A 143,589-nucleotide genomic window follows, 5' to 3' on the forward strand; every position below is an offset into this window, starting at 1 on the left:
CCCCTACAGAGATGCACCCAGAGCTGGCAGAGGGGAAGGAAGTTGCTCACAACCACACAGCTAGTGACAAAAAGAGAATCTGGGTGGCCCTGGCTCGGGCAGAACCTTGGTCCCAGGACATAGCACAGACCCCTGGCTATGTGTGGGCAGGATGGTATGGAAGCAGAGGTTATGCATATGGAAGGCACTGAATTCTTAAAATCTGTGAAGTCAGCAGCATTATTCCCCATTTTCTAGGCAAGGAGGTGAGGGCCTCCAGGGGCTAAGCCATTCAAATGCTGCAATGGGGGAAATCAAAGTGTCTGAGAAGCTCTAAGGGCAGCTAGACTCTCCAAGGCTTTGGGCAGGAAGGGAGAGCTCAAACAGGGTGTGTGGGAGGAATGTTCTTGTACTTACAGGCTCTTAAGACAATCAGAACTTTCAAGGAACCCTGCTATAACAGAATGAGATGCTTCCTCTCTCTGATGGCCTGCAGGCCAATAACTCCTGCTGTAGGTATGTAATTAACTAGAGCAAGCCTGGGGCCCACATGTGGCCCACAAAGAGTATTTTTTTGTGGCCCAGCCAATATAACGGTATGTAAGGAACGTTTTAATTAAAATTTCGTAAGTTAATTTTTACAATATCCTGTTATACATAATTATTAATAACGAACTACACCATTCACTAATGACTGATTACTATAATCGTGTTGCATTCATTTCCCTTATGTGCCTTACACACAGGCGCACCATTTCTCTCCACTAATACCAGCAGCGAATATTTTAGCAGCCGATGGCCACGTCATTAGTCTTGGACTGACTTGTTTGGTGTGCGCAACAGGAAATATTTCACTTTCGGAGAACAAGAAAAATAGGTTTATTTGTGTTACACTAATTAATTTGTGCAGTTATTCACTGTCTGGTAAGTTAATGTTCAAGAAAAACTATTAATTTTTATTAAAATGTTCTATTATTTTATGTTAACGATGACTCATGTATTTCAGCCTTTTGTATTCAGCATGTCTCTATGGAAATAAACCTACGTTTCTATGAAAATTGAAGCTTGTTTTTTTGTGGCCTCCACAAACTTAAAGCTTGTTTATTTGGCCCGTGTTAGCCTTTGCCTTGGACGTGCTTGAACTAGAGGAATTCTGCTTGTGGCTTGAGCAGCCCCTTTGTAAGCAAAGAGGTGGGGGACTGCCTATAAAGTAATGACTGTTTCTCAGAGATTCACAGTAGTCTCCATAACTGGACACAGATCACCAGGGGTCAGCAGACCAACCAGGAGGGAACAAAGGGATTGAGAAAGTTCACACTCCTCTTTGGATCCCTTTCAAAACCTACCTGTCTGTGGCCAGCACCCACCTTTTGCCTTGCCCCTCCTCCCTTCCCTTAAATAAAAGATGCCTGGATTCCAGACTCTTTTAAGATGAATTTGATTAGTCCTTCTGCTAGGTAGAATAGATAGCTACTAGGGAAGGGGGAAAGAAGGTGGAGTTTATTTCACCCACTTAACGAAGAAGTCAGCCATCGTAAGACTTGCCAGACACGATGAACAAACATTCCAGGATAAGCCAAAACAGTGTAGAAGGGGATTTTGAAACCTAGTCTGCTACCCAAGATATCTGGCAGGGGAACCTTAAAACCTAAAGGGGGAAAGTGTATAAAACACCTTGAACCTCCACTAGGTGGAGCACTCAGACTAGCTGAGTTTTCCATTTGTGCTTTACACCACGTACACTTTAAAAAAATTTTTATTATTTAATCTGAATTCTTTATTGTTGAAAGTGTTACATATGTCTCCTTTTTCCCCCATTGACCTCTCCCTGACCAATCCCGCCCCCGGCACATGCCCTCACCCCCCTACTCTCTGTGCCAAGTACACTCTTAATAAATTCTTGCTTTCCTTCCTTAATAAATATTTGCTTGCATTGTTTCAACACTGTTCTCTGTCACTCGTCTGAATTCCTTCTCACAATATTTTTAAAATGTATTTTTATTGTTGATAGTATTACAGATGTCTCCCATTTCCCCCCTTTGCCTCCCCTCCTCCCAGCCCCTACCCACCCTTCCAGGTTTTTGCTACCCTATTACCTGTGTCCATGGGCTATGCATATCTATATATATAAAAGCCAAAAGAACGACTGGTTGCTATGACGCACACTGCTGTGGCCAACCAGCCCCATAGGGGCCCCAATCGCCCCCCCCCCACCTCCTGCAGCACCCCTGCCAGCCCCACCCTTGATCGGCTCCTCCCACCCAACCTGCTCCCCCCACCCAATCGGCCCCCTCCCCCATTGGGGGCGAGGCTGGCCAACCTCCTGCAGCCCCTCCCCCTGGCCAGCCCAGCCCCCATCAGCCCCCATCAGGGTGGGCTGGCTGGACCCTACCCATGCACGAATTTTTTACAGCTGCATAGTATTCCATAGTGTAAATGTCCCACAGCTTTTTTATCCATTCCTTTACTGATGGGCACTTGTGCTGTTTCCAAATCTTAGCTATTATAAATAATACTGCTATGAACATAGGGGTGCATATATTCTTTCTGATGGATGTTTTGGGGTTTTCAAGATAAATTCCCAGAAGTGGGATCACTGGGTCAAATGGAAGTTCCATTTTTAATTTTTTGAGGAAACTCCATATTGTTTTCCATAGTGGCTGCACCAGTCTGCATTCTCACCAGCAGTGAACTAGGGTTCCCTTTTCTCCACATCCTCGCCAGCACTTGTTGTTTGATTTTTTTATGATAGCCATTCTGACAGGTGTGAGGTGATATCTCATAGTGGTTTTAATTTGCATTTTGCTGATTATTACTGACTTTGAGCATTTTTTAATATGTCTCTTGGCCATTTGTATGTCCTCTTTGGAGAAATGTCTATTCAGGTCTTCTGCCCATTTTCCCCCCCATTTTTTAATTAAGGTATTATATGTGTACATATCTTACCATTCCCCTCCCCACCCCACTCCCATACATGCCCTCACCCCTCAGTGTTTTGCGTCCATTGGTTATGCTTATATGCATGCATACAAGAACTTCGGTTGATCTCTTATCTCCCCCACCTCTCCCTAACCTTCCCGCTTTCTGCCCATTTTTTAATTGGATTTTTTGTTGAGTTGAATGAGTACTTTATATATTTTGGATATTAATACCTTATCAGATGTATCATTGGCAAATACGTTCTCCCATACAGTGGGTTCTATTTTCATTTGGATGGTGGTTTCTTTTGCTATGCAGAAGCTTTTTCTTTTGATGTAGTCTAGTTTGTTTATTTTCTCCTTAGTTTCCTTTGTCCTAGGAGATGTATCCATAAACATATTGCTACGTGAGATGTCTGAGATTTTACTGCCTATATTCTCCTCTAAGATTTTTATGGTTTCATGCCTTACATTTATGTCTTTTATCCACCTTGAGTTTATTCTGTGTAGGGTATAAGTTGGTGGTCTAGTTTCATCTTTTTGCTTGTATCTGTCCAGGTTTCCCAGCACCATTTGTTGAAGAGACTGTCTTTACTCTATTGTATGTTCTTGCCTCCTTTGTTAAATATTAATTGAGCATAATGGCTTGGGTTGATTTCTGGGGTCTCTGTTCTGATCCAATGGTCTATATGCCTGTTCTTGTGCCAGTACCAGGCTGTTTTGGTTATAATGGCTTTGTAGTATAATTTGATATCTGGTATTGTGATCCTTCCTACTTCATTCTTCTTTCTCAAGATTGCTGCATCTATTCAGGGTCTGTTATGGTTCCATATAAGTTTTTGGAGTATTTGTTTTAGCTCTGTGAAGTATGCCATTGGAATTTTAATAGGGATTGTGTTGAACCTGTAGATTGCTTTGGGTAGTATAGACATTTAAATGATGTTCCTTCTTCCAATCCATGGACATGGTATACACTTTCATTTGTTTGTATCTTCCTCTATTTCTTTTATCAGTGTCCTATAGTTTTCCAAGTACAGATCTTTTACCTCCTTGGTTAAGTTTATTCCTAGGTATCTTTTTGTTGTTGTTGCAGTGGTAAATGGAATTGCTTTTTTAGTTTCTCTTTTTGAGAGTTCATTATTGGTATATAAAAATGCCATCGATTTGTGGATGTTGAATTTGTGTCCTGCTACCTTGCCGAATTCATTTATTAAGTCTAGCAGTTTCCTGGTGGAGTCTTTAGGGTTTTCTATGAACAATACCATGTCATCTTCAAATAACGACAGTTTCACTTTCTCCTTTCCAATTTGGATGCCTCTTATTTCTTCTTGTCTGATTGCTTTGGCTAGGATTTTCAGTACTAGTGGCGAAAGTGCACATCCTTGTCTTGTTCCCTTTCTTAAGGGAAATGCTTTTAGTTTTATGTTGGCTGTAGGTTTGTCATGTATGGCCTTTATCATTTTGAGATATGATCCCTCTATTCCAACTTTGCTGAGAGTTTTTTTTTTTTTAATAAAAAATGGGTGTTGGATTTTGTCGAATGCTTTTTTTCTGTGTATTGATATGATCATGTGATTTTTTAAAAATATATTTTATTGATTTTTTACAGAGAGGAAGGGAGAGGGATAGAGAGCTAGAAACATCGATGAAAGAGAAACATCGATCAGCTGCCTCCTGCACACCTCCCACTGGGAATGTGCCCGCAACCAAGGTACATGCCCTTGACCGGAATCGAACCCGGGACCTTTCAGTCCGCAGGCCAACGCTCTATCCACTGAGCCAAACCGGCCAGGGCTGATCATGTGATTTTTGTCTTTCAATTTGTTTATGTGATATATCACATTTATTGATTTGAGAATATTGTACCAGCCTTGCATCCCTGGAATAAATCCCACTTGATCATGGTGTATGATCTTTTTAATATATTGCTGGATGCTATTTGCTAATATTTTGTTGAGGATTTTAGCATCTTTGTTCATCAGGGATATTGGCCTATAATTCTCTTTCTTTGTAGTGTCTTTATCTGGTTTTAGAATTAGGATCATGCTGGCCTCATGAAAAGAGTGTGGAACTGTTCCTTCCTCTTGGATTTTCTGAAATAGTTTGAGGAATATAGGTGTTAGTTCTTCTTTGAATGTTTGGAAAAACCCCTGTGAAGCCATCCGGACCCTGGCTTTTGTTTGCTGGGAGTATTTTGATTATTGCTTCTATTTCATCGGTTGTTATTGGCCTATTCAGGTTTTTTGATTCTTCCTGATTTAGTTTTGGGAGATTGTATTTTTCTAGGAATTTGTCTATTTCATCCACATTGTCCAGCTTGTTGACATATAGTTGTTTAGTATTTTCTTACAATCCTTTGTATTTCTGTGGTGTTGGTGGTTACTTCTCCACTTTCATTTCTGATTTTATTTATTTGGGTCCTCTCTCTGTTTCTTGATGAGTCTGGCTAATAGTTTATCAATTTTGTTTATCCTTTCAAAGAACCAGCTCTTGGATTTATTGATCTTTTGTACTTTTTTTTTAGTCTGTGTCATTTCACTCTGATCTTTATTATTTCCTTCCTTCTACTTCCTCTGGGCTTTTCTTGCTGTTCTCCTTCAAATTCATTTAGTTGTAGGGTTAGGCAGTTTATTAGTTCTTTTTATTGTTTCTTAAGGTAGGCCTGTAGTGCTATGAACTTCCCTCTTAGGACTGCTTTCACCATATCCCATAGGTTTTGTGTTGTGTGTTCATTTTCATTTGTTTCCAAGACGTTTTTAATTTCTTGCTTGATCTCATTAGTAACCCATTCATTGTTTAATAACATGTTATTTAGCCTCCATGTATTTGAGTGTTTTTTTTAAAATATATTTTATTGATTTTTTTACAGAGAGGAAGAGAGAGGGATAGAGAGTTAGAAACATCGATCAGCTGCCTCTTGCACACCCCCTACTGGGGATGTGCCTGCAACCAAGGTACATGCCCTTGACCGGAATCGAACCTGGGACTCTTGAGTCCGCAGGCCGACGCTCTATCCACTGAGCCAAACCGGTTTCGGCTATTTGAGTGTTTTTGAGGTGTTTTTATTTTATTTTATTGTAGTTTATTTCTAACTTCATGCCATTGTGAGCTGAGAAAATCCTTGGTATTATATTAATCTTCTTGAATTTGTATAGACTTGTTTTGTGCCCTAACATGTGGTCTGTCTTTGAGGATGTTCCATGTGCACTTGAGAAGAATGTTTATTTTGTTGCTTTGGGGTGAAATGTTCTGTAAATATTGGTTAGATCCATCTGATCTAGTGTGTCATTTAAGGCCTTTGTTTCCTTGTTCATTTTTGTCTGGAAGATCTATCCAGTGTTGTTAGTGGGGTGTTAAAATCCTCTACTATGACTGTATTTCTGTTAATCTCTCCCTTAAAGTCCATCACGAGTTTTTTTTATGTACTTGGGTGCTTCTATATTGAGTGCATATATGTTTACAAGGGTTATATTTTCTTGTTGAATCATCCCCTTTAGTATTATGAAGTGGCTTTCTTTGTCTCTTGTTATGGTCTTTGGTTTGAAGTCTATTTCGTCTGATATGAGCATTAATACTGCAGCTATTTTTTCATTTCCATTTGGATGGAATATATTTTTCCATCCCATCACTCTCAGTTTGTGTGTATGTCTTGTTCTGAGGTGGGTTTCTGGTAGACAGCATATATATGGGTCATGTTTTCTTCTTCATTCAGTCACCCTAGGTCTTTTCACTGGAGCGTTTAGTCCATTTATATTTAAGGTTATTATTGATAGGTATTTATTTATTGCCATTTTTATATTCTTTATGGCTATGATCCCCTCTCTTTCCTTTTCTTCTTAAAGCAGTCCCTTTAACATTTCTTGCATTGCTGGTTTGGTTGTAATGAACTCTTTTAACCTTTTTTCTGTCTGGAAAGCTTTTTATTTCACCTTAAATTTTAAATGATAGTCTCACTGGATACAGTAGTCTTGGATTTAGGCTTTTGCTTTTCATTACCTTGAGTACTTCATACCACTGCTTTCTAGACTAAAATGTTTCTATTGAAAAGTCAGCTGAAATTCAAATGGGAACTCCTTTGTAGGTAATTTTCTGTCTCTTTCTTGCTGCCTTTAAGATTCTTCCATTGTCTTTAACAATTGCCTTTTTATTTTTATTTTTTAAAATATATTTTTATTGATTTCAGAGAGGAAGGGCGAAAGAGATAGAAACATCAATGAGGGGAGAGAATCATTGATTCACTGTTTCCTGCACACCCCCTACTGTGGATTGAGCTCACAACCCAGGCATGTGCCCTGACAGGGAATTGAACTGTGACCTCCTGGTTCATAGGTTGATGCTCAACCACTGAGCGATGCTGCCTGGGCAACATTTGCCATTTTAATTATGATGTGTTTAGGTGTGGGTCTCTTTGGGTTCATCTTGATTGGGACTCTCTTGTGTCTCCTGAACTTGTGTGACATTTTCCTTCCCCAGGTTGGGAAATTTTCTGTTATTATTTCTTTAAACAGGTTCTCTGTTCCTTGCTCACCCTCTTCCCCTTCTAGTATTCCTATAATGTGAAAGTTGTTATGTTTCATGTTGTCCCAGAGGTCCCTTAAGCTATTTCCTGCTTTTTAATTCTTTTTTCTATTTGCTGCTCTAATTGGGTATTTATTTATATTTTGTCTTCCAAATCACTGATTCGATCCTCTGTTTCATCCAATCTACTTTTAACAACTTCCAGTGTGTTCTTGATGTCAGATATATCATTCTTCATTTCTGGTTGGTTCTTTGTTCATGGCCTCTATTTCCCTTTTCATGCTGTTGTAATTTGCACTAAGTTCTTTAAGCATCTTTATAACCATTGCTTTGAACTCTATGTCTAATAGGTTGCTTGCTTCTATCTCATTTAGTTCTTTTTCTGGAGATTCTTTCTTTTCTCTCATTTGGGGTTGTTCTTTGTCTCCCCATTTTAGCTGTCTTTGTACTTGCTTCTATGTATTAGATAGAACTGCTATGCATCCCAGTCTTTGTGGGATGGCCTTATGTAGAAAGTGTCTTGAAGGGTCCAGCGGTGTAGTCTCTTTGTTCACTTGAGCTGGATGCTCTAGGAATGCCCCCTGTGTGTGTTGTTTGGGCTCTCCTGTTGTAATTGGGACTTGATTGTTGATGTCCCATTCATGGGAGGGTTCTTCCCTCCAACTTACTACAAATGAGGTTCAACCCCAATGACCTCATAACAGGTGTTATACAGTTGCTTTGGGTACACCATTTGTAGAGTTTGCTCGATTTTGTTCAGATATTGTTGAATCTGGTCCTTTGGTGTGTCTATCCCGGGCCTCCTGGGAGCTTCTCTAGTGCAGTGAATGTGAGTCCCTTTCTGTCATTATTTTTTCAAATGGGTTTTCTTTTTTAAAAATTTAAATTCTTTATTATATAAAATATTACATTAGTCTCCTTCCCCCCCCCCCCATTGAACTCTCCCCAGCCACTCCCACCCCCCAGCACATGCCCTCACCCCGCTATTGTCTATGTCCATTGTTATGCTCATATGCATGCATACAAGTCCTTCAGTTGATCTCTTACCCCCTCACTCATAGGTTGGACATTCTGTTCAATGCTTCTATGTCTCTGGTTCTATTTTTGTTCATCAGTTTATGTTATTCATTATATTCCACAAATGAGTCAGATCATATGATATTTATCTTTCTCTGACTGGCTTATTTCACTTAGCATAATGCTCTCCAGTTCCATCCATGCTGTTGCAAATGGTACAAATTCCTTCTTTTTCACAACATCGTAGTATTCCATTGTGTAGCTGTACCACAGTTTTCTAATCCACTCATCTGCTGATGGGCACTTAGGCTGTTTCCAAATCTTAGCTATTGTAAATTGTGCTGCTATGAACATAGGGGTGTATATATCCTTTCTGACTGGTGTTTCTGATTTCTTGGGATATATTCATAGAAGTGGGATTACTGGGTCAAATGGAAGTTCCATTTTTAATTTTTTGAGGAAACTCCATACTGTTTTCCACAGTGGATGCACCAGTCTGCATTCCCACCAGCAGTGCAAGAGGGTTCCTTTTTCTCCGCATCCTTGACAGCACTTGTTGTTTGTTGATTTGTTGATGATAGCCATTCTGACAGGTGTGAGATGGTACTTCATTGTTGTTTTTCAAATAGGTTTGCATTTTCTTGCTTCCTCTCTTCTCTTTCGGGCACCTCCATGATGCGAATGTTGGCATGCTTGAAGTTGTTCCAGAGACTCCTTACACTATCTTCATATTTTTGGATTCTTTTTTTCTTTTTGCTGTTCTGGTTGGATATTTTTTTGCTTCCTTATATTCCAAATCACTTATTTGATTCATGGTGTCTATTCCAGTGGTCGCCAACTGGTGGTCCGCAGACCACTGGTGGTCTGTGAGGTCCGAAATGTCGGCGACCACTTGTTTAAGGAAACTTTTGGAGCAGCGGTCACCAACCGGTGGTCCATGGATGACTGGTGGTCTGTGAGGTTTGAAAGGTTGGCGACTGCTGCTCTACTTTATTTTTTAAATGTATTTTTTATTGATTTCAGAGAGGAAGGGAAATGGGAAGAGAGATAGAAACATCAATGATGAGAGAGAATTATTGATTGGCTGCCTCCTGCACGCCCCCTGCTGGGGATCAAGCCTGCAACCCAGGCATGTGCCCTTGACCAGAATTGAACCAGGGACCCTTCAGTCCACAGGCTGATGCTATATCCACTGAGCAAAACCAGCTAGGACTCTACTTTTGATCCCCTGTAAATTATTTATTTCATTTAGTGTATTCTTCATTTAGTACTGGTTCTTTTTTATGGTTCCTATGTCCTTTTTCATGCTGTTGAAGTTCTCAGTAAGTTCAGTGAGCATCCTTATAACCATTGTTTTGAACTCTGTATCTGGTAGTTTGTTTGCTTCCATTTCATCTAGTTATTTTTCTGGAGATTTCTCCTGGTTTTTCATTTGGAACATGTTTATTTATCTCCATATTTTGGCTGCTAACATGTGTTTGTTTCTATGTATTAGGTAGAGCTGCTATGTCTCCTGATCTTGGTAGAGTGGCCTTGATGTAATAGGTGTTCTGTAGCACCAGTAGTACAGCCTCCCCAGTCACCTGAGCGGGGTGCTCCAGGTGTGCCCTTGTGTGGGCTGTGTGCACTGTCCTGTTATAGATGAGCCTTGATTGCTGTTGTCATCACTGGGAGGGATTGGACCTCAGGCCAATCGGCTGTATTGGAGGACCAGTTGCAACTACCGTGGAAGAGCTGCTGTGCAGGGGTCGACCCTATAGAACAAGACTTGATTCAGAGGTTTTTTTTGGTGCTAATTGAGTCCATTCCTTGAGTGTGTTACTGGTGGAGGTGGTAGGGTTGTAATCTGACATGGTCTGAAGCTGTCCACTGGGTGCACTAGCTCTGGGGCCTCCTGGGAGGTGTAAAGCCAGCTACTGCCTGTGCCCTCCCTGGGGTCACCTAGCACAAGCTACAGAGATATCTGAAGATGACTGCCACTGTGTTGGGCTTGGAGGTGCCAGGAGAAGCCAAGCTGTGAACCAAGGTGGGCTGCTGCTAGTGCTGGGCCTGGGGCCACTTATGGAGAGGTATGGGGCATGCTAAAGCCAGATGCTGCTTGTTTGAGATGTTTTAGGAAAACCCAAAGGCAATAGAGGCCAGTTGTATGGAAAAGCCACTGGAAAGGACTTAGATGAGCCCGAAAGTTGGGTGGGGCTAGGTCTCAGGGAATCACCAGGGTGGGGAGAACAGTGTGAGTCAGGTTGATGGAGACTCAGATATGGCACCTACTTGTTGTCTCTCTGGGGTATAGGGCGAAGGGCTCAGCAAAGGAACAATGGCCTCTGCCAGCACTTTTGTCTAGGAAAAAGCTGCCCCCCAGCTCTTGCCCTGATGCTAGACAAGTTAGTTCCTCCCCAGATGTCCCAGGTTCAAGCTGGAGCTCAGAGTGAGTTTGAGTAAGTCCATGTGTGGGCCCTTTAAGAGGAACTGGCTGCAACCCTACCAGCCCTCCATCTCTTTCAGCCTCAATCCACACTGGTTTTTATGGCCCATGGTTATGTGTCTTCTCTTTCCAGCACTAAACCCTGGGCTAAGGGGTCTGGTGTGGGGCAGGGACCCCTTGCTCCTCAGGAGGGACCTCCACAGCCAAGATATCCCTCTGGATTAAAAATATCCACATGTGGGTGTGGGACCAGCTGTTCCATGCCTCCACCCCTCCTACCAGTCTGAATGTGGCTTCTTCTTTAATTCCCTAGTTGTAGGACTCCCATTCAGCTAGATTTCAAGAGGTTTTGACTGATGGTTATTCTGAAGATTAGTTGTATTTTTGATATGGTTGTGACAGTATTTGAGTACCGCATTTACCTATGCTGCCATCTTGACTGGAAGCCCTCAGGAATGAAGTTCTGATACATGTTACAACATGGATGAACCTGAAAACAGTTGCTAAGTGAAATAAACCAACAACTCCCTCCCTCCCTCCCCCCCTCTTCCTCCCTTCCTTTCTTTCTTCCTTCCTTCCTTCCTTCCTTCCTTCCTTCCTTCCTTCCTTCCTTCCTTCCTTCCTTTTTTCTTTTTTTGTTAATCCTTACCCAAGTATATTTTTTTCCATTGATTTTTTTAGAGAGAGTGAAAGGGAGGGGGAGAAACAGAGAGAGAGGAACATCAATGTGAGAAAGACACATCGATTGGTTGCCTTCCACACATGCCCAGACTGAGGCAGGGGATTGAGTCTGCAATAAAGGTACATGCCCTTAAGGGGTCTGGTGTGGGGCAGGGACCCCTTGCGGCGCAGAATTGAACCTGGAACACTTCAGTCCAAGGGCTGTCGCTCTATCTACTGAGCCAACTGGCCAGGGAAACAATTTCTTTTTAAAAATTTAATTGATTTAAAATAAAGCTGTTAAAAACAAAAAATTGATTTTAGAGAGAAAAGGAAGGGAGAGAGAAAAACATCAATTTTTTTTGTTCCATTTATTTATGCATTCATTGGTTGCTTCTTGTATGTGCCCTTACCAGGGATCAAACCTGCAACCTTGGTTATCGAGATGATGCTCTAATCAATAGAGCTACTTGGCGAGGGCCAAGCCAATAATTTCATTTCTGAAATGCTTGAAGCTCTATGTACAGAAAGCCATTCCTCCTCTTAGCATCTGGGTGGGCTTAAAACACAGATCTGAAGGCCTCACTTCCCGTTTAACATACTTTATGATATAGACTGGTAGATTTACTTGAATGACAGGGTATTTCTGGAGGGACATACATAGGCAGCACGAGGGAGGAGAGCTGGGTGGATAGGAAACCAGAGAGAGGGGAAGTCTGGCTCATGTGAATAGTTTCAGCATGCTCTGGGGCACAGGTTCTGTCTCTGGTTGTCTAGCACGTGGCCCTGGGGTGATCAAGGCCAAGGAATGGTGTGAGAGTCTGATGACAGAGGTGGTTGGGAGGATCAGCTCTGGATTGGTTCGTCTGCACATGAAAGGCCTGCTACTTGGCATGTCTCTAGGAACTGGGCACCCCTTGGAGGGGCCGTCCCTCCAAGGCCAGAAAGACCCCAGGGTATCAAAGCATCAGAATATAAAGAATAAAAGATATGATCAACAAGCAAAGAGAAGGAGCAGCATTGCCAAGAGTTGGACAAGAAAGCTGGAACAGGACTGGGGGCTGGAAGTCACCATCCCAGTGGGAAATGGCAGATTTTAAGATACAAATCAGGTAGGAGGTTGGGGGCCTCAATGCAGGAACCACCTTGTATCCCTTCCATGCCCTCTGCCTTTGAGCCTTGTCTGGAATGGAGGGGTTGAGGGAATTGTCAGGACTCAGCTTGCAGTCCAGGGCTCTGTCTCTGGCTCGTCCTCCTGGCTGGTACATTCAGTTATTAATGGACGTCTGACTTTTCCACAAGACCTTCTCTAACAGTTTGTAGTGAAGGATCGGGTTTTAGGTTTTGGCTCTTTTTAAAATTTCTAATCTGGTGGTGTGGCTGGGTAGTTCAGTTGGTTAAAGCATCGTCCCAATACCCCAAGTTGTGAGTTCGATCTCTGGTCAGGGCACATACAAAAATCAACCAATGAATGCATAAATAAGTTGAAAACAAACAGATGTTTCTCTCTCTTTCCCTTCTCTCTCTAAAAAACCCCACAATCAATTAAAAAAAAATTCTAACCTGTTGAGAAATAATACACAGTTCATACACCAAATAACTCAGACAACATCCTGATTGGTTTAGACCCTGGCCAAGGAGATGAGTCAATTGAGAATGGACTTGGATGTAGAGACAATGTCAAATAGCTTTATACCTTTCTAAACACTTCTGCTTGAAGCCTGTGGACAACCTTGTGGGCAACCTTTAGTGGATATCAGTATGAGGAGAGGGATGGTGTAATTTTGGCTGGTCTTGGTACTCTCAGAGCTGGCACACAGGAGATTGTTATGGGTTGAATTGTGTCCTCACAAATTTATATGTTACTAGGGGCCCAGTGCATGAATTTGTGCACCTTGAAAGGTACTGTGGGCCGTGAGGCTGCGGTGGGCACAGGGGAGGTCTCAGCCCATCCTCCACGCCCCCGCCTGGCCCTTCCTGCCACAGCCCCTGGTCCCGTCTGCCGGCAGCCCCACTCTCGCCACTGCTGTTTCCATGTGCTGATGGTGCCGGCCATGCTCACACCTGCTGATGGTGCGGAGCTGTTGGGGCCTGTGCCAGTAGCAGGGCCGGCACCATCAGTGGGTGCGAGTGGCGGCTGCTGCCCCAATCGCCCCTCAGGAGCAGGGGGAGGTGGAGAAGCCCTCAGGAGTGATCGGGGCCAGCAGCCACTGCTCACACCTGCTAACAGCGCTGAGTGATCAGGACCGGTGCCAGGCGCTGGAAGCAGGTGTGAGCAGTGGCTCCAGCACTGGCTGCGAGTGCAAGCAGGGCTGGTGCTGGCAGTGGGTGCAAGCGGTGGCGGCTCTGGCGCTGGCAGCGGGTGTGAGCGGGGCTGGCGCCAGCAGCAGGTGTGAGCGCCCAGCAGGACCATAGCACGTGGGAGCAAAGAATTTTCAGTAACCACCAGAGGCTCACCCCGATGACAGTGACCGGCGCCTCGCCTTGGTCTGGCACCCCCGCTCACCTGCTCCACCATCCCACCATATTCCATGTTCTGCTGCCTGCTGCCGACACCCGCCATGTCCTGTGCACGCCCCCTGGTGGTCAGCGCACGTCATAGCGACTGGTTGTTCATTTGTTCAGTTGTTCCACTGTTCGGTCTATTTGCATATTAGGGTTTTATACATATAGATAGTCCTAACCCCCAGTGCCTCAGAATGTGAGCTTATTGAGGAATAGATTCATTGCAGATGAAATTAGTTAAAATAAAGTCATATTGGAGTAGGAAGGGCCTAAATCCAATATGACTGGTGTTCTTATAAAAAGGGGAAATTTGGACATAGACATCCACAGAGGGAAGATGCCATCTGAAGATGAAGGCAGAGATCTCGGTGAGGCAACCAGAACTGTGAGATCCTAAATTTCCATTGTTGAAGTCACCCTGGCAAACTAATACATAGACCTTCTGTTGAAAGAGTGCATAGACATTCAACATTCCCATGTGAGCTGGCCCACTTGGCAGGACTGAGTGCTGAAGGGAGAGATCATAAACACTGAGCACACACGACTCGGCCAACTGGTCTATCGTGCATGTCAAACTTTTGGCAGTTAAGCCCCTAAGATAATTTTTTTTTTTTTAATTTTTAAAAAATTAACTTCAGAGGGAGAGAGGAAAAGAGGGAGGGAAAGAGAGAGAAACATCAATTTTGTTGTTCCATTTATTTATGCATTCATTGGTTGATTCTTTTATTATTTTTTTAATCCTCACCTGAGGATATTTTTCCATTGATTTTCAGGGAGAGTAGAAGAGAGAGGGTAAGACAGAGAGAAATATTCATGTGAGAGAAACACATCGATTGGTTGCTTACTGCATGCACTCTGAATAGGGCCTGGGCTGGGGAGGAGCCTGCAACCAAGGTATGTGCCCTTGACCAGAATAAAACTCAGAATACTTCACTCTGCAGGCCAACACTCTATCCACTGAGCCAAAATAGCCAGGGCCATTGATTGATTCTTGTATGTGACTTGACCAGGGATCAAACCCACAACCTTGGTGTATCGGGACAATGCTCTAACCAACAGAGCTACTCAGCCATGGCATGATTTTTGTTTTTTAATTGAGGTGAAATTCACATAACAGAAAATTTATTTATTTATTTATTTATTTATTTATTTATTTATTTATACCTACCTCACCTGAGGACATGCTTAGAGAGAGGAAGGGAGAGGAAGAGAGAGGAAAAACATGGATGTGAGAGTGCAACATTCATTGGCTGCCTCCTGGATGCCCCAACTGGGGATTGAGCCTACAAATGGGTGTGTGCCCTTGACTGGGAATCAAACCAACAACCTCCGGGTATACGGGACAGCGTCCAACCGAGCCACACAGGCCAGGGCTGTCTTGAAGTTCTTAATAATTTTTTAAACTTTATTTTTGATTGTGGTAAAATATACATAACATTTACCATTTTTAGCATTTTTAACTACACAGTTCATGGGCATTAAGTACATTCACATTGTTGTGCAACCATCACCACCATCATCTCCAGAACTTCCTCATCTTCCCAAACTGAAACTCTGTCCCCATTAAACACTTACTCCTCTTCCCCCTCCCCCATCCCCTGGCACCCACCATCTCCTTTATGTTTCTATGGATCTGACTCCTCTAGGGACCTCATGTAAGTGGAATCATACAATATTTATCCTTTTGTAACTGCTATTTCACTGAGCATAATGTCCTTAAGGTTCATCCAGTTGTAGCACTGTCAGAATTTCCTTCTTTTCTAAGGCTGAATAATATTCCATTGTATGAATGGATCACATTTTGCTTATCTGAAATTCTTAATTTTGAACATTTTATCTTTGCACCGGGCCTCACAAAGTATGCAGCCTGACCTGCTGGCTTCTGTCACACTAAATCAAGCAGTGTCTACAGATATCCTTCTACTTAAGTTTAAAAATAACTTGCAAAACACTGCACTTTTGTTTCCTCAGTCACAGAAACAGATGAATGAAATATTTTAGGATTTAAAAATATACCAAAATAAAATCAGAAAGCCTATTTACAAAGCACAGGTAAGGTTTGTGCTTGTTTTTCTGTGGGTCTGGGCCCCAGGTGCCTTCACAACCAATTATCTTCCTCCTTATTTTATCTTCACTCTCCGTGCAATGCTCAGACCTTGCTACCTCCATCTTTGACGCATCCCTTTCTAAGTTTCCCTTATTTATTCACTTTTCATTTTCAACTTTAAATAGTTGTACTGTTGTCAATTTGCTCATCACCCCCACCCCTGCCTTCTCCAGCAGGACGCATATCATTACCAGATGCCCTGTAAAAACCTTTAAATGTCATTGCCCCCCTCCTGGCCCCAGCCCAATCCACACAACCAATGAGAGATGGCAGCCCAGCGGGTGAAATTTAAGCAGAGGGAATGATCAAGATGCAAGGCCACTTCCAGCAGGGACAACAGTACTGACAAGGGTCCGGCATCCAAGGAAATGAAGACCAGTTCCCCTTCACCTCTAGTGTGACCTTGGCATTCAAGGCCCCCACTGCCTTCCTCAGCCCAGCCTGTTAGGGGGATTTGTACACCTTTGAGAGATACATTTTCCGCTGCCTCCCTCCTGGGAAAGGCCTACACGCCTACACCTGCCTTCAGAGCATCTGCACCATGGCTCCCCTTAGAAAGCCTGTGGCCTGCATGTAGGCACTCTGACTCTCTGAGGGGTCCCCATGTGAATTTTTTGGTTGCCACACATTCTGTGTCAAGGCAGACCATCCCCATCACTCCATGTTCCGGTTTTCCTGGGATGCAGCCATTTTATTTACTTGCATGCAGGAGAAAACTTACACTTATTTGTAAGTAAAAACTGGCTTGGGCCCTGGCCAGGTGTTCAGTGGGTGAGAGCGTCATCTAGATACCCCAAGGTTGTGGGTTTGATCCCCAGTCAGGGCACATACAAGAATCAACCAATGAATGCACAAATAAGCAGAACAACAAATAGATGTTTCTCTCTCTCTAAAATAAATAAATAAATAAATAAATAAATAAAATTAACAAGGCTGGGATTCCTTGATATCTCAAAAACAACAACTGCTTTAGCTGGGGCTGTATGCTCTGGACTCCACCCCTGGACTCCAAAGTCTCTCCTGAGGGGCCTCTGGTGGTTCTGGGGCCTCACTCTCCCCATACCCTATGCACTTTCCAGTGGCCATCTCTTTGGTGTAGGCCTGGGGTGGGGGTTTTACACTGTTTCCCAGCAAGGCCTCTCCTTGAGGCTTCACTTGACAGAGAAAAGGGTCTTCATGCCTGAGCCACCAGAACAGCTCCCTGCTGTTCTGTCCCCACCCCCATCTCCAGCTCTGTCCCCACCCCCATCTCTTGTTCTGGATCCCTCCAACTGGAAAGGACCTTTCTGTGGTCTACCCCAGCCCGGCCACCCTCTCCCCCCAGCAGTGGCTCTCTAAGCTGCAGTTTCCTTTGACACCCAGGCCCCAGATGTTGCCACACGGAGTTTTTAGGCCCTGCACCAACGCCTTCAACTTGAGAAAACCAACTGGACAGAATGTAGTCCTTGGAATAAAGGTAAAAGGCAAATTTAAAAATTCCATAGTCTCCAAGAAGCCCCAAGACAACTTGAAAACTTATGAACAGAGACAGGTGGCAGGCAGGGCTGGTGTTGTGGGCATGCTACCCACGCAGGCACACAGATCCCACACTAAGAGGGCCCTGTGCTCAGCTTAATGCTCTGGTGTTGCTGTTTTGAAATTCTTAATGCTTTTCCTTAAAGCATATATATATATTTATATATTTATATATGTATATGTATATGTATATGTATATGTATATGTACTAGAGGCCCGGTGCACAAAATTTGTGCACAGGGATGGGGGTGTCCTTCAGCCTGGCCTGCACCCTCTCTAATATGGGACCCCTCGAACGATGTCTTACTGCCAGTTTACAGGGATTGGGCCTAAACCGGCAGTCGGACATCCCTTTCGCAATCCAGGACTGCTGGCTCCTAACCGCTCACCTGCCTGCCTGCCTGCCTGATTGCCCCTAACCCCTCTGCCTGCCGGCCTGCTTGCCCCCAACTGCCCCCCACCACCGGCCTGCTTGCCCCCAAATGCCCCTCCCCCCCCGCCAGCCTGATCACCCCCAACTGCCCCCCGTGCCAGTGTGCTCACCCCCAACTGCCCCCCTGCTGGCCTGCTCACTCCAAACTGCCCTCCCCCGCTGTCCTGATCACCTCCAACTGACCCCCACTGACAGACTGCTCGCCCCCAACTGGCCCCCCTGCTGGTCTGCTTACTCCCAACAGCCCCGGCCCCCCACCAGCCTGATCACCCACAACTGCCATCCCATCCTGGCCTGATCACCCACAACTGCCTTCCCCTCTTGGCCTCTAACCGCCTCTATCTCGGCCCCGCCACCATGGCTTTGTCCAGAAGAACGTCCGGAAGGTCTCCTGGAAGGTCTCCCAGTCTAATTAACATATTACTCTTTTATTATATAGATACAAGCCTGGTGCACGGGTGGGGGCCGGCTGGTTTGCCCTGAAGGGTGTCCTGGATCCAGGTGGGGGTCCCACTGGGGTGCCTGGCCAGCCTGGGTATGGGGCTGAGGGCCATTTTCAGGCTGGCCACAGCCCATTCAGGGTGGTGGTGGGGGGTCCCACTGGGGTTCCTGGCCAGCCTGGGTGAGGGGCTGATGGCTGTTTGCAGGCTGGCCACGCCCCGCTACAACCCAAGCTCCCAGCCCCTCCTCTTTTCCTTTTCTTTTTTTTTGTTTTTCTTTAGTGCCTCCTTGAGCGGAGGTCAGGGCCAGCTGGAAGCAGGTATCTGGGATTTATTTATCTTCTATTATTGAAACTTTGTAGCCTTGAGCGGAGGCCAGGGTCGGCCAGGGTGGGCTGGAAGCTTGGCTTCCTCCATTGCCAGGGGCAACCCAAGCCTCCTGCTTGCTCCAGCTCCATGGCCACCGCCATCTTAGTTGGGTCAATTTGCATATTTGCTCCTGATTGGCTGGTGGGTGTAGTGGAGTGAGGGTCAATTTGCATGTTTCTCTTTTATTAGTGTAGACATATATTTAAAATGTTTTTATTGATTTCTTTTTTTTTTTAAGAGAGGAAGGGAGAGGGAGAGAAACATCAATGGGCTGCTACCTGCACACTCTGTACTGAGGGTTGAGTCCCCAACCCAGGCATGTGCCCTAATAGGCAATTGAACTGACGACCTTTTGGTGCATGGAACAACACTCAACCAACTGAGCCACACTGTCCAGGGCATTCTTTTTTTTTTTTTTATTTTAATATTTTTACTGATTTTAGAGAGAAAGGGAGAGGGAGACAGAAACATCAATGATGAGAGAGAATCACTGACTGGTTGCCTCCTGCACGCCCTGTACTGGGGATGGAGCCTGCCAACCCTGACATGTGCCCTGACCAGGAATCAAGCAGTAACCTTTTTTTAAAAAAATTTAATAAATCTTTATTGTTCATATTACAATTGTTTCTCCTTTTTCCCCCCATAGCTCCCCTCCACCCGGTTCCCACTCCACCCTCTGCCCTTACCTCCCTCCCACTGTCCTCATCCATAGGTGTACGATTTTTGTCCAGTCTCTTCCTGCACCCCCCATACCCCTTTTCCCCTGAGAATTGTCAGTCCACTCCCTTTCTATGCCCCTGATTCTATTATATTCACCAGTTTATTCTGTTCATCAGATTTTTTATTCACTTGATTTTTAGGTTCACTTGTTGATAGATATGTATTTGTTGTTCATAATTTTTATCTTTACTTTTTTTCTTCTTCCTCTTCTTAAAAAATACATTTCAGCATTTCATATAATACTGGTTTGGTGGTGATGAACTCCTTTAGCTTTTTCTTATCTGTGAAGCTCTTTATCTGACCTTCCATTCTGAATGATAACTTTCCTGGGTAGAGTAATCTTGGTTGTAGGTTCTTGCTATTCATCACTTTGAATATTTCTTGCCACTCCTGTCTGGCCTGCATAGTTTCTGTTGAGAAATCAGCTGACAATCGTATGGGTGCTCCCTTGTAGGTAATTAACTGTTTTTCTCTTGCTGCTTTTAATATTCTCTTTGTCTTTTGCTCTTGGCATTTTAATTATGTTGTGTCTTGGTGTGGTCCTCTTTGGATTCCTTTTGTTTGGGGTTCTGTGCGCTTCCTGGACTTGTAAGTCTATTTCTTTCACCAGGTGGGGGAAGTTTTCAGTCATTATTTCTTCAAATAGGTTTTCAGTATCTTGCTCTCTCTCTTCTTCTGGCACCCCATAATTCTGATGTTGGTATGCTTGAAGTTGTCCCAGAGGCTTCTTACACTATCTTCAACTTTTTGGATTCTTTTTTCTTTTTGCTTTTCCAGTTGAGTGATTTTTGCTTCTTTGTATTTCAAATCTTTGACTTGATTCTTGCATTCCTCTAGTCTGCTGTTGGGTCTCTATAAAATATTTATTTCAGTCAGTGTATGTTTAATTTCTATTTAGTCCTTTTTCATATCCTTCAGGGTCTTGCTAAATTTATTGGCCTTTTCTAGGAAATTCTTGAAAAACCTTATAACTGTGGTTTTGAATTCTATATCCAGTCGTTTGTTTTCCTCCATTTCTTTTGTTTGTGATCTGTTTCTTTGTCTCTGCATTTTCGCTGTTTCCCTGAGTTGGTAGGGTAGCTCTGTGTGCTAGGTTTCCTATATGGCCGAGTGGGTCAGCCTCCCCAGTTACCTGAGTTGGACACTCTTGGTGCACCCCTTTGTGGACTGTGTGTACAGCCTTGTTGTAGTTAAGTCTTGATTGTTGTTGGTATCACTGGGAGGAATTGACCTCCAGGCTAATTGGCTGTGAGTATCAGCTGTATCTACGCCGGGAGACCTTCTATGCTGGAGACAGCCTTATAGGACCAGACTTGCAAAATTGCAAAAGCCTCTGTGCTCAGCTTGGATGGGGTGGAGTCTCAGGGCTGAGCAGACAGTCTTGGCTTCCTGTCAGCCCTGCCCTTGCGCACGCGCCTCCAGACCTCTGCCTTCCGCGGCTCCCCTGAGTTTCTGCCTGACAGTCCAGATTCCCCCCGTAAGAGCGTGGGTCCCTAGGGGCTCGCCCGGAACTGGGGTTCAGTGCAGTCAGGAGCTTCCGACTCCCTTCCCCTAGGGAGAGCCAGTGGCAACCTCCGCAGTCTTTTCTACGTGCGCCTCCAGACCCCTGCCTGCCGCAGCTCCCCCGAGTCTCCATGTGCCTTTCTCTCTACCTGACAGTCCAGACTTCCCCCGTATGAGCCTGGGCCCACGGGGTTTCGCCTGGAACTGGGGTTCAGTCCAGTCGGAGCTGGGGTTCAGTGCATTCGGAGGCTTCCTTCCCCTCCTGCCAGAGAAAACCAGCCAGGCACTCAGCCGCCCTTACTCTCTGCGCGCGTCTCCGTACCTCAGCCCTTTGCAGCTCCTCTGATTTTCCGTGAGCTTTTCTCTTTCCTTCTAGTTGTAGAATTTCCACTCAGCCAGCTTTCCTGTGGTTCTGGATGATGTCCGTTCTGTCTTTTAGTTGCAGTTTTGAAATTGTTGTGCGAGGCAGCAGTTTAGGTGCTTACCTATGCCGCCATCTTGGTTTCTCCCTAGACTTTCAATAAATCGAGCAGTAACCTCTTGAATCATAGGTCGACATCAACCACTGAGCCACACTGGCTATGGCATTCTTAATGCTTTCTGAACAAAGAGGCCCTGCACATTCTGTGCCAGTTCTGCTGGCAGGTTATGAGAAGCCTTCAGAGGACACTGTCCCAGGAGGTCTCAGCGGGAAGGAGCTGGCTGGCTACTCAAGAGGTGGCCTCAATTGCTCTGGGGTGGCCTAAAGACCTGGGGAGAACTTGGGGTCAGCTCCAGGCCCATGGCATGTGCCTGCAGACACCTGAGCCCCTTCTCATCTCTGTTTGGTCATGCCTGCAGGAACCACCATACCTCTGCATCCAAACTTTCCATCCCAAACTGAATCCCAAAATGTGTAGTTCAGAGGCACAAAACTAAAAGGGAGCCCAAACCCAGGATGTTCTATACCTGGGGGGGAAATCAACAGCACTAAATAGCCCATTTTCCAGCAGGCTAAGCTTTGGCATATCATCTGTAAAGTGGGTATATGAACAACAGTAACAGTGACACCTTCCTCATGGGGCTGACACAGCTGTAATGTGAGAAAAGTACTTTGTACAGTGCAAAGCACAGCTCACAGCTAACGGCATCTTTTCCACCACTATCTCTAGCTCCTTTCACTCTCTCCTGTTAAATTCTGACAATACCAGCCCCTGGGACACCCTGCTGTCCCATCCCCTATTCAGCACTACCCACACATGGGGTGAGGGATCTTTGGTCTGTTCCTTTGGACCCGTGTGGGATAAAATGTACTCACCATCACCAGGTGAGGCAGGTGGGCAAAGCAGCTCCTAACTTGGAACAGATGCTCCCTGGCTAGCTTTAGTTCTGCTGCAGGACTTCTGTGTGGCTTCCTGGAGCTGATGGGGTGGGAAGTCCAGGCTTCCACTTGTCAGAGGATGGTAACCACCACCACTGTCCTGTTCGTTGGGGGCACCAGGCTAAGAGGACAAGGGGTATATTCACTGTGCCCCTTCCCTCTCCACCACCCCAGTAAACACTCACATCGCAACTTGGTCCTGCTTATTACTAAACACAAACTGAGGTTCTCTGGGACAACACTGGTGACTATGATTTTCTCCCTGTTCTTCCTGAAATCCTCTTAAATTGTGCTAAGAAGTTATTGAAGTTAAACCAATAAAAAACCCTAAGGACATAGGGATGTAGATGTTAGGCCGTCAGAGCCTTGAACATGAAAAGAGCCTGTGCTGGGCAGTCTGGTGGCAAGAACTCTCCTGCCTTGCACATGGGTTCGGCCTCACAGGGCTCTGAATTCTGGGTGAGAGGGAATCAGAAGCTGTCCTGGCACCAGAGTGGAGATGGGGCCAGCAAGGTTTGGTTAAAACATACCCCCACTTAAGGCACCTTCTTAAATCTCTTGCTTCTCAAAAGTGGGTTCCTAGAGCATCGCCTGGGCTTGTTAAGAATGCACAATCTCAGGCTTACCCCACACATCCTGATGGTAAATATGCTTTTCAACAGGGCCCCTGGGGAAGGTTTCAGTGGAGCCCACTGGCTGTCGTGCAGCGTGGGGGCTTGCTCCTCTCTGCTGACCCCAACCTCGCTTCTGATGCTTCTTGGATTCAGAACAGCTGTGGTAAGTGCAGTACCTACTTGATCTATTTTTCTTTTCTAAGAATCCTATGGGGTGGGTGTTACGGATCCCATTTCACACATGGGGACACTGAGGCTTGCAAAGTCAGTGTCTTGCCCCCAATGCACACTGGGAAGAGGACCAAGCCAGGATTCAAACCCAAGATCCTTGTGCTCCATCCTGCCTCTCAGTCAGAATTTACTTTCCCATCACCAAGGAGATTAGTGTCAGGACACTTAGAATGGCCACAGGGCTCAGGAGTGAGGAGCAGATGGACAGGAAACTCTCAGGGACAACGAAGGAAGCCCAAGATCATTTGAACCTGGAGAAGAGGGGCCTCTGAGTCTCTGAGGGGAGGGAACTGGCTTGTGTGTCCAGGGGAGGGGGCAAAATCTGTGTAGCAGAGGGTTGTGGGAGATCTGGTCACAGAGCACATTCTGGTGCCTTTCCCTCAATACCCCAAGCTGGGCTGTCCAAGGGTCCCCTACCTCTTCACATGGGTCAAGGCCATACCTGACATACAGGGAGAGCCTGGCAGAGGGCAGCCCAAGTATAACTAGGAGGAAGTCACCTGTAACCCCAGCTGGCGCTTTGGCAGTGTTCACTGCTTATAAGTTACACACCATCACCCTACACCACCACGTCTCAATGATCCCACTTCATTTATTACCAAAATATCACAGAATTCCAGTCATAGTTCACATACAGTGTTTAACACAAACCTGATACCTGTGGAAAGAACTAAGTATTTGGACAATCGAATGTTTGGAATCATATCCCAAACTGTTATCACTCCGTACTCCAAAAATACGCTTTGAGAGCTTTGGAAACTGAATTAAAATGTCTACACAGCTATGAACAATTGTTTAATAAAACTTTTTCATGTTTCCATTACATGTAAATATATCAATTTGGCATCTCTATAAAAACTCTGAAAATGGTGCAAAAGTTTCATTCTCTTTGAGAAAGCCATTGACAAAAAATATTCGTACTTCACTAAAATTTTGAAAAATGGTCTTCTTTCAAAGCTTCTTTATTAATCTGAAATCTTCTGTATTATCAAAATCTAGGTTTGCTTTTTCCTCTTAAAACACTAAAGAACATTTATTCACAAGGATAAAAAGGGAAATAGGAAGATGGAAAACTGAGGGCTTTTTTTCCCCCCTGAAAATTAATAATAATAATAATAAAAAAAGCTAGTTACATAAGCATCCTCAAAATAACACAATGGGATTCATTTTATTGTTGACTTTGGACAGCAGTGTCATACTTTATTGAAAACAAACCCATGTAAAAACAAAGTTAAAATGAAAAATGGTATCTGAAAAATAAATTATTTCATATAAAACAAATCAGTAACTTAAAACACTAATATACAAAATGTCTACTCATCTACTGTACAACATGGGGACCAGTCAGGAAAGTCCCCCTCCCCCAGAGCAAGTCACTATAAACAGAACATTACATGGTAACGAGGTGGTCCCAACCAATGGACAAGCTTTCTCTTCTGGGGTTTGGGGGAGTGAAATACAGTCCTCTCAGAATCACTGCTCAGACCACTGGTTAGCCTAACATAGGTCCTGGTGGTGACTTACAAGTAAATTTTCCTTTTTTTTTAAAACGACCAAGCAGAAAACTGAACTATGTCACCAAAAGGTTGTGGGAAAATATACAATACAATCATTAGAAGTCAGAGGCAAATCCAAAGGTTTAGAACCTTGAACCCTGCTGAAGATCTGGGATCCAAGTTCTACTGCTATTGTAAGAAAGGGTCAATTAGCAATGCCACTCAACACAAAGCACTTGCAACCTTAGTTGGTGGCTGGCCTGGGAATCTGATAAATGGGAGGGAGGGAGGTGCCTTAGGTCCTGGGAAGATGGGAAGAATTTCTGGTGGAGGACTGGGGTGGGGGCTGGGGGGCAGCTTATTCTTATTCTTTTTTTATCCAACACAGGAAGGCTGCAAAAGGTAGAGAGAGAAAAATCAGGCTGCATCAGATGTAAAATGGAACAGCTAGCTGGGTGATGCTAACTTTGATTTTCAAGCCCAACAGTGGACTCAGTCAATGGCCCTAATTTGGAGGCGAATCAGAATAAGTTATTGCCAGTAACTTTCATAGGATTCTTCTACTTGTCTGATACAGTAGGGACCTCTCAGCTGCCAGCTCAGAGGCACCAACTCCTGCAGCAGACTGGTGCAGACCCTGGATGCTGGGTTTCTAGCATTAACACCAAGTGCAGACTCTCCAAAGTTAAGTCAGCTGCCTTTGGCAAGAGAAAGACTCACCTTCTGAACAAAGATGGCAGAGCCAATCCAGCCCCACCTGCTGGTAAGAGGCACAGCCGTGCAGAAGATCATGGCCTAGCATATTCCACTGAAAAGCTCCAGAAGCCAAGGGTTAAAAACAAGAGAACTCAACTGGAACCAGGTCCACAAGTTGGGAGCTGTTTAGCAAACAACTGTTAGGGCAGTTTCAGGACAGAAGAGAATTCAACCAAGGCTTCTTTGGTATTTATGTACCAAACTTCTGATAAATTAACTTTATCTACTCTTATTTTTCCATCAGATCACTCATTTTGCAAAATACAAATGTAAATTTTGAAAAATGGTTTCTTTTGGATTGTGACTTTTAAAAAATAAATCTTCCTTTTGCAAACATGCCTAGAGATGTAATCAACTTTATAGACACAGGGCCAGCATCTGGTACCTGGATGGGAGTGACAATTGCTTTTCAGAAGGAATATGTCAAAAACAGAATTGTTCCACACACCTATAAGTCAAAACCCCCAAAGAAACACATTGGGGTTTTTAATTAGAAGGCTATTCAAAGAGTGGTGAGGTGACCATGTAACAGAATTTTAATGACCTGAGAAACTCAACTTTCAAAGGCTCATATGTACTTTACATCTCCTCCTCATCTGACCTAACATCAGAACAATCAATCTGCTTCAAATAAAAGAGAGGGGAGGAAAGAAGTTGCGGTGCTGGGTGCAAGCCCACCATCATCTCAATATGCATTTATATTATCCTTATAAGACAATGGGCACGAGCGAGGGCTGACAGGAATGTGTGTCAATGAGATTAAAGGGTCGGTTTCAGAACTGGGAATCTTATCTCTGAGAAAATGTTGGCCCAAGGTTGCACCACCTGAAAGGCTTATTTTCCAAAAAAAAAAAAACATGCCAGTCCCAGGGTGCAGAGCACTCTGGGGCAACATACTGGGGACAATCTCCATGTTTTGGGTTCTAGGAGGCACGCAAGCCGGCTTTGACTTAGGATCTGGGAAATTCTGCTGGAGGGAGGAGGCCCTCCATGGCAACTTATGAGACAAGGCCTCAAGGTATGAACTTGGCCTTGTGTGGGAAAAGGACATGGCAACATCTTAAATTTGGGAGAATAATGCAAGCAGCTGGTAGCCCCTCAAGAAAGTATGAGAATAATAGCTTCAAATTTTTTTTTATGGGCTTCTCAGAACACTGATCTTTTCTGGAGAAGGCTGTGCCTATCGGCCTTTCCCCCCACTTAAATAAATAAATAGACAGACAGACAGACAGATAAATAATGCTGCAATTCCATGATCTCAATAACTAAAAAACAGCCTATTATTACGTTTTAGTCTCGTGTCAAAGTTAAAAACTGCTGGTACTAAGTTATTCTGTTTTTTATTCTCACTGTACACTAGATATTTATAAAAATCGGATCATGCTCCGTAGGAATTGCCCGGAGATCTAGCCCTGGCTACTTCACAGGCCCTGTCAGATTCTCCCTACTGGCTCCCCATTTTAAAAACACACCATCTGTGACTGCACATTCCTATACAACAGATTTGTAAATGCTTTGTCTTGAGGCAAGTATTTGTTCCTTAAGCTCTTATATATCCTCCCTGAATGCTAGGCCGTCTGTATCTCACCTAGCCAAAAAGAAAGAAAAGGTAAAATAAAAAACAAAACAAAATTTGAGCAAAACAAAATCAAATTTAATGGTCTTAAATGCAAAAGTAAAAACAAACAAAAAACACAAAAAAGCAAAAGAAAATTAACAGAACAGAACAACCCAAAATGTCAAAGCAATAATGAAGAGAACTTTTTTGAGGGTTAATCTTTAAAACTACAAATCAAAGGTTTTTTTTGTTGTTGTTGTTAATAGATAATTGGCAAGAAGTAAGTACTTTTCTGCTGAGTGTTCATATGAAAGCAAAGTTTCAAAACAAAATCCGACTAAAGTAGAAAAAAGTCTAGCACTCACAAGAAGGGATATGAGAAATACAATGCTCAAATGTTCATGTTATTAAAAATAGAGCTATCTTATGCATTCGAGCTATGTTAAATGCTTTTGGAAACTGGAGAAATGACTGTGAACAACAATATCTGATGTGTGGGGCACTGTGCATGCAATGTGTGGACAGGAACTCAGAATGTCAGAGTAGCAACACATCTTCAGGAGTGCCTGGGGCTTAGATCTGATTCAGGAATATATGGAGTTTCCCTGAAACTCTTTGGTCCGTTCCCATTGACGTCTGGGCTTAGAAAACATTGTGTCCTCCTTTAGAGGGCCTGGCCCAGCTTGTGGCCCCATCCCCGGTGGTGGCCCTCGGCCACTGTCAGGACCACTCGGCAGAACCCAGGACTGAGTGACCGAAGGTGGCAATGGGACCTGCTTGGGAAAGCAATTTCATGTCAACCAAAGCAGAAATTGCTTAAAATGTTGAAGCAGTTGAGAAAACGCACACTCAGCATCTGTCTAACATCTTTAGTTTAAAAACGAAAATTAAAAGGTCATTTCTTTTTTATCCAGTTTGTGGAGACACCGAATGAAGTGTGTGTTAGACAGTCTTAGAAGTGAAAGCATGCTTCAGTTTCACCACCATCCCGAGGGACTGGTTAGTCAATGCAGTCTACTTAGATTTCTGTTTAATATATATTTTAAAGAAAATAACTTAAGAAACTTAAAGTTGGTCTAACATTGTGGGATTTCAAACATTTGAACATGTTGGTTGCATCTCAGAGTATAAAAACCTTTTCACTTCTCATTTAGACTAAGACAAACACTTGTGAAAATTGGCGCAAAATGAGTTGTACACTAACAAAAAAGTTTCAACTTCTTCACTCTGAATTACCTATTCCGTACAAAAAAGCATGAGTGAGTTATTTGTGGGACTTGTTGGTTTTGAAGGAAACCTGTAAGATTTTGTCCCCCAGGCGGTAGCCGTTCAGACTTGCTATGGCCATCGCGGCTTCTTCATAGTTTGTCATGGTCACAAAACCAAAGCCTTTGCACTTGTTGGTGTTGAAGTCGCGAATCACTTTCACATTGGTGACTGCGCCAAAGGGGCCAAACATCTGCCAGAGGATTCCCTCATCGGCATCTTGACCAAGGTTGTAGATGAAGATGCACCAGCCTGAAGACGCGTTTCCTGGGACATTGACACCAGAAAGCCCACTCATGTGATCTACACCCATAGGGGAGAACCTAGCAAACAGAGAGCACAGCATTCAGGTCAGGATCAAGGTCAGTGTTGGCCAGCATGCCAACACTATTGGGGGAACAGGTGGGACTGGCTCAGGCCCTTCCCTCTCCCATCAGCCAGGGGTGGAGTTCTCAAGGCTGCCACACCCCACCAGTCACAAGCAAGATTTTTTTTTTTCTTAACTGAGAGGACTTCAATATGGTGGCAGAGGGAGTCGCCTCTGAGATCCTTGGTGCCTGTGGAAGTTCAGAGCCTCAACTGATTTCACTCAGAATGATGGCCTATTAGTGGCTGACCAACCACTTCCTCCACTCTTCCCACTGTGTGTGTGGTTCCTGTTTGCCATTTCTGTGCTTCCCACATTTTAAATGATGGAAGCCTCTCCACATCCTCTGAGGTGCTCTTACACCCTCAAATTGCCCTGGAGGAAATGCTTTCCTCATACTGCATGTGTGTCTTTTGGGGAGGCCTGTACTTTTTTCTTCTTTTTCCAAATTTTGTACCTTTCCCTGGTCATGACCTGCCATCTCTAAGGGTTCACAGCCAAGCGGTGTCCGGGTTACACATGCTCCGGTGAAGGGCTACTGCCAGCATAAGGGAACTCCTTCCCAAAGCTCTGGGAACCTTCCGTTGCTGGCTCGTAACATCCCAGAAGGGCCAGGGGCCATACTGCAGGGTCACTGAACTGTACCAAAAATGTGGAACATTTTGATGTAATTAAAGTGACACTTTTTTAATTACATCTAAACTAAGCCTTCTACCAATGTGTAGCCATTGCAATAAGGATTAAGGGAGATAATAAAACTGTTACTGAAGCCATGTGGCCCTTTAGATGGTTCACAAATTAAAAAGTCATGGTTTCAGGTAAAATTAAAAAGATTTGACTGTGATACAGTATCCGTGAAGCCACACCATGCAAATGGAGAAGTACTACATCTCCAAAATAAAACCGGGCTTCGAGCTGTGGGGCTGACATAGAGGTAGGTGGGTGCCTTCAAGGGGCCATTAAACATATTCACTTTCTCGACAGACATGACCCCAGGCAGAGTGACCAGCCCCCGAGGTATAGGCCACTGATCCAAGGATTGTATTCAACACAGGTATGGAAGAATCCAGACACATTATTGGCCATGGCTTTGACTTCTCGAGAATAATTTTAAACAGCCTGCATCAGAATGCCTGAGTTGGCTACATGACTTGTGGCTTGTCAGTGATCTTGAGTCTGTGGGGATGACAGTGAGACCACAACAGCATTGAAATGGGGGTGAGAAAAGGCACCCAGCTGGTTCTCAATGAGAACTGGAAAGGAATACACACTTTTAAAAGGACCCCTTAAAAGGACCTACTTTTCTCCAAGTTTTATAGGTACCCAATATGGACATGACTTCTTATAGTTAACCTCCTTATGTAGCTATTATACTACAAATAATCTGAGAAAATATTTTATTGCCTTTTAATGACATGATTCTCATTCTTATGAGTTATTGTTAAGGTTTTTCTCTTGCTAATTGGAGCTGATTTCCTTCATCCTGACACTCAGGAAACCCACCCCTAACTCCCTTCTCCATGGCACAAAAGGAGAGCTGACCCCTCTTTTCCCAATGTGGTAACAACAGAGGCACTTTCTTCTCTTCCGGGTCTTTCTCTTATTCTTATCTTAGTCTGCCTTCAGGTGGTAAATCTTCCCTCCTGCCTCTCCCACTCACTACCTTCCTCCCATCTCCTTTTGCTTTGTTCCTCTGCCGTCATGATCCCTTCCTTGCCTAACCAGCAGTTTGGCTCCTCTGGTCTCCCCTTTCTTTTCTACTCCTCGTTGCTGTGACAAAGGCCCCCTTCTCCTCCTCCAACCGTCCCTGGTTTGCCAGGTACCATAATTCAATGAACACTGCCATCCACTCATCCCAATCAGTAGTGAGGTGATCTGTGTTATCTGACTTCCACACTGGATTTACTTCCATACTTGCTTGTCTGAAAGCACTTCCCCTGCCTTTGTCTAGTAACTAGGAGAGCCAGCTATAGAACCTGACATGGTTGAGAACTCTGGACAGGGCTTTTAAACAGAAGGCATACAGTATTTAGATATCAAAGTAACTCTACAAGGTGTATGAGAAAGGGTTGCCTTAGGCCTGATGACCAAATGCCTAAAACCTGTTTAAAAACTCAGGAAGGAGAACAGCTCTCACTTAACATACCTAAAGCTGCAGCCTTTTTCTTATGGAGTTGAATGATGCATATATTTTTAGAGTGGTTTTTTTTAAATTGAATTTATTGGGGTGACATTGGTTCACAAAACCATGCATGTTTCAAGTGTACAACTCAATAAAAGAACATCTACACATTGCATCCATGCGCCCATCGTCCCAAGCAATGTCTCTTTCCTTCCTCATTTCCCCCTTTGCCCACCTATACCTAGCTCCCACCCGCCTTTCCCTCTGGCTATTACCACACAATTGTCTGTGTCTATGTGTTATGTATACATGTTTTTTTGGAATGATCTTTTAAACTCACGGCTATACTCTCATCTCTCTAGAAACTATATGCTGGAGTGCTATCACCCGCTCTCTCAGGTTGGAGCTGGCATCATCTTTTACATTCTAATTGAAGACAACACTCACTTGGAAAGAGATGGCTTTCATATGGACACTTTTATAATGGAGGTGGGGACATGGAGACATGAAATGATTCTGAGTGCAACCTTCTGATGTGATCAGCCTGGCATGCCCAGTGCTTCCCACAGTGTGTGGTTACCCAGCCAGTGAGGCTCTAACAGCCTTCAAAGCACTGCCAGCCATGGTGGGAAGAGACTGGGTAGGTAGATGAGAGCACTGCCCTCCTGACCCACCTGAATCTCTGTGCCTGGTGATGCACGGGGCCTCCAAACCGTCTAGCTGGCGAGTGGTACAGCTGGGAGAGCAGCGCCACATTTTTGTTCTGGTTGGGATTGGCTGCGAACTTCACTGTAATGGGTTCAGAGGAACCTGGGGGTTTATGACCATTGAAACTGGTAATTGCCTCTTCTGCTTCCGACCGTTTGTCAAACCGGATAAACGCAACCCCTCTGGACAAACCTTTTTAACAAACCAACAAAAATGGAGTTAGGGGAAAAAATGCAAGGATTTTTTAAAACTGAAAAACAAAAATCAAGCAAGTCAGTCTACTGTGCTTCAAATTGGATGCTTAATGAGACAGACAAAAATTAAACCTAAATATGTTCAAGCCACCTGGGTCAAGGTTTCATTATTCTGTGTGAAGTGAATTAGGAAACGCTAAACATGTTTAAATTAAGAATAAAGGGACAGCACAGCCAGAGTGGCTCAGTTGGTTGAGCATCGTCCTGTGCACAGCAATGTTGCTGGTTCAATTCCTGGTCAGGGCACATACCTGGGTTGCGAGTTCAAGCCCACATCGAAATACATATGGAAAGCAGCTGATCGATGTCCCTCCCTCACTTTCCCCCTCCCTTCCTCTTTGTAAGCATGTCCTTGGGTGAGGATTAAAAAAAGAATGAAGGGACATTTATAATCCAATTAAAAAGAGTTCTATGACTATCTAAAAAAAAAAAAAAAGAATGAATTATAAAACCCCAACAATGACTAATAAAAGATTAAGGTTTCAGACTTTCTTCTGAGTTACTCAGTGCCAAGATATTTGGTGACAGACGGCCACATTAGAAGCAATCACACCCCCCATCTCCCATCACTATTTTGACACCAGGTACCCACTGTGGTGTGGGTGCCGGATGGGCTGGGAAGGCAACCAGGATTGGCAGGGCTGGGTCTGAGAATCTCCCTGGGTTCTGGACACCCCCATGCCTGCCTTGCCCTCCCAGCGTGCCTGAGGAGCAGTGGTGCCGCTGAGGGCCTGTAGTGAAGAAGGAGCAACCTGGCCTCATAGACAGGACAGGCTTTTGCAGCCTGCTGCCTTTCCAGTGGGCCCAACAGAATCCCTGGTTATTAGGTGCCCAGCTCAGCCTTCTCCTTCATCCTTGAAGGGCGTGGAGTCCCAGTAACCAAGCCTCACCCAAACAGCACTTTCCTGCTGCCATCAGCTCATTCACTACTTTAAAATCCTGGGACCTCCTGTGGGCCCCAAACTGCCCTCAGAATCAAGTGATGTCACTCACCCTTTCCCCCTAAACCAGTGGTCAGCAAACCGCGGCTCGCGAGCCGCATGCGGCTCTTGGCCCCTTGAGTGTTCCAAAGCCACTTCTTCAAGAGACTCGCCCAGGCCGAAAACCGACTTCTGTGCATGGGCCACGAAGTTTTAATCGCACTGTACGTGCGCGCCTGCACGTGGTATTTTGTGGAAGAGCCACACTCAAGGGGTCAAAGAGCTGCATGTGGCTCGCGAGCCATGGTTTGCCGACCACTGCCCTAAACTGACCAGGCACACACAACAGTGCTGACAGTCCCCCATAGACTGCCTGGCAGATTAAGAGTCCCTGCCTTAGGCCTACTCCATACCTGGTCTTGTTCCTGCATGGGAAGGGCCAGGGCCCCTGTCGTGGCCTCCATCTGTCTAGAGAGGTACCTTCTCTTGCTACCTAGACTGAGGCACCTGTAGGTAAGCTGAGTCCCTCAACGGAGCAGGAACTCGATACAGGACCAGGCTGCCTGGGATCTAAGGCCCAACTGCTATAGGCAGTGTCTGGTCAGTTCGCATGAGTGTGAGACGTGAGCAAACCAGGTAGCAGAGTGTTCAGCTGCCCCCAACAACCTGTCCATCCACATTCTGGGTCTGGGGGGATGATGATGAGATCTTGGCCCTTGAAGAACTCAAGAATGGGGTGGGGCTGGGGTGAGGGAATTTGGAGTCACAGAAGAGCCTGGCTCCTTCTCCTGAGAATAAACAGGGGGTCAAAACAAACAAACAACAAAAAAAACACACACACAGTGAAGGTTCAAATGTAGTGGAGAGGTGATAGCAAGGGCCAGTCTGAGGGTGACATTGCTGGGCTGGAGTCACAGGTGTAACTGGTGGGATGGCTGTGATCGATAGCCCTATGCTAGACACTCTCGTATTTGCCTGCCATTTATAGGGCCACCAGCTAAGTGAGCACACTAGATGTCCCCCCATTCAGCTCCCATGTTCCAGTACCTTTCCTTACCATTTCCCACAGGGTCCCTCCTACCAACTGCCTCCCCCATGATGCGCATGGGACATGGATCTCCCTGGCTGGTCCTGCGGCCCTGGAGGGGCATAGAGAGACTCAGGCACATCAGATGACAAGTGTCACTGCAAAGCATGGCTGACACCTCTCTGGGCCTGGAATCCCATGTTGGGGCCTGACTTGGATGTGATACTGTGGGCCCCACTGAAGCACACAGTGAATAGTCAGGGACCCTCAGGCCAAGGCTTCTTTGTTTACCACTGTAACATACTGTGGACAACCCATGCTGGGTCTTAAAGCACACAACACTCCACTGGGAAGCTCCCTGACCCAGCTTACCCCTCCCCCCAGCACAGTGCCCTGGGAGATCATACAGAAGCTCCTAGCAGTCTGAAGGCTGCCCCCATGTTGGCTCCATGACTCTTTAAAATTCACACAGCCAGAGACACTCACTGAATTAGTGAGATCAGACCTAGCAATCACATGTATGCCCCAGAAAATTCTAGAACCTGAGCTTATTTTTTTATTTCAGTTCAAAAGAACACCTGAAAGTACTGTTTTTATTCACTCTTAAAGGGCACGAATAATAGCTTAGACAGATGGAAACCTGTACAAAATCTAACTTTAGATAAATAATGCTGAAAGTTGGAGCTGGCTGGCTCCTACAGGAAGCTGCCTTCAGGGAGATGGTTTTATTCTATTTATAAAACCTCAAGATCAAACAGAGAGAGTGTGTGCAAGTGGGGTTTCCCTGTTTGATTTTGTAAAATGACTTTCAAATGAAAACTTCCCAACTGCAATGAACAAAACCCGAGAAAGAGAAAGAAAATGTTATTTAACGCAAGAAAATGTTAATTCACTAATGTGATGAATCTACACTTTTTTGAAGATAGCTCTGTTTTTTCCCTCTAGTATTTTTTATTTTATGTATTTATTTTTTAAAAATTTTAATTAAATCTTTATTGTTGAAAGTACTTCATATGTCCCCTTTTTTCCTCCACTGCCCCTTCTAACCTGCTCCCACCCCTGCCCCAGGCCTTTATCACCCTATTGTCTGTGTCCATGGGTTATGTACATATGCATGCAAGTTCTTTGGTTGATCATTCCCTGCCCTCCTCTGAGATTCCACAGTCTGTTCTATGCTATGTCTCTGGATCTATTTTGTTCATCAGTTTATTTTGTTCATTATATCCCACATATGAGTGAGATCATGTGATATTTGTCTTTCTCTGACTGGTTTATTTCGCTTAGCATAATACTCTCTAGGTCCTTCCATGCTGTCTCAAAGGATAAGAGATCCTTCTTTTCCGATAGGTGTTTTTTAGAATTAAGGCAGAGACCAATAAATGGCACAATCTTCAAATGAGTAAACTATAACGTTCACAATTAAAATGGATAAAGAAGCAAAGAAAAATTAAAAAATTAAGTTCTATTAGCTCAGGATGTAAAGGTTTCTGAAGAGAGCTTCCCATTTCTTCAACACTAAAAAGTATATCATATGGAAGGCAAATCTGTTTGCCATGCCGTTCTCTGCCTCATTCCCTTGTGGGCTCCATGGGGTCCCAGTAGAGGGGCCCTGGGTGGGTAGCCTCCTCTAGAGCAAGGGGAAGAAGGGAGCCCTCAGCCCCAGGGGACTCACATTTTTGCTCTTTAATTCTAGCCCCAGGTCAGGAAGCAGGGCTGGGAGAGGGAGCCCAGGAGAGGGAGCCCAGGAGTCCCTCATCTCTCCCTTCCCTCCTGTCCTCTTGCAAGGACACCATAACAGAAAACGGATGGGGTGGGGAGTGGGGGGTCCCAGTTCCTTCCTTGTAGCAGAGGCTGGCAGGGAGGCCTGAGGGAGAGTGAGGATCCAGTACACCACCCTAAGGTCACAGCTGAGCCTGGGGGCAACCCTGAGGTGCCCCCAACACTAGGAGATAAAAGCCTTGCAGACGGAAAGGAGGCCACCAAATCCCCAGCAAATGGCTGAGGGAGCTATCTACAGAAGTGAAACAAAAGCTACATGGCCAGGGGTATGTTCTCAAGGTCGCTGGGCTCGAGAGAGCAAGGCCCCATTCGGCAGTGCTGGACAGAGATCAGCAGAGGCACAGGAGTACTGTGCGATCTAGAAAAGCAGGGCCATGGAAGCAGGAAGGTGGGTCCCCAGGCAGCCCATTCAAGGCACTCCTATGCAGGTGGAGCTGGGAATAAATAAATACATGCACTGACCAGCTGACTGCATTTGTTATCTCTCAATGGGGGCTTTAGGAAACTAATCTGGTGCAGGCCAGGGGGTTTATCCCAAATAAATGGTATCCTCACCCTATGCCCACCCCCTATCCTCCAGCAAAGGGTCAGAATGTGGGAGGCAATATGCATGGGGTGGAACTCGTGTCACTCCAGCATAACCTGGTGTCTGTGCCAGACTAGGGGTATACCCAGAGCTCCCATGAAACGCCAGTGACCTGAGCCTGTGGACTATACTCCACAAGCCACTCCTCCTCCTCAGGCCCCGGGGGCAATCAAGCTGCCCACTCCTCTCAAGGCCAGGCTCCAGCAGGCACCAATCTCAGCTTCCACAGTTGGGGCTAGAGAAAGGAGAGCAGGGGACAAGGCCAGATGCCCCAAAGCACTCAGCTTGGGGGGAACGTGAAAAAATGTGTGTGACCCCACCTACCTGCTCTCCAGGGTCTGCTCTGCAAAGGGGAGGTCATCTCAGAGCTATGACTTCCTGTGCCCTAATTACCCAATATTAGTTTTAATACCACAGCCAAGGGGGTGGTGAATACTCTGTGTAGGAAGAACATAAAAATCAAATGCAGACAATTCTACCGGCTTCGCTGAGCTCCAGAGGCAAGAAGCTTCCTTTCTAGTTTGTCAGCAGATCCCCACTCCTGGCAGGAACAGTTCTGAGGAGTCCAAAAGAGGGCATGGCCCAAGCTCTCTGCTCCCCAGCTAGAGGCATGCATAGGACTTGGCAAAGGATATCCTAATCCCAGTTCCCAGGCCAGCAGGGCATGCGAGCCACACAGTCAGGGCCAGAGCCCAGCTTCCTGCCAGTCTGTCTGCCCAAGGCTGATTCAGCAAAGCCCAAGTGGCTAATGTCCTGAACTGAGATGACCTGAGAGGGGCTGGGATAATCAGCGAGTAAAGTTCACCACTGTTGAGTTCTGTGGGTGGGGCATCTAAATAATCAAAACAGTCACCCTTGTAGCTTTGGGACAAAAAGGCCTGGACCAAGAGTAAAGACTGTCACATCACACATTGCATGCCTGCAATAAGAACAGCAGCAAATCCTTGTAACCCATTCACAGGCCAGGCTGGGACATTTGGGTGCCTAAGGGAAGGTATGTCTTGTTGCCACAATGTCTTGGTGTTTTCACCATAAATGCCAGCCTAACTGAGGGGCTCTTTCATGCCACTTTATTTCTCCAGTCTCACAGAACAAATGCCTATGTCATCTCATTTTGATTCTGTTTTCATTGGTGGAACAACTAATGACATTTAAAATCAAACATGATCTGTCTTCCCTAGAAAACCTAGCCCCTGGCCTAGAGGAAAACCTCACCGTGCATCCCAGGCCACCTCCATACCTGTCGTCTGGTCCACAAGGACTCGGGAGTTGATGATTCGCCCGAATCGAGAGAACATGTCCTCCACATCCTTCTGGGTCATGGTCCTGGGGAGCCCGCTGATGTACAAGTTGGCGTCTTTGATGACCTCTGAGCTTGGGCGAGCATATGACACCTTGAAAACAAAACCGCTTTCGGGGGTTAGGACAGGTGTGTGGCCAAAGCATCAGGGAAGGGTGTTAAATTCTGGGGTGAGAAAAAGCCAACCTATGGTGGGAGAACACACAAACACTCATCACCTGAGGCAGCTCCCCAGGCAATGAGCTGAGAGCTGGCAGCATTTTCACATTTCAATGAAGGGAACATTATTCCTGTTTTACAAAGTAACTGAAGGTCCACAGTTTGTTTGTGGCAGAGCAGGGACTAAACCCTGTTACTGTGCACTTACCAAGGCCTTATCCCTCTCTGGATGATGAGCTGGGCTGGGAATAAGACCTGCCTATGAGGAGTGGTGGGCAAGAAAGCTGGGTGCTGCTAGGAATGCAACATTCACCTGCCAATAGGCAAGCTCGCCACAGGAGCCCAGATGGGGATGTGAGTGCTAGGGGAGCCCTGAGTTCCACACACAGCTATTCAATATTAAATGACTCTAGGCCTTTTAGGCTTATGTTTTGCAAACTTGAAGAAAGCCTAACATGAACTTTTGTAGTGGCTTAGAGAAAATGGCATGTATGTACTAGAGGTGGTGAGGAGAGGCTGCAGGGGCTGATGGTAAGAAAAGGTCTTTGGACCTTTCTTCAAAGAAAAGGTCTCTGAAGAAAAAGTGACAGCTGTGTGGACCCTGCAGGCCACAAGGAGGGACCAAGGTCTCACTGGGAAGGGGCAGCTGGGAGGAGGGCTTCTGCCCACAAAGGGGCAATCTAGGGAAATGGGACTCAGTCACACCCAACATAGTCAGAACTCAGTGAGGAGGCTGAGAGACAGAGGCGGAAGGGGTGGAAACAAGAGAACCGTGTGCTCCAGAAGGTGGGGACTGCAGAACTTTCTCTCTGAGGGTCACAAAACTGATGTGATGAGGAGCCTGAAACCATAACACAGGAGCAAAGATGAACTCTTTTTTTTTTTTCAAGTATAAACTTTTTTTAATAAAATTTACATGCGACCAATGAGCTATTTTGATATTTTAATGCTTTATAGAGCTATAACTCATCATAAAATCCATTCTTTTTTTTCTTTATTGATTTCAGAGAGTGAGGGAGAGAGAGATGGTAACATCAATGATGAGAGAGAATCATTAATTGGTTGCCTCCTGCACACAACCCGGGCATGTGCCCTTGACCGGAACTGAACCTGGGACCCTTCAGTCCACAGGCTGACGCTCTATCCACTGAGCCAAACTGGTTAGGGTGCAAGTATAAACTCTTGTGTCACTGGGCAGCATGAAGGCATGGACAAGAGGTGTGTTCTTACCAGAACGCTCAGTCCTGCTAGGAAGGGCAGGAGTGTAGTTCTATGTGCCAAGAACACCCCACTCCCAGCTCTATGAGGGCATGAAGTTTGTCTGATTTGTTCAACATAGTAGGTGTTCAATAAACATGTACTAAGTGAATGTCGAATGGGGCTGTGATGTCTGGCTGTGATGGGGCTGGAAGGGTGACACTGCTGTGCCACTACAGTATGCCAGGAGTGGGGAAGGCAGGGCATGAAAATGGGAGTGCACAAGAATGGGAATGTCACAGCCAGACATGAGACAGGCAGGGGAGGCCTGGGCCGAGAAGGGGGCTCCCCTCTCTACATACCCTTCATGGGAAACCTCCTTTTACTGGTGGGGCGAGGAAGCCATGAGCCACGGCATGAGGACTGGAATGGTCATCATTCAACACACATGTGAGATGCAATACCTCAATTTTGGGCAGTCAGGACTCCCCAGAGGCCCTGGAAGAACCGGGTTTCTGAGATGCTAATGGTGCCCTTGACAGTGATGATGAGGTAGGTCAGGTTTGGCAGAGATCCCAGCCCAGGACAGGATTGAATAAGGTGGTGCTCACCACTCTTTACCTTAATGGTTTTGGACTGGAGCCGCAGGCCATTCAGCGTGTTTATTGCTTTCTCCGCGTCCTTTGCAGTCACATAGTTCACAAAGCCATAGCCCAAGCTGTGTCCTGTGGGAAAACATGTGTACACTGGTAAACCAACTGAGAGAGACCAAGAGGATGAAAAGGACTATACCTTCCCATGTCTGGCTGGGCTGAAAAGGATAAGGTCAGAGAAAAGACAAAGAAAAAACACAGGAACTTTAAGAGCCAGTGTCTGCAGGAAATGAGTTTATAATTTACACTGAGTGGCCAGATTATTACGATCTCTGAACACATAATAATCTGGCCACTCAGAGTGTGTGTGTGTGTGTATTAGAGGCCTGGTACATGAATTTGTGCATGGGTGGGGTCTAGCCAGCCTGGCCAGGGGGAGGGGACATGGGTGGTTGGCCCGCCTGCCTGCTGGTTGAACTCCTGGTCAAGGGGACAATTTACATATTAGCCTTTTATTATATTGGATATACACTGAGTGGCCAGATTATTATGCATTCAGAGATCATAATAATCTGGCCACTCAGTGTATATTAATGGTTTATTTATTATTGTTTTTTAATATATACTTTACTGATTTCAGAGAGGAAGGGAGAGGGAGAGATAGATAGAACATCAATGATGAGAGCTAATCATTGATTGGCTGCTTCCTGCACAACCCCAACCAGGGATGGAGCCCACAACCCAGGCATGTGTCCTGACCAGGAATTGAACCATGACATCTTGGTTCATAGGTTGATGCTCAACCACTGAACTACGCTAGCCTGCCCGGCTATATTAATGGTTTATTTGGTACACTTTTTTGGCAAACTTGTACATTTTCTGTAAAGAACAAATGTTACTTCTGTAATTTAAAAAAGTTATTGAAAAAGAAAAACTGTGCTACTGACTCTATCCTGGGGAACCCATCACTAAAGCAACGACAATGATTGGTGCCACTAGTGATGGCTACTCTGTGGGGTTCTGAGGGAGCCTGGGTCTGGGAAGGGGAGAAGGACGGTTACAGGTGGCAGATAGGTAGACAGACATTTCTCCACCACTTCCTACCCCAGAGCAGGGAAAGCTTGCTGGGCTCTGGTGCCACCCAGTGTCAGTTCTCTTACTTTCCTGAATCTGCAACCCAGTGGGGAGCACAAGGAGAGGACAGCACTTAGAGAAGTTCCAGCCCTGCCGGGCAGCTCCTGTATCACCTTCACAGCCTTGGCCAAGCTTGCAGGGCCCCCTTGGTAGTGGCCCTCCACTGTGATAGCATTACCAGCTGAAGTCTGGGGGAGTCATACGGGATGCAAGAACCTGAATTCTTCCCAAAGAGAGCCAAGGTTACAGGTAACCTGTTCCAGCCCCTTCTTCTTCTTTTTAAAAAAAAATAAATTTTATTGATTTTTTAAAGAGAGGAAGGGAGAGGAATAGAGAGCTAGAAACATCGATGAGAGAGAAACATAGACCAGCTGTTTCCTGCACACCCCCTACAGGGGATGTGCCCGCAACCAAGGTACATGCCCTTGACCGGAATCGAACCTGGGACCCTTCAGTCCGCAGGCCGCTCTATCCACTGAGTCAAACCAGTTAGGGCTCCAGCCCCTTCTTTATGAAACTTTTAGAAGTGGGAGTGACCACCAACTGGATACCCACAAGGGACTCAGCATAGTAGGTGAGGCACTGTGGGTTCCCGGGAAGACAGAGAGGAGCAAAGGCTGAGGGTCAGAGGTGGAAGGAGCCTTACACCTTCACTACAGGGGGAGCAGGAGGAGGTGCAAAGAGAACCACCAATGTGCCCACATCTGACCCATGCACATGCCACATTAGGGGGCACCCACTACACACAAGCACTGCCCTGTGCAGAAATAGAGCTGTGTGTAAGACCAAGGGCCACCTTCATTGAGTTTTGTTCCATTCCTCCAGTTGGCAGAGGGTTACAATGAGCAGGTAAAAAATACAACCAGGGCATCCGACCAGCCAGAGTGGCTTAGTTGGTTGAACATCATCCTGTGTACCAAAAGGTTATGGTTTGATTCCTGCTCAGGGTACATACCTAGGTTGTGAGTTTGATCCCCAGTTGGGGAGTAAATAGAAGGCAACTGATCACCCGGTCAGCATGGCTCAATGGTTGAGTGTTGACCTATGAACCAGGAGGTCACGGTTTGATTCCCGGTCAGGGCATATGCCTGGGTTGTGGACTCAATCCCCAGCGTGGAACGTGCAGGAGGCAGCCGATCAATGATTCTGTCTCATCATTGATGTTTCTGTCTCTCTCGCCCTCTCCCTTCTTCTCTAAAATAAATAAAAATATATTAATAAATAAAAGGCAACTGATCGATGTTTCTCTTTCTTCCCCTCCCTCCCTCTCTCCCTCTAAGCATGTCCTCAGGCGAGGATTAAAAAATAAATAAAAAATACAACCAGGCCCCAAGCCACACAGAGATGGAGGTCCTCACTGTAGCTATGCTGGCTCAATCTGAAGTGCCAGAGGAACCAGGCCCATTTCTGTGATAATGAGACTTGGAACCCAGAGGACAGCTTAACTCAGTTTTGCCACTTAGAAAAAAATTATTTTTTAAATGTAAAGAAAAATTACAATGATAATGCAGAATTCCCATATACCCCACACCCAGTTTCCCATTAGTAACAACTTATACTAGAATGGATGGAACACTTGTTTACAAGTAATAAATCAGCAGTGATACATTATTTTTAAAAAAATATATTTGTATTGATTTCAGAGAGGTAGGAGGGAGAGGGAGAGAGAGACATAACCATCAATGATGAGAGAGATCATTGATCAGCTGCCTCCTGCATGCCCCCTACTGGGGATTGAGCATGCAACCCTGGCATGTGTCCTTGACCAGAATCAAACCCGGGACCCTTCAGTTGGCAGGCCGATGCTCTATCCACTGAGCCAAACCGGCCAGGCGATACATTATTTTTAACTGCAATCCACATTTGATTTGCATAGTATTTGTCTTCCCCTAATGTTCTTTTCTGTCCCAGGATGCCATTCGGAATCCCATGTAACATTTAGTCATCACGTCTCCTTAGGCTCCTCTTGGCTGGGACAATTTCTCAGACCTTCCTTGCTTGTGATGACCTTGACAGTTTTGAGGGCTGGTCAGGAATGCTGTAGAATCCCTCTCAATCTGGGCTTGTCAGATACTTTTTCTCATGGTTAGGTTGGCGTGATGGGTTTTGGGGAGGAAGATCACATAGTGCAATGAATGCCCTTCTCATGACATCAGCGGGTGTATTATGTCAATGTGACTTGTCACAGATGATGTTGACCTTCATCTCCTGGCAGAGGCAGTCCGTTTGGTAGGTTTCTTCTCCACTGTAAGGTCATTCCCCCACTCCAAACTGTAGGCTTTGGAAGGAAGTCATGGCGAGCCCATACTTAGGGAGTACCTTGTGGAATTCCATTCTGCCTCCTTCAGGGCGGAGTAGCTATATAAATTATTTACACAGCTGCTTTCTTTTCAAAAGAAACAAAAACAAAATCTGACCCTCCAGACCCATATATATATATTTTTATTTTATTGATTTTTTACAGAGAGGGAGGATAGAGAGATAGAAACATCGATGAGAGAGAAACATCGATCAGCTGCCTCCCACACACCCCCAACTGGGTATGTGCCCACAACCAAAGTACATGCCCTTGACCAGAATCGAACCTGGGACCCTTCAGTCCGCAGGCTGACGCTCTATCCACTGAACCAAACCATTTAGGGCTAGACCCATATTTTTAACAAAACCCCATGGACCTCAGAGACTCGGCTCTTGAGATTGAACAGTGAGGACCCTGGAGAGCAGGGCTGAGGGGCCCAGGCCCATCTAGCAGGAGAGTCATAGCGCAACTCAGAAAACTACAATCAGCTCCAGGTCAGGGACTTAGGGTCCTTGCACACATTCCAGACCACAAATGTGAGAGCTGAGGATGCAGAGGAGGTCTGTGATAGATTCCCAACCAAACTCCAGCCTGCCTGGGATTTTACACCCAAATGCCTGCTCTTCAACCTCACTCTGTCGAGCTCTCACTGTAGCCAGGCCAAGAGTCCGTCCTTTCTGGCCCAGCCTTGGACAGGCTCCTCCACTCCTCTCTGATCAGCAGCACCTGCACACCGGTCTCCTTGTCTTTCTGCTCCTCCCACAAGGCCAATTCCACCCAGTACCACCAGTCTTCTTCCCTTTTGGTGCCTCAGGTGGTCTAAGCAATGCTGGGGAAACAAACACCAATGAAGACTCACCCAGGCCCTGTTCCTGTGTCTTCAGCTACAGCTGGCTCCTCTCAGCATATAAACATGGGCTTTGCCCCACCTCAGTGCTTGGTGGCCCTGGCTGGCTCCTTAGAGTGGTCACTGCTGACTGCTAGCACTACACTCACCAAGGCTGTCCAGGGCCCCTGGGTGCTGCCCCATGGACGGTTTTAGGACCCAGTTTCCTGAGCTCTCAGCTTGAAGTGCCACCTCCTCCAGGATGTGACAACAGTGCCATGTTTTCTTTCTCCCCAGCTGTCCCTCTTCAGGTTCTTCCTCTGCCAATTTCTTCAAGATGGTCCCCAAGACTCTGCCTTTGGTCCTTTATCTCCATCAGTCTTCCTGAGTGACCTCTCTGACCACCTGTGTGCCTGCACCTTCTAATGTCACCTAGGAAGTTGCACACCCTTAGATGGCCACTGCCTCCCTTTCCTGTTCTTACACCAACTCCAGTTTTTCTGAATGAGTCCGCCAATAGTAACTGAGCACCTAGGATGTGCCAGATTCCAGGCCAGGTTGGTGGGGTGGGGTGGGGTTTTGATGATGATCACAAAGGAGGAAGCTTCTACCTTTATAAAACTCATATCCCAGTGGTCAAATTGGACAACAAACCAGCAAGAAAGAAATGAACAAACAACTGCATAGGTGCTAGGAGGAGAATCTTTCTTGTGGTGAGAGGCTGACAGGATGGGCCTTCAGTAGACAGGGTGGACAGAGCACCCTTTGAGGAGGAGATATCTGAAGCAAGACCTTTGGATAGCTGAGGGCAAGCATTCCAGACAGAAGAGCAAGTGCCAAGTCTCTGAGGTAGAGGCAATGAGTATGTTCCAGGAAATGGGGGAATGGACCAGAGGTTGCTGCTGGGTGGAAAGCAGATTCGGTAGGTCAAGCTAGACAGGACCCTGTGGAGTCTGTGAGCTTGAGCAGGTGTGAGATGAGGGCAGTGTGCACCAGAGAGGAGGCAGCAGAAGGAAAACCCACAGAGAAGACCTGCAGATGGGCTGATGCAGGAGAGCTTCAGAGGAGCCTAAAGTGCCAGCACTCCTGGAATGGGCTGAGCCTTCTGGGGCCAGGAGGGGAGGGATCTCTGCATACCCCTGCCCCCAGGGCTGGCTCTGTCCCCTCAATCTGTTCTACCCTCTGTGATGGGCACCTGGGTGCAGCAAGAAGAAAGGTGGCAGAGGAACAAATGGGAGTCCCTGACTTTCACCCAATTGATGATGCTGTAGAGCAGTCAGTGGTCGGCAAACTCATTAGTCAACAGAACCAAATATCAACAGTACAACGATTGAAATTTCTTTTGAGAGCCAATTTTTTTAAACTTAAACTTCTTCTAACACCACTTCTTCAAAATAGACTTGCCCAGGCCGTGGTATTTTATGGAAGAGCCATACTCAAGGGGCCAAAGAGCCGCATGTGGCTCGCAAGCCACAGTTTGCCAACCATGGCTGTAGAGCAAAGTGCTTAACACAGTGCTGAGCACCAACCTCCACTCTTTCCTTCACCATGAACCAATCACTTTCATCTTTGGCTTCTCATTAGAATCACCAGGGAAGCTTCTAAAAAATGACCACTACCCAAGCCATATCCCAGAGCAATGAAATTGGAGTGGGAGTTGAATGGAGCAGGAGTGGGGTGGTTTCAGTAGTTTCAGTAGAATTCCAACGTGCACAGGTTGAGAGCTGATGCTTGAAGTGCAGGTGGGGAGCCCCAGAGAGTAGGATTTCTCATGGTTATACAGAGGAATCCCAGGCACCTGGGGGAAGACCCTCACTTCCCAAAGCAGTCTCTGTACTGTTTCTCTAATAGGGTCCACAAGTCATGCAGGTAATGATGCAACTCCCTAGAATCCTTCAGAGTCCGGGGACCCAGGATGTCAGGCAGGCATAGAAATCTATGCTTCTCAGCTCCTTACAGATGATCCTCCTCCTCCTAGAGACAGTGAGCCTGCTAGACTCAGTGCCATCAAGGCCTATTTGTCTGCCCTTCAGGATGATGGAAGACCAGCCCCAAATGAGAGAATTCTGAGGTCTGGCTAGAGGAGCAGGGATGCTCAGTGTCAGAGCTTGGGTAGGGTAAGGATCCTGCACAGACTGCTAGGGCTTGAGGAGAACAGGGCCTGCCTGGACTTTGGGCTGGGCTGGGGGATGAGGGCCACCAGAGCCCTGGGGGATGAGGGCCACCAGTGGGCGACAGGGGAGGGGGCAGAAAATGAGAGAAAGAAACAGAAGAGGGAGAAGGGCCAGGGATAAAGCATAAATAAACCTTGGGTCTGAGGTCAAAGGATGTCCCAGAGTTCAGCACTCCTCCCAGCTCTCACTTCCCATGTTGTAGGAAAAGGGCCACCACCACCATCCTGGCCACAGGCCTAGTGCTTCTTAGTTCTGGCTTTCTTTGTTTTTGTTTGTTAATCCTCACCAGAGGATACTTTTTTCCATTGATCCTTCAGAGACAGTGGAAGGGAGCGGGGAGAGAAAGAGAGAAAAATTGATGTGAGAGACACATCGATTAGTTGCCTCCCCACGAGCCTAGATCAGGCTGGGGAATGAGCCTGCAATCCAGGTACGTGCCCCTGACTGGAATCAAACCCAAGATCTTTCAGTACTCGGGCCTGACACTCTAACCACTGAGCCAAACCAGCTAGGGCTCAGCTCTGGTTTTCTGATTTGCCAAGGCCCTAGCATTGCCCTCCCTCCAGGAAGGTTAAATGTCAGATGTTCAAACACCGAGTCTGGCTGATTCAGTGCATCTGGGTGGGGCCAGAGACTGGGGTCCATGTCCAGGTCCCTCTTCCTTACCACCATGTTCTGCTGCTGGTCAGGATCCAGTGCTCCAAGAGCCACTGTCTGGAGAAAAGCAAGCTTACTTGCCTCCTCATGCCCTGTCAGGCTACCTTGGGCAAGTGCTTTTCCATTTCCAAACATACTTCCTCTCTCTTTGGGCAAGGGTTAAAACTAATAGATAATTACACAGCATTTCATCTTCTATTTGTAGACAAGAGCAGCCAGATTTACTATTTTAATCCCCTAGTGTTTCTCAAATTGACCTGGAGTCCATGGCTGAGGTAGGTGAGTGCCTTATGGACGAGGCCTCCCCTGCAACATCAGAGTGCAGGAGCCACCTAGCCCTCCATGGGGGCTCAAGGGAAGACTTCACTGAAGGAGAGAGACTGGTTCTTGGGGGGATGAGTGAACTAAGCAGGCAATAAATAAGAAACAACAAATGCCCCCAAAGAAAGAAAGTGGTCAAAGGACAATAAGGGTATTTTATAAGAGTACAAACAGCCAGTAAGTACAGGAAAAAAGATAAATTTTCCTAGAAATGCAAATTACCACCAGGATCAGATGCCATTCTTCACTTAGGCTGGCTGGCAAAGATGAGAAACCCTGCCACACCAGGGGGTGAAAGGGCTGGTGGGGGAAGGGAGTGTAAACTGTAGGGCAATAGGGGTCAAGGGGTTTTAGAAAGTACAGTACAGTAGTCCCCCCTTATCCTCAGGGTATTACCTCCAAGACCCCCAGTGGATGCTGGAAACCCAGCACAGCACTGAACCCTACATATATTATGTTTCTTTTTATACATACACACCTATCACTTAAAGGAAGCATGTACAGCTCCTCTTTGGCATGTCCGAGCTGCCAGCATCACTATTCTTATGCTTTAGGACCATTATGAAGTAAGATAAGGGTCACTTGAACACAAGCACTGAGATACCACAACAGTTGATCTGATAACCGACACGGCTACTAAGTGACTAACAGGCAAGGAGCATATATATCGTGGAGAAGCTGGACAAAGGGATTGAGTCACATCTCCGGCGGGACAGAGCAGGATGCTAAGAGATTTCATCACGCTACTCAGGGCAACGTGCAATTTGAAACTTATGAACTGTTTATTTCCAGAATTTTCCATTTAATATTTTTGGACAGCGGTTGACCATGGGTAACTGAAACCACGGAAAGCAAAACCACAGATAAGGGGGACGACTATATACACTATTGCATTTGTTGGTTCACTTCTAAGACTTCCTATGGAAATAACCAGTGAGCAAAGACTTGTGCCAGGATATTTATCTCAGTGAGGCTAATAAATATAGAAAAACAGCTACAGTAACCTGTTGTATAAACTCATAACCTCCATACAGCAGAATACTATGTAACTGTTATGATGAGGAGATAGCTATGATCAATGGCAGAGAAAAATGTTCACAAACACCAGAAGAAAAATTTCCACATAGTTTGGGTGGTGCAAGCCCATTTTTGTAAAAGAACACAATTGCTTACAGCAAGGAATATACAGGCAGTCCTCGGGTTATGTCGCCATCTCCCATTTATTTATTAAAAAAAAAAAAAGTTCTGTCATTTCGACATATGTACATATGTGCTTTATGTTTTTTATTATTTACTGTATTTACCACAAGGTCAGGAATTGTTATCTTGCTTTTAAATTTTTTTTACTGTTTCACTTCTTTACTGCTGTGTATGTGCTCCATGTGAGTGACGTAGGTGCTTATGTAGGTGGGTTCCGACTTACGGTGAAAATTGCGTTAATTACGTCACGCTGTAGGAACGGATCTCCAATGTAACCCGAGGACCTACTGTATAAAGAAATAAGTCTAGAAGGACTTGAACCACAATTGTGAGATTATGGGTAATTTAAACTTTTCTTATCTCACATGAAAGCTTTTTCTATAAGGAACAAAGGTTATTTTGCATTAAGGAAAAAAAAAAAAGTGATCAGGCTGACCAGGTGTGGAAGAACATTCCTGCTGAGGGAACAGTCTTCATAAAATCACAAGTGTGCAATCGTGGGCATGTCTAGGGAATGACAAGTAGCTCAGTCCAATCCCAGAGGAGTGTGTGTGTGGGGTGTAGTGGCTGGGATGAGGGGACAGGTCTCCAGGAGACTTGTGAGCTGCAGGCAGGGTTAAGGGCTTTAACCTGACCAGAGGTGCACAGCAATGAGACGGAAGCTGAGCAAAACTGAACCAGAGGCTGAAGACCAAGTGGCCAGTATGACAGACAGGCCAGGAGGATAGAGGCTGGTTCCTGGTCCCCCATGGGCCATACGGCATCTGCAGAAGGACCAAACACCAGAACAGAGAGCAGGGCAGAAGCTTCTAGAAGGAAGAGGAGACAGTAATTCGCTGTGTCTGTGAACAGGAGGAGAACAATAGCTAGAACAGTGGTTTTCAACTGTGAGTGATTCTGCCCCCTCGGAAATATTTGGCAATGTCTGGGGACATTTTTTTGGTTATCACAATTCAGAAAGTGCCACTGGTATCTAGTGGGTGAAGATCAGGGATGCTGTTCAACATTCTACAACACATAGGATGCCCCACCCCAAGAATTATCCAGTCCCAAATAGTGATAGTGCTCAAGTTGAGAAAACCTGAGCTACAGGAAGTTGGAGAATTTTAACAAGGATGTTTTTTTTACTCCTTACCCAAGGACATGTTTTCATTGATTCTAGAGAGAGTCAGGGAGAGGGAGAGAGAGAGAAACATTGATGTGAGGGAAACAGTGATTGGTTGCTTTCCGTATTCACCCCAACCAGGGATCAAACCTGCAACCTGGGTATGTGAACTGTCTGGGAATCGAATCTGTGACCCTTTATGGGACACACTCTAACCCAGCGGTCGCCAACCTTTCGGATCTTACGGACCACTGGTTGGTGACAGCTGCTCCAAAGGTTTCCTTAAACCAGCGGTCGCCAACCTTTCGGATCTTATGGACCACCAGTGGCGACTGCTGCTCTAACCTACTGAGTGGCAATCCATGAACCAGATCACGGTTCTATTCCCGGTTAGGGCACGTGCCTGGGTTGCGGGCTCGATCCCCAGTAGGGGGAGTACAGGAGGGCAGGCGATCAATGATTCTCTCTTCCTCTCTCGTCCTCTCTGAAATCAATAAAAATATATTTTAAAAATAAATAAATTAATTAAAAATACTTTGAGTTCCAAGCCCTCATCCGACGAACCAATTCCTTATACGGGGTCAGCCAGCCTCTCCAGGAGTTATCCAGGCATGGGCATCGTCCCATCTCTGGCAAATGCTGAGAGTTGACAATGGGTACATGTGGTTCAATATTTTACTCTACTGTTATGAAAAAAACCCACTTTTTGAAGTCCTCACCCAAGGACATGCTTAGAGAGAGGAAGGGGAAAGGGAAGAGGGGGAGGGAGAGGGGGAGAAACATTGATGTATGAGAGAATACATCGATTGGTTGCCTTCCATAAATGCCCCCTTTGGGGAGACTGAACTTGCAACCCAAGTATGTGCCCTAAGAATCAAACTGGCAACCTTTTGGTGCATAGGAGGATGGTCAACCAACTGAGCCACTCTGGCTAGGCTACTGTTATGTAAATTTAAATAGTATTGTATTTCTATAATAAAAATACTGTTTTACTTTAAAAAATGTTTTTTTTATTAAAATTTAGAGAGAGAAAAAGAGAAACATTGATGTGAGAGTGGAACATCAATCAGCTGCCTTCTGTACACCCCACACTGGGGATTGAGCCCACAACCTAGGTATTGAACCAGCCCCCTTTTGGTGCACGGGACGATGCCCAATCAACTGAACCACACTGGCCAGGGCTGTTTTATTTTAAAATTAATTTCAGTGAGGGGAATCATAAATAGTCCCACAATCCAGGTGGCAGCCAAAGCTATCCTGGGAAGACTGTGCATTCCTCAGCTCACCAGAGCAGAGAGGAGGAAGGGGAGGGGGAGGAGAAGAAGGATGGAGAGGGGAAAGGAGACAGAGAGAAAAAGGCAGGGGAGGAAGATGTGGGGGATGAGGAGGAGAAGGAAGAAGAGGAGGAGAATAGGAAGGAGAGAGAAGAGAAGGAAGAGGGGGAGGGGGACAAAGAGGGAGAGGGCTCTCTAAAAAAGTGTTCCTCCCTGGGGAGAAAAGAATCCTAGTACCTGATCTTTCCTTATTTTTCTCCAGAGTCCTTGAAACCATGCTCTCGGAATGACAACCTTACCAGGTACTACTGGGCCTTCCCCAAACCCTTATGAGGTAGGTAGCATCAGGAGGTAGGCACCACCACACCCACACTATGGATGGAAACACTGAGGCTTAGAAGTCATACTGCAAGGGAGTGGAGAGCAGGGCTTTGAACCAGCCTACCAACCCCACATCCAGCCTGTTGGACCACTGCCATGCTCCCATGCCCACACAGAGGTCAAGTTCAGTGTGTTTCAGATGTTCAGGTTGATGGAGTGACAACAAACAGTCAAGGTCGCCCAAACCTAATGAGGGGCCACTAATTGGGGGCACAGTGGGCCTGACCATGTGTGGGAGCCTGGGAAGATGAATGGACCTGCTTGGAGCAGGGCGCTGGCCAGAGTCCCTTCCATAAATGGGCCCACACCAGACTAGGCTGTCCTTCTTTGGCCCCTTCCAGCTCTCAAGAGCAGACCCAGTTTCTGGTGTCTCATTTTTCCTCCCCTCCCACCATCTTATTTTGGACATGCTCTCTATCTAATGTTGTTTACCTCTTTTGGGAACCTACATCTAATCTTATACCACGGTGGTGGCAAAGTAGAGTCTGAAATAAAAATGAAACTTTACAAGTATCACTGCAAGGCTGCAGCTCTTCTACACTGAGGAATGCTGCAGTCACAGGTAAAAAAGACAGTGCTTAGCAGGACAGCCACAAGCACTCCCTCTACAAAAACGTCTTGGTTTCTTTACCTGCAACTTTATCCCGAATAAGTTTTGCAGACTCGACTTCACCAATACTGCTGAACAGACTTCGCAACTCATCCTGGGTCATGTTCTGAGGGAGGTAGTTGACTATTAAATTTGTTCTCCCGATGTCATCCCTGCAGTCTTCGGCCATGTGGTCTTCATAACCATTAGACATTGTATTTTTTAAAAATCTGCAGGGGAAAAAAAAATCAAGTAAATTCCTAATGTTCATATTGCAGAATGTGAAACAGAACTAATGACTGCATTAGCACTTAGTTTTCTCTTCAACATATGTCCACACAAAAACCTGCACATGGATGTTTACAACAGCTTTATGTACAATTGCCCCCAAACTGGGAGAAATCACGATGTCCTTCAGTAGGTGAATGGAGAAATAAAACATCTACACAAGTGAGTATTATTCAGGAATAAAAAGAAATGAGCTATGAAGCCATAAGACATGGAGGAACCTTAAATGTGCACCGCTAAATGAAAGAAAACAGCTTGAAAGGCTACATATTATATGATTTCAATTATACAACACTGTGGAAAAGGTAAAACAATGGAGACAATAAAAAGATGAGAGGTTGCTGGAATTTTGGGAGAGGGATGACTATTTGGAGCACAGAGGATTTTTAGGGCCGTGAAGCTATTCTGTTTGATACTATAATGGTGGATACATGTCTTTCTACATTTGTCCAAACCCATGGAATGTACACCACCAAGAGGGAACCCTAAAGCAACTACGGGCTTCAGTTAATATGTATCAGTAATGGTTCATACTAATGTGAGATGCTAATATGGGGGAAACTTTGTATTTGAGGAGAGGTGTATGGAAACTCACTTTGTACTTTCTTAGCAATCTTTCCATAAACCTAAAACTACTCTAAAAAAGTCTGTTAAGCCGAAACTGGTTTGGCTCAGTGGATAGAGTGTCGGCCTACGGACTGAGGGGTCCCGGGTTCGATTCCGGTCAAGGGCATGTACCTTGGTTGCGGGCACATCCCCAGTGGGGGGTGTGCAGGAGGCAGCTGATGGATGTTTCTAACTCTATCCCTCTCGCTTCCTCTCTGTGAAAAATCAGTAAAATATATTTTAAAAAAGGTAAAGTAAAATAAAAAAATTATGTTAAAACAAAACAAAAACAATTCCAAGTTCAACCATTTCCACTTACAAGAGGGCTTCAAAAAAGACACATATAATTTCAGCACCATCATTTAAGTTCCATATATGATGTGCAACATTAGTCCAATCTCCCAGCATTTCTTTTACTTATTTGCTAATGTTCTGTTCCCTGCTCTTTATAAAGTAGTTTGGCATCAAAGGCCAAAAAAAGAGATTAGAAAGTTAGGCTTCATAAGGTTCAAAACTTTGCATGCCAAAAGACATCAAAAACAGACAAGCAGCAGACTGGGAGAAAATACAGTTGACCTTAACACAGAATTGAAAGCATGCAGGCTTTGGAATGCCTTTAGTGGACCCACACAGTTCAAATCCATGTTGTTCATAGGTCAACTGCATTTTTATAAGGTGGATTTTTGACTACACAGGTATCAGCACCTTTAATATCCGTGTTGTTTAAGGGTCAACTGTACTTGCTACCTATTACATTACTTAGATTGGTGGTTCTCACCCTGGGTGATTCTGCCCCCAGCGGATACTGGGCAATGCCTGGAGACAATTCTGATTATCACAACTGGGGTGTGGGGTGTGTGTGTGCATGTGCCGCTGGCATTTAGTGGGTAGAGGCCAGGGATGCTGCTAAACATTCCACAAGGCACGGGACAGCCCTTACCAAGATCTATCCAGCCCAAAAATGTCAATACTGCCGTGACTGAGAAAAGTCCATTTAGAGCATCTACCAATTAATTAAAAAAAAATATATATATATGTACATATACATATATATATATATATATACGTGTGTGCGTGTGTGTGTGTGTGTATATATATATATATATATATATATATATATATCTCACTAACAGACAAGTGGTCAAAGGATATTAACTGCAACTAATAGATGCCAGCAATTCAAATGGCTAGGAAACTATGGAAAGAAGCTCAAGTTCGCGAATAATGAAGGAAATGTGAAATAAGAGATGCTACTTTCTGCTTGTTAGATGGAATAAATCCAGTTTAAAGATAAAGGGGAAATACCCTTATAGACTGTTTATATGAGTGTGACATGGTACCACCTTTTTAAAGGATAACTTGGTAGTGCAAACCAAGATTTTTTATGTGAATACTACCCTCCAACTCAGAACTGTAGGAGTCTGTTCTAGTGAAATAAACACACATGTGCAGGGGAACATGCATAAGAACACATAACCCCCTGGCTGGTAAAAGTAAAACACTGAATATAATCTAAATATGCATTAATGGGGAATGGTTCAGTAGAAAGCACAGGACAATCAACATTAACAGGTTTAATTATGAAAAACTCCATAAACCTGTTAAACTGTCTGTGACCAGGAGACTTTGAGATCATTAGTTCAAAAGCAAACAAAAACATCTGCTGAAACCTGAACCAAAGTGCAAGGGTAAACTCTAAGAAATTAAAATGCGCCCTAACCGGTTTGGCTCAGTGGATAGAGCATCGGCCTGCGGACTCAAGGGTCCCAGGTTCGATTCCGGTCAAGGGCATGTACCTTGGTTGTGGGCACATCCCCAGTAGGGGGTGTGCAGGAGGCAGCTGATCAATGTTTCTCTCTCATCGATGTTTCTAACTCTCTATCCCTCTCCCTTCCTCTCTGTAAAAAATCAATAAAATATATTTTAAAAAAAAAGAAATTAAAATGCACACTGAAAAAAAATTTTTTTAAATAAAAAAATAAATGTACACTGAAGTTTGCTCCAAATGGGATTCTAACATTTTTCTTCTTCTTTCCTCTTTTTTCTTTATCACTCCCTCTCTTCACTCTTGTTCTGTGTTAGGCATCTACTCTTCTGCCTTCTCCTTCAGCCTGCCTTCATGGATAAACAATAATTACCGCATTCTCATTTATCCAGAGAGGTGTGGTATATTTTCTACTCCTGGTAAAAGTTAACTTTCTAAAACAGTGGTCAGCAAACTATGGCCTTGGGGCCAAATTTGACCCACTACCTGTTTTTATAAATAAAGTTTTATTGGCACACAGCTACTCTAATTTATTTATGTATTGTCTGGGCTGCTTTTGCCCTACAGCTAGGAAGTTGAGTAATTGTGACAAAGCTGAAAATATTTACCATCTGGCTCTTTACAGAAAAAGTGTGCTGACCTCTGTTCTAAAATGTAAAAATAGAACATTTCTAGGAGAAAATCTTTGTGACATTAGACAAGGCAAAGATTTCTTAGACACCACACCAAAAGCCCAATCCATGTAAAAGAAATTGATAAACTGGATTGAAACTGGAAATTGATAAACTGGAAATTGAAACTGGATACCATCAAATGTTAAAACTTTTGCTCTGTGAAAAGACACTGCTAGGAAAATTACAATCCATAGGCTGGAAGAAAATATTTGCAAATCACATATCTGCAAAAGAAAGTACTTGTATCTAGAACATATACTTTTTTAAACTGTCCAAACTTAACAATAACAACCCAATTTAAAAAATGGCAAAAGATGTGAACAGACACTGCATTAAAGAAGATATATGGATGGCAAATAAACATGTGAAAAGATGCTCAATGTCACTAATTAATGCAAATTAAAACCTCTCCCCATTTAGGGTGAGAATCGAGATACTATTACTCATTTAGAAAGGCTAAAACAAAATAAAACAAAAGCAAACTATCCCCGAAACTAATATAATATTGTATGTCAACTATCCTATATAATAAAGAGGTGATATGCAAATTTACCCTCCGGCCATAACGCCGTCACAAGCGGCTGCCGGGGTTTCCAAGGCCCCATGTGCACACCGCTCTGCTTGGCCTGGAGGCGGGGCATCGGGCAGCACTCCAGGACTTGGGGCCATCCCGTGGCCCGCCGGCCACACAGGGTGGGACTCTGGGACTCATGACCGTCCCATGGCGCAGGCGGGGGGGGGGGGGGGTGGGGGGGGGGCGGGAGGGGAGAGGGGTGTCCCGGGTCTTGCACAATTTCGCGCGACGGGTCACTAGTATTTTAACAAAAAACACACACACAAAAGCAAGCAAACAACAACAAAACAGACAATACCAAGTTCTGGTGAGGATGTGGAGAAACCAAAACTTTCATACATTGCTGGTAGACATGTAAAAATGCTACAGCCACTCTGGAAAACAGACTAGCAGTTCCTATTCCTAGTTTTCATACAAAAGAAATGAAAGTCATCCGATCTAATAAAAGAGTAATATGCAAATTGACTGCCACTCCAACACACAAGATGGCTGCCCCCATGTGATCAAAGATGGCTGCCCCATGTGGACACAAGATGGCTGCCACAAGATGGCCAGCAGGGGAGGGCAGTTGGGAGGGATCAGGCCTGCAAGGGAGGGCAGTTGGGGGTGATCAAGCCTGTAGGGGAGGGCAGTTAGGGGTGACCAGGCCTGCAGGGGAGGGCAGTTAGGCATCAATCAGGCTGGCAGGGGAGTGGTTAGGGGGGTGATCAGGCTGGCAGGCAGGCGAGCAGTTGCGAGTCAGCAGTCCTGGATTGTGAGAGGGATGTCCGACTGCCCGTTTAGGCCCAATCCCGGGCAGTCGGACATCCCTCAAGGGGTCCCAGATTGGAGAGGGTGCAGGCTGGGCTGAGGGACCCCCCGCCCCGTGCACGAATTCGTGCACCGGGCCTCTAGTCTATATATAAAAAGCCAGCAACCAGAATGCCGGAATGACCAGAACGACCAGTCAGTTGCTATGATGCCCACTGCGGCCAGCGAACCGGCAGGATCAGGGATTGGGGCCGCTGGTCAACCTCCCACGGTCCCTCCCTGGCCGGCCCCACCCCTGATTGTCCTCCCTACCCTAATAGGGTGCGGGGCCAGCCGACCAACCTCCTGCAGCCCCTCCCCCCGTCTGGCCCCACCCTCAATGGGCCCCCACCACCCTATGAGCCTGCGGCCCCTCCCCCTAGCCAGCGCCGCCCCCTATCGGCCCCCCCACTCCGATCAGGGGCAGGACTGGCCGGCCCACCACCCACAGCCCCTCCCCATGGCTGCCCCTCCCCCCGAATTACCCCCCGACTCCAATTGGGGGTGGGGCCCGCCAGCCAACCTCCCGTCATCTCCTCCTCCTGACAGACCTGGCCCTGATCTGCCCCGATTGGGCCCGGGCTGGCCAGACCCCACCCGTGCACGAATTCGTGCATTGGGTGTCTACTGTTCATATAAAAACCTATACACAAATGTTTATAGCAGCTTTATTCATAACCACCAAAAACTGGAACCTAAATGTCCTTTAAGCTGTTAGTGGATAAACTACCACACAATAGAATACTGCTCAGCAATAAAAAGGTACTACTAATTCACACAACTTGTATGTATTTCAAAAACATTTTGCTGAGTGGGAAAATGATTTTGAGACACGTACATGATTTCATTCTGGAAAAGGCAAAACCAGAGTGTTAGATCAGTGGTTGCCAGAGGCAGAAAGCAGAGGAAGAGTTGACTACACAGGGGGAACACTGAGGAATAAGTATTTTCGATCCACAGTTGGAAATCCACATATAAGTAGGACCCCCTTTAGTTACACGAGGATTTGATTGCACGGGTGATTGGCACACGTGACCCCCTCATTGTCAACTGTATTTTTGTTTCCTGGATGACGGAACTTTCTGATATCTTGATCATGGTGGTAGTCACTTGACTCTACATTTGTCAAAAGTCAAAAAACTCTACATCAAAGAGAGTGAATTAAAAATAAAATTTCAAGGTTTAAAAACTGCATCTTCTGCCCTGCTTGGTTTGGCTCAGTGGATAGAGCGTTGGCCTGTGGACTGAAAGGTTTTGGGTTCGATTCGTCAAGGGCACATGCCTGGGTTGCAGGCTTGATCCCCAGTGTAGGGCATGAAGGAGGCAGCCGATCAATGATTCTCTCTCATCATGGATGTTTCTATCTCGCTCTCCCTCTCCCTTCCCCTCTGAAATCGATAAAAACAACACATATATAAAAAAGTGCACTCTCAGCTTTACAGCCCTGCTCCCCAGCATGCTAGCTCTTTCTGATGCCCAGTTGGGGCTGAGCAGCTCCCAGCAGGCCCAGTTCTTGGTCAACTGGCAACAAGGTAGACACCAAAATCCCAAGAGCACAATTCCTTGGTGCTTTGTGGCCACTCCATCCTGTCTCTGGGTCCCTTCCCCTAACTGTTCCAAACCAGCTTCTGTCCTCATGATCTCCAACCACAACCAGCCTTCATTTCAACCTGACAATCAATCACTTCCAAGTTGTGACCACCTCTGGCTGTCTCAGCTCGCCTGACCCTGTCTCTTCTCACTTAGTGTGTCTCTCCATGCAGATGTCCTGGGGACTCCTCCAAGTCAGCATGTTCAGCTTCACCAAGCTAGCTCCTCCCCTCCATGGTGTCACCACCCACTGAGGCTCAGAGATTTCATTGCTCGTGGTCAGCCATCACACTGTTAGTAAGTGGCAGAGTCAGGTCTCAAGCTTGTCACAGAGCAAGGATGAAACATAAGGCCCTTCATCTTGGGGCTGGCCTGGAGTTCTAGTCCTTACTCCCCTCATTAGCTTCTCCCCCAGGATATCACAGACCTTCATGGCCCCATGTCTCTATCATAGCTGCTCCCTTTGCAGATTGTACACCTCTCCATAATCTCATTTATCTTTAAAAAAATACCCCAGGACAATAGGTCGCTCTTGTTCTCAGTGCCCACACATCACTGGTGTAAACCTTTATCACTGCATGAATCACTCTGACTCAAAATTATTTGCTTTTTCACCTATATCATTGGTGGAAGCCTTGGTGGCCAGGGCCACATCACTATCATCTAAGGATAGCCAGGCAAACCCAGGGTACTTAGCAAACTATAGGTGCATCACACAGGTACACACAGTAGCAGAGGTGGGACAGACACTGGGTCTCAACTCGCCCAGGAATCATGTATATTTGGTGCATTCTTTTATTTTTTTAAATATATTTTATTGATTTTCCACAGAGAGGAAAGGAGAGGAATAGAGTCAGAAACATCGATGGGAGAGAAACATCGATCAGCTGCCTCCTGCACACCTCCCACTGGGGATGTGCCCACAACCAAGGCACATGCCCTTGACCAGAATCGAACCTGGGACCTTTCAGTCTGCAGGCCGACGCTCTATCCACTGAGCCAAACCGGTTAGGGCTGGTGTATTCTTTTATATTAAAGGGCAATTGGCAATTGTCCTGACAGCTTGTTAACACATTCAGTATCTTTTTTTAGGATTATCAATAAGTACCGTCCTATCCCACAGCATCAAAGTCAATTGCAAAGAACAAAAAGACAAATTTTGAGTTTATCTGCTGATTTAAAAACACTTCCATAAACTGAATGTATCAAGAAGTCCTCTTGGGATGATCTGAGGGTTTTCAGCCCCATTGAATATTTTAAACAGTCTTGGTTGTCTGTGTGACTTCAGCAATGTTGTTCACATCAGTAGTATACCTACTGCATGTATAAGGGAGAGATAGGTATAGAAATGACATTAAAATATACATAGGTAGTACATACATAAAGCAGCAAGACTGGTTTCCATTGGGTATCCCTTAGAATCTGTCTCATTTTATGGTTACAGAGCAGACTTTCTAAGCTACTTGAGAAAGAAGAAAACTAGAACAATCAAATGTATCTGCAGGCTCAATCTTGAGACTTCATATATCATGTGGAAAGGCCTGGAATCAATTATTCCAGATGTAAAATTCGGAGTTCTTCAGGGTAAAAGTCTTAGGAATATAAGGTCCCCCAGGAAATACTCTGGTGCCAGAAAAGGAAAAAAACACACCAAAAAACCCTGAATGTATCTCCTGACCCAATTAAAACTGGTGTGAGAGATGAAGGCTCAAGTGAACACAGTACATGTTTTCTTACTCTCCCCGTCCCACAGCTCAGAGGGGAAAGTCGCCTGGCTGGGGTGGCTCCCGCTGTCATGGCAAATCTGTATCTGCCAGGCTGAGACGCCTGGGACATAAGCAGATCAGGTGCAATGCTAACCTTCAAGTTCAGGCCATTACCAGGCCAATTCAGTACTGCAAAAGCCTCTTGATCAGTCAATCCATCCTTATCGCTTACCTAGAAAAGCAATATTCCAAGATCACCTTTTGACTGTGCCTCTATCACCAGACCTTGGCATGCTTTTCCAGATTTATCTCCAAGCTCACCTTCTGAACCACTGCCTGCCCAAACCAGTCCACTTGGGCTTCTGAACCTCCTTGTGCTCTCCTTTCTTATTCACTCGGGCCTCTGGCTGCACGTGGAAACTCCTGCCTACACCTCTCTAATCACAAGACACAGTTTATGCTTTCATCAAAACCTAAAACCAAAAAAGGGGCAATCATTTCTTTCCACATTCTCTCAATACTGTCTGACCTGCTGCTTCAACTTTTCATTGTTGAATCGCACACACTCTATACTTTCCCTAGCTCAGGTTAAGTTTTTGTTTTGTGTGTGTGTGTGTGTGTGTGTGTGTGTGTGTGTTTAAATATATTTTTATTTATTTCAGAGTGAGGGAGGAGAGATAGGAACATCGATGAGAGAGAATTACTGACTGGCTGCCTCCTGCACACACCCCCTTCTGGGGATTGAGCCCACAACCTGGGCATGTGCCCTTGACTGGAATTGAACCTGGACCCTTCAGTCCACAGGCTGACGCTCTAACCACTGAGCCAAACCGGCTAGGGCAGGTTGTAAGTTTCTTGAGGAGGCAAATTCTTCCACTTCTCCCCATTCCCTGTAACATTGGATAGACAGTTATGCTTTATAAAAGTGTGATCATGAAGTTGGCCAATATACCAGTACATGGAGGCTCTCTAGGTTGAGTGGGGATGGGCAATGATCATGTAAGTGAATCCCTCCAACACGTAGGAACATGGACACTGCTTTCTGCCACCTGTTTCACTGCACACCCATGCACACGCATTCTCCCTGAGTGATGTGCTTTCCCTTTGATGTCCACATTCTGAACAGTTACTCTCACTTTCTCTATTTTCCTCTCTTCATCTGCCGGTCACTCAGACAGCGACCCGGAACCATTCATCTCTTGCTCATGTCCCACATCTAAATACCCACTGAGTTCTGTATCTTTTAGCTCTTAACCACATCTCAAACCCACCCCCCCTTTTCCCCTATTACTACATTCCAGGGTCATATTCCCAATTTTCCTTTTTGAAAGAAAGGAATCACTTTGTAACTGGTTTGATGACCTTCAGCATTATCCCCCTCCAACTCTTCCTCTTCTGTACAGATCTGACTCCTTCACTTTGCAGACTAAAACTGCCTAAGAGCCACCCTGGCGTGGCCTACAGGACAACACCCAAGCCCTCTGCAAACCAGCCACATGAGTTCTTTGGCCACTACTCACTTCACCTTTCTTGCCCCTGAAGTACCAGACCCCATGTGGTTCCCTGAACAAGCCTAAATGTTTCCACCTCTGTACCCTTGCCAGTACTGTTCCTGCATCCTGCAAACACCTTCCCCAGGATCTTTACCTGGATAATTCCTCCCCAGCACAAACTTACCTCCTTCAGGAAGCACTGTCATTGGTTAGTGTCCTTTTTGGTGCTTTCACAGCAACCATTTACAACCATCAATGCACTAACCAGAGTGGGCCAACACGATCTATGCACAGGATATAACCACCACTGCTTCCCCAGAGCCTTTGCTCAGGGCCTGGGACACAGCTGGGAGAGTTGGTTAAAGGAGGGAAGCAAGCCTCAATTCCCTTCCTAGGCTGGCTTCCTCCCATCTTTCCCTGACCCAAAGCCAGAGGTCGGCCTGGCTGCCTCATACTGCCACCTAGGGGAGAAGACAGCAACTGCACCTCTCACCATTCACCATTTACTGTAATTTGATTCAATATATTGAATGGATGGGGAGGACACAAACGAGGAACAGTTGATTCTGGCAGGCAGTCAGAGGCTTCAAGTGGTGAATGAGCTCTGGTCTGAGCCACACAGCAAGAGGAGAACAGCATTCCAGGCAGTGGGGGCAACAGGCAGAGAGAGGGTTGGAGTTTGTGCAGGTGAAATCACAAAGGAAGGGTTAGAATATGCAAGATCTGGAATCCCAAACTTTAGCTTTTAAGCCACCTAAAGAGGTTTAAAAAATTAATTTGTTTTTGTATCTGCCCAAAGACTTTAAATTAGGAGTGACATGATCAGATCTGTGTTTAAAAAAAATCCTCACCCAAGGATATTTTTCCATTGATTTTTAGAGAGTGGAAGAGAGAGGGAAAGACAGACAAATATCGATGTGAGAGAAACACATCGATTGGTTGTCTCCTGCACAAGCCCAGGGCCTGGGCCGGGGAGAAGCCTGCAACAGGTATGTGCCCTTGACCAGAATTGAACCCAGGACCCTTTGGTCCATAGGCCGATGCTCTATCCACTGCGCCATACCGACTAGGGCTGTTTATGACAACTCTTGCTAGAGTGAGGAAAAAGGATAAAAAATGGGAGGCAGCCCTGGCCAGCATGGCTCAGTGGTTAGAGCATCAATCTGAGTGCCAAAAGGTCTCGGGTTTGATTCCCAATCAAGGGCATATACCTGGGTTGCAGGTTCGATCCCTGGTCCCAGTTGGGACACGTGCTGGAGGCAACTAATCCATGTGTCTCTTTCACATCAATGTTTCTCTGTTTTTCTCTCTCCCTCCTTCCACTCTCTAAAAATCAATGGAAAAAATATCCTTGGGTGAGGATTAACAAACAAACAAACAAACAAAATGGGAGGCAGGGAGGAAGGGAAGCAACAAAGCATTAGAAAGATTCTATTTTCATAATTCTCCTTTTGCTGCCTCATGACTTCAGATTCAACACATCCAAACTGAAATTCTGCCCCTTCAAAACCAGTGTTTCAACATAAACATTTATGTCCACATTTTGAGATGTTCATATATTTCAGGAACTTGAAGTTGCAGAGTTTTATAATGGATACCAGCATAGGGCTTTGTACACAGAGATGCTCAATGGCAAGTGAATGGAATTCCTCTGGGGTCTCCTGGACTTTTGTGATGATAAGAGCAGTAGAACCCTATGGTTAAGAACAATAAGGACTAGCCCTAACTGGTTTGGCTCAGTGGATAGAGCGTCGGCCTGAGAACTCAAGGGTCCCAGGTTCGATTCCGGTCAAGGGCATGTACCTTGGTTGCGGGCACATCCCCAGTAGGGGGTGTGCAGGAGGCAGCTGGTTGATGTTTCTCTCTCATTGATGTTTCTAACTCTCTCTCCCTTTCCCTTTCTCTCTGTAAAAAATCAATAAAATATATTAAAAAAAAAAAAAAGAGCAGTAAGGACTCTGAGTAAGAGGGTCTGAGTTCAAATCCTGTACAAGACACTTTATGGTGTGATGCTGGTCATATCAAGTTACCCATCTAAGCCTCAGTTTCTTCGTCCCTAAAATTAACACTGTAGCCCTAGCCAGTTTGGCTCAATGGATAGAACATCGGCCTGTGGATCAAAGGGTCCTGGATTCTATTCCCGTCAAGGGCATGTACCTCGGTTGCAGGCTCCTCCCCTGCCGGGGCCCTGGTTGGGGCACGTTCGGGAGGCAACCAATCAGTGTGTTTCTCTCACATAGATATTTCTCTGTCTTTCCCTCTCTCTTCCACTCTCTGTAAAAATCAATGGAAAAATATCCTCGGGCAAGGACTAAAAAAATAATAATAAAACAAACAAACAGCCGAAACCGGTTTGGCTCAGTGGATAGAGCATCGGCCTGTGGACTGAAAGGACCTGGGTTCGATTCCGGTCAAGGGCATGTACCTTGGTTGCGGGCACATCCCCAGTGGGGTTGTGCGGGAGGCAGCTGATCGATGTTTCTAACTTTCTATCCTTCTCCCTTCCTCTCTGTAAAAAATCAATAAAATATATTTTAAAACAACAACAAACAAACAAATAAAATAAAACGAACACTGTAACAGTACCTACCACAAGGGCTAGAGATAAATGTCTGTTAAGTGTCAAGCATAAAATAAATCCTTAATAAAAACTGTTGACACTTTATAACATCATTTATTCAGTGCCGGCCATTCACAGGCCATGCACAATGCTAGGGACTTCCCACACTCCTAAATCTGCACAGCAATATTGCTGTCAATCCTAGTTTACAGATAAGAAAATCTAAGGCCCCCCACCGATGAGTTTGTTGAAGGTCTTTGGGGCCTTAGTTCTCAAGGTGTCAGAGATAGGACTGGAGGAACCTTTAGCGGAAGATTATTTAGTCCAGTGGCGGCTCTCACACGTGACTGAGTGAATGTGTGTGTATGTGTGAGAGACAGACAGAAAGACAGACTTTTGGCAATGTGAAGACATTTTTTTATATTGGGGGGGGGGCGGGGGCAGGGGCGGGGGGGGGGGTCCGCATATAGTGGGTAGAGGCCAGGAATGCTATTCAACATTCTACAATGCACAGGACAGCCAAAAACCAAGAATGATCAGACCCAAAATGTCAGTAATGCCAAGGCTGAGAAACCCTTCTCCGGTGTAATCATCCTCCCCATCTTCCCACTTCTGGAGCACTGGCCATCTGGATCCCACATGAACACTTTGGGTAAAGGGGTTCTGCTCTCCCCCCAGCGGCAGCGCAAGCAGAAGTTCTTCCTCACCTGCTCTGCACACAGTAGGTTTTAAAACCCATTTTAATGAGCCTAGCAGCAGAGGACTCCAAAAAAGAAAGGAAGAGTATCCATCCCCCATTGTTCAACTGCCTGCAGTTTGTCTTTTCAACACACACACACACACACACACACACACACACACACACACACAGACTTTACAAATCCAAATGTCCCCCGCCCCCTAAAGAGCCTTGTTAGGGATGGCGTTCAAAAAACATATACTTTTCTAGGACTCCCATTCGTACCGAAGGGTTTGCACACTTCTCAAAGGACCTCAGGTTAGCCGCGGTCACCTGACAACGACCACAAAAGAATCTGCGGGATTTCCAGGGGACCGAGCCCGTGGGCCGTAACCTCTGGGTGCCGAAGGCGCTTACCCCACTACCTCGCCTCTGGCTTCGATCTCCTGCCCCCGGATCCCTGGCTTCCAAGACTGCCCAGGCCCGAGTCGTGGAGCCCGCCCGGCAGGCGCGTGCCCACGCTGGGTCCCCCTCGCCCGCTCCTCGAGGCGGCCGAGGAATCCGGTCCGGGGCCTGTCGCCCGCGCCCTCACCGGCCAGCACCCGCCCGCCAGCCGCGGACGCGCGCGTCTCCGACCGGCTCTGCGCGGCCTGGGCCTCGGCCGGTGCAGGCCCGCGGACGCCCGCGGCCCGGCGAGGCGAGCTCTGGCCTGCCGCGGCCTACCCGGTCCAGCACCACCGAAGGCCCCAGCCTCACCTGGACACGGGCGGGCGGGCCCAGCGCTGCTCCGAGGTGGGCGAGGGGCGGCGGCGCGGCGCTAACGGCTCCGCTCGGCCTCGCTAGCGGTGGCGGCGGCAGCAGCAGCGGCTACGGCGACGGAGGCGGCGGCAGCTCCTCCTCGGCGCGCACGACTCGCTCCGGCCCGCGGCCCGGACACGCCCCCTCGGCGCGCGCATCCATTGGCCGGCGTTCGCCACGGCGCGCTTCTCATTGGCCAGCGTGGCTGTCGCGGCGCCCTGGGGCGCGCGGTGGAGGAGGGATTTCCGTCTGGCGCTGCCTACGAAGGGGTAGATGGCAGGTGAGACCCGGGTGGCCAGCGATGGCTGCGGTAAGGTCCAGATGGTGTCCGGATCACGGAGGCCAACTGAAGGCGGTGGTGGAAGAGCCACGCACCTTGTGGAGCGCATGTTGTGTTCCCACCGCTGTCTGTCCTGTCCCCGGCGTCCACCGCCCTATGAGGTAGGAACGGTCCGCGCGTCTGGGCTATGGGGACAGAACCCGGGTTCGAATCCTGGCCCCGACGTTTCCGCTCTACGTGCGATTGGACAGGGCCTGACGTCATCTCGTTGGGCCTCAGTTTCCTTATCTGGTGTGGTGTGAAGGCGGGACATGGGACGTGTCAGCATTTCAACAGTGTTGACTATTATAGCTCTTGGGTTCCCAAAGCTCAGCCCAACATTCATTCATTAAAATGTTATTGAGCATCTACTTTGTGCCAGGCATTGAATGAGTGAACAGACAAAAATATCTACGCTACTGGGCTCACATTTTAGACCAGCGCTGTCCAGTAGAAATAAATGTAAGCAAGCTACAAGTGTTGGCCACGTGCATAATTTAAATTTTCTAGTAGCCATGTTAAAGGGAAAAAGTAAAATGAAACAAGTGATGTTAATTTTAATAATGTGTTTTATTTAACCCAATTTATGTCCAAAATGTTATTTTGACGTGTAACCAATATAAAAAGTTATGATGCCCTGGCCACTGTGGTTCAGTGGTTAGAGCGTCAGCCTGCCCATCAAAGGATCTCAGGTTCGATTCCCGGTCAAGGGCACGTACCTGGGTTGCAGGTTCGATCCCCAGCCTCAGTCGAGGCGCATGCAGGAGGCCACCAATCAATGTGTGTCTTCTTTTCCATTGATATTTCTTTCTCTCCCTCTTTCTCTCCTTCCCTTGTCCTCTCTCTAAAAATTAATGGGAAAAATATTCTCAGGTAAGGATTAAAGAAAAAGGTTATGAGATCTTTTTTTTTAAAATGTCTTTTATTGATTTTTTACAGAGAGGAAGTGAGAGGGAGAGAGAGTTAGAAACATCGATGAGAGAGAAACATCGATCAGCTGCCTCCTGCACACCTCCTATTGGGGATGTGCCTGCAGCCAAGGTACATGCCCTTGACCGGAATCGAACCTGGGACCTTTCAGTCCGCAGGCCAACGCTCTATCCAGTGAGCCAAACCGGTTAAGGCAAGATCTTTTTTTTTTTTTTTCTTCAAACATTCTTTGAACACTCACAGCCCATCTACAGTTGGATTGGCTACATTTCAAGGGCTCAACAGCCACATGTTGCCAGTGCTACTGCATTTGACCTTGCAGTGCTGTATAGGTGAGGCAGAAAAGAAATCAAGGGGTTTCCACATCAAGTGGTGAAAAGTGGTAAAAAGAAAATAAATTGGGAAAGGGCAGGGGAAATGTGGGGGTAGCAATTTGAAAGATAGTGGTCAGGATGGTTGAGAAGATGGCATTTGCACAAGGACTGGAAGGAGTTGAAAAGACTGAACAAAGAATTACAGTATTCATTGTTTAGTGCATTGTTGGTCCAGTAGAACTTTCTGTGCTGATGGGCATGTGTTTTATCAGCACGAAATTAGTAGCTACTAGCTCCATGTGGTTTTAGGGCACTTGACATGTAGCTGGTTACACTAAAGAACTGAATTTTTAATATATTTAATTTTTACTTAATTGAAGTTTAAATAATCACAATAGGGCCAATGGCTTCCATAGCAGATGTCATAGCTTTACGAGAATGGTGGCAAGTGCTCTGAATTGAGCATGTACTGTGTGCTAAATGCTTTTGCAGGTTCTCCTGTGTAATTCTTTTTTTTTTAAAAATATATTTTCTTGATTGTTTACAGAGAGGAAGAGAGAGGGATAGAGAGTTAGAAACATCGATGAGAGAGAAACATCGAGCAGCTGCCTCTTGCACACCCCCTACTGGGGATGTGCCCGCAACCAAGGTACATGCCCTTGACCGGAATCGAACCTGGGACCCTTGAGTCTGCAGGCCGACGCTCTATCCACTGAGCCAAACCGGTTTCGGCCTCCTGTGTAATTCTTGATGCATCTCTGTGAGAAGGGAGCAATGATCATTGTCACCATGAAGAATGAAGTCCTTCATTTATTCATCTATACTTTATTGTTGGCATTAATAGACTATCTTTTAGAACAGTTTTAGATTTACAGAAATATTGCAAAGAAGGTACAAAGCTACCATTTTCCCCACACCCAGTTTCCCCTATGAGTTACATCTTTTAGTAGTATGATACATTTGTTATAACTAACGAACCAAAATTGATACAGCATTATCAACCAAAGTTCATAGTTAATTTAATTTCCTTTGTTTTTACATAATGTTCTTTTTCTCTTCCAATCTTTCTCTTTTTTTAAAAAATACTTGACATACTGGTATGACATTATATTAGTTTTAGCTGTGCAACATAATGATTTAATATATGTATATATTGCAAAATAGTCACCACAATGAGTTTAACTAACATCCATCACCACACCTAGTTATAATTTTTTTGTTCTTGTGATAAGAATTTTTAAAATTTTTATCTTTATTATTTAAAGTATTACAGATGTTCCATTTTTCCCCATTGACCCCCGCCCCTGTTCTTTCCCATTCCCATCCCCTCCCCAGGCCTTTACCCTACTATTGTCTGTGTCATGTGTTATGCATATATCTACACTAATAAAAGAGAAGTATGCAAATTGACCACACATCCACGACACCCCACCAGCCAATTGGGAGTGAGTATGCAAACCAACCCAACAAAGATGGCAGGTTAATTTGCATACATAGGCGTGGAGCGAAGACTGAAGGCCGAAGACTGAAGACTGAAGACTGAATACTGAAGAGGCTTGGCTTCTCCGCTGCGGCTGGAGCAAAGGCCTGGGTCCTGGGTGCCAGAGGAAAACCGGTGCCGGCAGCCAGGGGAAGGAAGGCCTATTGCACGAATCTTTGTGCAACGGGCCTCTAGTATATATATAAAAAGCCAGTGTCTGTGACGACCAAACAACCGGTCATCATGAAGTGCATTGAGCACCTCTCGGTCCCTTTCCACCCTCTGCCCGCGAGTGGGGCGGGACTGGGGACTGGCAAGCGGGCTGAATGGCTGACCTCTTGGTCCCTGCCCCCGGCCCACAGGCTCCGATGGATCAGCGATGGTGAATGGGGAAATGGGGGTGGGTGGCAAGAGGACCAGGCTGGCTGTCAGGCCGTTGGGATCACCAGCTCATCCCCGGCTGCTTGGGGGCTCAGGCCTGTGGGAAAGCAGGCGCCGGTGACTTCACCTCCATGTGTGTGTGCTGGGCCAGCCGCTGATGGAACACGCTGCCACACTGGGGCGGGTAGGTCACGGGTGTGCCCCGCAGCTTCCATCAGCACCTCAAGCCCCAGCAGCAGCAGCGGCGCCCACGTGAGCAGCCCCGAGCGGGCAGCGCATTCCATCAGTGGCCGGCCTGGCGCACGCGCATGGAGGCACCTGCTTTCCCACAGGCCTGAGCCCCCGAGCAGCCGGGGGTGAGCTGGTGATCCCAACAGCCTGACAGCCCTGCGGCGGAGGCGGCGTTCGGCCTGGGGACTGGTGAATGGACAGAAGATGGCCCTGATTGCAAGAGGCTAGGCCCTAGGGACCCTACCCGCACGATTTGGTGCGCTGGGCCTCTAGTCCTATATAATAAAACCCTAATATGCAAATCGACCGAATGGCAGAACGACTGGTTGCTATGATGTGCACTGACCACCAGGGGACAGACGCTCCACACAGGAGCTGCCCTCTGGTGATCAGTGCGCTCCCAGACCACCGCTCAGCCAGAAGCCGGGCTCATGGCTGGCAAGTGCAGCAGCGGTGGCAGGAGCCTCTCCCACCTCCGCAGCAGCACTAAGGAGCAGTGAGCCAAGTGGTAAGGAGCAGCGAGCAGGAGGACAGTAAAGAGCGAGGGGTTCCAGACTGGGAGAGGGCGCAGGCTGGGCTGAGGGACACAGCCTTCCCACCCCCAGTGCATGAATTTCATGCACCAGGCCTCTAGTCTATATAATAAAAGCCTAAGCGACTGTTACAGCAGAACGAGTAGAATGACTGGTCACTGTGATGCACAATAACCACCAGGGGGCAGACACTCAACACAGGAGCTGCACCCTGGTAGTCAGTGTGCTCCCACAGGGGGAGTGCTGCTCAGCCAGAAGCCGGGCTCTCAGCTGGCGAGTGCAGCGGCGGTGGCGGGAGCCTCTCCTGCTCCCACAGCAGTGCTAAGGAGCAGCGAACAGGAGGGCGGTAAGGAGTGAGGGGTCCCGGACTGTTAGAGGATGCAGGCCAGGCTGGGGACCCCCTCCCAGTGCAGGAATTTCATGCACCAGGCCTCTAGTCTATATATATAAAAGCCCAGTGACCGTTAAGGCGGAACGACCAGAACGACTGGAACCACTGGTGGCTATGACGCACACTGCGGCAGCCAACCAGCCTGATCCGGCCCCGATCAGCCCCCACTAACCTCCTGCGGCCCCTCCTGCTGGCCGGCCCCACCCCCAATCAGGCCCCCCCCCCCCCAACCTGCTGATCGCGGACACAGGGAGCATGTGACTGAGCTGTCGGCACCCCTTCTGAGGGGAGATGCCCGCCAGGTATACAGAAGGTATACAGAAGATGCTCAGCGAGGAATCCACATGGGTTGTGTTCGCACCTTCATGCTGTCCCCCGCCACCACCACCACAATGCTGAGGAAGCCTGATTCAGGACCCCCGTCCTGACCACCCACACAGAGAAACAGCGTGTGATAAACATCATGTCCTGCAGACGCCTGAATCCACCTTAAGAGGAAGACGCTACAGACCCAGAATGGGAAGATCGGGACTGAGACAGAAGGCCTGGGAAAAGCAGGGCCGCGGATGGACGGTGTGTTCTGCGTTTGCTGCCCGACCCTGCTCCCCGGGCCCCTCTGTGTGTGAAGCACCTGCATCGCCACCCTTGGACGGAGGCCTGGGAAGGAGTGAAGAACTGTGGCTGTGCCTGTGGCTGTGCTCGGCCTCCTGCCCTCGTGGATAAGCAGGAAACATATTTACATGCCGGAATCTAAAAATCTCTTTATCAGTAATAGCACAAATACTGCAAGACCCACACGTGTTTGTAAACAGGACTCTGTGTGGCTGCGTGTGAACCCAGATCGAGGCGTGCTCTCCGCTGAGGAGGCTGCAAAGGCTGCTCCTCTCTCGAACGCATGCAACCTGGAGAGGTTTAAAGGGAAGAGGAGATAAAAAATAAAACAAAATAGCTCTGAAGCTGCTGCTGCTGCTGCTGTGAAATCCTCCATGCGATGGTGATGTCAGATCTCGTTTCCCCGCGCCCGGGGCTAAGACGGCCAAGCCGCTGACACCTGCCAGGTCGCCTGGCACCACGCGTCCACTTTGAACCTCCCGCCAGCTCCTGAAGGTGGGTGGGCTTGCAGATGGAGGCTTCAGTGTTAAAGCAACCCTGTTGGTGTAGAACAGATACTTGTAGGCTTTTTGATGAGAGAGAACCCATAACATCCCTTCACAAATGTGTTTTTAACTGCTCTGAGATCATTTAACTGCTCCCAGCCTTGGCGACTCTCAAATAGGCCTCAGCGATTCCACTCGCCCGATGCAAAGACTGACCCCATTTTCATGGAGATCGAACCCTTGCCCCTGGAGCAGCTGCATCCTTTCAAAAGGAAGGTCACTCTGGTTGCAGGTCCTTGCTCTTCGGCACTTTGAATATTTCTTGCCACTCCCTTCTCTACCCAGCAAAGCTCATTTAGAATTGAAGGCCAGATAAAGAGCTTCACAGACAAGAAAAAGTGAAAGGAGATTATCACCCCGATTGGGATTGGGAGTGGGGTTGGCCAACAGCCCGAGGCCCCTCTTCCCAGCCGTCCCGCCCCTTGCATCCCCTCCCCCTGGCCCGCCCTCCCCAATCTCCCCGATCTACCGGCCGGACCCCACCTGTGCACGAATTCATGCACCTGGCCTCTAGTATGCATATAAGTTCTTTGGTTGATCTCTTCTTCCTACCCCTTCCCTCTGAGAATCCTTAGTCTGTTGCATGCTTCCATGATTTTGGATCTATTTTGTTTGTCAGTTTATTTTGTTCATTAGATTTCACATATAAGTGAGATCATGTGATACTTGTCTTTCTCTGACTAACTTATTTCACTTAGCATAATACTCTCTAGGTCCCTCCATGCTGTCTCAAAGGGTAATATAGTTTTTTACAGCTGCATAGTATTCCATGGTATAAATGTACCACAGCTTTTTTATCCACTCATGTGATGAGAACTTTTAAATTCTATTCTCTCTTTTTTTAAAATATATTTTATTGATTTTTTACAGAGAGGAAGGGAGAGGGATAGAGAGTTAGAAACATTGATGAGAGAGAAACATCGATTCAGTTGCCTCCTGCACACTCCCCACTGGGGATGTGCCAGCAACCAAGGTACATGCCCTTGAGCCCGCAGTCGGACACTCTATCCACTGAGCCAAACCAGTTAGGGCTAAATTCTATTCTCTTATTTGTTTATTTGTTTTCTCTCTCTCTCTCTCTCTCTCTCTCTCTCTCTCTCTCTCTCTCTCTCTCTGTAACCCGAGGATATTTTCCCATTGATTTTTAGGAAGGGTGGAAGAGAGAGACAGAGAGAAACATTGATGTGAGAGAAACACATTGATTGGTTGCCTCCTGCACGAGCCCCAACCAGGGCCCGTGCTGGGGAGGAGCCTGCAACCAAGCTCTGTGCCCTTGACTGGACCGGCTAGGGCTGTCCTGTCTCTTTAGGCTTCTCTTGGTTGTGGCAGATTCTCAGACTTTCTGTGTTTTTGATGACCTTGGCGGTTTTGAGAACTGGTCAGATATTTTGTAGGATGTCCCTCTATTGGAATTTGTCTGATGTTTTCCTCATGATAAGACTGGGATGATGGGTTTGGGGGAGGAAGACCACAGAGGTAAAGTGGTCATCCCATCACATCCTGTCAAGGGCACATTATCTATGCTTGTTGATGTTGGCCTTGAACACCTGGCTGGTGAAGTATCTGTCAGGCTTCATTGAGAGGAAGGGAGAGGGATAGAGTTAGAAACATCGATGTTTCTAACTTCCCCCCCACCCGCCATACTTTGGAAGGAAGTCACTATGTGCCCACATTTGAAGAGCAGAGAGTTATATTCCTCCTCCTTAAGGGTGGATAACTACATAAATTATTTAGAATTCTGCATGGGAGATTTCTCTTTTCTCCCCCATTTATAAGTCTATCCAATCATTTAATTATATCTGTATGGCCTCCTGCATATTTTATATTCTGGGTTTTAACTTAATACTACTTTATTTCTTTTGTTGCTCAAATTGTTCTGACTTTAGCCATGGGGATCTCTTCTAGTTGGCTCCTGTGGCCCTTTGACACCCCCCCATCAATGTATTTTGGCTTTTTTCATTTTGTTTTCTTTGGAGCACTTCCTTTTCTCTGGTGCTATAAGATACCAGGCTCGTCTCCTGTATTTCCTCCCCCAGTCTTAGAATCAGCCATTTCTTTGAGACTGGTTCCTTTTATTAGACAGTGGTGTTAGAAACTAAGATGTGAGCACTAGGAGTGCTTGTTGTTTCTTTTAGGCCATCGATCCTTTTTAATTGCCCACAACACACCCAGAACAGGTGTTCAGCCCTGTGGATACAATAGTGACCATGCCAGTTGTGGTATCTGCGCCCACGGAAGTTACAGCTTGTGGGGACCAGTTTAAGAGGGCAGCTCCACACTGACTAGCCCTTTTCAAAAAGTGTATGCTGGTCCTTTTGTGGTGGGCAGAATAGCAGTACCCCAAAGATGTCCATGTCCCAATCTCTTGGAACCTGTGATTATGTTACCTTACTTAGCAAAAGGACTTTGCAGATCAGATTACGTTAAGTATCGAGATGGGGAGATTATCCTGGATTACCTGCATGAGGCCAGTGTTATCACGAGGGTTTTTATAAGACAAAGGCAGGAAGGTCAGAGTCAGAGAAGGAGATGTGACAATGGAAGCAGAGGTCAGTGATGCCATTGCTGGCTTTGACGATGGAGAAAAGGGCCACCAGCCACAGATGGCAGGCAGTGTCTAGAAGCTTGAAAAGGCAAGGAAACATTCTCTCCTAGAGCCTCCAGAAGGACTGTAGTCCTGCTGACACCTTGACTTTAGTAAGACCAGTTTCTGACTTTTGACCTTCTGATATGGTGGAAAGCCATGATATCTGAACCATTTATGGGGCTTCATTTGTGGGTGGGGTTTATTTTGTGGACATAAGAAATGGGTTTAAATCCCTAACAGAACTGAGACATCAAAGTGGAACCCTCATTCTGAGAACAGAAGCTGGGCAGGCCCAAACAAGCCAAAAGAATCTTCTGGCACTCGAATTTTGGGGGGACCCTACTTCAGTCTGATTCCACCTCAAGTGCCAAGTATGTCAGTCATATAGAAAACCAGGAAACTTTATTTATTTTTTCTTAGGCAGCTGACTTTATTTTCAGGTTAGCAACAGTTTAGAATTCATGCCCCTGATTAGGTCAGAATTGGAGCTATAAAAGTAGTGGCTCCTTCAGGGCAGGGGTCACGTATGGTTCCTGTTTCTGACCCAGAAAGCCTGGCCCTGGAGGGGCACAGCAGTGCAAGGCCGCCTTCAGGAACTGCTGTGCTAATAACTCTCCTGAACCTCTGCGAAGTTTTGCTTGTTTGCAAAAGGCATGTGGCACTACTACCTTGGGAACATGAGTAAAGCCGGCACTGAGCAGAACATCAGGACTACCGTTGTATCAATAGGCCCATAAAGAAAGTTCTCTGGTTAATGCCCCGGAGAGCAGGGAGAGCTCTGCTTCTTGTCTCAGAATCACGGCTTCCTGAACACCACCTCGTGAGATAACATGGAGCACTGGCCTGAACGAGTTTAGCAAGTTTCCTTTTCCAGAATTATCCTCCTGGATCTGACCCCTTACCCTTTGATTCCCATATCTTTCTGGCTAGGACAGCAGTGGGCATTTTATCTCCCATAGGGTCAAAGATTAGAAGAGGCTTCACAGCTCTGATTCCCAGGGTCACAGAGTGACCTGGTTGCTCCTGTTGTCCCAGAGCAATATGGGTGGTGACCACTTTCCCTTCCAGGTGTTGTCTGTCACTTTGTCACCCTCCTCATTCCTACCAGTGACTCATAGTAGCCAGTATCACTTTTTTTTTTAAAAGATTTGTTTTTTTATCCAACTGTTCTTTTTCATGCCATACACATTCTCTTTTCTGCTTTATCTCTAAATATTTTACATGTATTTGTTGGGCTTTTTGCAATACTTAAAAATTTTTTTAAAAGCAGAAATTCAGCCCTAACTGGTTGCCCAGTGGTTAGAGCATCAGCCTGTGGACTGAAGGGTCTTGGGTTCAATTACTGGTCAAGGGCACGTACCTGGGCTGCAGATTCACTCTCCAACAGCAGTCGGGGCATGTGCCAGAGGCAACATTGATGTCTTTCTCACATCAATGTTTCTCTCTCTCCTCACCCCTCCTTTCTACTCTCTCTGAAAAGCAATGGAAAACATGTTCTCAGGTGAGGATTAACGAACAACAAAAAAAAAATTTAAAGCAGAAATTCAGTGGTTTCTAGTACATTTAGTATCATTCCAGTATCATTCCAGAACATTCTCATCACCCCTAAAATAAACCCCATGCCCATAAGTAGTCACCTGCTTGCCCCTGGGAATTGCGAATCTTTCTGACTCCATGGATATGCTTCTTCTGATTACTTTATATAAGTGGGATCATACAATATGTGGCCCTTTGTTTCTGGCTTCTTTCACTGAGTGTAGCTGATCACTGTCCCCGCCCCCCCAATTTTTTCTTTATAAATGAGATAGAGGCTTCATGCTTATTGAAGGCAGGTGGTCAATTTGCTGTGACAATTCTCCAGCCTTGCACCTGGTCCAGCATCCCATGGGAAACAGGCCAGAGACCCACAGATTTGCCAGCTCTCCCTGTGAGGTGCCTCTCACTTGCCCCCCATGTGCTAGGACAGGAGCACCGAGGATGGGTGTTCCCATTCCCAGCTTCTGCCTGATCCTGGCAACTCCCATAACTCCCTGTGAATTACAAAACCCCCACATCTCCCAGCCTCCCAGACGAAAGATCCAAAATCACACTCAGCAGCATTACTCAGAGCCTCCAGGCATACTAAACTCTGGTCATGTTCCGTGAGTGTCCTGAGATGGACAAGTCAGGTGTTATCAGTCTACTAAAAGCTCACACAAATTGATGAGAACCAAAGGGGCAAAGATCAGAAATAGACACTTCACAGGAGGGGGAAGAGAGTCAACAAACATCAGTGTCTGCACAGAGTTGTAACAGTGGGGCCATGGGCAGGGGCTGGTCAAGGTGAAGATTATTGCAGTGCTGCCAGGACCCCAACATCAGCTTTCCTCAGGGGTGGTGGTCATGTTCATCTGAAAGACCCTGTGGAAGATACTTGCCAGCATATGAGAGGGCTCATAGTCTGACCTTGTGGTTATACCACTGAAAATTATCCTGCACCACCCAGGGAAGGTCTATCCAAAGTAAGACATTTCTTACAGTTTTTAATGAGGTACCCATGGGTTGCCAACAATCCAAACACCCAGTGATGAAGCTGGCTTGGTGAATTGTTCATGCATTAAAAATGACAGTAGGAGGCCCCCAACCACATACAGTAAGAGTAGCTCCCTGGGCTGAGCTCTGGGGATGCAGTTTAATCTTCATGGTGAGTCTGTGAGTTGGGTCCTATTAGCCTCATTTTATAGAAGCATCAAGTGGGCCCAAGGTCACACACTCCTGGAAGAGGAGCAGAAGGGGGCCAAGGGCCAGGATCAATGGAGCTCAGGACTCATGCATGGAACCTTGATGCTAAAGTACTCATGATTTAAGAGATAAGTGCAGGTACAGAGTTGTACCTATCCTCTGAGGGTCTTCCACCTTTGGCTGGATGGGTGTGGAGGGTGTGAGGGGACAGAGAAAGTGAAGAGATGGGCCAGCCAGCACTGAGTGAGGCCCAGCCCCAGGGCCAATGGGCAGGAGAAAGGACTAAGCAGGATTCTGATAAGAGGTAGTGGGGGCCTGGGAGAGAAGAGGGGTTGGTGGGAGGGGGAGGGAGGTTTACATGGACCACTCGGAAGGAAGGCACAGCCTGGTGGGAGTCTTTTGTCTGTGGTGGCATCTGTGGGTGTTATTTCCAGCCCCCCCCCCCCCACCTAACCAGGGCCCAGTGGCTTAAGATGCTTGAATTTGAGGCAAGGGGATGCCTCAGTAGTGCAGATAAAGTGATGGCTTCAGATCCACATGGGGGAGGAAAATACGAAGGCTGTGGAGAAAGGTTTGCCTTCATCTTTGTACCTTCCCACTTTGAGATGTGCTGCCGTCTTACTCAGTTGTATCCTGGGTGTATGAATTCACTAGGGCTGCCATAGCAAAACATAGACTGGGTGGCTTATGGACAACAGAAATTTAGTTGGAGGTGAGAAGTCCAAGATCAAGATGTTGGCGGGTTGGTTCCTTCTGTGGCCTCCTTCCTTGGCATGTAATGGCCATCTTTTCTGTGTCCTCACATGATCTTCCCTCTGTGTCTGTGTCCTAATTTCCGCTTTTTATAAGAACACCGGTCAGGTTGGATTGGGGCCCACCCTAATGACCTAATTTTAAGTTGACTACCTCTTAAAGGCCCGATTTCTAAATACAGTCATGTTCTGAGGTCCTGGAGTTTAGGGCTTCAACATACAAATTTGAGGAGGACACAGTGCAGCCCATACATAACACAGGGGGAACATGTGATTCCGCTACAGCCCACTGGGTGTCAGCAGGGGTGGGTAGAGGAGCTCAGGTGACCCTGGTCACCTGAGGGTACTGCCTGGTCTTCCACAGGTCAAGGAGCCAGGATTCTGAGGTTTGGACACCCCGTTCTCTGGCAGCTAGGGCTGACATTGGACCCCAACAGGAGGACAGTACCATACACCAAGGGCTTGGACTTAGTGAGGGGCTACATGGAAATGCACAGAGGCTGGCCAGGCAGCTACAACCAGCACAGGGGCAGTGAGGGAGAAACTCAGGAGCCTGGAGTAGTCAGGATAGGCCATCTCCCCAGCCCAGCCCTCCCACTCCCAGGAGCAGGGTTTTTCCTGGGCTTACCCCCAGGGAAGTCCCAGTGGACACATGCTCACCTTCCTCCTCCCCTCTGAGTTGTTGTATCAGGGCTTTCCCTACCCATATCCCTGCTGCCCTCTTTCCGTCCCTTACCCCCATCCCTTCCTCCAGAAATGTAGCTGTTCTGCTCCCACTGAGAGATGAGGCCCACCCAATACAGGGCCTGGTTCTTGGTTAAGCAGTCAGCCAGCATGAGCCCTGCTTTCCCCAATCGCAGAGAGTTCCTAGAGGGGACAGCTGGGTCCTGTCCATCTTTGCATCCCCAGCACAAAGCACGGAGCCTATAGGCGTCAATAGTCTGCTGACCAAGTGGACAAGCAGCAGAACCTTCTTGCAGGGACCAACAGCAGTAAGACACTAGCCGGGATTTATCACATCCTGGCAGAGCCTACCCTGTTCCCCCCTACACACACTGGGTCAGGCCACCCAGGCTGGGGTACCTTCCATTGTGGGTGAGGTGGGCACCCCACTCCTGCCCTGGCCCAAGGAGAGCATGTCTTAACTCCAGAGACACCACTGACAGGAGCACTGTGGGAATGAGCTGAGAGGGAATGCCCCAACCCAATCACGGCCTCCTGCTGTCAGCGGCCCTGTCACCTGCTGCCCAATGAATTTGAGTTCCCCAAACTCATTCCCCACCCAGTGAATGGCACAGTCTCAACAGGTGTCAGCACCCCATCTGCCTCACTCACCTGCCCAGTGCAGGGACCCAGAGGTCAGAGCAGGTCAGACCCAGGGCAGGGGTGGTGGGGAGGAAACACTGTTCTTAGATCCATCTTCCTGGGGCCCATGTCAGGCCCAGCCTTCACACTCCAGAGGTAGGAGCTATCAACCTCCACAAAGGCAGGCCAAGGGTCACTAGAAACAGCTTTTGCCAAGAAAGGCAGGATGGGGGCAGAAAGGCTAAAGGTCACGGAACAGAAACCCTCCATGAAGAAGTGGGAAGTCCCTCTGGGTCTGGAGAGACAGCCAGAAAGTGACTAAGCAGGACTTCTCACTCTCAATGCCACTGACCTTTGGGCAGGAGGATTCTTTGTGGTGAGGACAATGTTATGCATTGTAGGTTATTTAGCAGCATCTCTGGCCACCCCTTCCCAGCTATGACAGCCAAATACGTGTTCACACTTTGCCAGGTGTCCCCTGGGGGCAAAAGTGACCCATGGGAGAACCCCCACTTTGCAGAACCGAGCCTGGAAAGAGCAGGCTCTCCCTTGTACTGTCCTTGTGCTGAGGTTAATAGCCTTCAGGTCACATCCATTCAGGTATTCATTTTCTGTCCCCTAACCCAGTCTAACCGCAGTTTGCCGACCACTGCCCTAACCCAAAGCCCCACCTGCCATCTTCCAGAACCAAGCCCACACATTGCTTCTCCCAAAGAGTGGTCCATGGGTCCCATATTAGGAATGTGGCCCCATTGATGCTGTGGCAGGCTGAATAATGCATGTCTCCCGACACAAGATGTCTATGTCTGATCCCCAGAACTTGGGAATATGACCTTGCAGGTGTGGTTAAATTAAGGCAGTGGAGATGGGGAGCCCAGCGTCTCTAGGTGGGCTCAGGGTCTTTATGAGATGGAGGCAGGAGGGTTCAGGTTAGAGGAGATGTGAGGATGGAAGCAGAATCAGAGAAAGAAGTTAGAAGATGTTACACTGCTGACTTTGAAGATGGAGAAAAAGGCTGTGAGCATGCTGATGGCCTCTAGAAGCTGGAAAAGGCATGGACATGGATTGCCCCTTAGAGCCTCCAGAAGGAAGATAGCATTGCCAATGCCTCAATTATAGGACTTCTGCCCTCCGGGACTGTAAGATAATAAGTTTGTGATGTTTTAAGCTACTAAAGTTGTGGTAATTTGTTACAGCAAATGCAGGGAATTCATACAGGCAACTCTGAAACTCCGAGTCAGGGATAGCTGCTGGGTGGTCAGGATGGCATTTGCCTCTCTTGGCATGAGCTATGGTGCACAGTGGTGCTGTCTGTCTCCCACTAGGTGGGGAGAACTCAATATACAAAAAAGGTTGTGGGCCGGACTTGAGTGGACCAGACTTCCTAGGCTTAGAAAGAGAAGCAATTTTTTAAAGTTATGCTTATAAAGACCAAAAAGCCCCAATTGTTGCTTCACATAGATGACTTTGAAGCTTCCCACATTCAACACGCCCTGGGCCAATTACCCCTCTCCCCCAAGAGAAGATATCTTTGATTTTTATAGCCAACGTTAAAGGGAAAATGAGTTTTTTGTTGCAGAAATTCACCGTCAAATGGACACAATATATGAAGCATCTCCAAACCTTTCACTGGTAGCTAAAATACCAAAGGAGGTTTCGCATGGTCCCTGCCTGATCCCAGCGAAAGGGATCAGGAACAGAACCTTGACAAAATGTCCTTGTCTCACAAATGATGAAAAGTGTGTGTGTAGGGGGAACAGGGCACAAAGGGGCTGTGTCTCTGAAGCAATGGAGGAGAGAGCCTAATGGAAGGGCAGCTATTAGGTTTCAATCTGGAGCCAGTGCAGGAGTTCAGGAGTGGGAGGTGACAGGGAAAGAGGGGCCGGGGAGTAAGGCAAGAAGGGATCAGAGATGCTGGGTTTCTTGGGGTTGGGGAGACGTGAGAGCTGTTCTTGGCATTTATCCATTGCCAAAAGGGGTGGCTGTTAAAACAGGGAAAAGAGATACATGGTGAGAGAAGAGTGCTGATAAGCATATTAATCATGTTTGTGTCTTTGTATTTTTTTTTTTTTTTAGAAAGAGCACACTTTAATGGAAAGAGAGCACTGCATGATGGGCATTCTACACATCATGCTGAGAAAGGTACATAGTATACAGGACATTTTTTTTTTAATTTCTTTATTGGTTAAGGTGTCACATATTTGTCCTCATCCCCCCATTCCCATCCCACACCCCTCCCCATGGATGCCCTAACCCCCTGTTGAACTTAACCATTGGATAGGCTCATATGCATGCACACAAGTCCTTTGGTTGATCTCTCCCCCCTCCCCCTAACCTCCCCTATCCGCCCTCTGAGGCCCGCTAGTCCGATCGATGCCTCCTTGTTTCTGGTTCTGTTCTTGTTCATCAGTCTATGTTGTTCATCATTTCCCCTAGATGAGCAAGATCATGTGTCCCTAGAGATATACTTATAAGAACTGAATGTGAGACGAGCAATAATAGTTATGCTGACAGGCAAATGAATCAGTCTGTAGTGAGTTTCTTTCTGGACCAACAGTTCTTTAGAGACCCAATTTCAATGTCCACCAGTTCCTTATGTGTACATGTCAGCACTGACCCCTCAGCTCTGGATGGTGGACAAATAGTGGTAACGTAGGTCCAACTCCCTCAGGTTTGGTCTCGGCCTGACCCAGGGGCACGGCTTCACCCGGACTCAGGGGCACGTGGCCTCACCCAGACCCAGGGGCGCTTGGCCTCACCCGGACCTAGGTGCGCGAGGCCTCACCCGGATCCAGGGACACATGGCCTCACCCGGACCCAGGGGTGCGTGGCCTCTCCCAGACCCAGGGGCGCGTGGCCTCACCCAGACCTAGGTGCGCGAGGTCTCACCCGGATCCGGGGAGTATACAGGACATTTTGCTAATGATCAACAGTAATGTAGCTTCCTCTGGGCAACTTCCCCAACCTTATTCTCCAACCTCCAAGGGGTCAAAGCACTCCCAACCGTTTCCTTGAAGGCAACTGCGGTTTGCTAGAGATATAGCCCCTCAGGGATGCCTTCTTGTTTTTTATACAGAACATTTTCTTTAGATTTTTTTGAAGTCTTCATTTGTTACTTTTATTCTATGTCTTTCAAGGCCATCAACCAGTTTTTGTACAGATTGCCTTGATGTCAGCACCAGAGAAGTTATCTTTAGCCATGATCAAGTTGCCCAGTGTTACATCATCAGCCAGCATCATTCTGCCTGTCCAGATCTAAAAGATGCACTTCTTTAAAAAATATATATATTTTTAATTGATTTTTTACAGAGAGGAAGGGAGAGGGATAGAGAGTTAGAAACATTGATGAGAGAGAAACACCCATCAGCTGCCTCCTGCACACCTCCTACTGGGGATGTGCCCACAACCAAGGTACATGCCCTTGACCGGAATCGAACCTGGGACCTTTCAATCTGCAGGCAAACACTCTATCCACTGAGCCAAATGGGTTAGGGCAAAGATGCGCTTATTGTTCTTTCAACTGGGCAGGGGAACTCGATCTTCCTGTCAACATGGCCAGGTCTGATAAGTGCTGGATCAAAAGTTTCTATTTGGTTTATGGCCATGAAAACTTTTACATCTCCCCTTAAATCAAGTCCACCCAGCTCTCCAACAGTTCCAACTATTCCAACACTGTACGCTGAATTTCTCTCTTACCACTAGAATTTGAGTCATAGCTTTTTGTCCCAATGGCATCAATTTCATCAATAAACATGGTGGATGAAGCATTCAGCAGCTCGAAACAATTTTGAAATGAGTTTAGGCCCATTGCCTACGTACTTCTGAATAAGTTCAGAGCCAACCACACTCAAGAAAGTGGCTGAGATTTGGTTTGCTACTGCTTTGGCTAATAAGGTTTTGCCCATGCCAGGTGGACTATAGAGAATGACCCCCGAAGGGGGATTTAAACCAATCTCTTCATAATATTCAGGGTGAGTGAAAGGAAGCTCCAGATTTCTTAATTTCCTGGATTTGGTTGTCCAACCAAATGTCATCATAAGGGCCTTTTCCACCTTCATCACTGACCAAGGGATCTGTGTGATCTATCAGCACCCCTATCATGGCAGGCGCTGGCGGTTAAACGGACAGAGCAGCCCGGTTTCAGCAGATCCTTGTCTACAAATGGAAGAATGTTAACGTAGTGTTCTGAACCCACAGATGTAGACAATATGGTGTGATTGTCATCAGTGATTTCTTCTAAGGTTCCAACTGACATTGGGGTCCCCCTCAGATCACCTATCTTTGCTCTTTCCTCCTCTTGCTTTTCTTCTAAATGCTTCCTTTGTTCTTGATTTCTAATGAATTCTTCCTCCATGAGAAGATAGTGTTTAATTCTACTTAAATAATTTTAACCAGCACTGAATGTGCGGTATCACCAGTGGCAGTTTGCTGGCAGCATCTGGTCCCTTTGTTTCCTTCTTTTACCCTACTAGTTGGTATGAGAGGTTATTATTTTTTTAATCTTCACTGAAATATATGCTTATTGATTTTAGAGAGAGGGGAAAGGAGAGAGAGAGAGAGAGAGAGAGAGAGAGAGAGACATCAATGTGAGAGAGGACATCAATTGGTTGATTTCCATATGTGCCCCAACTGGGGATCAAATCTACAACTTTTTGGTATACAGGACAATGCTCCAACCAACTGAGCCACACCAGCCAGGGAAGGAGGTTCATGTTTGTTTTTCTTGTCCTGTCATCTTTCTTACTACCTCGAAGACCATGACCATCACTCTGACGTTGGTCCATCTTGACTCAGCTGCTCAATCATGTTTTTTCTTTTCTTTCTTTCTTTTTTTTTTTTTTGGATTCAGTCTTTTTTTTTTCTTAATAAATCTTTATTGTTCAGATTATTACATATGTTCCTCTTTTTCCCCCCCATAGGTCCCCTCCACCTGATTCCCCACCCTATGCCCTTACCCCCCGCCACTGCCTTCATCCATAGGTGTAAGATTTTTGTCCAATCTCTTCCCGAACCCCTCACACCCTCTTCCCCCTGAGAATTATCAGTCCACTCCCTTTCGATGCCCCTGATTCTATTATATTCACCAGTTTATTCTGTTCATCAGATTTTTTATTCACTTGATTTTTAGATTCACTTGTTGATAGACATGTATTTGTTGTTCATAATTTTTATCCTTACCTTTTTCTTCTTCTTCCTCTTCTTAAAGAATACCTTTCAGCATTTCATATAATACTGGTTTGGTGTTGATGAACTCCTTTAGTTTTTTCTTGTCTGTGAAGCTCTTTATCTGACCTTCAATTCTAAATGATAGCTTTGCTGGGTAGAGTAATCTTGGTTGTAGGTTCTTGCTGTTCATCACTTTGAATATTTCTTGCCACTCTCTTCTGGCCTGCATAGTTTCTGTTGAGAAATCAGCTGACAGTCGTATGGGTACTCCCTTGTAGGTAACTAACTGTTTTTCTCTTGCTGCTTTCAAGATTCTCTCTTGTCTTTTGCTCTTGGCATTTTAATTAGGTTGTGTCTTGGTGTGGTCCTCTTTGGATTCCTTTTGTTTGGGGTTCTGTGCGCTTCCTGGACTTGTAAGTCTATTTCTTTCACCAGGTAGGGAAAGTTTTCTGTCATTATTTCTTCTAATAGGTTTTCAATATTTTGCACTCTCTCTTCTTCTGGCACCCCAATAATTCGGATGTTGGTACGCTTAAAGTTGTCCCATAGGCTCCTTACACTATCTTCATATTTTTGGATTCTTTTTCTTTTTCTTTTTCTGGTTGGGTGTTTTTGTTTCCTCATGTTTCAAATCTTTGGTTTGATTCTTGGCGTCATTTGATCTACTGTTGAATTTCTGTATATTCTTTATTTCAGACAGTGTATGCTTAATTTCTGACTGGTCCTTTTCCATTTTTTTGGCATTCTCATTAAGATCTTTAAAGGTCTCACTAAGTTCCTCAGAGGTTTTTAGAAGATTGTTGAGTAACCTTATAAATGTGGTTTTGAACTCTATGTCCAGTCTTCTGCTTTCCTCCATTTTCTTCATTTGTGATCTGTTTCTTTGTCTCTGCATTTTAGCTGCTTCCCTGAGTTGATGGAGTGGCTTTGTGTGCGAGGTGTCCTTTGGGCCCAGTGGCTCAGCCTCCCCAGTTACCTGAGGTGGACGCTCTTGGTGCACCCCTTTATGGGCTGCACAGTCTTGTTGTAGTTAAGCCTTGATTGTTGTTGGTATCACTGGGCGGAGTTGACCTCCAGGCCAATTGGCTGTGAGGATCAGCTGTGTCTACACTGGGAGAGCTTCTGTGCTCAGTTTGGATGGGGCGGGGTCTCAGGGCGGAGCAGGCAGCCTTGGTTTTCCGTCAGCCCCGCCCTAAGAGGCTTGGGTCTCAGTGTCCTGCAGCAATGGCTGCACGCACCTCTGAGAGAAAGCTGCTCTTGAGTTTTGCCCGCTGCCAGACAGTCCAGTTTCTCCCCGAATGAGTGTGGGTACCCAAAGTCTCACCCAGAACTGGAGTACGTGTAGTCGGGAGGCTTTGTTTTCCTCCGGAACGAGAAAGGCAGCCACGAGTTCAACTGCGAGCCCTCTCCACGTGCGCATCTCCGCACCTCTGTCTTCCGCAGTTCCCCTGGGTCTCAGTGCCCCGCGGCTATGGCTGCACGCACCTCTATGCCCTCCGCCACTCCTGCATCTCAGTGTCCTTTTCTTTTTCTTTCTAGTGGTAGAATTTCCACTCAGCCGGCTTTCCGGTGGTTCTGGATGATGTCTGCTTTGTCTTTTAGTTGTCGTTTTGAAATTGTTGTGCGAGGCAGCAGTATAGGTGTTCACCTATGCCGCCATCTTGGTTTCTCCTATGTTTTTTATTTTCAGTATTTTATGTTTTTGACATCTTGAGGCCTTGCTGATCTGGGCCTGACTGCCCCTCACAAGGCTAGTTAATTCCTAAAGATAGCAAATGATTCTCCTGGGAGTGGGCTTTTCAAACAACCAATCCAGAGCTCACACTCTAGAACTGACATCCAACCACCTTCTTTATTAGGCTCTCACACTCCAGGAGGCAATATCCCCCTGCTCTAATCACTGCAGGGCCAGGTTTCAGGCAATTAGGGACAACAACCTGTGCCCCAGAGCCTGCTAAAATTATTCACACTAGCCAATTTCAAATATGCTTACCTTGCAGTAAAGTCAATTAAAATTATCCAATTTGAGAAGTCAAAAGAAAAACAATGAAGATACATGGCAGAACATGAGACTCCTTTGGGATACTATCAAGTGTAAAACATACAGGTAATGGGAGTCCCAGAGGAATAAGAGGCAAAGAGTAAGACTATTTGAAAAAATAATGGCTGAAAACTTCCTAGATAACAGTCATGGGTCTATACATCCAAGAAGCTCAACAGATTCTAAGCAGGATAACTCAAAGAAACATTATAATCAGATTGTAAGATAAAGACAAAGAGAATCTTAAAAGCAGCAAGAGAGAAATAACTCATCACATACAAGAGATCTCCAAAAAGATTAACAGCCAATTTTTTTTTATCAGATATCGTGGAGGCCAGCAAACAGTGAATGATATTTAAAGTGCTAAAAGAAAAAAAGTCAACCAGGAGTTCTGTATCTGGTAAAACAGACGTGCAAAAATGAAGCTTAGATATTCCCAGATAAACAAAAGTTAAGAGAGTTTGTGGCTAGTAGACCTGCCATACAAGAAATGCCAAAAGGTGTCTTTCTTCTTTTAGGAGAAATGTAAGGATACTAGATAGCAACTCAAAGCCATATGAAGAAATAAAGAACACTGGTAAAGGTAACTAAGTAAGTATAAAAGACAGTATTATTGTATTGTTGGTTTGTAACTCCTCTTTTTTTCCTATATGATTTAAAAGACAAGGCATGGAACAATAATTATAAAGCTATTTTAATGGGAATACAACATATAAAGATGTAATTTGTGATAATAACACAAAAGAGAAGGAATGAAACTGTATATGAGCAGAGTTTATATACTATTGAAGTTAAGTAGGTATTAATTCAAACTAGATTGTTACAAATTGAAGATATTAACTGTAATCCCCAGGTAACCAGTAAGAAAATAACTAAAAATATAACAGAAAAGGAAACAATAAGGGGATCAAATGGTACACTGAAAAATCAAATGGCCCAGCCAGTGTGGCTCAGCAGTTGAGCATCAACCCATGAACCAAGAGGTTGCTGGTTCGATTCCCAGTCAGGGCACATGCCCGGGTTTCGAGCTCAATCCCTAGTAGGGGATGTGCAGGAGGCAGCCCATAGATGTTTGTCTCTCATCGATGTTTCTATCTCTCTATCCTTCTCCCTTCTTCTCTCTAAAATCAATAAAAACATTTTAAAAACAAACACGAAGGTGGTAGTGGACAAATTGAGGAACAATAAAGGTATAAGACGTTCCTTTAAAACAAGTAGTAAGAAGTAAGTTTTTCCTTATCATAATTACTTTAAATGTAAAAGCATTAACTCTCCAAATCAGTTTAAAGTGGATACTGACAGAATGGGTAAAAAATGTGACAACTATATGCTGTCTAAAAGGGACTCATTTTATTTATTAATAATTCTTTATTGTTTTTTTAAAAATATTGATTTTTTTACAGAGAGGAAAGGAGAGGGATAGAGAGTTAGAAACATCGATGAGAGAGAGATCGATCAGCTGCCTCCTATACACCTCCTACTGGGGATGTGCCCACAACCAAGGTACATGCCATTGACGAGAATCGAACCTGGGACCTTTCAGTCTGCAGGCTGACGCTCTATCCACTGAGCCAAACCGGTTAGGGCTATAATTCTTTATTGTTGAAAGTATTACATATGTTCCCTTTTTTCCCCCATTGACCCCCTTCAGCTCACCCCTAACCCCCACCCCAGGCCTTCAGCACACTATTGTCTGTGTCCATGGGCTATGCATATATGCATACAAGGTCTTTGGTTGATTACTTCCCACTCACCCATCCTCCCCTGCATTTCCTCCAAGATTCCGCACTCTGTTCCATGCTTCCAAGTCTCCGGATCGACTCCGTTCATCAGTTTATTTTATTACTTAGATTCCATATATGAATGAGATCATGTGATACTTGTCTTTCTCTGATTGACTTATTTCACTTATCATGATACTCTCCAGGTCTAAAAGGGACTCATTTTAGATCCAAAAAGTTTGAAAACAAAAGAGTGGGAAAAGAAGATCTTTTTTATTTTTTATTGTTGACACTATTACAGATGTCCTCCATTCTACCCTTCCCCGCCACTTTTGCCTACCTCTACCCATCCCCTGCTCCCCTCCCCTGGCAGGAAAAGATATTCTATGCAAATAGTAACCAAAAAAGAGCTGGAATAGCTATACTAATATCAGACAAAAAAAAAAAAAAGATTTAAAGTTAAAAGTTGTTAAAAGAAACAATGAAGGATAAAAGGGTCAATCTATCTAGAGGATATATTAATTATAAACATATATGTACTAAACTACAGAGTCCTAAAATATGTGAATCAAACACTGGCATAATTTAAGGGAGAAATAGACAATTCTGCAATATAGTTGGAGACTTCAATATTCTACTTTCAATATTACTGTAACTTAACTGGTATTAAAAAAATGTCACCCAATAACAGAATACACATTTTCTCAAATGCATATAATACAGTATAGACCAAATGCTAAGCCACAGAACAAGTCTCAATAGATTTCAAAAGATTGAAATCATATATCTTCTCTGAACAAAATGGAATGAAGCTAGAAATCAATCACAGAGGGAAAACTGGAAAACAGCACACTCTTAAATAACCAATGGATGAATGGGTTAAAGAAGAAATAAAAAAGGAAATTTTAAAATACTTTGAGATGAATGAAAACAAAAACACAACCTACCAAAATCTATGAGATGCAGCGAAAGTAGTGTTCAGAGAGAAATTTATAGTTGTAAATGCCTACATTAAAAAAGAAGAAAGATCTCAAATAGATAACCTAACTTTATACCTTAAGGAACTAGACAAAGAGTAGGCTAAACCTAAAGCTAGTACAAAGAAGGAAATAATAAAGATTTTAGTGGAAATAAGTGGAATAGAGAATAGAAAAATAATACAGAGCATCAACAAAACCAACAGTTGGTTTTTTGAAAAAATTAATAAAATCGACAACTTTACCTAGACCAAGAAAGAAAAAACAAATACTTGACAGAAATACAAAGGTTTATAAGAGTAACTCTGAACAATTGTATGCCAACAAATGAGATAACCTATATGAAGTTTAACAAATTCATAGAAACAAACAACCAAAACTGATTCAAGAAGAAAATAGAAAATCCAAGTTCTATGGTTTTACTTTTCCCTCTAAACAGATAGTTTTCAAAGTATTTTCAGAGGCCCAAGTGCTTCCACATCTCTGGAGTGGATGGGGATGATGAGATGGAAGTGCTTTGAGGTCCCCAGGTCCTGTTTGAACCACACAGCTCTATTTACAGTTGACCCTTGAACAATGGGTTTGAACTGTGTGGGTCCACTTATGTGGTTTTCTCTCAATAAATATACAGTCGGTCCTCCGTATCCCTAGGTTTCACATCCACTGATTCAACCAACTGCACATTAAAAAAACACACAAAACGGTATTTTTGATCCACAGTGGGGAATCCATGGATGCAGAGAGCCAACTGTATACATTGTTCTATGCCATTTTATATAAGGGACTTAAGCATTGGAAGATTTTGGTATCTGAGGGGTGTCCTGGAACCAATCCTCTGTGGATACTGAGGGGCCACTGCAGTTAAATTTTGGAGGAGTCAAAAATTAGATGCAGATTTTTGTTGTTAATGAGGATATTGTTTAGAGAGAGAGGAAGGGAGGGGGGAAGAGAGAGAAACAGCGATGTGGGAGAGACACATCAATTGTTTGCCTCTTACATATGGGCATCAAAGATCAAACTTGCACCCCAGGTATGTGCCCTTGACTGGGAATCAAACCCATGACTTTTGGATGCGAGGGCTGATGCTCTAATCACCAACCAACACCGGCCAGGGCTATATGCAATTTTTTTACTGCATCAGCGGGGAAGGGGAGTTTCCACCATAACCCCTATGTTATTCAAAGGTCAACAATATTTCCATTTGTTTTCTGATGGGGGGTATGAAAGATTCTGCACAGAATTTCTTAAAGAGTTGAGTACCCTTGGATTTGACCTTGATAATCCTGTGAAGAAGAATCTGGTGAGGTGGAGGCATCAGGACTCGGGCTGAGTGAGTGAGGGGCAGTGCCTGGCTGGGCCTGCTTTGAGGGAGGACATGTCCAATTGTGGCAGCCAGAGGGAGCTGCTGTTTTTGACAAAAGTCCTGCCCGGCTGGGCAGGCCTTCACTGTGGCCCTGCAGGAGGAAAAGGGCTGGTCCCACTCTTAGTCTGGGCTCCTGTTTGATTGGCTATTGAGGGTCCCCTATAAGTCCATATGAATTTTAGGATCTGCTTTTCCATTTCTGCAAAAAAGGTAATTGGTATTCTGATAGGGATTTCATTGAATCAATCTATAGATCACTTTGGGGAGTATCATCATCTTTTTAAAAAATGTGTTTTTATTGATTTGAGAGAGAGGAAGGGAGAGAGAGAGAGAGAGAGAGAGAGAGAGAGAAGAGAGAGAGAGAAAGAGAAACATGGATTGGGTGCCTCAAACCCACAATCTGGGTATGTATGCTGACCTAGAATCAAACTAGTGACCTTTTGGTGCATGGGACAATGCTCAACCAACTGAGCCATACCAGCCCGGGCAGTATTGCCATCTTATCAATGTTAAGTCTTCCAATCGATGAACATGGATTGTCTTTCCATTTATTTAGCTTTTCTTGAATTCTTTTCAGCAATGTTTTATAGTTTTTAATCTATAAGTTTTACATTTCCTTAGTTAACATTTATTACTATGTACTTTATTATTGGTTTTTTAATTTTTGTTTTTAACTTAATTTATTTTTTTCATCACCATTTATCCCTGCTATACCCTCTTCCACCTCCACCCTTCCATTCACCACACTGTTGTCCATGACCATGAGTTCTCTCTTTTTTTTTTTCTTTTTTACTCAATCTCCTTCCCTTCCTCCCCACCTCCAACAAGCCCACCACCACTAGCGCTGTCTGCCTGTTCTCTGAGTCTGACTCTATTTTGCTTGGTAGTTCAGTTTGTTCAATAAATTCCATATATGAGTAAAATCATATGGTACTTGTCTTTCTTTGACTGCCTTATTTCACTTAGCATAATGTTCTCCAGGACCATCCATGCTGTTGCAAAGGGTAAAATTTTCTTCCTTTTTACAGCAGAATGGTATTCCATTGTATAAATGTTATCACAGCTTTTGTATTGACTCATCTACTGATGGACACTTGGGCTGCTTCCAAATCTTGGCTATTGCAAATATCACTGCAGTGAACATAGGGATACATATATTCTTTCGAATTAGTGTTTCAGGTTTCTTTGGATAAATTCCCAGGTGAAATCGCTGGGTCATAAGGCAGTTCCATGTTAATTTTTTGAGGTAACTCCATGCTGCTTCCCACAGTGGCTGCACCAATCTGCATTCCCACCAGCAGTGCAAAAGGGTTCACTTTTCTCCACATCCTCACCAACACTTGTTTGTTGATTTATTGATGATAACCATTCTGACAGGTGTGAGGTGATATCTAATTGTGGTTTTGATTTGCATTTATCTGATGATTAGTGAGCATCTTTTCATATGTCTATTGGCCATCTGTATGTCCTCTTTGGAGAAGTGTCTATTCATGTCCTTTGCCCGTTTTTTAATTGGATTGTTTGAGTTTTTTTGTGTTGTGTTTTATAAGTTCTTTATGAATTTTGGATATTAACCCCTTACCAGATGTATCATTCAGTGGGTTGTCTTTTGATTTCGTTGATGATTTCCTTTGCTGTGCAAAAACTCTTTAGTTTGATGAGTCCCATTTTTTAATTTTTAATTTTGTTTCCCTGGCCTGAGGAGATATATCAGAAAATACTGCTACAAGAAATGTCCGAGATTTTACTGCCTATGTTTTCTTCTAGGATTTTTATGAGTTTATTCTTGTGTGCAGTGTAAGATGGTAGTCTTGTTTCATTTTTTTGCATGTATCTGTCCAGAGTGAAATATTGATCAGCTGCCTCCTGCACGCCCTCCATGGGGGATGAAGCCTGAAACCCAGGCATGTGCCCTGACCTGGAATCAAATCGGCAACCTTTAGGTGCACAGACAATGCCCAACCAACTGAGCCATATTGGCCAGGGCTACATTATTAAAATTTTTTAAAAGACATGTTTAATACAGCACTCAATAGTACGTATATGTGGAATGAAGCAGTTAGACCTAAGCTTGGAATCTGGACCCCACTTACTTGGTCAGGCAACTTAACCTCTCTGGGCCTCAGTTGATTATTTTTTCCCTGTAACATGGGGATAAATAGGAATCCTCTAGGGTTATTAATGCAAACCACTCTCTTTAAAGAAATGCAGCTCAGTGGGACCGGCGGGGGCACCTCCCTCCAACATAAAATGTGCATCGTGGCTGTGATTTCATGCCCCAATGGCCACGGCTTTTTGGGCTCCAGATCCAGGATCCTGCCCTGGCCCTAGGACAGTGGTCGGCAAACTCATTAGTCAACAGAGCCAAATATCAACAGTACAGCGATTGAAATTTCTTTTGAGAGCCAAATTTTTAAACTTAAACTTCTTCTAACGCCACTTTTTCAAAATAGACTCGCCCAGGCTGTGGTATTTTGTGGAAGAGCCACACTCAAGGGGCCAAAGAGCCTCATGTGGCTTTCAAGCCGCAGTTTGCCTACCATGGCCCTAGGGTGTTTCTCTTTGAATTTCTAGTTTCCCCACTCCTAGCAGGTCTAAAGTGGGTCTGTTTTTCTTCTCCTTTCCTTTCCTCCGCTCCCTGCCAATTACACAAAATAAAAGCTGGCCCAGTCTCTCATTCTGCAGCCAGCTTCCAATTACGCCTGGAAAGAAAAGAAAAGAAAAGAAAAGAAAAGAAAAGAAAAGAAAAGAAAAGAAAAGAAAAAAGAGAAGAAAAGAAAAAAGCAGCTCATCCCTAGCATCTCCCTATTACTCAGGATTAGAGGCAGTGATTCTAACCTCACAGCATCTTGCTTCATTTTTGTTTTGTTTTTTTAACATATTTTTATTGATTTCAGAGGGAGAGGGAGAGAGATAAAAACATCAATGATGTGAGAGAATTATTGATCGGCTGCCTCCTGCATGTCCCCTACTGGTGATCAAGCCCACAACTTGGGCATGTGCCCTTGACTGGGATCGAACCCGGGACCCTTCATTCTGCAGGCCAATGCTCTATCCACTGAGCCAAACTAGCTAGGGCTCTTGCTTTGTTGTTTTGCTGCTTGTCTTGTCTGCTCTACATTGGGACCATCTGTCTTTTTCACTGCTTGACCCAGCACCCAGCTCAGTGCCTGGCAGATAGAAAGTGCTGCTTGCTAAGTGAAGAATGAATAAGATAGCAAGTGGCCCCAACACAGGTGTCCAGTGAGGATCAGTGACATCCTTATCATCTTTCATGTTAGGGACATACCTGCTTCCTTACTGCCGTCACCCCAGGGCTGGTATGTAAGAGGTATCCAGAAAAACTGTGTGGAAGGGGTGAATGGAGCTTAGCAGTTTCTAAGAAGTTCTTGGGATGGGATAGGACCCTCTCCTCAGGGCCCACCAATCTCCCTTTGGAAGCCACCGCTGCCCCAGCCCCAGCCTCACCTGGCCCCCACAAAGGCAGTAAGAGCAGGAGAAGCATAAGAACTGAGGCCAAGGCCGAGACCAGTGCCAGCAGCCTGAGTTCCCTCACCCTGGCCATCAGTGCGGCTGCCCTCTGGAACACAAAAGTGGCTGGTTAGCCTGGAGGTGGAAGCCCCTCAAAGCTGCACTTGCAGAAGGGACCAGGGCCAACCATATTGGGAACACACAGACACAATCTATAAACCAAGTCCCTGAAAGTCAGGTCAGGGGCTGGCAAGACACCTTCCCCTCCCTCCTCCCAACCTTCCTCTAGTTGCTTGGCAACCACTGTGGATCTGGACCAGAGCAAGAGGCAACAGGGCATAACAGGAGTCCAGGCCCAGCAGACAGGACACCCGTCTCCCCAAGAGCTGCATGATGATGGGGAGGAGGAGAGAGAAGGGTCCCTAGCTGCTTTTCTCGGAGGCCACCTGAACTGGTGGGACCTTGAGGCACCAGAGGTTCAGGAACACTGTAGGCAGCTCCTGAGGATGAGGGGGATTTGATATGCAAAAGCAACTGCAGAAGGACCCCCACTTCAGCTGGTGGTACTTCTCCAGTATCTTTCCTGATGACCATTAGGCCTCTGCTCAATGGCCCTCTGCCATTAGGGAAGGGATTGTCCCCCGTTCCTTCACAGTTTTAAGAAAAGTTAATTTCCTGGCCAAAAGGGGCAAATGACCGGCCTCTTTGACCCTCCCATCACCTTCTCTATAACGTGGGCCAACGTTGAGCACCTGGGAAGATCCTCAAGCAGAGAAATTAGAAATACTCAGCCTGCAGAGGAGTTCACTCCAAAGGGAGCCGTTGGTATTTCCCCTCACAGATCCACTGCCCACCCAGCTCTACAGCAGGGCCACCTGTGTATACCCACGAGGGTGCTTTTCACAGGGGGCCCTGCCCACCACCCTTGTACTGCAGCAGCCCGCCCTGCAGGCCCTGGGGTGTAATCAGTCCCTGAGTTTGGCTCAGCTCCAGGCTGGAGACCACCCCCATCGGCTTCCATTGTCAGGATTGGTGACAGAACTGGTGACCAGGAAGCAGGAGGATGCTTCTGTCGCCACAGCTGCACTCACTTCACACGTGATGAGAAAGAAGGTCCCCTGGAGGCAGCTGTACGAACGGAAGAGGCCTCCCCTCTCCCGGTTGAGCCTGGACCTGAATATGTGGTCCTCCTCACATTCAGTAGCTGTGGTCCTTGGAACTGGGGGTTTTCATTCAGGGCTTCGGAACATCTTGTCTCCTGCCCAGACACCTGGGTCCGGAGCCAAGTCCAAGAACGCGCAAATCCCTGTCTGATAGGCGTTCTGGGTCCTCAGCTTCTCCGCCCACCTGGTAAGGCTGCGCTGGAACAAACAGAGTGGGCGGGAAGAGGGACTCGCTCGCCGGGACCTGGGCTAAGTCTGGATAACCACACGTCTTGGCCGCTGCCCACGGGCGGGGAAGGCAGGGCAGTGGGCCGGAGGCTGGCCCGGGCTCGCCACGCCGCGTCCCCACGCCCGCAGCCACGCGGAGCCGCGGCGGGGCCCAGCCTCACCCGCCCGGGACTGCAGCGGCGGGGATGGGGCGGGGCGGGGCGGGGCTGTAGGCTCCGCCCAGAGGTGTAAGTCCCACCCAGAAAGCTCTGCCCCGACGTCCAGCGCCTTCTCAAGCCCCGCCCCACGCCACGCCCCAACCAGCCAGCTTCGACTCAGCTAGTGCAGGGGCGAGGAGCTGCCCCACACGGCCCGGGGGAGCAGGAGAAATGAAAAAGGGGTGCAGGCTGTTATCAGTACCGAGCTGTCTACAGCTAAGAATGCCGGGAACTAAAAGTTACAAGCAGCCGGGCCTGTGTGGCTCCGTGGTTGAGCATCGACCCAGGCACCAAGAGGTCATCGGTTTGATTCCCTGTCAGGGCACATGCCCTGATTGCCGGTTCGATCCCTGGCAGGGGGCATGCAGGAGGCAGCCAATTCATGTTTCTCTCTCATGTTGATGTTGATGTTTCCCATTGATGTTTCTATTTCTCCCCCCCCTCTCTAAAATCAATAAAAACATTTTTAAAAAGTTAAAAGCAGTCAGTTGTGAGTGCTCTGCAGAGCTCCCTTTCCCCTACCTGCACCCCATCTTCCCTCCCCCACCCGCACCCCTATTTCAGCTGGGCCATAGGACCCAGGGAAAGAAGAGACACCTACTAGTGTGGCGTTTATTCCTGGTGGTGTGGCTACGTGGGGCTCCTGACTTTTCTTCCAAAACCAGAACATTTATTTGTTGTAGTTAATAGTTTTATTGAGATTATTTTCAAGAATATTTGATAAAATTCACATACGCATATTGCACCCATTGCAAGTGGGCCATTCTGTAGTGTTTACCGTGTTCTCGGGGTCGCTGGATGCTCACCACTATCTAATTTCAGAACAAACAAAAACACACCACCAATAACCCTTTTGCAGCCACTCAGTCTCCCCTCCTCCCAGCCCATGGCAACCACACATTTTACTTTCTGTTTCTATAGATTTGCCTGTTCTCAACACCAGATCATTTCTGTGACGTAAGTCACCCCATTGTGTGGAAGGAGAGAAAAGCCATGTGAAGTCAGGGCCCCAAGGGAACAGGTGGCTTGGGAGTGGGGAGCAGAGGTAAAGTCTCTCTCCTGGGCTCGAGGCAGCCTGACACCTGTCCACCAGAAGCCCCCCCAGGTGTTTGACAGGAGAGGGGAGAGGAGGAGGAGAAAGGGTCCTTCAGGGAGAAAGCCGGGTGCTGGCTGAGAGGCCTGGGATAGGGAAGGAAGTCGTGGGGGGCCACAGGGTAGCCAGCCTTCACGTGGCCTGGCAAGGCTGGGCTGTCCACCTGCGTGCATCTTCAGCCTCTTATTGCCAAGGAAGCCAAACCCCTGTCGGTTCCACATCTGAGTAGTTAGTTGAGGGAGTCATGGTTTCCTGATTTGGGTCCTTTTCCCAGTTGCCCCCAACTCCCTCCACATGTGTCCTGACCTTGGAGAGAGGAGCTAGGAGAGAAACGGGAGCAGAGCGGAGGGCGGGGCAGGAGAGAGAAACCCGGAGGTGGAGTGGGCGGACAGGTGAGGGGGTGGAGGAGGGCAGGTGGTGGCAGGGTGGGGCTCCATCTATAAAGTGAGAAAGCCTGCTGGCTAGTGGGTAGGAGAACTCGGCACACGCTCCAGAGGCTACAGGAGCCCCGTAAGCTTTGGTGAGTGTCCCCTCGCTGCAGAGACCAGCAGCTGATCTCCCAGGAGCCACTCGGCCCCACCCTCTGCTGCCTGCCTCCCTTGCAGAGGGTCCTGGCTTGAGATGGGAGGAGGGTGTTCCCAGTGCCTGCTACTGTCCATTTGGGGTCCTCCTTACCCCCCTCCCACCTCCCCTGTTACTCCTCAAGGATCAGGAGGAGGAGAACAAATCTGCACCATGAACTTGTGGCTCCTGGCCTGCCTAGTGACCTGCTTCATAGACACCTGGGCCCCCGCTGTCCAAGCTCAAGGTACTGTCTGGGGCCATACCTACTCTCCTCCCCGCAGATTTCCCCCTACCCATCCATCCTTCTGTCTGCCCCCTGCCTCCCATTTGCCTGTCCTTTCCTCCAAAAGCCTGAGCTGATTTCCACCATCAGATTGTCTGACTGACAGCTACCCCATCCCCAGGCACGCACAAACTCCTGGCATCTGTGCAGCTCCTTGGGGCTGCAGAATCCCTGTGGTGCCTCCACCAAAGCCCAGGACCCACGTCTTTCCTGCAGGGACTCCAGTCAGCCCAGGGAATGTGGGAAGCAGAGGGTGGCTCCCAGTAGTGGCCTAGCCCCTTATCTCCAGGGACACACTGCAGTGACTTCACCCTGGAGAGCCCCAGAGACTAGCAGGAAAGGGTCCCCTTCCCAGCTTCCCCCAACCCGGGCTAACTGTGGTCAGGCTGAGGGTCACTACTCAGCCTTCATGGGCCTCAGTTTCCTCATCTGCAAAGTGGGGCTCCCAATTCCCACTGCAGACAGAGAGGCATGAAGATCCAATGGACTAATGCCTGCAAAACTCTTGGCCAGTGCCTGCCGGCAGCAAAAATAATTACTGTTATTATTGGGAAATACCTTCCCTCCTCTCCCTAGATTAGGCACTTGAGGATTTTGGTGACTAAAAGCCAGTTCTGGGCATGCAATACCCCCAGGAGAGGAGCCCCCCACTGTGTCCTCCATCCCAGTGGGCCCAGGGGAGGCAACTGAACCCCAGCAGCTAGCAGGGCAGGGTCGAGGTCCCATGGCCCTACCCGCCTGCCCCACCCACCCCTTACTAGGTCTGAGGCCCTCTCCTGTCCCCCAGCAGATCTTAGCCTTTGCCCCAGAAGGGGCTGGGCTTAATTTCCATTGCCCTGGTATCAGAGGCCCATTCCAGCAGCCAGGCAAGCCCAGGCCCTTTGATCCTGGGGGCAGAGTGGGCCCCAGCTGAGGAACTCCTTGCCTGACACTGTGCCCCAGGATACATTTGACTCCACTGCCCCTTGCTCTCTGGGGCCACTCTTGCCCTCCCTTCTACCCCTCCCTCTGGCTTCACTCTGCCAGGGCTTAGTCATGGCCACTCCAGGGGCCAATAGAGGGACAGATCCTTGAAGGCCTCTGTACCACCTTTGCATCAACTCATCCTTTTCTTCCAGACCCTCTGGCACCAGCACCTCCTCCTCTGAGCACCTCCCCTCCTAAACTTCCCCCTCCCAGCATAGATAAACTTCCTGGTCTCCTTGCTAGGCCAGGACATCCCCGATGACAACACTGGGTCCAATTCCCCTCTGTTTATCCAGACATCTGGCCCCGAGTAGGAACTCTAAATGCTTTTATTTCAACTGAAGGGTAAATGAACAGAGACCTCCTGGGAGGAGGTACCTGAGGTAGACCTAGGTGGGGAAAGGCCAATCTGGAGCAGGAACCAGGGCGTCAGGAACAGCGGGCCAGCCCACTCATTTTAGGAGGAGGGACCCAGATGGGAGTGGTGGCCCCTGACCCCTCCTCAGGATACTGCATCTGCCCTCCTTGCCCTCTGTCCCAGAGCAGGTGTAGAAATGGCCTTGGTCTCCCATCCATTTTGAGGTCCTGGGCCCTTCCTAGCCAGGGTCTCAGGCCCTCTCCAACTCCTGCCAGCTGTCCCCATATCAAGGACCAAAGGTGAGCCTAATGGCTTCCTTATCACCTGGCCTGTCCCTCAGCCTCCATGTTTGAGGGTGCCTACATCGGTGGCCGTGCCTGCACACCCAGTGCAAACGCAGCCACACAGACACATAGAAAACTGAGCCTGGCCGTGGCTGTGTCACTCAATGGTTAGAGCGTTGGCCTGTGCACCCATTTCCAGTCAAGGGCACATACCTGGGTTGCAGGCACATGCGGGAAAGCAACCAATGTGTCTCTCAAATTGATGTTTCTCTCCTTGCTTCCTCCCACCCTTCGTCCCTTCTTCCCCCCCCCCTCCAAAAATCAATGGGAAAAATATCCTCAGGTGAGGGTGAACAACAAAAATAAAAATACAAAAAAGAAAAGTGAGCCTGGGGTGACTGTGTGATTGCAGGCGTCTTTGAGGACTGCTGCCTGGCGTACCATCCGCATATTAAGAAGACTGTGCTCCGGCGGGCCCACAGTTACCAGCGCCAGGATGTGAGTGGGAGCTGTAACCTACCCGCTGTGATGTGAGTGGGACAATGGGGGCTAGGGTGGGTGGGAGCTCACACATAGCTTTGCTTCCCACTTACACATTAACCTTGCACTCCACTCCCACTTGCACAGATTCCACTTCCCTCGCAGACATAAGAAGGTGTGTGGGAACCCAGAGGCCAAGTGGGTACAGAATGGGATGAAGTTACTGGATAGTCGGAAAAAGCATCACCAAGGCACCTCGGGAAACCTCCAAGGTGGGTGAGACCCCAGCCCAGCTGCAGGCTCCTGAGCTTCTCAACCCCCAAAGGAGGGGATTGCAGCCCAGCATGCTGACAGCTGCCCCCACCCCCAAAGAAAGCCAGTTGCTGGCAAGTGGGAGACTGGGTGAATGGGCAACTCTTTTAGTCAAAACACTTTCAATGGCCAGAGATGGGAAAGTCAAGCAAATGGGAAACTCATCAGCTCAAATGACCAGCCAATGGCTTCAGGCTCAGCTGGATCCAGGTGCTCAAAGGGTATTGGTGAATCTATTACCCATTTCTATTTCCATCTTTCTGGCAGGCTCGCACACTATTGGGAAGAAGTTGAGCTCTGGAGCCTACAGGGTTCCACCTGGCATCAGAAGCAGCAAGAGGAATGCCTCCCTCCCAATAACAGCTAACTAGGTAAGGACCTGGATCATGTGACCATCTCTGGGCTCATCATGATGAGGGCTCATGATGAGCCCAGATTGGGTCAGGGACTCATCAGCAGGACCAAGGAGGGTTGGTTCTGTGAACAGTTTCACAGGTTCACATGAGAGCGTCCTAGGTGTCCACAGCTGACCCAGCCCAGGAAACTTCAGCCCCACTCCACTCTCTGTCACCTGCCGTCCTCCCCAGTCCTCTCCCATCTCTCCTGCAGGACTGTGAGACTGCACATCTGCCGGATCAATCAACACAAGATGGGCTGGAGTTTCTCCATCGTGACTATGGCCTTGCAGCCCCCCAGTTGCTCTATCCTCCAAGCCAACTCTCAAACTCCTGTCCCTGAGTCTGTGTTGGTTCTCTCACCGCTGCCCCCTCCTGCTCCTTAGGCAGCTGTAAGGAGGGAGCTGGCCTCATTTCAAACCCTTTGTTTTCTTTGAGAACCAGAGCCAGCCCTGGCCAACGGCTCTGATAGGAAATCATCAAGGTACACCACCCATTTGCAGTCTTTTGTTACCAACTCTGGGGCCACACCTGCCTGTGTCCCTCTGGGCCCTTGCAAAGCTCTAGTCCATCCAGGGACACCCCTCTTGAGCTGTGCTTTTAAAAATAAACCTTTGGTGGGACATCATTCCTGTCTCTGTCACGTTTCATCATGGGGTGCCAGTCCCATCCTGTGCTGAATTCCACATGATCCCCTCTCACTCCGGAATAGCAGACAACCCCAGGGGGCCGAGCACTGGATTGCTAGATATTGGACCAGGTGCATGTTCAGCTGGTGACCTTGAGCAAACCGCTCACTCTCTTGCTGCCTCCTTCCTGGTTGATAAAGTGGGGTCACATGCTTGCTTTGCCCAGGTCCCTGGGTTGTCATAACCGGCTAATGGAGGAAGCCTCTGTGAGTTCTGATGGGTGCCCAGAAGCTCCTGATAGTTTGGCTGAACCAGACCCCAGCTAGGACAGAGTTCAGTGACTGCTCTGCAGAAGGAGGAAGGGGCAAATTTCAGGGTCCAGGTCACCACTCAAACTCAATGTACCCAAATGTGCTGTCCTCAGGCAGCCCATATCCATGACAAAGAATGTTCTGAATGAAAGCAAATGTACCATCTCTAGAGGACAAGAGTTAGTTTGGGGCCAGGGGCCAGACTTGGAGGAAACTGGGTCACATCCAGGCCCCACTATGCTATTGTGATCCAGGCAGATTCCACAAACTCTAAACCTCAGTCCCCACCCCCCCGCCTCTATAAAATGGAGTGATAGCACTGCCTGCCTCATACAAGTTTGTGGGGACTAAATATATTCCTATCTATGTTGTACACACACACACACACACACACACACACACACACACACACTGACTACATGTTACAGGATGAGAATCTCAGCCATCAAACTCGGTAGAACTGGCCCAACCTGGAGCCAGGCAGGTGATGGCACAGCTGTCTGACTTTGAACCGAGTTCTGCTGCCTCCAACCTGGAGTCACCTTAGTAAGTTGCTTGACCTCCATGAGCTTCAGTTTTTCAATCTGCAAAATGATTGAAAGGATGAGGATAGCAGTCTCTATTCCATGAGGCTGTAGTAACAAATGGGTCAATAATTGAAAAGTACTTAGAATGGTGTCCGATATGTAGTATGTGGTCTGGAAATGTGAGCCATTTTCATCAATATTTTAAAATACATATTCTTATTGATTTCAGAGAGGAAGGGAGAAAGAGAGAGATAGAAACATCAATGACGAGAGAGAATCATTGGTAGGCTGCCCGGCCATGTGCCCTGACTGGGAATCAAACCCCAACCTCCTGGTTCATAGGTCGATGCTCAACCATGGAGCCACACCAGCCAGGCCATTTTTATCAGTATTGAGTGAACCCATGATGGCTCAGTTGATGCCAAACACACAGGCCTGAGAATTGGCAGAGCCTATATGTACCCCAGGACCGTGTCTCCACCCCCAGGTGGAAGGTGGTCTCCACCCACCTCTCACCTATAGGCTTTCTGCTCAGAGCCCTGCGCTATAGCTCATCCTCCCCATAGCTCCCGCCCTCCTAGGGTCTCTGGTTCTTCATGTAGCCCTTCAGTGTCTATTTACTTCGAGAACGTGCTAAGGAGGCAGATGTAACCCAAAAAATAACTGTTGTTTTTCCACTTCTAATATAAAGCATCCTTGGAACCCTAGGGAGCATGAACATGGCTGTGTGTCACCAGCTCTGACTGGGGCCCTGTGGGCCCTTCTGCTTGGAGGGATGAGCCTGTGCCCACCTCTGCTGCTGTCCCCATGCCCACCAAGCCCCGGGGGGGAGGGGTGAGTCCTGGTGCAGTGCAGAAGTTTAGCCTGAGATTGACCAGATACAGTGAATCCCAGGGCCCTGCTTGACCCTAGTGTGGGAGGTGGAGGTGCAGGCCACAACTTCCAGTTGTCTCCAGGAAAGACAGTGCTGGGGAGAGGCTCGTCTCGCCTAAGGTAATAACATAGCATGTCACTCTTCCTGAGTTTCGGGGTTCCACCTCGTCAGCCATTGCAACCAGGTATGGATTCTTAGCAGTTCCCAAATACCCTGTCTCTGGAGAGGAGGAGGCATGGAGCCCTTAGTAAGGCTCCAGCTCGTCACCAGGGTCTCCCTGCAGTGTGTAGCGAGCAGAGTTTTATCCGTTTCCCCCAAAACCCATGGAATGAGGCTGGGGCTGGGTGGTGCCCAGGTGGTGAGTCTGGACAGGGGGCTGCAGGAGGGGCCTGGGGCCAGGCTATAGTAGCTGTAGCCAAACCTTCAGCCACAAGGCCTGGACCCTTGGCCCCGGCTGTCCCTCTGGCCAGATGCACCAGGCCCTGCCATGCTCACCACCTCCAGCTGGTAGGTTGCAGGCTCTTGCCTCTGACGCCCCAGCTGCAGGGACCTGCGACCACAGAAGCGACGCATGCGGAAGAAACCGCTCATTGCTGGGGACAATAACATAGTGGACCTGGTTTCTTAAACTCTCCAGCACAGGCTGCAGCTCCAGGATGTGCTCGGCCCAGCCTAGGCACGAGAGGTTCAAGCCCAAGGTCAGCAGGACCTCCACATCAAAGCTGGCTAGGCTCACCTGGGGAAGAAAAACCAAGTGGATGATGGTTAGAGGCTGGCAGAACAAGAATGCGGTAAATAGGGGGCCATGGAGAGTCATGGCCAAGGATAGATTTTAGCCAGTCTCTAAAGAGGAGGAAAACACAGAACAGCCTCTGCCCTTGACTTCTGTCTAGCCCTCCATCCACAAGGCCAATGGACAGCACGTGGGCTAGAGATAGAGGCATGAAATCAGAGGCTGGTTCTCAGATGGAAAGCATAGAGGGAAGGTAGGCCGCCAGTTTTACACACTAACTCCAGACCCCTAATCTCAGTAGAGGGGCTTTGCCGGAAACAAATCAGTTTCACTAAAAGAGAGATGTTGACAGGAAGCCAGGAAGGCTGGTCAACAACCTTAATTGCTCTAACCACTCACCCTTTAGTTGAGACATTGTTAGCTGAAGCAGCCTGCACCTTTGTTTTTCCCATGTAAATTTCTGTTTATCCTGGCTAAGATGTTTTCCCCAAAGCCTCAATAAAAGGGATGGCAGGGCCAGAGCAGGGAGTAGTTCTCCCACTAGAGTTGGACTACCACCTGGCCCCCCATTTCGCCAAATTGAATTTCTTCAAGTCTCCTTTCATTTGTGTGCGGCCCTTCTCCAGAACTCGAACCCTGAACCGGAACCCTGGACCACGCGGGACGTGGAAAGGGATTCCTACAGGGCTTTAGTGAGATTCCTGCCATTCTGGGCAGAGAGGATTGAGGATATGACCTAAGCGTCCTATACAAGGCTCAGTCAGACAGTGTCAGATCCCAAAGGTGGCTGGGGTGGCTGGAATTATGACCAAGGGCCTTGTAGCAGAAGCCAGCCTTCGAGAGGATGCCTGACCCAACACAGCGAGAGAAGCACAAGATCCGGCTGGGCTAGAGAGGCGTTGCCAGATAGCTTTCCGGTTCCTGGAGGCCCGCTGCCCTTTCTGCATCTGGGCTTTTTGAGAGCCCTCTGTGTGCAGATGACAAACTCTGCTTTATCCGAGCTCCTGTGAGTACGTTCCTGGTCCTGGCAGCCAGATAGGGCTCTGATTAAGTCAGCCAGCCGCGATGGCAGGCTAGCCAGGGCTGGGTGCCATATCCAGTCACACAGGAGGTTAACTGTGTTTTCTTCTCCTTTGCTCTGGGCAGTGCTGTTTGTTTTGCCTCATTGATATGCTGCCGGGGTGTTTAGTTGCTACATTTAAAAGTGAAAGCTATTCCTGTTTCCTAACCCCTGAGTTCTGGAGACTTCAGTCCTTCCCATTAAGTGTTGCAGACATGTGCTCCTACCAGCACCTACTGGCAGTCTGTGGGTATTGCAGGCAAAGGCACAGAATCCAGACAACCACTCCTTTACCTCCGAGGATCAAGGGCTGGTGACACAGTGGCAAGCCTTATAGACACATGGCCCTGCCCTTGCAAAGCTTACAGAAAATAATGGTAACAATGGGATAACACATACAGTCACTGTTTTTTCTTTTCCAGCAAGAGGTTAAAAAAAAAAAAGGGGGAAAAAAAAAACAGGGCAAAGTAATCCACTCATATTTAATCTAATATTAAAAGCCCCTCAGATCCAATTTCTATCCTAGTTCTGCCTTCATCGTTTCCCCAGCATTTATCATGTATCATATTTTATCATGTGTTACAAAATACAGTGTTTTACTTGTTTCTTATCTGTCTCCCTACTTTTAGAGTATCGGCCCCATAGGGGCAGAGACTTTTTTTTCTTCTGTTTACTGTTGCTCCATTACAGTTCCCAGTGCACAGGAAGTGTTCAGAAAAACCTTTGGAGTGAAGAACTTTGGTCCCAGATGTGGGTAATGGCCTCTGTGCTCAATGATTCTTGGAAATAGCATGAAGTGATGGTCTCAGAGGGTAGTGACTGCAGAGGGGCCTAGGATGCCTGGTGTGAGGACCAAGGCTGCTGGTAAAGAAAAGGCCATGTGCTACTGCTCTGGAATCCCCTGCTCGGCCACTTTTAAGTTCTGCAATGTGAGCAGAACTGCAGTGTGACCCAACTTCTTTGTGCCTCAGTTTCCTCATTGGTAAAATGGGGATAGAGGCATCTACACTGCTGATAGCAGTAACAGCAGAAGCTGCCTGGAGCATTGTGGCAGCGTCCACAGAGGCCATTCATGGCCTCTCAAGACTGTGGTAAACATTGAGAGGCCATGAATGCAGAGTGCTTCGAGTGGTGTGTGCATCCAGCAGGCGCTTAATAAATGTTTAGCTTTCAGATCCCTTGGGGGATGGTGGCAAGGCTGGCCAGCAGTGGCCTCAGGGACAAAACCACTGTTCTACACAACCTGGGGTCAGGGTCATGGCTGGAGTGGCCCCAGAGGACAAGAGGGACAAAGCTACCGGTGCTCTGCTGTCCTGAGAGTGTGGGGAGATTTCTAGAGCTGAGGTGGCTTCAAGAGTTCCACGCGTCAAAGGTGCAGGAAGAGGTGCAGAGGAGGAGGACCTGAAGGGGAGAGGAGAGGAGTGATTGAGGGCCACTAGCCTATGAATGAACAAAGGGATTAAGCTGGCTACTCTGGGCCCCAGGGGTGCTAAATTCAGAGGAGCTCTGAGGGAAGGCTTTGCCAGCAAAGAGGTGAGGGGTGACAAGTTCTGGGGTGCAAATAAGGTTGGGGGGCATCCAAGTGCCATGGAAGGGATCATGGGGGCATCACGCTTGGCCAAAGTCTATGTGGAAGGCACCTGACTCATCACCAGGAGTGAAGTGGGGTGCTTGTGGGGCTTGTTTACCCCAGAGAGCCCAAGGGGAATCCAGGAGCTGAGGAAGAGGAGGAAGGCCTAGGCAGGTACCACAACGCTGGCACGAGCTGGACAGTCTGGTGTTCCCACCTTTGGCTCATCCTCCGACTGTCCCCGCCACTGGCTGTACTGCCACACCGAGTGCATTCTCCATGGCACCTGGGGGTCCCTGTGCGTGCTGTGCTGTGGCTGGGGAGGCCCTTGATCTTGCACTCACAGCAGGCTTTAGGTGAGAGCAGCTCTTCGCATCCGGAGCGTTCTGAGATCTGGGGCTGAAGCTCAGGCTGAAGACCCAGTGCCTGCGCCAGGATGGAGGTGGAGGCAGCAGGTCTCCCCTGCCACCCCCACAGTTCATCTGTAGCCACGCTGCCCCTGGCGCAAGTGGTGGCTTCAAGAGTTCCACGAGTCAAAGGTGCAGGAAAGAGGTGCAGAGGAGGAGGATCTGAAGGGGAGAGGAGAGGAGTGATTGAGGGCCACTAGCCTATGAATGAACAAAGGGATTAATGTGGTGTCATGCAAATGTGTCAGTGTGGCTGTGTGTGAACCTCTCCAGGCGTGTGTGTGCATGTGTGTGTGTGTGTGTGTGTGTGTGCGCGCGTGCACGGAAACATGCATCCTTGGCTTAACTGGGCAGAGACGTGTGAACCTGCATGCACTCAGAGTATATGAATGTACCTGAGTGTACCCAGGGGCGAGTGCATGTGCAAGCCTGCATGCATGCTGGGATGTCAATGTGTGCTTGCACACATGCATGTTGGATATATGAATGCACAAGGGTGCCTGAGCTTGTGGGCATAGGTGTGAGCTGTGCTCATGGGCACATGTCATTAAAGAAGTGTGCATCCATCCCTGTGGATGTGCAATCATGCAGGAGTGCCATGAGGACAATTATACCACAGTGCATGTGAGCTCGTGTGTACACATGTACAGTTGCTGCTGGGGCTCTGTGCCCATTTTCTGTGCACGTGTATATACATGTGTGCACAGGCCTGCCCGTGTGCAGACACTCCAGGGTTTGAGAGTTTGGGTACATCCCACTCAAGCCCCTCACCCTGCCCAGTCTGGGTAAAGGGCTCACCCAGCGTCCTTCAGGATCACCTCCCAGGCCTAGACTCCACCCAAAGCCCGGCTCTACCCTCACAGCCACAACCTGCACTGTCCAGGGTGAAACCTTGATAGCAGTAACAGCAGAAGCTGCCTGGAGCATTGTGGCAGCGTCCACAGATGCCATAAAGGGCAGGCTGGGCCAAGCATTCATCATTATCTGCAGAGGACAGAGAACAGGCAGGGCCACCTGGGGGTTAGAGGAAATGTCAGGCACCGTGATGCTGGGGCTACCACCTGATCAAATGTATAGCTTTGAGCAAGTCACTTATCCTCTCAGTGCCTCAGTTTACCCCTCTGTGAAATGAGATCTGTAACAGTTCCTACCTCACAGAATTGCCACAAACATTTGAGATCACACACATATAGAACTTCATTTGAATCTCATTTGAATCTGCACCACCTCAAAGCTGTGTGGCCTGACTTACCCTCCGCTCTCTGCCTCAGTTTGCTTAGCTATAGCACGCAGGTAACAATACCCACTCATGGAGAATTAAATTAACCTAATCATGTAAAGGGCTTAGGACAGTGCTTGGCAGGGGAGTAAAAGAATAATAAAATCCCCTTTCCTTTCCATGGGAAAGTGACTCGGGATAACTGTTGTGCTCTGTCCTCATGGAAACCTGACAATCATAGGATGTCAGCCAGTGTTACAGACTGAATGTTTGTGACTCCCCTAAATTTGTATGCTGAACCCCTAGTGGAGATGGGGCCTTTGGGAGGTGCTTAGGATTAGATGAGGTCTTGGGGGGGAGTGGCTATGATGGGATTAGCTTGCTTTCTCTCTACCCTGTGAATGTGCATGAGAAGACAGTCACCCATCTATTGGCCAGGAAGAGAGTCTTCAGAAACTGACCCTGCTGGGCCCTGGCTGGCTTTTCTCAGTTGTTAGAGCATCAGCCCTCGGCTGAAGGGTCTCAGGTTCGATTCCTGTCAAGGGCACGTACCTGGGTTGCATGTTTGACCCCTGACCCAGATCAGGGTGTGTGTGGGAGGCAACCTATGGCTGTGTCTCTCTCACATCGATGTTTCTCTTTCTCTCTCTCTTTCTCCCCACCACGCCCCGCCCCCTTTGCGCGTGCACCTTCCCTTTCACTCTCTCTAAAAATCAATGGAAAAAATATCTTTGGTTGAGGATTAACAACAACAACAACAACAAAATTAACTCAACATAGAAGAACTAAATGTAAGAGCTAAAACCCTTAGAAGAAAACATAGGGGTAAATCTTAAAGACCTTGTATTCAGCAATGGATTCTTAGATATGACTCCAAAAGCACAAGCTAAAAAAACAAACACGCCGAAGCCGGTTTGGCTCAGTGGATAGAGCGTCAGCCTGCGGACTCAAGGGTCCCAGGTTCGATTCCGGTCAGGGCATGTACCTTGGTTGCAGGCACATCCCCAGTAGGGGGTGTGCAGGAGGCAGCTGATCGATGTTTCTCTCTCATCGATGTTTCTAGCTCTCTATCCCTCTCTCTTCCTCTCTGTAAAAAATCAATAAAATATATTAAAAAAAAAACACAAAAAAAACAAACAAACACAAGCCAGATAAATTGGACTTCATCAAAATTAAAACCAGTGTGCATCAAAGGACATTATCAAGAAAGTAAAAAGACAACCACAGAATGGGAGAAATTACTTGCAAATCATATATGACACGAGTCTTACATCCATAATATATAAAAAACACTCAGAACTCAACAACTAAAAGACAAACAACCCTACTTAAAACTGGGCAAAAAAACTTGAATAGACATTTCTTCAAAAGATATGCAAGTGGCTAATAAGCACATGAAAAAATGCTCAATTTCATTAGTTATTAGGGAACTACAGATCAGTGCAATGAGATACCACTGCATACCCACTAAGATGGTATAGCTTTAAACAATGGAAAATAAGTGTAGGTGAGCAGGGGGAGAAACAGGAACCCTTGTACATTGCTGGTGGGAATGTAAAATGGTGCAGTCACTGGGGAACACAATTTGGCAGTTCCTCAAAAAGTCAACATAGTATTAGCATATGAATCAGTGATTCCAAGAGTGAGACAAACTCTTTGGCAAGGACTGGAGACAGAATTTGCTCAGTGCAAAAGGGCTTCCTTGCTCAAAATATATGAAAAAATGTCAAGATAGAGACAGTAAAGAATTAAAGCAAGCCGGGGCCCTTTGGAGTATAGGACCCTTGAGTTTGTCTGCTGGAAAGGGCTGCAGCTTTCAATTGCACAAACTACAAGGTTACACATCCAAGGTCAGCATTCAGGTTAAAGCCTCCCATCCCTGTGACATTCAAGAAACTTGGCATACCTTCATATTTGTTGATGTCGATTCCCTTTTTTCCTTGATATTCTATGGGATAAGGGTGGCAGGAAGGGAAGAGATATTTTTCAAGCATTTTGGGTTCTGAATCTGGATTGACAGCTCCCACCTCCACATACAGAGGAAATAGGGGTTTTGATCTTAAATCTCTCCCTTCCTTCACCATTTGGGTTTCTAAACAGTGCTGCTCAGAGCAAAAGGTATGCTATCCTTCTGTGTTGATGTTGGCGTCTGGCTGCAGGTACGTGCTCAGCTAATATTGTTGAAAGAAAAAGAATGGATTGATGGGTGAATAAATGAATTTGGTACATTGCATTAAAAGAGTTCAGGCTCAAGGATCAGAATGGTGGGGCTAAAAGCCAGTTTCCATCACTTATTAGCTGGTACCTATCAATTAGCCACTTAACCTCCTTGAGCCTTGGTTGCTGCATCTGAAAAATGAAACAGTAATAGGAATATCTCTGTTGTGATGAATGTATGAATGAATGAATTAATGAATGACAAATATGGGTGCTCATGACAGTGGTAATGCACAGTCACAGACACCGGTTAACTGTTGATAGTTACTATGATGCTCAAATGAGAACAATAAGACAAGTGAGGCGATGCTTGAAGGAAAGGTGGAACTGTTCCTTCTGTGTCTTTGCCTTCTCACTTTTAGCTCTGGGCCTCTGTCATCTTTTGCCCAAAGGGAGAAGGGCATGACTCCTGTATAAAGCCAGGCCATTTCTGAGTGGGAATAAGTCCAGAGTCAGGCAGCCAGCAGAGCAGAGTATAGATGGGTATTTTGCTGCAGCCTTCCCCACACATCCTATGGGCCTCAGCAGCAGGGCAGGTGAACAGGCTCTTAGGGCATTTCAGGCCCCAGTACCTGAGATAAGGCTTTACGAGAAGGCAGGGTGGACAGGGAGGGTCCAGGCTCACTCTAACACATGCAAGTGGCCAAATGGAGATGGCAGCCAGGTGGGTACTCACTCTGAAAGCTGCTGAAAGTATTGACACAGTCACCTCTCTGGCTGCACCTGAACTCATCAATACCTGTCAGGAAGTGAGAAGACCAAACTTGGGAGCCAGACCCAAGCAGAGGACTCAAGGGACACCCATGCCCTATCCAGGGATCTCCAGGGCTCTAGAGGAACCAGTCCTGCTTCTTCAGGAATATCTGGGAGCTGCTAAATATTTGAAGGGCAGGTTAGGGCCTATCTTGGAGACAATACCCAGACTCTCTTGGGTCAGTGTCACCTGAATTCAGCACCTTTTCCTTCATCTGATAGTCCATCCCTCCATCCATCACATGGACTTCTCAATGGACTTCTTTAATCTCATCATGCCCTGTGCATAGAAGGATGGATGGATGCATCATGGATCGGTGGGTGGGTGGATAGATATGAAAAGTAGTGGTTGAGTGAATAAGCATTTGGGTCAGTGGACAAGAAGATGGATGAGTAAATGGATGGGTGGGTGAGTAGATAGGTGAGTAGATGAATGAATGGATGGATGGATGGATGGATGGATGGGTAGGTGAGTGGATGGATGAATATATGTATATGTATGTATAAGTGGATAAAAGTAAAGAAGGATAAGGGATGCATGGAGAATGGATGAATGGGTAGATTTGATGGGTCAACAATGATCCATGAAAGAAGAGATAGCTGAAAGAAAAAAAAAAAAAAAAAATCACCACAAACTAAAAGCACAGTTTGGTCTCATTGCTGGGCCTCCAGGCAGGAGGATCTGGTGCCCTGCCTTCCACTGCCTGCCTAGGCTCTGATGAGGTAGTTTTGAAAGAAAGGTCAATCAGTGTGTGCATGATGGATGATCTGCCAAGATCTCTCCTTCCAGAATTACAGTGGTGAGGATGGACCAGAGCCCTTGCAACCTGGGCATAAGGTTCTATACTCAGCTGGAAGGGAGGCAGGGGAGGACAGTTGGGGGTGATTGGGCTGGCAGGGGAGGACAGTTGGGGGCTATCAAGCCAGCAGGGGAGCAGTTAGGGGGCGATCAGGCTGGCAGGCAGGTGAGTGATTAGGAACCAGCAGTCCTGGATTGTGAGAGGGATGTCCAATTGCCTAAACCAGCAGTCGGACATCCCCCGAGGGGTCCCAAATTAGAGAGGCTGCAGGTCAGCCTGCAGACTGGAAGGTCCCAGGTTCTGTTCTGTTCAAGGGCATGTGCCTTGGTTGCGGGCACATCACCAGTGGGGGGTGTGCAGGAGGCAGCTGATCGATGTTTCTCTCTCATCTGATGTTTCTGGCTCTCTGTCCCTCTCCCTTCCTCTCTGTAAAAAATCAATATATTATATATATATATATTTTAATGAACAAAGGACCTAAATAGACACTTCTCCAAAGAGGACATACTGATGGCCAAGAGACATATCAAAAAATGCTCAAAGTCACTGATCATCAGAGAGATGCAAATTAAAATGAGAATGAGAAACCACCTCACACTACTCAGAATGACTCCCATCCACAAATCAACAAATGACAAGTGCTGGCGAGGATGTGGGGAAAAGGGAACCCTAGTACACTGCTGGTGGGAATACAGACTGGTGCAGCCATTATGGAAAACAGTATGGATTTTCCTCAAAAAATGAAATATAGAACTGCCATTTGACCCAGTGATCCCACTTCTAGGAATATATCCTAAGACACCCTAAACATCAATCAGAAAGAATATGCACACCCCTATGTTCACAGCAGCACAATGTACAATAGCTAAGATCTGTAGACAGCCCAAGTGCCCATCAGTAGATGAGTGGATAAAAAAGCAGTGGGACATTTTATACCACAGAATACTATGCAGCAGTAAAAAAGAAGAATCTCTTACCCTTTGAGACAGCATCAAAGGACCTGGAGAGTATCATGCTAAGAGAAGCAGTCAATCAGAGAAAAACAAGTATCACATGATCTCACTCATATGTGGAATCTATGTAACAAAATAAACTGATGATCGGAGTGGATCCAGAGACTTGGAAGCATGGAACAGAGTGCAGAATCTTGAAGGGAAGGTGGGTGAGGGTAGGTGGTTGGGTAAGAAGCAATCAAGCAAGCAAGGACCTTGTATGCATATATGCATGGCCTGTGGACACAGACAATGCTGCTGTGAGGGCCTGGGGCGGTGGGTGGGGGCGGGCTGGAGGGGGTCAATGGGAGGAAAAGGGGACATGTGTAATACTTTCAACAATAAAGAATTATTTAAACAACAACAACAACAACACCCTCTAGAGGACACAGAGGGAAGGCATGGGCCCTGCCTGGCCAAGTGTCAGTGCAGGCAACAGGCACCCAGCCACTCACCTCCCCACCTTCCCCAAGCTCCAGTCTCTCATGCCACGTTCTCTCCCTCAGGCCCACCCAGAGCTTTGGTGTGAGCTGCTCTTTCTCCAGCCTCTCTCAGCCCCTCTTCGCTTCATTTACGTCTACTCTCTCAGCCACAACCTCAAGCTCCGCAGAATGGACATATGCCCCAGCTCCATGCCCCCACTGCACCACGTGGCCGTTTCCAGCGCTGCCTACGTGGCCATTTTGCATTTCTCTGGGGATTTATGTTATTAACGCCTGTCTCTCCATGAGGCCATGGGACCAAGAATATGACTCTCTGCTGCTGAATTCTGTGCAGTCCCTGAGTAGAAGCACATGCAGAAGTGCAGGACGGAGGCAAACAGCTCTTCCCTTCTGCGCCCTCTCTTCTCACGCTACAGCCACCCTGGGGAAACTGCGGGAAGGCTGGTCCCCAGGCCTCAATTCTGCCCGCCAGGCCTGATGTTGAAGTATGGTAGCAACCATATTTGGGTAAAAATTGCTGTTTAATATTTTAACCTTGCTGTTTTGGGTTCTGTACTCATTTGAAAGTTATTTTGATTTTCTGAACTTATGTATGCTATCCCAATACTCCATTGGTGATGGTTTGAATGTCCCATTGATTGTGATCTCACTGGTCATCGAAGCACATTCTTTTGGAACCCAGGACAGCTCAATTATCCTAAATTGTCTCAGTAGCACAGATAACTGAGTTTCGGTTGACTCAGTGGTCCCGGAATCTGGACAGCACAATTATTCTAAATTGCCCCGGTGGTCCCAGATAATGTGTTTCTGTTGATTCAGTGATTCGTAGATACTTTAGATAACTAAGTTGCTCAATTTCGCTTCTGTAAAAATGCTTTTCGCGAAACAGGTTCCTCATTCTAGACCCAAAGATGTAATCAATACTTTTGTGATATTCTGCCAATATAAGCCAGATGTGGCTAGCTGTTCGGGGCTGCGAGGTCTGGGGCGCTTTTGCTCCCTCGTATGCCGCCAGCTTTTAATAAATGACTCCATAATTCGACTTTTTGAGGCGTCCTTTGTAAGATGGGGGTACACTACAACAAGGTGACACTGGCTGTGTCCCAGCTGGATGACGGCTATCCCCACACCTGACCCTCTACCCACGTCCCTCACAGCAGTGTCCCCACCATCCCTCTGCTTGGCCCCAAACCCCGCAGGCATTGTCCTGCCCGGGGGCTGCCACCTACCCACGCATCTCTTCATCGACTCGAAGCCGCTCTCCTGGCCATGGAAACACTCGCACCGGGAGCTGCCCGGGATGTTGACACAGGCACCCTGGCCGCAGCGGTCGGTCGGGGCAGGTGCGGCACTCATCCGTGTCTGGGGACGGAGGGTTCGGGCTGGGCCTCCGCATCTATAGACACGCAGGGCTACCCAGCAGCCCCAGCTGCCAAACCGAACTGAGTGGGAGAATGGGACTGCTGTGACTGCACACTAGACAGGGCAAGAGTTCCCACCTAGCCAGGAGGCCCCTGGAGGTCACCTTTACTAGCCTCTTGTTTTATAGCCAAGGTCTCTGAGGCCCAGAGAGGGTGGTGGCCTGCACTGAGTCACACAGCAGGCAGGCAGGCATGACAAGAGGTGCCTAAACATAGATGCCTTGATTCCACCTCTGATTCATGGCCCATCCCTACAGGTGCCAACACCCCCCACACACAAGAGGCAGAGGGGGGCATGTGCCTGTGCAGGTCCTCTCCTGGGCATGTAGGGTGAAGCCCCCTCCCCCCCGCACAGGAGCAGAGGAAGCTGCCCACTGTGTTGTGCCAAGTGCCCTGACCCATGGCGCCAGTCCTGAGCTTTCCCACCTCCAGGCTTTGCCTGTGTTGTGGCCTCTCCCAATCCTCCAGGCTCCACACACCTTTATAGCAGGGCTGGCCTGACAGGCAGTCCCTGCTGGCAAAGCCCAGCCCCTGGGGTCACAGGCCCGTGAATGCCAGGGACTCAGGCTCAGGGCATGCCTCACACATGGTCCCCCATGCAACCCCCAAAGGGCAGCAGCAGACGTCCATCTGGTACTTGCCGGGCAGGGCGGCCCCACAGTCATCCTTGTCCCTGCACAGGAAACACAGGTCCAGGCACGAGGGACAGTCACCGATCCAGGCCCTGCCACACGGTGCCTGCCGCCGGAAAGAAGGTACAGCCTCACTCAGCAGCACCCCATCTGAAACCTCCCAACAGTGAAAGTGAAAGGGGTAATGGGCTCACACTGCAATTCAATGTCATCCAACAGTTTCATTTTAATAACAATAACTCCCACCACTAGGGTGCTTGCTATGTGGACACTGTTTTAAACTCATCTATCCATTTAATCCCCAAATAACACCAAGATGAAATATTATCATGCCCATTTTACAGGCAAGAACACTGAGGCACCAAAGGGTAAATAGCTTGTCCGAGGCCAGGTAGTTACTAAGAGGTAAAGCCAAGTTCAAATTAGGCCACCTGGCTCCATAGGCTGAGTGCTTAATCTGTAAAACTCCGAGAACAACCTGACAGCAGACACCTTCCTCAACACCAGATACAACACGAGTGTCTAAGACAGGGGCCAGCTAACTGTGGCCCTGGGGTAGCCAGCCACCTGTTTTTTGTAAATAAAGTTTTATTGACACACAGTCACATTCATTTGTTTCCATCCTGTCTGTGGCTGCTTTGGGGCTACACGGCAGAGCTGAAATAGTTGCAACAGAGACTGTGTAGCCCACAAAGTTGAATATGTTCGTTCTCTGGCTCGTTCTAGAAAACGTTTGCTGACTACTCGTCTAGGACAACATTTCTCTATTGGCAACAGAGACATGTTTAAATGGGCCAATTTGAGGATGAGCCCTGTAGAATTTCTAAAAAAAAAAAAATCCTGAAGTGCTGCAACCTATACAGAGCCCCTTAAGTTCTCCTGCACCCGGTGCCTTGGTCCAAGGCTACTGGTTACGCCTAACCAGACGTCCCCATTTCACCTGGCCCTGAATTCAGCACAGGGCACCCCTGTTTTCCCTTTACTCAGTTACTTTCTTTCCTTGCACATTTCGGGTGTCGGTGAAAAGACCTGCTGCCACCTGAAACTCAGGTTAGAAGGAAATCACAGTTGAGAAGGGTCACCAGAGCCATCTGCATGGCAGCTGACCGGGCCCAAGGTGCCGACGAGAAGGCTACTAATGGGCTGATGGGACTCCAGGAGAAAAAAACCATAGAACGCAGAACACTATCTGCTGGCCAACAGATGCTTGTGGCCAAGAAATGCCTGGCTCCAGGTGCTGATAGGGGCCGAGTTAAGAAATCCTCATTCAGGGGAAAAGTATCTCGGAGCCTTTGAACCTGATGGGGAGCCATTTAGGGTGCGTGTGTGAACCCTGGATGCTGAGGGCGCTTCACGCTCCATTCTCCAAGTCAGTCTTCTCTGGTCAAGAAAAACAATAAACAGCCCCGCAGATGTCATTTCACAAGGTTTTACTATTTGCAATGAGCTTCATTCAAGGGACATCACAGCAAAGATGTGGGTGCCAAGGAGCGGGTGTCTGTCTTGATCTCAAACACTTCAGCCCCCAGAACATGCAGCTGCCCGCGTGCGGCTGGGGTGGGGGTGACCCCAGAGGGGCAGGAAGTTAGTTACCTTCGCAGGTGAGCCCCTTCATGCGGGCAAAGCCATGGTCACAGGCAGGGTCTGTGGACGGGAGAACCAGAGTGTGGACAGGGTTACTCTCTCCACCCAGACTCGAGTCACCTGTTCTACCTCAGTTCTCTCAATGGACACCCAGGCAGGCCCAGTGGCCACACCTGGGAGGCCCCAGAATCCCACCCTAGGGGTGTTCCCAGGGCATTACCCATCTTGCAGCGTTCGCAGAGGCTCCCCCAGGCACCCCCCGGAGTGGCACAGCACTCAGACCACAGAGTGGCTTCCATGAAGGTTCACCTGGCAGCAGCTATCCGGGACTTCCAGCCAGCAGGTGCCCTCGGTGCTGCCTGCAGAAGGGTCACCTGTCTGACCTGCCGGGCCCACACCTGCACACTGACCACAGAGGCCCAAACTCCCCCCAGCCCTGGTAGGATGCAGGGTCAGAAGACAAGGTCCCTGGAACTCGTGGGACTGGGGCCTCTCACATAGGCACACAGTGCCCAAGGGCCCTAGCAGGCTGCCAGGGGCACATTCGCAGGTGTAGGAGCCGGCCAGGTTCCAGCACGCACCACTCACACACGAGTTGGACAGGCACTCGTTGATGTCTGTGAGGACAGCCCCCATCGGGTCCTAAGCTGTAGGAAGGAGAGCCCCACCTGGCCAGAGCACCCTCCTCTCCTGGGGCTGCCAAAGCCCAGCAGCATGGGGTACACCCAGGTCCATGCATGTGGCTGAACAGACTAGGCGTATGCATGTGGGCAGAGTGCACTCATGTATTTGCACTGAATCTGTGCACCCAGGCAAGCATGCTGACATGCAGGGTCCTGGTTGTGTGCATGTGTGAAAAGTGCAGAGACAGAGAGGGGAATGGTGACCCTCGGTGGGGGTCATGGCACAAGAGAAAACAAGAGTGAGGTGAGGTGGAAGTGAGGTGGGCATTGTGGGAAGTTTTTTTGTAAGGGCAGGAGGCACAGAGCTCGGGGAGAGGTGGGGTCAGGTGGAAGGCGCTCGCCTGTGTGTGTGTGTGTGTGTGTGTGTGCGCACGGGCGCACATTCCTGTGAATGTTGGGGGGCCTGTGGGACAGGCAAGCAAGGTCATCACCACAAAGTATGTGGGGGCAACAATGGCTATGCATGCTTAAACGTGTATGAGTGTGACTGTGAGTGAGGATGGGCACATATTCCTGTGGAGGGGGGTAGGAGGGTTGTGTAAATACACGTGTGTGTTACTGTGAACCTAAATGTGTGAAAGTGGGAGCAAGTGTAGGTACACATCTGTCTTTGAGTATGTGCACATGAATGGGTGTAACTGGGAGTGTCTGTGTGCATATGGATATGTGCCTGTGTTTTGAGCGAGTCCTCATGTACATAAATGAGTCTCTAATTATATGCACGTGTGTGTGAATATATGCGTGTCTGAATGCATACATAGTGCAGTCTTTGAAGGTGTAACTGTGTGTGGCTGTGAATACAAGTGTGTAAAGTATGAGAATAAGTGAGTGTATAAATGTGGGTATAAGTGTGTTTGAGTGTGTATCCATGAGTGTGTATGAGACTGAGTGTAAATATATTTATATGTCTTTGAGTGTATATGAGTGTAAATGTGTGGGTGAATGCGGGTATACTTGTGCCTTTGAGCATGAGTGTGTGTACACACAGCATGCCTGTGCGTGTCGGTGCATGTATACCCTGTGCGGCATGCCTGGGATCCTGTGCTTTTGCAAGTCTCTGTGCCCAGCCAGAGGCTGAAACCCTGGGGGCAGGAGCAGCTGTAGCCAGGGCTGTTCTGGCACCAACTGTTGTCATGCAGGCGGCTGTTGAGGTCACACTCATCCACATCTGCAGGGTGGGACGAGAGAGCCTGGTGAGGGCTGTGCAGTGCGGAGGCCCACCCACCACCTGCCCAGCATCCACGGGCACACACACTGGTGCACTCCCACTGGCAGTGCCTGCTTCCTAGCTCAGGTGGCAGATGTACCAGTAGCTGCCTGGCAGGTACTCACACATACACTTGGCACAGAGGTCAGGGTCAAGGGTACATTTGTTGATGTCCGCAGCAAGAGGAGCCTGTCACCAGGGTATCCAAAAGCTAGGGCCAGAGCTCCAGCCCACACCCTGCCTCACTGCCCTCAAAACCAGGGTTTCTCAGCACCGCAGACACTGGATGGTGGATCGTTTGCTGTGCAGGCCGTCCTGTGCATTATTATAGGATGCTGAGCAGCAGCCCTGGCCTCCATCGATGAGATGCCAGTAGCTCCCTCCCCAATATTTCTCCAGACTTTGCCAAATATCCCCCTGGGGGGACATAAATTGTCCCCAGTTTGGAATCTATGGAACATTTTATGTAGCCACAACACAATGAATAAAAAAAAAAAGGGATCATAAACCTAACATTATAGGGTGTTTACTAGTTTGTGTCAAGCATATTAACTCATTTGATCCTTGCAACAGCCCTAAAATGGGTCCTATTATTAACCCCACTTTACAGAAAAGGAAACTGAGGCACAGAGAAGGTAAGTCACTTGCCCAGGGTTATTCCATCAGTAAATAGTAGTGCTGAGATTTGTACCCAGGTATCTGGCGCCATAATCTGTGCCTTTAACTGGGGTGGGGGTGGGAGAGGTAAGTAGGGTGGGACATTTGTTCCGCCCCAATGGCCCAGCAGTGGATGGAAAACTCAATCAGCTCTGCCCAGCTGGTGTGGCTCAGTGGTTGAGCATTGACTCATGAACCAGGAGGTCACAGTTCGATTCCTGGTCAAGGCACCTGTTGATCGATGATTCTCTCTCATCATTGATGTTTCTATCTCCCTCTCCCTCTCCCTTCCCTTCCTCTCTCTCTAAAAAAAAAAATCAATAAAAACATATTTACAAAAAAGAAAGGAAGGAAGGAAGGAAGGAAGAGGAAAGGAAGGAAGGAAGAAGCAAGCTTGGCTATCTCCTAAGTTCTTTTATTTCTTCTTCTTCTTCTTCTTCTTCTTCTTCTTCTTCTTCTTCTTCTTCTTCTTCTTCTCCTTCTCCTTCTCCTTCTTCTCCTTCTCCTTCTCCTTCTCCTTCTCCTTCTCCTTCTTCATTGTTGCTGTTGTTGATTTTGTGGGGGTGGCTCATGGACCAGGTTACATTCCTGCCCAGGTTCCTTCCTTCTAACACTAATCATAATCTTTCCGGTGCTCAGGTGAGTTGTAAATTTTTCTTCTAGCCTTATGAGGATCTTAAAGGAAAAAACCATGTTTGCTTATTCCCCATGACACCTATAGCATGATGTTGCACCTATAGCATGATGTTGTATACTAGTACTCTGTAGGTTCTTTTTGTTGTTGTTGCATACTGTACACTGTAGCTTCTTTTTGTTATTGTTGTTAACCCTCACCCGAGGATATTTTTCCATTGATTTTTAGAGAGAATGGAAAGGAGGGAGAGAGACAGAGAGAAACATCAGTATGAGAGAGAGACAACGATTGGTTGCATCCTGCACCCTCCCTGGTAGGGGCAGGGATGGAGCCTGCAAGCAAAGTATGTGCCCTTGACTGTAACCAAACCCAGGATCCTTCAATTGGTGAACTGATGCTCTATCCACTGAGCCAAACCAGCTAGGGCCTCTGTAGGTTCTTGAAAAAATTCGATGTACAGAGTTAAGTTGGACTGATTGGATGATGGTATGGATTCCTGTCTAATCTATACTAATAAAAGGGTAATATGCTAATTAGATCAGACATCTTTAGGTCACCCTTCTGGACGTCCTTCCGGACAAAGCCACGGTGGCGGGGGCTGAGACAGAGGTGGTTAGGGGCGACCAGACCAGCAGGGGAGGGCAGTTAGGGGTGACCAGGCTGGCAGGGGAGGCAGGGACAACCAGGCCGGCAGGGGAGGGCAGTTAGGGGTGACCAGGCTGGCAGGGGAGGGCAGTTAGGGGCGACCAGGCTGGCAGGGGAGGGTAGTTAGGGGTGACCAAGCAGGCAGGCAAAGTGGTTAGGGGCGATCAGGCAGGCAAGCAGGTGAGCAGTTAGGAGCCAGTGGTTCCAGATTACAAGAGAGATGTCCGACAGCTGGTTTAGGCCTGATCCTGCAAGGGTCCCGGCAGCAGCCCCCACACACTGGGGCCTCCCAGCATCCTGGGTACCATGCACCCCTGCAAGATACCTGGGCTGCCATGCCTGCGCACACAGCCAGAACCTGCAGGTGCTATGGCCCATCCCAGTGGCCCTGGACACCCACATGCATGACAAGGCCACCCAGACCAGCAGGAGCAGAGACAGGGGCCCCCAGGCCATGATGAGGGCACCGGCTCCTCTCCTTGCCAGCCACAGACACTCCAGACCATGACGTGTCAGAGGCCGCGGACAGGAAGCAGAGTTAACCTAGGAGAAGCCCTTGGCCTGGGGCACCAGGAGAACCAGGAGCAGTGGGGACAGCTACCTCGGGCCTGCGGGAGCCCAGGTCGGAATCCAACCCTGTGCCCGGAGGTGAATAGTCGGAGGAGGCTTGGAGCAGGAGGTGTGATGGCTCAGAGATAGTTCCCCAAGAGAAGGGTGCTGGGCAGGGCATTCGCAGTGAGAACCGAGGCAAGAGGGCATGGAGCACTGAGTGTAGGAAAGAGCGGGGCTAGCAGGCCAGTGTTACAAGAGTGAACAGCTGTGTGATGGAGCGTCCACGTATAGGTTAAGGACAATGGGAGCCCTTGAAGGGCATTAAGTGGGAGGAACAAGCGCAGGCATGGGTGTTGGATGGGGAATTCTGGCTGGGAGGGCCAAGGGGGTTGGGAAGGGTGGTGGTAAGTCTATGGGAGGCGGCTGGACCTTCTGGGCAGGGGCACCAGGCAGAGGTGGGAACGTCCCAGTGTAGAGCCCACCCCTCCACATAACAAGGAAGGGCCAGCTTTTGTGCCCACTTCACAGATGAGCAAACTAAGGCCATCATACAGTTAGTGAGGGGCTGAGCAGGGGCGGAAACTCGGGCAGAAGGGAGGGAGGAGAAGCAGATCAGGGGCCCGCTCCCCCAGGAGGTGGCTGGCTCTCTCCAGGACCTGAACACAGGGGAAGGCCAGGAGGACAGGGCCACTCCTGGTGGAGGAGATGAGTGGGCAAAGGCTGGAGGGTGGAGCCTGAACACGGAGGGGAAAGACGCCAGGGGGCCCTGGGGGCAGGAGGCTTTCAGGTCCCACTTTCAGGACCAGAAACAGAGGACTGGGACCTGGGTGGGGTGTGGGTGGGAGTGCGCTGTGTGCCCTGCGTCAGTGGCTGCTCCGTTCTGGGCCTTGGGGTGACACAAGAGCCCAACCAGGTGGTCCCAAGGTTCTCAGAGGAGGGAGCGAGCCTTGTCAGCTTGGGGGAGGTGGACGCTGGGCAGGGTACCCCCTCTTGCCTCCAAGGTGTCCAGGCCCATTTGCACTCCAAGATGCTTCTCCAGGGTGTTTCAGGCCTGGCCTGGCGGGGTCCCGCATCACAGACTGGTAAATGAGCAGGGATGGCGCAGGCGGCCCAGGCGGGAAGCGTGGAGGGGTGCGAGCCCGGAGCCCGCGGGCCGCGTTCTCCCGCAGGCAGGGCCGAGGACCAAGTCCGGGCCGCCACCACGCCGGCTCCGTGCTCACCGGGCTCCGTGCGCCCGGCCTGCAGCCCGTGCTGTGCTCCTCCCGCCAGCGCGTGTCCCAAGACCTGTGCCCAACTCAGGGCAGGGGCTGGGCCCCGAGCAGCGGGCTGCAAAACAGGGAATCAACCCCCTGTTCCTCCCCCCCCCGCTCCCCAGCCTTCTCTCCGGGCCCCACTAGCGGGCGCCAGGGACCTGGAGCAGGAACCGAATCGAGAGGCCAAGCCCACGGCGTTCCCAGGGCTGCCGCTCGGGGGAGCTCGGGCGGCAGGAGTTGGGGGAGGGCACGTTTGCGCCTCCAAGTTTCCCGGTGGCCGGGGCTCCCATCCGGGCTGGGAGAGGGGCTGGGGCTAGGGGAGGGCCTGGGGCTCTGGGGGAAACTGGGGGGCGGGGCTGGAGAAATGGGAGGGAGCACAAAGCCAGGGCAGGCGCTGAGGGGACAGCATTTTCCGAGAGAAGTTGAGTTGGAGGTGGCCCTGAGGTTGGGCTCGGATTTGGGGTGGCCTGGAGGAGAGACAGACCTGAAGGCCTCGGCTCTCACCCAGGTGAGGCCCTCCGAGTCGCTCTCCCACATCCTTCCAAGCCTCCTCCCGCTCCCTCGGCTGGAATTCCAAGGGCCATGTGGGAAACTGACCTGGGAAGCGGGGATGTGCGCCCCTCCTTGCTGTGAGGGGTCTGGGAAAACGGGGACCCTGTGTCTTGAGGTTCTGGTGTGGATCTGCCTCCTGAAGGGGCATTTCCCAGACTCCGGGGAAGGTCACTTGAGTCACCCGATAGCCAAGTAGATGGCAAAGGTTCTGTATGCTGTTTTCTTCCTTCCTCGTCATCTGTCCCTGCTCCACCACACTGTCATCTATCACTGTCTTAGACTGGTTTTTGTGTTTTGTTTTGTTTTGTTAATCCTCACCCAAGGATACTTTCTCCATTGATTTTTAGAGAGAGTGGAAGGGTGGGAGAGAGAGGGGGAGGGAGGGAGAGAGAAACATCAAGGAGTGAGAGAGACATATGGCTTGGCTGCCTCGCGGCCCCGCCCCCCCCCCCCCCCTCTGGTGTGAAGTCTAGTGCTCTAACTGCTCGGCCACACCGGCCAGGGCTGTCATAGACTGTTTTACTGTCATCATCTCTCACTGCCACTGCCTCTACACGGTCACCTGTCATTTTCATACACTGTCCCCTTATTGTCCTTTGTCACCATATCACCACCTCCCTACCCAACATCAACCCAATCCGTAGAATTTTTTAAAATTACAATGACACCTGTTGTTGTCACACTGTCTCTCCATCACCCTCAGTTCCTATAAATTGCCACCATGTAGTCCTGTCACATGGCCACATCATGTCACCCTGAGCACACTCACACTCTATCACCTGTAAGGTCGTTGTGAATGAATGAGTCAAACCACGCTCCTCTGACCTTCTGTGCAGTTCTGGAGTGGCCCCCTGCAGACAGGACTCGACAGTATGTGTCCTGAGCCAGGAGACTCTCAAATATCCATTAACACAGGCCTGAGGATGGGATGGAGATGGGGGGCGGGGGAGGGAGAGGGTGCCTAGGAGCACAGGGTCAGGGTGAGGACAAAGAGGCATGGGGGGCTGCCTGCAGCCTGTGCTGTGTGGGGTGCTCTGGGTCTGCCTAGGCTGGGTGGCTTGGGGACAGAACCCTCTTTGTCTGAGCACAAGAAGGAGCTGAGCTCTGGGAGGAGGAAGTATATGGGCAGGGAGTTTGGCCAGATGCCTGGGACGGAAGCAGGTCCTGGGGGTCCCAGGAAGTCCCTAAGAAGGTCAGGCCTGGGCTGCGAGAGGCAAAGAGAGCAGCTGGACTCTGAGTCCTGTTTTCCGGGGATGACAGCCCCTCCCCCTAGTTCACAGAGCGCTCACTGTATGCCAGGTTGGACCTTCACAGGAGATCCCCAGGCAGGCTGTGCTGCTATCTCCCCCATTATGCACACGGGGAAACTGAGGCACAGAGCTCCCAAGTCACTCGTCCCGGCCCCACAGCCAGTAAAGAGCACAAGCAGATCTGAACCCAGGCCACAAAGCCCAGACCCTCAGCCTCCTGGGCAGGGGCAGGAAGAGAAGCCTGTGTTTCTTTGATACAAACACACGTATTCTCTAACGGTAACCACAGATGTCAGCACCTATATACATTGTTTTGTCCTTGCTTTCTCTCCTCTTGGTTATAATCTCTTTTGCTTGGAAAGAACTTGTTCATCTTCTTTCATTTTATGGAGGACTACATTGGTGAGCTGAACTGTAATGTATTTACGTAGTCACCTACGTATGTAATTTCAGAGAGTGCTGCGGGAAGTAGCTCAGTACAGGTGTCATCTCACGCTAAATATCATGCAGGGTCTTTAGAAATACCTTTTAACATATATTTTTATCGATTTTAGAGAGAGAGGAAGGGAAGGGAGAAAGAGATAGAAACATCGATGAGAGAAACATCGATCACCTGCCTCCTGCACACGCCCTACTAGGGATCGAGCCCGCAACCCGGGCATGTGCCCTGACTGGGATTGAACCGTGACCGGTTCATAGGTCGATGCTCACCCACTAGGCCACACCAGCCAGGGTAGAAATCTTTTTTTTATGGAAAATGTTAAACACGCAGGAATAGACAGTGTGGTGAACCTCCAGGGATCCCTCATTTAGCTTTAATAATTATCAACATATGGTCACTCTCATCAGCTTGCTCCCCCGCCCCCCGCCCCCCATCACCACCACAGCCGGCCTTTGTGCCGAATGTACAGTGGACAGAGTGGAGAAGAAGTTAGTTGAATGGCTGCAGCACAAGGACCAAAGGGAGAGAGGAGTGAGAGGTGAGGCTGGGCAGTCTGGGAAATTTCTCAATATTCCAAGTTCAGCAGGGAGCCATTGAGGGGTTGATTGCAAGTGGGTTCTGCAAAGATTGGGACCACTAGGCCAGTACTGCTGGTGGAGGAAGAAGCCAGCAAAACCCCCTCCCCAGTCCTGCTATTTGCACCCATCTCTCTGGGACTCCAGTATCTGCCCAGCCTGTCTCCCTATGGCCTCATCCATCCCCCAGCCACTATCAGATTTTCTACTTGCAGCTTTCTCCCATTCCTTCCAAACCTTGTGGATGCCATTAGTTCAGTCAACATCTGTTAGGCACCTACTGTATACCAGGTGCTTTACATTCACTATCATGTTGAGTTCCTTTAATAATCCCACAAGTAAGGCGTGATGTGACGCCCAAGGTCAGATGTGGAGACGGAGGCCCAAGGATACAGTCAGTGAAGTGCCGACTGTTGGACCCAGAAGCTCAAGCATCACTGACTCTCAGAAGCCATGCATGTGTCAGGGTATCTCTTAGGTTCTCAGTGAACATTCAATGAACCAATGATGAGTGAGTGAATGGATGAAGGAATGAATGGTGGGCAAGTCCAGTGTGGCTTGCGGGGAGGAGTGGAAATTACCTATGGAGAGGTGAGCAGGACTCAGATCAGAGAGGCCTTCAAAGCCAAACCTGAGAGTGTAGGCGTGACCTGGCAGCAGCAGGGAGCCGTGGAAGGTTCTGGACAGAAAGCCACACAATCTGATTTATGTTTGAGTTGGACCAAGTTGCCTAAAGGGTGGAGTTAATTGATCTGTCGTTAGGGGGCACTCAAGTTTTCCTAGAGATTGTCTGCACTGCCCAGAGGGTGGCCACTGGCCACAGGTAGCCAATCAGAATGGAGACATAAGTGTAAAGTACACACTAGATTTCAAAGACTATGTAAGAGAAAAAAGAATGTAACATGCCTCATTAATGCTTTTTAAAATATCAGTGACATAAAGCGATATTATTTTGGGCACATTGGGCTAAGTAAGTTATATTATTAAAATTTCACCTGTTTATTTTTATTTTTTAAAATCTGATTAAGATTGTATACACAGATTACATATATTTCTATGGGGGCAGTGCCAGCTGAGAGAAAAGTTACTATTTTCAACTACTGTGAAGGGGCAAACTAACATCTCTTTTTCTCTTACTTCCTCTTATATTTGTCATCCTTCAAGATAAGCATCCACAGTGTTTCCTACCAGGCTGTTCTCCATGCTCTTTGAATACAAGTACATACACATAAATAAACAGAGCAAAAATAGATAATTGGAGATCATTGTTTTATACATATGGAATCATATTGGACACATGTTGTGTGTTTTTTCCCCCCAAGGTATCTTATGGAAACTGCTCAGACTACCTGTTAAGGTCCTAATTCACTCTTTTTAATTGCTTGGCAATCTTCCATGGTGTTGATGAACCAGAATTTATTCAACCACATTCCCGTTGACGGGTTTTCACTTGGTTTACAAGTTTTATTCCCTCTGCTACTAAAAAACAAACAAAAATCCTGCGATAAATATTTTTATTCCTATTACCATATGTGCTGATGATTTTCTTCTTTTATGGTGATAAATACTTTAAATTTTTTTTCAATTACAGTTGGCATATGAGTTCAGGTATACAGTATAGTGATTTGACATTTATATACCTAATGAAGTGAACACTCCATAGACACCACACAATAGTATTGACTATAATCCCTATGCTGTACTTTACATTTCCCTATTTTGCAATTCCCATTAGTACTTCTTAATCCCTTCCTCTTTTTCACTCAGCGTTCACCACCCCCTCCACCTCTTCCCCTCTGGCACCCATCAATTTGTTCTCTGTATCTATGAGTTTGTTTGTTTGTTTGTTCGTTTATTTTGTTTTTTAAATTCCACATGTAAGTAAAATCATATGGTATTTATTTTTCTGTATCTGACTTTGGTTTTATTTCTGAGGGAAAGATTTCTAGGAATGAGATTGCTGGGTAAAAAGTTTATGTATTTTTAATTTTTATTTATTTTTGTCAGGTTGGAGATATCAATAGATTGATTCTAAAGTTTAACAGAAAGGCAATGACCTAGAAGAGCCAACACAATACTGAAAAAGAACAAAATTGGGGGACAGACCCTACCCAATGTCAAGACTTTCTATAAATGTACAGTAATTAAGAGAGCATGGGACTGGCACACAAAAAAATGGACACATAGATCAATGAAACAGAATAGAAAGCCCAGAAATAGGTCCAGATAAATATAGTTAATTGATCTTTGACAAAGGAGCACCAACAATTTAATGTATAAAGAACAGTCTTTTCAATGGATGGTGCTGAAATAATTGGATGTCCATTTGCAAAATAAAAAATAAATCTAGACACAGACCTTATACCTTTCCAAAAAAAAAAAAAATGAACTCAAAGTGGACCATAATGTGGTGTCTAGAAAATAGGCAAATTATCCTTTATAAATAAAAGCCTAATATGCAAATTATCCCCTTGGGCAATAGTTCCACTGGGAGTTCAACCCTTCGCTATGATGTGCACTGACCACCAGGGGGCAGTGCGGAACATGGCAGGTGTTGGTGTCACAGCCCTGGCAGCAGGTAACAGTGGAGCGCTGCGGCCAGATGGACCCTAGGAGAGTGGACCTTGGTGGGATGGTGGAGCAGGTGAACAACGCGAGGGGGCTGATTGCCCGGCCAATGATCGATGATCACCCTACAGACGTGGACTAGCAGTCGGCAGGCCCTGATTGCCTGATTGCCGGGTCCAGGCTGGGACAGGGAACTGGGGGTGGGTGGCTGCAACCAACCTCCTATAGTGCCCGCCTGGGCGGGGTGACAGGATGTAGGTGCAGTGAGAATGCGGGGTAGGGGTGTCTGCTGAGCTCGCTCTTATTCCCCCTGCTACCCTCACCCGGGATGCCAGGGCTCGTTCCCTGGGGAAGCCCCCGGCGCTCAGGTGCCAGGCACCCCCGTGGCCTCTTCTGGGTGAGCTGGGTAGCAGCCGCAGGGACCACAGGGGCTGGTGGGGCTCTCCGTGGATTCGCACAGGAGCTGGTCTGCCAGGCTGGCCAGGAGAGAGCCCTCTGCCTGCCCAGTTTCCATCCGGCTGTGCTCACCACATCTCTGTGTGGGGACTCAGGTGCCTTGACTCAGGCGGAGGGGGGTGCACGGGTCCTGGGGACCCAGGTGCTGCCCAGAGCCCAGAGGTCAGCTGGAACCTGCCCTTCCACACCAGACTTCGTGCTTCGATCCCCGGCCAGTCTTAGGGACCGGACCTGTGCATGAATTTCATGCCCTGGGCCTCTGGTAAAGACATAAAGTAGAATAGAAGTTACCAGAGGGTTCAGGGAAGGGGAAGAGGGAGTTATTGTTTAATGGGTACTGTTTTTGTTAGGAATGATTAAAAAGTTCTGTAAATAATGTCAACTATAATTAAAACACTTTTTCTTTAAGGTCTGGAAATAGTGGTGATGGTTGCATGACATTGTGAATGTACTGAATTGTACACTTAAAATTATTAAAATGGTAAGTTATATGTTATATCTATTTTAGCGCACACACACACAAAGAACCATAGACCTAGATGTAAAAAGCAAACTATAAAGCTTCTAGAAGGAAACATAGGAGAAAACATAGGATGGCTGTGGGTTTGATAATGGGTTTTTAAATACATAATCCATGAACCCTGGCTGGGTAGCTCAGTTGATTAGTGTTGTTCTGCTACACCAAGGTTGTGGGTTCGATCCCTGATCAGAGCACATACAAGAATCAACCAATGAATGTATAAATAAATGAAATGACAAATCAATGTTTCTCTCTCTCTCTCAAATCAATATTTTAAAAAAGCATAATCCATGAAATAAAAAATTGAACTTAAGTACCGTATTTTCTGGCGTATAAGACGACTGGGTGTATAAGATTTTCCTGGGTTAAAAAGTCGTCTTATACGCCAGAAAATACGGTATATTGGACTATATTGATGGGATTAGAATAATGGATTAGACATATTGGACTACCGTATTTTCCAGTGTATAAGACAACTTTTTAACCCAGGAAAATCTTATACGCCCAGTCGTCTTATACGCCGGAAAATACGGTAAAATTAAACACTTCTCCTCTGAAAAAGATGCTGTTAAGAGAATGGAAAGTCAAGTCACAGACCACATACTGGCTCAGTGGATAGAGCATTGGCCTGCAGACCTAAGGGCCCCAGGCTCGTGCAGGAGGCAACCAATTAATGTGTTTTTCTCTGTCTTCCCCTCTCTCTTTCACTCTCCCTAAAAATCAATGGAAAAATATCCTCAAGTGCGGATTGAAAAAAATAAAAATGAAATGAATATTTTGCCAGTTTGAGAAAAGTGGTATCTCATAGTTCCCTCAGTTTTCATTTCCTGGCCGCCAGGCCACTGAGCATCTTTTCATATGGTTTTGGTGACTTGCATTTACTTTTCTGTGTGCTGCTCATTCACATTCTTTGACCCTTTTTACCTTTTGGATGGTCATTTTCTTAATTTGTACATGCTCTGCGCCATCCGAATTATTGACTTCAAAATATTGTGGTATCTTTTGTCATCCAGAGTTTCCAGTCTTGCTTAGAAAAGTCTCTTTTGGCCCTGGCTGGGTGGCTTAGTTGGTTAGAGCAGTGTCCTGATATGCCAAGGTTTCAGATTTGACCCCTGGTCAGGGCACATATAAGAATCAACCACTGAATGCATAAATAAGTGGAACAACAAATGACATTTCTCTCTCTCTCTCTCTCAAATCAATAAAAAAAGAAAAGTCTCTTTTGTCCTCAGATTGTAGATGTAGTCACTTAGATTTCCCCTTCCCCTTTTCCACACATTCCTTCACCCCCCTGTCTCCTCTGGCAACCATCAGTTTGTTTTCTGTATCTATGAGTTTGTTTCTGTTTTGTTTTGCTTGTTCATTTGTTCTGTTTTTTAGATTCCACATATAAGTGAAATCATACCGTATTTGTCTTTCTCTGACTTGTTTCATTTAACATAATAGGTCCATCCATGTTGTCACAAATGGCAAGATTTAAATATTCCATTGTATATATTTATCTCTTTTTTATTTCAAAAACAGCATTCTGTTCTTCTTTGACTGATCTAATCGGTATGCTGTATCTTCTGCTATTTCTCTGAAGATAATTGTGGAGTTACCTTGCTTCCCCTCCTGCATTATTTTGTTTTCTTGAATTTGTTGGGTGTTCCCCCCTATGTTTATTCTGATCACTGCCTTTCATTTTGGAGGTTTCCTTAAATCTTGTATTTGAACTAGAGGTCCAGTGTATGAATTCGTGCATGAGTAGGGTCGGGCCAGCCCGCACCGATCAGGGCTGATCGGAGACGGCTGGCTGGGGGGAGGGGCCAAGGAGGTTGGCTGGCCGGTTGGCTGGCACAGTGTGCATCATAGCAACTGGTCGTTCTGGTCATTCCAATCGTTGGTCATTCTGGTCGCTCGGCTTTTATATATACACTGAGTGGCCAGATTATTATGATCTCTGAATGCATAATAATCTGGACACTCAGTGTATATACATATATATATTAGAGGCCCAGTGCATGAATTCGTGCATTGGTGGGGTCCAGCCAGCCTGGCCAGGGGGATGGAACATGGGAGGTTGGCTGGCCTGCCTGCTGGTCGAACTCCTGGTCGAGGGGACAATTTGCATATTAGCCTTTTATTATATAGGTTATACACTGAGTGGTCAGATTATTATGTGTTCAGAGATCATAATAATCTGGCCACTCAGTGTATAGATGTGTGGTATGAAGGCTAAAATGATTGGGGCAGGGGGTGGTCATGTCAGTGGGCAGTTTCATTGAAGGTGAAGAGGTCTCCTGGGAAAGTAAGGTGTTTTCTCTGGAATATTTGGTTTCTCCAGAGAAGACATCCAGTCCCCTGTGGAGGAGGGGTGGACAGAGAACCCTTGGCTTTCTCAAGGACAAGCAGGGGAGGGGCTGGCAATCTCCCTCTCCGGTATAGAAGCTTCAGCCCATCCCTTTTTTAAACATGATGCTTCTTCCTCCCTCCTCATGCCTGGTACCTTCTAGGTGGGAGCTAATTTGAACAGATAATCAACTTCCTACCCATTAGGAAATTCCTACTCATTATTTCTTTAAATACTGCATCTTTTCCTCAGTAGTCTTTATTGATAACAGCTATTCACTGAGCACCTACTAAGTAACAAGCCCCATTCTAGATACTGGCAATAGAGGACTGAGCAAAAGAGACAATTCATGCCACTTAGAGCTTGCCCATTCCAGTTACTTTTGGAACACTCTCTATTGACAGCCTAGGTTCTTCCAGAATGTTCTCTATTGACCATTCTAGTTCCTTCTGGAAACTTCCCTAGTAGAATACCTAAATTGATCCTTCATGTCCCTTACATTTTTTTTCTCCCATAGTTCCCATCTCTCATTAACTAGCTTTACCTTAAAATTGGTTCTTTTTCTAACCAACTGTTTTTGTGCCATGATAGTAGACATTTTTCCATGTCAATAAATGCAAAACTATCTCATCCTTTTATTACAATGACCATATGGTATTCCGTTACATGACCATAGCATTATATACTTAAGAAATATTCTATTATTGCACATTTAGGTTGCTTCTTATTTCTTCTTATTGTTATAATACATATAACTATATTATATATAACTATAATATATAACTATATTGCACACATATATAATATGTAACTATATAATATATAACTATCTATAATAATAAAAGCATAATATGCTAATTAGACCAGACATCCTTCTGGACGTCCTTCCAGACGACCTTCCGGACGAAGCTGGGCTGCAGCTGCAGTGTCAAAGCAGCCGTGCAGCTGTGAGGGAAGGATCTAGGCAGCTGCCGTGACTGCAAAGGCCTACTCTTCACGAATTTCATGCATCGGGCCTCTAGTATTCATATAATATAATATATATTATTATATGTTCTATATACAATATTATATATGTGTTTATAAATAAAATTGTTGTTAAAACTTTGATTAACTCTTTATTTTCTTAGGATTGAATCTTAAAAGTAGAATTTCAGGGTCAAAGGCCATTTGTTAAACTTTTGGATACCATTTGTCAATTGTCTCCCAGAAACATACATCTCCAAATGGACAAAGTAGGGCTCCAGCAATAAAATCAATTAAAAAAAAGAAAAATCTCTTTGTCCTCAGTTTGTATATGTAGTCACTTAGATTTCCCCTTCCCTTTTTCCACCCATTTCTTCACCCCCCTGTGACTCCCAGGCCCCTCGAAGTCAAACACCATCTTGAGCTAAATGAATGAAAAATCACACGCAACAGCCAAACTGGCCATGAGAACAGCCCAAGAGCTGGAGAGTCTGCAGCCCAGGACAGGAAGGAAGAGGCCTGGTCACCTACTAGGGTCATTGACATGCCAGGTGCAGGGACACAAGGAACTGTTGTCCTGGAACCCAGAAAAAGAAAAAAGAACTTTGGCTGTAATAGGGGCCCAGCCATGGAATCTGCCCCTTCTTGAACCATTCATAGATCAGATGCCTAGTTTCCCCTTCAAGGCTGAGGCTTTGGTCAGGGTGTGGGAGCAGGCCACGGAGTCTGGGGCGGAAGGCAGGCTGGATGAAATGCCTGCCCCATTGCTCTATAGCTTGAGGCTCTCAGGTTCAGTCTCTCTGAGTCTTGATCTCCCATCTGGAAAATAGAAATAATAGTAAGTCCTGCCTTCTAGGTTTCCCAGAGGGATTCAAGTTCCTACTGAAGTGTGGGACCTCATAGAATAACAATAACAATTATGAACTAACTAGAGTCCTGATGCAAGAAGATTCGTGCAAGAATGGGCCTTCCTTCCCCCGGCTGCCGGCACTGCCTTAGCTTTGGCTGGAGCCGCCTTTCTGCCTTCCCATGCTGCCCAGAGGGCCGGAGCAGCTGGTGTGGTGTGGAACGTCCTGCCCCTGGTAGCTCGGTGCCTGTGTATGCAAATTAACCCGCCATATTTGTTGGGTTAATTTGCATACTCATTCCTGATTGGTTGGTAATCGTTGCAAAGGTACGGTTAATTAGCATGATACTCTTTTATTAGGTAGATAGTTAAGAGTCGGAAGTGCTTCTCCTGTCCAAGCACTGTCTTTCTCCTTCACACACATCTCCAGTTCCCACAACAGTCCCACACAACCTGCCACTAACTACTGTTGTCATTCCATTTTTTACAGGAGCAAACTTTGAGGTTCAGAGAGATTGAATAACACACCCAAGGCTGGCCACCTGGCAGAGCTGGGATTTGAACCCTGTCCTGTGACATAGCCCATGCATGCCTGTAAATGCTGTGTGCTCCTGCCTCTTGGTGGGGCCCACAGCTTTTTATAGTTTACACAAAGGCACCCTACATCTTAGCAGAGGGCTTCCTACCCCTTTGGAGGAGCTTAAATACAATGTAACTACAGTTGACCCTTGAACAACACAGAGGTTAGGGGCACCAACCCCCCTCCACAGTTAAAAATCTGCATATACCCCTGGCCAGTGTGCTCAGCAGTTAGAGCATCAGCCTGCTCATCAAAGGGTTACGTGTTTGATTCTGGTCAAGGGCACATACCTGGGTGTGGGTTTGCTCACCAACCCCGCTTGGGGTGCATGCAGGAGGCAATTGGTTGATGTGTCTCTCTCACATTAATGTTTCTCTCTCTCCTCCCCCTTCCACTCTCTCTAAAAATCAATGGAAAAAATATCCTCGGGTGAGGATTAACAACAACAACAACAAAAAATCTGCATATAACTTTTGACTCCCCCAAAACTTAACTACTAATAGTGAACTGTGGATCAGAAGCCTTACCAAAAACATAAACAGTCAATGAACACATATTTTATATATCCTATGTATTATACATATGCACTAGAGGCCCAGTGCATGAAATTCATGCACTGAGGGTTGGGGATCCCTCAGCCTGGCCTATGCCTTCTCACTTCCGGGACCCCTCAGGGGATGTAGCAGTGTGCCAAGCAGCAGGCAGCCAGGGAGGAGCCCGAATCAGGGCCGGGCACCACTTGTGCTCATCCTGGCCCACTGTGCCTGCTGCCGTGGAGTCGGGAGAGACTTCTGCTGTGGCAGCTGCACTTGCCAGCCATGAGCCCAGTTTCTGGTTGAGTGGCGCTCCCCCTGTGGGAGTGCACTGACCACCAGGGGGCAGCTCCTATATTGAGCGTATGCCCCTGGTGGTCAGTGTGCATCACAGCAACTGGTCGCTTCAGTCGTTCCACCATAACTGTCACTTAGGCTTTTACTATATAGGCTAGAGGCTTGGTGCACAAATTTGTGCACTAGGTGGGGTCCCTCGGCCTGGCCTGTGGGATAGGGCCGAAACCAGCTCTCCAACATCTACCAAAGGGTCCTGGGTTGTGAGAAGGCACAGGCCAGGCTGAGGACCCCACCAGTGCATGATCGAGGCTGGGGAGGGACACGGGAGGTTGGCCAGCCAGGAGGGACCACTGGAGGGTTCCAGGGCATGTCCGGCCCTTCTTGCTCAGTCTCGATCAGCTGGACCCCAGCAGCAAGCTAACCTACCGGTCAGAGCATATGCTTCCTGGTGGTCAGTGCAAGTCATAGCAACTGGTTGACCAGTCGACTGTCTGCCCCCAGGTGGTCAGTGCACATCATAGCAAGTGGTTGAGCAATTTTAGCATATCATTAGCATATTATGCTTTGATTGGTTGAATAGCCAACCAGTCGACTAGACACTTAGCATATTAGGTTTTTATTATATAGGATATATATACTAGAGAAAATAAAATGTTATTGAAAAAAATCATACTGATCATCTGCAAGTTTTTTCAAATTGTCGAAAATCTCCAAAAATTTTTTTTCAATATATTTATTGGGGGGAAAAAACCACATGTAAGTGGACATGCACAGTTCAGACCATGTTGATTGAGGGTCAGCTGTACTTAATAATCATGACTGTGAGTGTGAGAGCAAGAAAAAAAAAGCCTTTCTTTTTCTTTGCTGTGACCTTCTATAATTTATAAGAAACACCTAGTAATTAAATTCCAAGATTGTAAGCTCCTCTGGTTCAAAGAACGCCTCTGTTCAAACTGCAAGACAAGTTACTCTTTTTATTTATTTATTTTTTTTAAATAAATCTTTATTGTTCAGATTATTACAGATGTTCCTCTTTCCCCCCCCCATAGCTCCCCTCCACCTGATTCCCCCCCCTGCCCTTACCCCCCACCACTGTCCTTATCCATAGGTGTAAGATTTTTGTCCAATCTCTTCCCACACCCCTCACGCCCCCTTCCCCCTGAGAATTTTCAGTCCACTCCCTTTCTATGCCCCTGATTCTATTATATTCACCAGTTTATTCTGTTCATCAGATTTTTTATTCACTTGATTTTTAGATTCACTTGTTTGTTGTCACTTTGTTGTTAATAATTTTTATCTTTACCTTTTTCTTCTTCTTCCTCTTCTTAAAGAATACCTTTCAGCATTTCATATAATACTGGTTTGGTGGTGATGAACTCCTTTAGCTTTTTCTTGTCTGTGAAGTTCTTTATCTCACATTCAGTTCTGAATGATAGCTTTGCTGGGTAGAGTAATCTTGGTTGTAGGTTCTTGCTATTCATCACTTTGAATATTTCTTGCCACTCCCTTTTGGCCTGCATAGTTTCTGTTGAGAAATCAGCTGACAGTCGTATGAGTACTCCCTTGTAGGTAAATAACTGCTTTTCTCTTGCTGCTTTCAAGATTCTCTCTTTGTCTTTGGCCCTTGGCATTTTAATTAGGATGTGTCTTGGTGTGGTCCTCTTTGGATTCCTTTTGTTTGGGGTTCTCTGCGCTTCCTGGACTTGTAAGTCTATTTCTTTCACCAGTTGGGGGAAGTTTTCTGTCACTATTTCTTCAAATATGTTTTCAATATATTGCTCTCTCTCTTCTTCTGGCACCCCCATAATTTGGATGTTGGTACGCTTGAAGTTGTCCCAGAGGCTCCTTACACTATCTTCATATTTTTTTATTCTTTTTTCTTTTTGTTTTTCTGGTTGGGTTTTTTTTTTTTTTTTTTTTTTGCTTCCTCATATTTCAAATCTTTGGTTTGATTCTTGGGGTCCTCTAGTCTACTGTTGGATTTCTGTATATTATTCTTTATTTCAGACAGTGTATGCTTAATTTCTGACTGGTCCTTTTCCTTTTTTTTTTTTTTTTTGGTATTCTCATTAAGATCCTTGAAGGTCTCACTAAGTTCCTCGGAGGTCTCACTAAGTTCCTCGGAGGTTTCTAGAAGATTCTTGAGTAACTTTATAACTGTGGTTTTGAACTCAATATCCAGTCGTTTGCTTTCCTCCATTTCTTTCATTCATGACATGTTTCTTTGTTTCCGCATTTTGGCTGCTTCCCTGTGTTGAAGGAGTGGCTTTGTGTGGTAGGTGACCTATAGGGCCTAGTGGCTCAGCCTCCCCAATCACCTGAGGTGGACACTCTTGGTGCACCCCTTTGTGAGCTGGGTGCACAGTCTTGTTGTAGTTAAGCCTTGATTGCTGTTGATACACTGGGAGGAATTGACCTCCAGGCCAATTGGCTGTAAGGATCAGCTGTGTCTATAATGGATGCATTGCTGTGCTGGAGACACCCTTATGGGGCAGGACTTGCTTCAGTGGGGCTTTGGTGCTCACTGAGTCTGCCTCTTGAGTGTGTTGCTTATGGATGTGAAGAGTTGAAATCTGGTGTCGTCTCACACTGACCACTAGGTACACTGGCTCCTGGATCTTCAAGGAGGTGCAAGTCAACTACTGTCTGAGGCCACCCAGCAGGAACTACAGTGAGATCTGCAGATTTCTCTTTGTTTGGGGTTTGGGAGTTTTGGAGCTGTCTGACCCAGCTACAAATTTGTTAGGTTAAGCTGCAAAAGGGCAGGTCATTCATATGCAAAAGCCACTGTGCACAGTTTGGGTGGGTTTGTAAATTGGGCGGGGCGGGGTCTCAGTGAATCACCAGGATGCAGTAAACAGTGATGGCTGCCAGTCAGCCATCTCGGTGTCTCCGCATTTCCGTGTCCCCACGTCCTGCGCCCCACGCCCCAGCGCAGTAAACAATGATTCCTGCATGCACCTCTGCGAGAAAGCCACCCTCACTTTTCGACCTGATGCCAGACAGTCCAGTTTCTCCCTGTAGGAGTCTGGGTCCCCAGAGTCTTGCCGGAAACTAGAGTTCAGAGCAGTCAGGAGCTTGTGTCTCCCTCCCGCTTGAAAAAGACAACCGTGTCCTCAGTTGCCAGCCCTCTCCACACACGCACCTCCATACCTCTGCTTTTCCATGGCTCTGCACCTCCTACACCAGTGATGGCGAACCTATGTAGCCATTTCTGATGACACGCGGCCGCATGCCGAGGATGAAACATTTGCTGCTCCTGAGGATGAAACATTTGCGACTAGAGTCTTGGAGTTAGTTTTTTCCTCAAAGTGACACACTACCCGAGTTATGCTCAGTTTTTTGGCGAAGTTTGACACACCAAGCTCAAAAGGTTGCCCATCACTGTCCTACACAGTCTCAATGCGCTTTTTTCTTTCCTTCTAGTTGTAGAACTTCCACTCAGCCAGCTTTCCTGTGGTTCTGGGTGATAGTCATTTTGTCTTTTAGTTGTAGTTTTGGTGTGGTTGTGAGAGGTGTATACCTTATGCCGCCATCTTGGTTTCTCCCAAGACAAGTTACTCTTAAGGCTACATTCTTGCATACATATCCCTCCTTCTTGCTGTGTTTTGTTTCCTTTCTTTTTTTCTTTTCTTTTCTTTTCTTTTTTTTACAATTCAGGGATAATTAATAGAAAGTTCCTTTCCTCCCTTCCCCTTCAAACAAGCCTCTACTGAACTCTTCATGACTTTTGCTTCTAAGAATGTTTTATAGGCTTTAGGAAAATACTGATAAGACACCTCCCTAGGACATCTGCCCGGATTGTTTCCTGACGGATTAACAAACTACAGCCCAGCTCATGTCTGCTCAAGTTCAGTCCCCAAATCCCCCTCCTTTCCTTGTTACCTAGCCATTACCCTTTAAAAGAGCAGGCTGCTGTTTTATTTCTTGCCTTTGTATTGATTAGCAATGCACTGGCCCTTTCCCTTCAGGGAAAGTAAAAGTAAACTTTCTCTTCTCTCAGTTGTGAATTCTTTCACAGCCTGAGTCATCAGCCAATAACCTTAACAATGACAGTCAACTACTGCTAAGTCTAAACTTTCACAGGCCCAGCTGTGGGCCTGCAAAGCCCTTACCTGTCTTGGTCTGGGGGACTTTTCTCTGCTCCCAGAAGTCAGTCTTTCCATAGCCCAGTCCCTGCCATGCCCACCTGCTCACCTGTGCCTGTGTTTTGTAGTTCAGGGGTTATTTCCTGGTGAAATACTCTTTAATATGCCCTAGAACCGTGGTCGGCAAACTGTGGCTCGCGAGCCACATGCGTCTCTTTGGCCCCTTGAGTGTGGCTCTTCCACAAAATACCACGGCCTGGGTGAGTCTATTTTGAAGAAGTGGCATTAGAAGAAGTTTAAGTTTAAAAAATTTGGCTCTCAAAAGAAATTTCAATCGTTGTACTGTTGATATTTGGCTCTGTTGACTAATGAGTTTGCCGACCACTGCCCTAGAGAGGAGGGGAAGGCAAGGATGGGAGAGGGGCCCTCATAGGATAAACTTCTCTCTTCCCAGCCAGAGTCCTTGCCTGACTCTACCACCTTACACCCGCTTTTGGAAAAGGCAACCTGCTTTCTTCATTCTTTTACTCTGTTCACAGAGATACTGGTGTTTCTCTGTTATGGAGAATCTGCTCCCAGAGACAAGAACCTCTGATCCGGGCACCAGCCAAGGGACATGAACCCAGGCACCTTGGAAGTCAGCCTCAGCCAACAACACTGATGGGAGATAATGTCATTAGCAAATATTGACTGATGCTTCCACAGACGGAACTGGCACTAGGGCATGAAGAATACGCAATTTTTAAGTGTCCAGTTCAGTGGCATTAAGTATATTCACATTGTTGTGCAACAATCCCCGCCATCCATCTCCAGAACTTCCTCATCTTCTTAAACTGGGACTCTGTCCTCATTAAACACTAACTCTCTCTCTTCCCCTCCCCCAGGCCCTGGCACCCTCCAGCTATTTTCTGTCTGTGAATCTGACTCCTCTGGGAACCTCAAGTAAGTCCAATCATACAGTATCTCTCTCTTAGTGTCTGGTTTATTTGTCCCCAACATTCAACCATATTGTAGCCTGTGTCAGAATGTTCTTCCTTTTGAAGGCTGAATAATATTCCATCAGATGGATGGACTGCATTGTGTTTATCCATTCACTCATCAATGGATGCTCGGGTTGCTTCCATCTTGTGGCTATTGTGGATATGCTGCAGTGAACATGGGTGTTCAAACATCTCTTGAAGGCCTTTTTAAAAATTGAATTTATTGGGATGACATTGGTTAATAAAATTATATAGGTTTCAGGAGTACAATTCTATAATGCATCATCTGTATGTTGTATTGTGTGTTCACCACCCCAAGTCAAGTTTCCTTCAATCACCCTTTATCCCCCCTTTACCTCTTCCACCTCCCTCTCTACCCTCCTTTCCCTCTGGTAAGCTCATACTCATGAGACTTTTTTTTTCTTTCTTAATCCCTTTACCTTCCCCCCACCTCCAACAGCTGTCAGTCTGTTCTCTGTATCTATGAGTCTGTTTCTATTTTGCTTGTTAGTTTATTTTGTTCATTAGGTTCCACATATAAGCGAAATCATATGGTGCTTGTCTTTCTCTAACTGGATTATTTCACTTAACATAAACCTTTTTCCTTTTAAGTAAACTTTTTATTTTGGAATGAAGGCCTAGCAGCCACCTGGGCCCCAGCAAGCGCAGACTATAAGTGCAGGCTCCAAGTGCGAGCCCGGGTAGGGCAAGGTAGTGCCAGCCGGAGCAGCAGCGGCAACAGACACTATGCTAGCCAGGCAGGAACAAAGGCTGGACTGGACTAAGCTTTGGCATAGGTTGAACCAATGACACAGATTTTGTGCACCCTGACCTTTCTTCCGGGCTTCAGGAGGACAAGGCTGGACTTTTCCCACAGTGGGATGGATGGAGATGAGACTCGGGAACCTGGGGGCAGGCTTCATTTCTATTCCAATAAACCTTACCTCTACATCTCATCTTCAGAAATGCTTTTCTTGTGACTCCGTGAAAGAGTGGTAGTCAGTTAGATAAGATATGACTACAGCCAGGACAACGGGTCAGTTACAGAAGGTCACCAGGGCAGAACGGCCTGGACACCTAGCAATGGAAAAAACTGGTAGAGCAAGTGCTGGAGATAAGTATTGTTAATCAGGACCTGCCTCCAGCCCTGCAGGTCATAGTCTCCTGACCTTTTCTCCCCTGGCACGTGGTGAAGCCATGTAATAGACCGCCACCCTAAGAGGAACACAGGGGGGCTGGAGGAAGCCCCATCTGATTTCCATACAAGGACAGAAGACGACTGGACGGGCCCCCGATATGATACATCAGTTTGAAGAAGAAAGCAATTAAGGTGTTAAAAGGAGCCCCAGCCCACACCTCAAAGAGCTGCCCGCTCAATATTTCTCTTCGAGTGTACTTTCTCTTTGCTTGCCCAATAAATGTTCTCTAATGAGTTTGAGTCTTGGCTCTGAATTATTTCTTAGCCAGAACTCAAATATCAGTGTTGCTGAACCCAGGTCTGGTCTGACCTCGCTGGTCCAGACACCTGGTGCCTCTCCCCCCTCTCCCCCTTGCTCCCCTTAGACCCCCTCCGCCTAAAACAAAAGGACCCTATTTTCCTCTGCAACAACTCCAGGCAGGCCAGCTGGGGAGGGACTGCGGGAGGGTTCCAGGGCATGTCTAGCCTTTCTCGCACAGTCCCGATCGGCTGGACCTCAGCAGCAAGCTAACCTACCGGTTGGAGCATCTGCCCCCTGGTGGTCAGTGCACATCATAGCAACTGGTCGACCAGTCGACTGTCTGTCCCAGGTGGTCTGACCTCACTGGTCCAGACTCAGTTTCTTACTCATCCTAAAATGAGAATTACAGCACCTATTTCCTAGATCTAAATGTGATGAGCGTTTTAATCCACATAAAGGAGAAAGCCTACCACAGTGTGGTGCTTTTATGGGAGCATCCTAACCTGCTTCCTTCCATTTGACAGCCATACATTTTGTGGAAGGCCACTGTTTTTATTTATTTTAAAAATATATTTTATTGATTTTTTATTTATTTTTTACAGAGAGGAAGGGAGAGGGATAGAGAGTTAGAAACATTGATGAGAGAGAAACATCGATCAGCTGCCTCCTGCACACCCCCTACTGGGGATGTGCCTGCAACCAAGATACATGCCCCTGACCGGAACCAAACCTGGGACCCTTCAGTCCGCAGGCCGACGCTCTATCCACTGAGCCAAACCAGTTAGGGCAGGGCCACTGTTTTTATTTAACTGGCTCACAATGGACATACATTTAGGTTTTGCTACCACAAACAATGCAGCCCGGAATCAACTCACATGAATTTATTTGCATGTGCAAGTTTATCTGCAGAATACATCTCCCCAAATGGGATGGCCAAGCCAAAGGACATGTGCATTTCACAGCTAGACACTGTTGGCCTCCTGCGAGGTCGTTTCCAGGCTGGGATACACCTGCAATGACTGTGTGTCTCTCAAACTTTGATCTTTGCCCATCTAATACCAGAAAGACGAAGAGGGGACATGAACTTGAGGTAGACAGAGGCAGAGGCACCAGCCTGGGGATAGGTGAGGGTCAGTGGGCTGGGGAAGTAGGAGACCTACATGCGTGGTACTTGGTGCTTAAGACCACCATCGTCATCATTAAGCAAGCCATAGGCCAGCGAGCCCAGCTCACAAAGGGCTTTGTGTCTCCAGCCAAGATGTGTGAACTCTTAAGGAGAACAGGGAAGACCCAGGATTGTTTTACTTAAAAAAAATTTTTTTTCTATTGATTTCAGAAAGGAAGGGGGAGGGAGAGGGAGAGAGATAGAAACATCAATGATGAGAATCATTGATCTGCTGCCTGCTGCACGCCCCCTACAGGGGATCAAGCCCAAAACCCAAGCATGTGCCCTGACCAGGAATTGAACCATGACCTCCTGGTTTATAGATCGATGCTCAACCACTGAACCATGCCAGCCAGACAGGGAAGCCTCAGGATTCTGAGCAAGGATATGCAATGCCATCCTGTCTGTTTCAGAACCATTTATCTGGCTGCTGGTGGCAGGTGGGAATGGAGGTAGGCTGAACCAGGAGGCCCAGGTAGGGAGCTGATTCAAAACTAGAAACAGATGTTGAGTGTCTGGATCCCAGGGACTGTGAAGTCTGAGATAGGGACTGTGTATGTTCTGGCCACTGCATTGGCCCCAGGAACATGACCTAAGGCCTGGTGAACGGAGGAACCGATAATCATTTGTTGATGGAATGAAGGCATATAACGGTAGGGGTGGCCCAAAGAGCGGGCTTTTGAGAAATACTAAGGAGGTAACACCATCAGAGCTGGATAGTCAACCTGTGGCTGGGTTCCATGGCTGGGTCCTGTGGCTGGGTTCTGTGGCTGGGTCCTGTGGTTGGGTTCCATGGCTGGGTCCTATGGTTGGGTTCCATGGCTGGGTTCCATGGCTGGGTCCTGTGGCTGGGTTCTGTGGCTGGGTTCCATGGCTGGGTCCCATGGCTGGGTTCCATGGCTGGGTCCTATGGCTGGGTTCTGTGGCTGGGTCCTGTGGCTGGGTTCCATGGCTGGGTTCCATGGCTGGGTTCCATGGCTGGGTCCTATGGCTGGGTTCCATGGCTGGGTTCCATGGTTGGGTTCCATGACTGGGTCCTGTGGCTGGGTTCCATGGCTGGGTTCCGTGGCTGGGTCCTGTGGCTGGGTTCCATGGCTGGGTTCCATGGTTGGGTTCCATGACTGGGTCCTGTGGCTGGGTTCCATGGCTGGGTTCCATGGCTGGGTCCTGTAGCTGGATTCCATGGCTGGGTTCCATGGCTGGGTCCTGTGGCTGGGTTCCATGGCTGGGTTCCATGGCTGGGTTCCGTGGCTGGGTCCTGTGGCTGGGTTCCATGGCTGGGTTCCATGACTGGGTCCTGTGGCTGGGTTCCATGGCTGGGTTCCATGGCTGGGTCCTGTAGCTGGATTCCATGACTGGGTCCTGTGGCTGGGTCCTGTGGCTGGGTTCCATGGCTGGGTTCCATGGCTGGGTTCCGTGGCTGGGTCCTGTAGCTGGATTCCGTGGCTAGGTTCCATTTGTGGGTCCCGTGGTTGGATTTTTGGTTGGGTTTGTGTTGAGTTCTGTGGCTGAGTTCCATGGCTGGTCCTGTGGATGCAGGGCATGAGGGAGAAGGTGGCATCTAGGGTGATACTCAATTCATATGTGGATGGGTGTGTTAGAAATAAGCCAAGCCCCCAAATTCCAGGGTCCTGGTAGAGCACAAAGAACACTCGGAAGCCAGGCAGCAAGGCAAATATCTTTACTTCTGCAGAAGTGTGCACACAAACGTGGTCTGGAAGCACACTTACACTGAGCAGGCAGTCTGCTTGGCTTTTTAATCCTGACACACGTGACCTGTCCCTCACTCTTTTTTTAAAATAAATATATTTTATTGATTTTTTTACAGAGAGGAAGGGAGAGGGACAGAGAGCTAGAAACATCAATGAGAGAGAAACATCAACCAGCTGCCTCCGGCACACCCCCCACTGGGGATGTGCCCGCAACCAAGGTCATGCCCTTGACCGGAATCGAACCTGGGACCCTTCAGTCCGCAGCCGACGCTCATCCACTGAGCCAAACCGGTTTCGGCCTGTCCCTCACTCTTAATTGGAGCTCAGGCGCACAGTCTTTCATGATTGGCTAAGTCAAAGGAAGGGGTTGGCCTTTGCCATTTCAAGATGGTGGCCCCCAGCAGAGCTGCAAGTCATGGGGGCCAAAATGGTGGCTGCCTAAACTGTTCTTTGACAGAAAAGATTACTTGTTTATTCTCACAGGTGGACAACGTTGAGATGCCATAAGAGGTCAGGGCAGCCAAGAGTGGCTTGTGACTGCAGGAACTGAGGGGTCCCCACTGAGACAGATGGGTTGGGGGTGGCATGTTGAGGGCAGAATGCCATCTCTGACTGGGAAATGAGCACAAGGTTAACTGCAAAGTGGAAGAAGCCTGTGGGCAGCTGAAGGGATACCAGCTTCAAGAAGCATTTTTGCTTTGGGTCAGTGGAAGAGATGGTGAAGGACTGTGGAAGCATAGTAAGTTTTGGGGAGAGCACTAGGGTGAGCAAAGGGGAGAGGAGCTGATGAGGGAGAGGGCTGAGGGCTCAGCTGACTTGTACTGTGCCTCTTGCAGGCATAGGATTGTTGACTGAATGAATGCAGGAGTAGAGGCACCATTGGCAGCATGCAGGTAAGGTGTGGCTGGAAGGGTTGGGCAGAGGGGTCGAAGGTGGTGGGGAAGAGGGGTTATGGCAGGCCCTGAGGTTGGACTGGCCAATGGGGAGAGATCAGTGTAGTCAGGGAGCTGGAGGTGGGAGAGTAAGAGCACAAAGGTTGTGAACAGAGAGGTGATGATGATGATGATAATGGTGATAATAATGATTGTGATGATAATGATGGTGGTGATGATGATGGTGGTGATGACAGTGGCAGTGGTCATGGTAGCTAATCTTCACCAAAACCCTGTTCTGTATCAAGCTATAAATTTATAATGCCACTACAGGACAGCTGCATAATTTGTGGGGCCTCTTGCTAAAGAAGAAGAAGAAGAAGAAGAAGAAGAAGAAGAAGAAGAAGAAGAAGAAGAAGAAGAAGAAGAAGAAGAAGATCCAAAGCTTTCCCCTTAAATTTTTTTTTTTTTATTGATTTCAGAGAGAAAGGGAGAGGGAGAGATAGAGAGAAACATCAATGAGAGAAAATCATTGATTGGCTGCCTCCTGCACGCCTCCTACTGG

The 143,589-nt window shown here is 47.2% G+C and overlaps 2 protein-coding genes and 1 pseudogene across 6 annotated transcripts; 1 reads left to right on the forward strand and 2 right to left on the reverse strand.

The window, feature by feature from the left end:
* Nucleotides 1-27,198: 27,198 nt before the first annotated feature.
* Nucleotides 27,199-65,013, reverse strand: ELAVL1 (ELAV like RNA binding protein 1). 2 transcript variants are annotated; one of them, XM_054717184.1, is made up of 6 exons: nucleotides 64,843-65,013; nucleotides 51,405-51,592; nucleotides 39,431-39,534; nucleotides 37,394-37,547; nucleotides 31,554-31,779; nucleotides 27,199-28,713 (listed from the first exon to the last, which is right to left on the reverse strand). In XM_054717184.1, the coding sequence occupies exons 2-6, from the start codon at nucleotides 51,574-51,576 to the stop codon at nucleotides 28,389-28,391; spliced, it is 981 nt and encodes a 326-aa protein (XP_054573159.1). In that variant the 5' UTR covers nucleotides 51,577-51,592; nucleotides 64,843-65,013; the 3' UTR covers nucleotides 27,199-28,388. The 2 variants fall into 2 exon arrangements, with proteins under 2 accessions (XP_054573159.1, XP_054573160.1); XM_054717185.1 differs by lacking the exon at nucleotides 64,843-65,013 and adding an exon at nucleotides 64,504-64,652.
* A 139-nt stretch (nucleotides 65,014-65,152) lies between these two features.
* On the forward strand, nucleotides 65,153-99,661 carry CCL25 (C-C motif chemokine ligand 25). Of its 4 annotated transcripts, XM_054716787.1 has the most exons (7): nucleotides 65,153-65,325; nucleotides 85,711-85,775; nucleotides 96,112-96,213; nucleotides 98,273-98,390; nucleotides 98,488-98,612; nucleotides 98,920-99,023; nucleotides 99,262-99,661. In XM_054716787.1, exons 1-6 carry the CDS (start codon nucleotides 65,186-65,188, stop codon nucleotides 99,021-99,023), a joined length of 654 nt encoding a protein of 217 aa, XP_054572762.1. In that variant the 5' UTR covers nucleotides 65,153-65,185; the 3' UTR covers nucleotides 99,262-99,661. The 4 variants fall into 4 exon arrangements, with proteins under 4 accessions (XP_054572762.1, XP_054572763.1, XP_054572764.1 ...); XM_054716788.1 differs by lacking the exon at nucleotides 85,711-85,775; XM_054716789.1 differs by lacking the exons at nucleotides 65,153-65,325; nucleotides 85,711-85,775 and adding an exon at nucleotides 95,344-95,357.
* LOC103295031 (26S proteasome regulatory subunit 4-like) lies at nucleotides 81,017-82,769 on the reverse strand (annotated as a pseudogene).
* Nucleotides 99,662-143,589: the final 43,928 nt, after the last annotated feature.

The sequence above is a fragment of the Eptesicus fuscus genome, chromosome 6 (assembly GCF_027574615.1).
Source record: "Eptesicus fuscus isolate TK198812 chromosome 6, DD_ASM_mEF_20220401, whole genome shotgun sequence".
Classification (NCBI taxonomy): Eukaryota; Metazoa; Chordata; class Mammalia; order Chiroptera; family Vespertilionidae; genus Eptesicus; species Eptesicus fuscus.

Coding starts and splice junctions, on each gene's coding strand:
- ELAVL1 (XM_054717184.1), bottom strand. CDS start 51,576: ATGTCTAATGGTTATGAAGACCACATGGCCGAAGACTGCAGGGATGAC. Junction 37,548..39,430: donor TCCAGTCCAAAACCATTAAG/GTAAAGAGTGGT, acceptor TTTGTTTTCAAG/GTGTCATATGCTCGCCCAAG. Junction 28,714..31,553: donor CACCAGGCACAGAGATTCAG/GTGGGTCAGGAG, acceptor TCTGTTTGCTAG/GTTCTCCCCTATGGGTGTAG.
- CCL25 (XM_054716787.1), top strand. CDS start 65,186: ATGGCTGCGGTAAGGTCCAGATGGTGTCCGGATCACGGAGGCCAACTG. Junction 85,776..96,111: donor AATAAAGAACACTGGTAAAG/GTAACTAAGTAA, acceptor TTACTCCTCAAG/GATCAGGAGGAGGAGAACAA. Junction 96,214..98,272: donor CCCCGCTGTCCAAGCTCAAG/GTACTGTCTGGG, acceptor GTGTGATTGCAG/GCGTCTTTGAGGACTGCTGC.